Genomic DNA, 144,179 nt, shown 5'->3' with positions numbered 1-144,179 from the left:
AGAATGTATCCAAAGCATCTCGTCACAAACTCCACTCCACCTTTTAAGGATATTACATCCTTAGTGAGCTATGTCGAAGATGGCCAACATGGCTTGTATGGCTACACTAAGCAGTTGGCTACAAGAAATGACGTTCTCCAACAAGAGAGAGATATTGTATACAACGAGAATGTTCGCTTACACCAAAAAGTGGTGCAATGTGCTCAATAGGTTGAAGGCAGCAAGGAGACCATCAAGGACCTTACACAACAACTCAGAGAAAAACTAACAGTGCTAGGTCTTTGCCAAAGAGAAAGAAAACTAAGAAACATTGAAGACTTGAAAGTTAGCTCGGGAGGAATTAAGAAAAGAGTGCAAGCCATCAAGTGAGTACATCTATTTTTCTTAGGTTTATATTCATAAACTCTCACATCTTTTACTGCTAACATGCTCGTGCAAACCTTTGCTTCACCCTGACAAGGAAGTGGAGCATAGCACAACCACCTCCTCGCCCCATTACGGGCTCATATTGAATCGCAAAAATGTAGCTGGCCTCTTGGATGATAAGCGCTATGGTAAGATCGTCGCTAAACAACTTGACAGCCTTTTAAAGGAGAACCAGCTCCTTGCACGGGACTTTCAATCAATTTTGGATAAAGCTAGTATATCCAATAAGGTATATGCTGCCATTTTCAAGTCTGTAGCATCATTTGCAGTGCTGTTCCACTAGAAAAGGATTTTGCATCATTTATAGTGCTGTAAAGGGTTCTGATTCTTAACTCCTCTTACTCAAGTCTGTGCAAAGACAAGTCAAAAAGTTATGCATCAAGCACACACTTCTTCCAAACCCTTTCTCTATTCAAAAAACAAGACGGGAAGTCAATGAGGAGGTGCTTCAAAAGCTAGGAAGTCCTTTTCACATTGAGATAATTTATCGTTATGTTTCAGTTGAATGCTTTCAAATGTGCATTGTAAAAAGTTCAAAATTATCCTTTCAGGTGTCCACTGTGAAATTCGATATATTGAATTGGGTTTTTCATCAAATAAACATACCAGAAACAATAAGCAAATAGAGAAATGGAAAGAAATTGGATGTGGAGGGCATGGGATCCTACAATGTTGAGTGGCACATGGCTGGAGACCTAAAAACCTTGAAATGCATATACAACGTTTCCAAAGGAGCAACAAGCAAAAGCCCTTGCTTGTATTGCATGGGAGGGGTTCACATCCTTGACAAACCATTTTGGAGGAGAGCTAAGGATAGGCCTTTGCGCAACCCTAACTTTCGACCCATTTTGGATATCCCACTATCTAGAGTACACATATGTACAATGCATGCACTTTGTAGAATAATAGAAAAACTAATGTTTCTCTACATTTGTTTTGCCTCGACCACTTGACCTCTCTCTGCAAAGCAAAGGGAAATCTCAGCCTTAGAGACGGCCTTCTTCGAATTGGGTTTATACGAGGACATGTTAAGATAGAGCAGGATGAGAAGATATCAAAAAAGGGACAGGATGTTCCAAAGAAGTTGTCCATTGGTGGTGTGAAAGCCCAACTCTCCCTTTCAGTGCCCACAATTGGATGACAATGCAAAAGCCAAAGTGCACAAGAAAGACAAGCATTAAGATACAATAGGTGGAAAAATCTGCACAATGTTGTAGTTGACCATGCAGACAATGGTGTAGTAAGGACTCACAAAGCGAAGGTATGGAAAAAATTTTGGACTCAATATTCAGGTTCTGCAAATTAAATTCATGGATTGATAGTGACTATACAAATTTTCAAGAAGCCGTGGAGACCTACCACAAAACATTCATAAGGGCGTGGACAAATCAACATATTACTCACTACATGGTACTGTAATTTGTTTGAAGACATGATAATCTTTTGAAATGCGAATGCTCATCCTTAAAATGTCTACATGCTTTGTGTGTAGCACATTATCTATAACCACATGCCTTGGTTTGCAAGGCAATATGGCAGCTTGGGTGTTTGTCTACACAGGTCATGGAAAATACCCACTACCTCGTATTGGTTATTTCAATCACACTCGAAATGGAGGTGGTGTGGACAAAGCAAATAGCTAAGAGGAGCTACTTCAATGGACGTATCAAAAACTAATGCACATGTCACATTGCAAGGAACAAGTCAAACAAAGTCACATTGGCCATGCGGTGAGATTAACCTAAAAATGGTGAAGAAAGGAGATATGGGAATTATCATCTGCGGCTAGGCAACATGCGGATTGGCGGCTACAAAAATAACGCGTCACAAGGGTTTGGACAACACCGTTGCAAGTTATGTCATAACTCTCAACCATAGCAAGATCCAAATAGCAAACTTAATATATCTAGAAGAATCGATGTAATTTCAACTTTTCATATTGTGGATGATGGTTCCAACAAAAAAATACATTGTAAGGCATTGTTACATAATCAATCTTACTTTGATGCATAAAACAAATACATTCTATTTATTTCTAATCATCTGGAAATGACACAAAATTTTTTGGCTTCTTGCCCGTATCTGAAGGACCTTCTTCCTCGTGCCTTGGTCTCTTTCAATGATGTGTTTTGTCATCATCCATCGCACGTTGAGGTCGAGCAAGTGAATCTCCTCAGTTGCCTCAACCTGCGGGGTCTCTTTTATAAGTTGAATGATTGGTTGCTTTTGTTTCAACAAATCATGTTTTCCACATTGTGGTAACTAGCGTGGGTCTGTGATTCCACAAGCTAGACCGCACATAGCTTGTGTCAAAAAGTAGCGACTGTGCAGGCCATACATGCCAGTCCCTACACCAAAAATTGAGACCACTGCTTGCTTGTCTAACAGCATCACCTTGTCTGTGTTTCATCTGATGGTCGTGCCTCCTAGATATCTTGAGAGTGTTTTCGGTACAAAAAGGGGAAACTCAACCTTGTCCTCGGAGAAGCTGGAATGGAAGCAGAGGAAATTTGGAGCGTTCAAATTTGGACCAAGAGAGGAATTCTTTCCCAAGTCTCCTTTACCTTGTCCATTGGGACGAGGAATGAAATTATAATCATAAACTGCGATCTACAAGAAATAAAAGCCAAGTGTTGGTATATACACATGAAACTCTCATATAGGGAAGCAAAAAAATATTTATACAGGAGTATACCTTCTGATTTTTGTCTTCTTTGAGTAATGCAGCATTCCATAATTCAAGTGTACTCTCATTTGTAGAGGATGAGGACGGTGTCAATGTCATTGATGGAGCACTTCTCCCCATCTATGTGATTCCAAGCCTTTCCTATATCGCCCTGAAATTTGACTCCATTGGAAGCGTCAACGGTACATGTGGCTGCATCCTTGTATATCATTGCTAGTGCCTCTATTGGTTAGATAAACTCACCCGCTGTTACATGAGCATCCATGACGGAATACTTGTCATCGGCAGGGCCGATTATATTTCCATCCTCTTGTAGATTTTGATTGACTATAGCAAGGTAGTAGTCCTCTCTCAAGTCAAACAGTTCCATGATTTCATTGAGCATTCATAATGATGATCACCGATGGGGATGGTAGGGAGCACATTTGTTGGCAAAGATCCCTCTGGCAGTTGAACACCTTTTGAAACACACAAAGCACCACTAGGTGGTTGCACCAACTCGTCACCAATGACTGAATGGTGACTGATCTTGGCCTCCTCTACTCTTTTCCAGTGATCGTCCAGATTCACATTCAAAAAGAGTATGAACCTAGTATAGTACGAGACATCTGATGTCATTCCTATGAGAGTGCACCGGCAACTTGAGGCTTCCTTTGTAGAGAATGTCTTTCTTTAAACGATCAAAAAATGGATATCCTTCATATGGACGTATCCACAACCCCCAAACTCAAATGTGTCGTTGATCGTCTGTTGATCGTATGTCTAATAAAACTCTACAAGGAAATGTGACGTATAAGCCAAAAACTCTTGCAATGAGAAGGCAAGATTGAAAATAGTCTTGAATTCTTGCTCCTACTGCTGAAGCCCAATTCTATAGAGAAAATGGTACAACTTGTCTTTTGGTGCCTTGTTAGAGCAAGGCAGCTCCTCCTCTATCTCGATCTGAAAGGAATCCATTTATGGAGAGAGGTAAGAAAACTTGGGTTGTTGGTTAGGGTGAAGGTAGGAATGCACCAGCTAACACTAAAGAGTACGAAGGGGGGACTGACTGGCCTCCTATATATAGACTCCTCAAGAACTCGACTAGATCATTTCAGACACCCTTATGATTGCATTAGAAACGGTGCAATGAATGCAGCACAAAGACCAAGGCAAGCTCCACCATCCCTATGACATGTGTCCTTTATGCGGTGGGTACAGTAGCTATATGAAGCACCTTGACTGCACACTCCAAAACTCGCTCACATCTACATAACGCAGGTATGGAGGACAAGAAGAGAGGAAAGGTGAAGCTTTCCCAAAAGATGATGGCGGAAATAAAGGAGGTAGAGAAAACAATAGCTGAGGAAAAAGCTCTTCGAAAAGAGTTGAAGAAGAAAAACCAAAAGGAAAAGGCTGAGGAAAATAGCACCGTAAAGACTGAGGACAAGAAACCACCAACGATAAAGGAGGAAAAAGAATAATTGAAATGGACAAACAAAATTGTCCTTTCTTGAAGTTGTAATGGAGTTCTTGAAGACAATGCAAATGTCTTCATAAATTGTTCCTTTGTCTCTTTGTCTCTGTCTCTTTGTTTCTTTTTTTGGTTCATGATTATGACGGAAGATTTTTTATCAAAATGTGTAGCACCACAATGCGAGTGGTAGGTTTATGTCACACAACCGTTGACCTGCTTGCGCTGTGCATTGACAGAAAAATCTCGCGCCACAATGCGATAGGGAGCTCTCTCCACAATATGCCTATCGCGTTGTGATGCGACATCCAAATGTCACGCCACAACGCGATAGGAAGGTGTGTCCACAATATGGGTGGTCCCTATCGCGTTGTGATGCAACATCCAAATGTCACGGCACAACACGATAGGGAGGCATGTCCACGATATGGGTGGTCCCTATCACGTTGTGACGCGACATCCAAATGTCGCACCACAATGCAATAGAGAGGAATCACCACAACATGGTTAGTCCCTATCGCACTGTGGCACGCCTTTAAAAGTGTCACGCCACAACGCGATAAAGAGGTCTGGCTGCGGTACACTCTCCCTACTCGTGTTGTGCCGCAAAATTTTTCCTTGTCGCGACACAACGCGAGGAGGGGGTTTGGTCGAACAAGGCACAACCCATATCATGTTGTGCCGCGACAACCACATAGTCGACCTCGTGTCCCAGTCTACATGTAGTATGCCACGTGTTGTTCATGCGGTGATGCACTCTTTGCGATGATGATGAGCGACTCAATTAATTGTGGCTTGATAATTAGGATGATGTCCTTGACAAGTATGTAACGTTTCTATTTTTGTATACCCCACTGCTGTTTGACGACTGTCCTCACCTCTCAGAATCAGCTTTTGCAACATAACCTTCTCATTGCTCAAACTTCTTCTTATTCTTCCCCACAACGCTTTCCAAGGTAAACACTTGTTTCCATGGCTCGCATGAAGCAGACCGCAAGGAAGGTTTACCCGCAAGACAACCAACCTTCATCCTCAAGAGTCGCAGGAAAAACCCTACCTAATCTTCCGGCAACAATGCGTAGTCGGAGGCACGAGCAAAACCAAAGCTTTCTGCTTGAGTGGTGCAAACTCCACAGGCATATTTCTCTTGCTATTCCTAAGTTACCCTTTCAAAGAGTAGTTCCCCAAATTTGTGAGAGCGCAAATTTGGATTTTCGGTGGGTCAAAAGTGTAATGGGTTGCCTCCACAAGGCAGCGGAGGACTTTCTAATTGAGCTGTTCCAAGACAGCTACATCCTCACAACTCATGCCCACAAAGTGACAGTGATGCTCAAGGATATCAATTCTTTGAGGCTGTTACGATTTAGTTATGACAAGAAACTTGCGCCGGTCCATCTATCTGACAGGAGAATGGACAACATTTTGGAAATCCCTCCAATAACCAAAGTGAAGGTGATGGATGTGATCACCACACAACACACATATGACACACATTTGAATGTGGAGTGGACCCAAGAGGCACTTGTGAAAGAGCCTTCGGAGGAGTCAAATCAAAGGGAGATGTTGTTAGCAATTGACCAAGCTAACAATGACACCTTACGTTTCCTCGGCCCAGCTTTCGACGTAACACTTCTTGTATGGGGCTAAATTTTCTACTTTCGTTTCGGCCCTCACGAGATAGGTGTTTTCCGAAATAGTGGAAGGGAGCTTACTGACCAAATTATCAACTTTGGTCTCTGGTATGTTAAATTATTTTTGTAGAGGTATTTATTTGATTTTGGCTTATTAGAGATCCTCATCAATTAATTTTCTCAATTTGCAGCATGCTGGTTTTGAACCTTGCATGGAATCTACAATCCGAGGTAGCCGTTTTGGACACACATTCATGCTAACCTAGGAGGACACTTCCCTGATTAAAGTCGTTGATTGGTTTGAATGAGTGAACATGGACACGGTGAAAGTTTTACTTTTAGCTTACAACAAAAAGTAAGTATTTTTTATACCTCTAGTCTTCAATATTTTGTATACAACGAATAGCAAACTTATTCCGTCTTTTGTGCAATCAATTCACATTAGAGCCTTGTAGGCTTAAACATTGAGCACAAGCGTTGCTACCTTGCAAACTCTGTGCATGGTTTTCATGGGAATGTCTGAAGGTATGTAGTTACTTGTTTCTTGATTCTGCAATTTTGATGCAACGTGTGGTCACCATATGCTATGTATTGCAGGTCTATTCAAAAGCTTGTTGTTGCTTGCATGGGAAGCATTGACCCAAGACAGTGTTTGGGAAGATATGCTAATTTTGAGTTGCAAGGACTTAAAGCAAGACGACGCGCATTCTTGTGGATAGAGAGTTCTTGCAAATGCGGAGCTTCTTTAGGAACACATTTATGTTGAGGAGCGTAGAAGTGTAAGTGTAATGTTTCACTTTTGTAATCCTTGCACACATGATTTGTTTCAATTACATATAAAATCTATGGAATTCATTTGCAGGCAAGCAACCTAGCATATTATTTAAACTTGCATGTGGAGGCATTCAGGATGATGATCATCCAGAATATGATCAATCTTGTGGAGACTCGTCCTAAAGGAGTTGCTGATGCATTTGTCGTGCCACTGCCACAACCACAACCTCGGCCTCCACCTCGGAGGTACGAAGCAGCACCTCCACCAATGACAAACCAAGCTCCTGGACCTGCCTCCTCTCGTGTTTCTGGCCACTCGACCTCGAGTCTTTTTGTAATACCCGATTTTACTGAGGAAGACAAGGCCACTGCACAATCTTTTCCTCAACCCCAAGCCCATGACCCAACCCCCAGACCGTCTCATGAGCGTTTACATCTTAATCATGATAATCAAGTTTCAAGGGGAGCTCCCCTCAATTGTAAATGAGATATACTAAGATTTAATTGGACATTATTACAGTGTACATTATTGAACGCAATGTAAAGACAACTTGAGTCGATTTTGAAAAGATAATTGTTTGCAAGAAACTCCTTAACAATGCATTTTTGCATGAATGTAGATTGCAAGCTTGTTTTCAACAACTTTCTATAATATTCGCTCGTAGTACATAGCAATGTAATATATTGTTTGAGCCGCCTTCTTCAATCAAGAGTTGCATTGCACTAAAAACAGTCGGTCATCCTTTATCTCTACACACAATGTCTTCTTCTCCTTCCTCTGAGGCACATGCACTACAGTTAATTGAATAGTTAGATTAGACCAATAATTTTGTGATGATAACGAGCAGGGAAATAATTAACGCAGCATTAATGTTTACATTCAAAACATACTACCTTTCGCATGTTGCACTGGAAAAGAAATTTTGGAGGCAAGTTGAGGTCAACCTCATTCTCCAAATCCTCACGTACTTGTCGTAGTGTCACATTGTCTCGAATGCTAAGGACAATTAGCAGATCAGGTCCACACCATACCTCAAGCATTCTCAAAGGATTGTTAAGGTCATCAGTTAAATCTTGGTCCAAAGCTACCAGATGACCATTCACTCGATGCCACCTTATGTAGTGGAAGGAAGCTATGAAGTTTTGAGAAGCCATCATGCACTTACACAAAATAGACTTCTTATTTACCTTTCATAAGACGCCATCAGACTCATGGTCATCCCAAGATTCATCTAGAAAATCCAGGCATTTCTCTCTTTTGCAGAGTAGCATAGTTCCTGTCTTCCTAATCTCTCCGTCATGGAAAAAGTCAATGAACACATGCATGGGCATGAAGATTGAAACACGTACCAGCCAACTAGCAATACTTTGTCTTAAGCACTTTTGTATTTCCTGATAGAGCTTTAGTCTGAAACACTCAGAGGTTTCAGATGAAGGGACTGGCCACTCTGGATTATCCTTCTAAGGAACCGGGAGATATCCTAGAGTGCCAAAGCCAAGCGTAGAACGTGGAGCATTATAAAAGTGGTAGAAGAAAAAAAAAAACCCTATCAGCCAGCACTCTTCGTGCACTGGTGTTATAGAGTAGCTCTCCCACAGTTGCATGGAATGCATCAAAAATGCCAATAATGCAATCCATTGGCTTCTAGTCTTCTTTATAGAAAGAATAAATATCTGCAATTGGTAGGTTAAACACACAATACACGAGTGACGAGTAAAATCTATTGTGGATGTAAGAAAACTTACAATTTGGCCGATTTGTTGGAAATCCTATCGGTGTTGTTCATAGACGCAACTCTGAGTGCATATATGCGTGTTCAATGAGAACCTCTTTGACTGCTTTACCCGTTTGTGACAAGGGAAAGTTTTTCACCCTACCTTTATAACTGTTCACAAACTCGTTGCCCATGCGCTTTCTCTTCCTCGTCTGCGGGAGAACCCAACTTCCAACTGTAATGGTGGTGGAAAGCCATCGATCGTTGTCCAAATCAAAGCTATTCAAAATTTTGACAAACTTAATACTTGCGGATGGTTGTCGAGGTTTTCTGTTCTCCATTAATGATTCATCTATGTATGGCAAGATGCACAACACATATGTGAGAGGGGAAGTGTTTCTGAGTGCAAACACAATACAGTTGAATGCGAGCAGAATAGTTAGTTGAGCACAAATGAATGAGGATGAGTGGGAATACTATGAAGTCTCTCCTATAAAAAAAAGTGCGCACAAATGCATTGAGTGTGAGTTATGGTATATTTGTCCTATATTCAGTCCTAACAAGAAAGATTCAAGCAAATCACAACGTATATTACTGTTAAGGTTTTTTATGCAACTAAAAACTGTTTTTTGAAAATGTTCAAATTTGAGATAAAAACAAGGAAAATCCGAGCTACCGTTACGGTAGCCCGCCATCCATTGATCACGTTAAAAGGACCAAATTTGAGTCCAAACTTTCCCTAATGTCAGGGAGAGAAAAAAATGTAGTCCATGGTTTGGACTAAAATGTAAGAAAAGTAAGCTAAAAAATGAGAAGATCGGAGTTTGTTCTCCTCCCCTTCCAAAGCCGGATTAGAGTGATTAACTCTTATATGATCCCGTATATTTCTTTCCTCAGCCCCGTGCTCAAGATGGCCAAGTGTCACTGGAAAGAATTCGTAAAACCAGTTATAAAAGGTTTCTATGGAAAAACAACACAAAAACCTTTCGACCATAGCAGTGGGCTAGATGGGAGGTGGTTGCTCACCCAGTAGACCAAGGAGGCCTCGGCATTCTTAACCTTGTATCCCATGCTGAGGCCACGTGTGCCAAATTTATGGTCTCATTGGCTAAACAGAGTCAAGCTTGGGCTATCATGACCAAGGAAATGCTTGATGCAGTAAAACTGAGATCGAAAGGGGGAAAGTGGAAGGGGGTTGTGATGCACGACAAACTTCTCGCCCTAAAGTGGTCTTATCTTAGATCTGGTGGCCTCTCAAGGGAACTAATGAGGAAGTGAAAAAGAGCAGCTGAGGTTTTGGAATGGGGGGAAGAAACCAGATACTTTAAGAACTCCATTTTGCATTGGTCCCCTTGGCTCTCTAAAATATTGGGGCCGCCACAAAGCCCCTATTGGATAGAAGTGGCCAGAATTGTGAATAATAAGGGGCTCGTTTGACTAGAGCAATTCTGGGATGGTAACAATAAGTGCTAGAAAACTGTTGGCTCTATAGCAATCCAATTTCAATTGAATGGCTTTGAGATCTTACTAGTATACAGGGTGTTAAAAGAGATTGATAAGGTGGTGATGCCAATCTGTGAATCCAATTTTGAATGGGACGCTTGGAGATGGCCCGGGAGTAGCCTCTTTTGGAAACCACATTCTAAAGGCATTTACCATGCATTAATGCACGAGGCTAACTGGTGTAGCCCCCTCAACAAATTATGGAAGAGGCACTAGACGGAAAAACAATGGGAGGGAGTCATGGAGAACATCTAGAAGCCAAATCGGGTCCAATCGCTGCTCGGGGTGCCGAATAGCTAGTGAAGACCTAGCCCACCTTTTCATGGGATACCAGGCTATCAATGGCATGGCTGGTAAAACATGCAAGTGGATTCAAAGGACATAGAAAATTAAGTTCTTCAAGACTGATCTGGTCTTTGGTAGTAATAGGATGGGAAGTCCTGCTCTTCTTGTTTGCACTCAAATAATCAGATACTACTTCTTTTACCATATTTGGCAAGCAAGGAACCAAGGCGTGTTTGAGGGGGGTTGTGGCAAGCTTTTGTGAAATCATACAAGAGAGCAGAGTGACGATCCACGTGATCGGAGGCAAACAAGCCTCAAAGGGCTGGTCTAGAATCATACATGTCATGGTAGTAAGTAAAGCCTAGGAGTAGTTGTGGTCTCTATGTCAAGCAAAAAACTTGTAATCTTTTGACCCTCAAGGCTTGGTCTGAGCTTGAGGTTGGTGTGTAATTTTGATGTTCTTAATACTATCCACTCACCATTGTGAGTTTTGCAACAAAAAAAAAAAAAAAGAGTGATGCGATCAAACATTGAGCACTCAAGGAGGGTATGATGCCCATACTCTTCAAATTTTCAAGGGGCATAATGTATATGTAAAAAGAGGCTCTCCTGTACTACCTTAATGTACCATTTCACATTTAATGGAGTAAGAGCTAAGCCGAATGGTTTGTATAGTATAGATTGTGCCTAAGGGGATAGGCGCAAGCATGTAAATGGTTGAATACAATTTCCTCTCTTAAAAAGGACATGCTTTTGTAATTTGGGGAGAGAGAAATAAAAGCTATGCATGATTTTAGGTCATAGACTCAATTTTGTACTCAATTTAGCAAAATAGCCAAGCCAAGACTTACAAAAATAAACAATTGAACGACCTTACTTTGCTTTCATTTATATCACATTTTAAGGTGCAAATGGAGTGAGTGTCCATGAACAAATAGTGTGCACCTTATAATACTAAACTGCTTATTAATTGTTCTGATTAGGTAAAGATGAGCATCATTACCATGCTTGCACATAAAGCATAGATATAGATGCACGCAAGTGAGGCATCTAGAGAGCGACATAGATGGAAGAGTCAATCACATTCTTGATATTAGAAGAAAATCAACTCATCTCTTTGAAACTTGAAGCTTTTATGATAAATTGGAAACTATGATCCGTAATCTTTTTACAACTCCACTCTTAGACATGAAAAGTTTTATGATTACACAATGTAGCAGTTATAGGACTTCAACTTTCAAAACTTGCTAGCTTACACAATTTGTACTTTTTCACTTGGTAGCACTTTGCCAACCCTAGTTAGACTAAGGGAAAGACTTCCTTCTTACTATATAGGAGGTTATGATGTGCACTACTATCATGTCTTTCTCACAAGAAAGACACAAGGATATAAGTAAGTAAGGGAGTGGAGAAGAGACATTGAATCCAATTTTGTTCCCATTGTTAAAAACCATTCTAGAGCACTCTATTTTCAAACAAAGTTTTAGGATTACATTGGCTTCTCTTAGCTTTCATCTCTTCACACCATGCTAACTTATCCATATAATCAAGCTTGGTAGCATTGCTAGACCAAGATAGACCAAAAGGAGGACTCTCTCTCTCTCTCTCTCTCTCTCTCTCTCTCTCTCTCTCTCTCTCTCTCTCTCTCTCTCTACGCCAATAAAAGTAGAGCACTCCTAAGTTTGTCTAGCACCTCATGAAAAATAATTCCTACGAGAAGATCCCAAGGACTTGGTATGAAAGAATACCTTGCATCATATCACATATATTCATGTTTGTTAGAATCTATTGAGAGGTTGTTTCACACATCATGTTTAAAAATGCAACAAACTATACATGTAGGAAGTGTAGCTTAGTTGGTGAGACCATTGTGATGTAACCCCAAGGTTGAGGATTTGAGGCTCATGGGTTGCGTTCTTTTGGGTGTATCCTCCTTCCCTATTGGGAGGTGGTTCCCACAATCGCCCCTCACGGGTGTAATGTATAACAATGTGCAGTTATAAATACATGATATGTGCAAAGTTTCTCCCTACGACCGTCACCACACTCAAATTGTTAAAAAAATGCAATAGATTATACATCTAGGAAGAGAGTATTGATGATGTTCCATTTGGAAGAGAAAATAGCCCTTTGAGAATAGAGGCGATGTTTCTTTTGGCCGCCCGCAGCAACGTGCCAATCACATGTTAGTACAAAATAATTAGAAAAGGGAATGACCTTTTTGGATTCATTGTATAATTCTTCCCCTGTTTTCTTTTTTCAATTGTGAAGCTTGACATAGTTCCCAACTTCAATCTCTGGCACATATTTGGAGATGGGCCATCTCTTTCTACTGGTGCAAATATTTCTCATGGCACACCTATTTATCTTGTAAGTAAATGTCATGAAACCTATTTTGAGACTTTAAAACCTTGACTTAAACTTAGAAATTTGAAAATTAAAATTTAAACTTAGAACCAATGCACCTAATGCACGGTTACATTTATCATGCCACATGGCCAAACATGAGCTATTGGGATCTTTGAAAATTTGGATATTAAAAAAAGTTCCAACTTGGTAAAGATTGTATTCTTAAAGCGCTATCCAAGTTTAATATAATGTAAACCTCTGAATTTGAACTAACAAAGTTCACTCTACCACATGGCAGGCCTAAAGTTTCTAAGAGTTTCCTTTTTTTTAAATGTGTGTTTATAAAAGTACGAACTTGATAAAAATTATACATTTTCATTCTACTGTCAAAGAATTGTTCAATGAAAGGTTACATAGAGGTTTTAAAAGCAACAACCATGACACCACATTATTATTTTGAGGCATGCCAAGAGAACACTTTTAAGTAGTAATCCATCATCCTCTAGAAAGATAAAAGCTTAAGAAATGATATGCTTATCGAGATATGAAGTGAACATTACAAAAATGACACTTGTTACTTAGTAAAGTTAACTTTGTGTATTCACAATCCTACAAAAAAAGGTTAGAATCACTACTTATACCAATGGCAAAAGTATTTGTTGCTTAGTTTTAACTCCATCCATTCATAATCTCACCAAAAAATGGCACACTTTTGTATACTTTTTGATGTTCTAGAATGCTCTATTTATTGCCAATAAGTCCCATCATTGTTACCTGCTAAGCTTTCAAATTGCATTGATCAAATGCAATGGCTCATACTTCCCAACAACAAGCTCATAGGGAGCCTCCCACTTTTATAGGGAGCATGCAACAACTAACAATGCTAAAAATGGACATCAGTAGCTTCTAGGCCCCTATACCTACTCAGCCTGAGAATACCACCAAATTTCTATGGGTTGATCTCAGAAATAGATCCTTGAGCAAGCCTCCCACTAGAGACTAGGTGCCATGTGAATGGGCTAGCTTGAAGATTTTCTCCATGGTCATGTGTTTACATTCATACAAATTTAGGGCAGTGGTTGTAGAGGACCAGGGACTTTATTAGAGTTTGCTCTCACCCTAACTCCATTGATGAATTCATGTAACTCCTCTAGCTCTCACACAAACTCCATTAATGAATTCATGTAAGTGTAGAAGCTCTCACCCCAACTCCATTGATGAATTCATGTAGCTCCTCTAGCTCTACGCAAGAGACCTCTTAAACGATGATCCAGCTCCCAGTATTGTATAGGTACTGGACCTCTCCTACAATAGACTTGAGGGCAGCATATCCAAAGATATCAACAATCTTCATCTAGGATCATGCCATGGAAATAACAACTTGAACATGGGAGGGGAGATCAAATCCTTCAACATAAATGTAGCTACCTTTGAGAGGCCTCTTAGAAAGCTTACTTTTGCATAGCTTATAGAGACGATAAACAATTTTATCCAAGAGAGATTAATTGTGATAGGGGGAGTTGCCAAAGTGTACAAAGCTGAGATAAAAGATGGGTCTCCACAGTGCCATCAAGAAGCTACTACAATTCAACTATCAAGGAGAAAGAGTTCATAGCAGAGATAAAGACTCTGGGAAAGACTTAGCATAGAATCTTTGTGCCCTTGTTATGCTATTGCAAGGTGGGCACAGAGAGGTTGTTAGTGTTTGAGTACCTAGAAAGCGGAAGCTTAGATGATGCGGTGCATGGAGATGAGAGTATGAAACTTAGACTGACACATTGCAACATCAAAAGTAAATTGCACGCGGGGCAACTCAAGGGCCATGCTTTCTACATCAATACTGATCACCCCATATAATTTACACGGACGTAAAGTCCAGCAATGTGTTGCTTGTTGACAAAAAGCTTGAGGCTAGAGTGTCTTGACTTTGGCATGGCAAGGCTAATAAGTGCTCTCTACACTCACTTGAGCATGGGCACATTGGCAAGGGCACTTGGCTACTTGCCTCTAGAGTACTACCAAATGCTTTAGGTGCACTTTCAAAGGGGAAATCTACTACAACTATTCACTGGGAAGCGACCTACAAACAATGAATTTTTTGAAGACATAAATCTGGTAGGTTGAATAAGGCATCTCGTGAATGAGAGTCGTATGTCTGGGACACTATATCCATGGCTTCTGCAAATAGATCAATCAATGTGAAATCTTGCAATACTTGCAGATCCCTTGCAGTTGTGTTCAAGACAATCTTGATTCCGACCTCGGATGCGATTGGTGTCTCTATGCTCAAGTTGTTGTTACAATGTGATGATCATGGGGGAGGCAACCATGCAAGAGCTCTGATAGAGATCCAGCTTGTTGGTGCTTAATTTGCAAAAATAAGTGCATGGTGGTGAACACTACTGCTTCTAAAAACTATACTGGTTGTGAAATCTTAAGCAACAATGTTTGGTCCAATAAGCGGTCAGATACGTTTATATGATGTATAACTTATTCTTTGTTTGTCAAGCCATCAACTCGTTAACATGGTCTACCCATGCAGTCACTTGTAAAATAAAAGGTCGAAACTCATCACCGTTCTTTTGCAAAAGGCTTGGCTTTTGAATGAAGCTTAGTAGTAGATTGAATTATGCATGCTTGCAACATGATCCTTGATGTAGAACTCCATAAACTCCAATAGAAAACATAAAATAGAGATGATTTTCTCATCAACTTTGATTCATCCAAGCATCAAGTGATGTGCTGCTTTGTCATTTTATGAATCCTTGGTTTGATTTTACGCCGAGAATTGTTTTTTGTGAAAAAGAAACCTTAAACTTAGAGTAATTTGTTTTGGTAAAACTACCTTAGATTGTTGTGCCCTTTTCATTGGCCGGCCTTCGTGATTTTATCACTTGTTATACAAGTTGTGAGTGCTAGAGTCAATGTACAATAAGTGTCAAGTAGAGCCTATGTCTTGAGGAGCCAAAAGATACAAAAGGAGGTAGAACTTTGATTTTTCATAACCATCCTATTGTATAGGCATGAAAATAAAGAACAATGGAAACAAGGTCAAAGTTCATTATGGCCTACATAAGAATATTGAAAGGAATTTAATTCTTTATGAAAGAGAAAACAAGAAATGACATTAATACTTGAAAACATTTGTGAACACAATAAAATATTATTATTTTTAGAATAAATGTAAGAATGAAATACTTAAATTATATTAAATTTTAAAAGCATAAATATACTGACTACAAAAACAATCGAAAGCATTGTAAGACATTGAGAAAAAGAAAGGTCGTGTGTGAGTGAATTTATCCAATACTCAATGCCCCTCTTTAAAGAGAGAGGTACACAAATGTCAACACCCTATCACAAAGGCCAACGAGAAATAATAAAAAGAGAAAGTTTATTGCCATGTGACACTAATCAACAAGCTTTATCAATGGTCCACAATTGGACCCAAAATGCCACCCTGTACTAAGGCCTTATGTAGCCCCTAAACCTTAAATTATAGCTTTGTTCACTACTTGTCCACGCATCATTAACCCCTCTTCAAGCATATTGGTCAAGCATTGTCGGAGACCATAGAAAACTCATGTTTGGCATGTTTTAGAAAGGCATTAGAGAAAAAGGGATGAATAAGTTTGATCCAAGGATGTGAAGTATTGACTCGTCCAATTTTTTTTGTTGATATTTCCTTTTGTTTAAGGACCTCGTAAAAGTCCATAATTAAATTGTTTTATTACTTTCTACGCTAATCAAACCTACTTTTTCTACGAAAGTATTAAAATATATTTTTTTCCAATTTTTCAATGGATTTTTTTATTCACTTGCATGAAGCCAATGGGTCAAGTGTGAACACGTGTGCATTTGAGTCGTTTCATGTAAGAGTCTCATATGGGTACATTTCATTGAATTCTTTGATTATTTCCTATGCTCTATATCCAATTTTGTTCCCATTGGTAAATAAGAAGTCTATTGTGTGTAAATGCATGAAATGGTAGTTTCTATTTTCATTAAATTATTTTATTATTATATTAGAACAAAAAGAATCAAAACGGCAACCATGCTCGACATATGTTACACTCACTATTGTGAGTACTGCAAACAAAATTAAATTGTTTTATTATTGCAAGAACCTTGTTGTCATCAGATGGCTCCCTTATTAGCAGATGTAGGGATTGATCGATGATTTTAAAAAATTGGGATTTGTATCAAATAAGGACTCCCTGTAAAGCACATAACTTTATGACTATCAAACACTCGTAATTCCTTTCGGCCACGGCTCATGTTGAGCATCTCTCTCTCTCTCTCTCTCTCTCTCTCTCTCTCTCTCTCTCTCTCTCTCTCTCTATTGGAGAGCTTACTGCTATTTTCAAAAAGACATTCTTTTTTTACTACATGTTGAGCATGGATTTTGTTGGGTTGGTTGGTGGTAGTATAATATAATTCAACTCTCGCTATTGGAGCGAATATGGGTGGAACGATTTACGAAAATCAAGGGAATCTTGAGATGATCCCGTTAGGGGCGAAGGCCAGAGGTTTGGCTGCGAGGCAAGTGGGAGGGCAGATTTTGAGACGGGTGGCGCACGACCCCCTTCTCGCAAGGTGGTGGGCGACTACTTCCCTCTTTTCTCTTCGTGCTTGCAGTCGAAGGCAACGGAGAACTCAGGAGAGACCCCTCTCTCTCTCTCTCTCTCTCTCTCTCTCTCTCTCTCTCTCTACAGTGAGCCCTCCTTCGGGCCAAGGAGAAGGTGCTCACATGACGAGCGGAGCAGGGGACTCAGGGAGGGAGGAGGTAGGCACAAGGAGAGGCTAAGATGGGCCGAGGGTGCCGCAGGACTATGCCGACGTGGAGTTCTTTGGGAGGGGAATATTCGGGGGATTACGACACATAAAGTAGTTTTTTAATAGTTGTGCCAGGTATGTAAGTGGCTTGAAAAAAAAAACAAACAAACGAAAGGAAGGTTGTCAAACCACTCATGCCAAAGGTTAAAGGTTTTTGTAAAGATACTCTTTTTTCTTCCAATTGCGTATTCAAGTGAGATCTATAGAGACATCCTTTTCTTCTTGCGCAATGAAGCCATCCACCAGCACTCACGAGGTTAATTGAAGGATTTGAGTTCGCGAGATCGAGTATAGTATCCGCAGCCATGCCCTGTCCTCTCCTGCACTCAAGCTCTTGGCTCCTGTGCGAGTTTCCGCGTGCCACCACATGCCCTACGCCTTCATGCCTTCCCTTTCAATGTTCACCAAAAACCTTTTTAGCAACCAATGGCAAAACTTTTAGGGTTTTAACCGGTTTTACACTAAAATCTTCCAAATTGAACCGGTTTCCATCAAGGTGACCTTCCAAACTAGCCAAGAATTTTTAATATTTGTCCTTTAAAAATGCACTGAAGGCCAATTTTCTATGAACACCCAATTATCCCCTCCCTTACGTTTGCTATTTGATCCAGAGGGGGGATCTCTTCACTTTCCCCTTTTTTAAAAATCTAAAATTGTAACCCCCCTTGAAACTCGCTTCCGCTACTCGGAAGCTAATGATGCAATTCAAAGGTCTCTAGAGCCTTGTAGATACTCGTACTAGTGTCATAGATTCCTCCACTTCCTTGCCTTGCTGAAGGAATGAAACAACAAACACCACGTGGGTTACGAACTCCTGCACAACCGGCTTATAGGACCCACGGTACTCTGACCAACTTGCACATGGGCTTTCTAAAACACGGTGGCTTTCTAAAATAATTAGAACGTGATAAAATCATTAGGTTGAGTTTAAGTAGAATCAGTGTTCAAGAAAGGATTGCCTCAGCTTGGCCTTGAGCCGGTTGAAAATGGAGACTACCTAGTTGCAAACCATGGTAAAGGGAAGAAAAACTGGTGAAATATGTGAAAAAATAGTTCAAAAATCCTACAAATTTTAAATTTATGCTAGTATTTCTGGTTCGTTTCTTTGTGGGAAGGAAACTTAGTCGATGGCCGCTTAATAAAAGAGACTTTCCTGAATCTTGACTAGAACTAAGTTATAGAATGTAAGAAAAGTCAAGCGATGTGAGGCTGTGAAATGAAATGTGAAATTAAACAAGGTGAGGAATCACGAGGGCCTGCCAATGGAAGGATTTGTGCAGGTGTTGTCAGGAAGTAGCAAGAGGGGTGTATTGGAATGTGTTTTTGGAGTTTAGTGGAAGCAGTAAGTAAATAATGGAGCGGTCTGACCAAAATCAGAAGTGAAGATCAATCCAAACAAAACTTATGCACATAGATCAATGCAAGATACATCATTCAAATGCATACTAAACCCGAATCGCATGCGAGCATTGTGAAATATTGCCCATTCCCTACAGGCATAGAGTCAATTGCTGCAAACCTAGTTGCAAAGAAATCTCATATAAATAGTTTACGAGCCAATTGCATCATACTCGGTTGTCCAACACGTCGGCCATTATGTACCAATCAAAAATCTCATACAAGGGAAAAGTACCAAAAAAATAATGAAAAGCATATCATAAAAAGCATACCTAGTGACAAGAATTCACCTCATAATTCTCATAAATGCACTGAAAAATAATGAAAAGCATAATAGGTGTCAAGTCATGAGAAGCTTCTACCATGCAGTGAGCATCCCCAGCATCCTCAATTATTGTTAATGTTTAGACGTCAGTGCCATATTTCTTTTGCACAATGCTCGAGCATTTGCCTACCTGAACCCTCGTGGCAGCTAACATCATGAGTTCCATCTTCACAGTAGCATTGGAAACGATTGTCCTCTAATTGCACATCAAAACCACATTCACTACCTGAACTTTGGCAGCTGCTGCTATCAGCATGTCGAACTGGGCCCCATGCCAATTGGGTTGCAGGGACCCATGTAGAAAGGGGCACATCTATATTAAATCTTCTCACAAATGAGCATCCATAAGTGGTAGTGAGCGTCACCAATTGAAGCTCCTTGTCAGGTACATAGTCAAGGCAATTACTGCTCTCACCGAAATTGCAATAATTGATGTATTTGCTGCAGGCAGAAGACGAGGGGGTCAGAACTACCGATTCCGGGCGTGAACCCATTGATTTTGTGCAATTGAAAAGGAGGTAGTGCTCTTGATAAAAGCTGAGGTCTGCATCCTTAAAAGCATAGAAGTTTGAGGTTGTCAAGCTGCTCACTGGAGAATTAGGACTAAATTCACATAGAGGAGGGGAAGAAGCTGTGTCGGTGATGGTGCTGTTGTTGGGGAAAAGGACCACACTGCCACCATAGCCATAATTTGGGATGGATCTTGGATGTGGGTTGCTGTGGTTCGGATTGTGGCCTATGCTGCTAATGTAATAGGGGTGCGGTGTGCCCCAGAGTGTGAGGTTCCACAGAGGCATCGAAAGGGAGCAATCGGTTATTTGAAACCCTGGCGAGCCGCAACCAAGCTTGGCACCAAATGGGTATGGTAGGGGTCATGAGAACCTGCTAGAGCATTTTGAAGGGCATATTATGGATGCATCAATCTACATTCCCATTATTAGCATCAAGCTCAGAACAACCATGGCCATTGTGTGATCACTGTAGGGAAGCCTTCTCTGAAAGGACATAATTATATAAGGAAGAGTAAAGCTCCATGGCAAGTTGTGCAATGTCGGTTTCAAGAGGAAGAAGCTGACGGAGTAAGTGAAAAGGCAGCCATTAATCGTCTTCTGCACCCTGCTCACCATCATCATCTTCTTCATTGTCATTAATGTCCTCATTAGCAGCTGCGACAAAAGCACCAAAATCAACAGTACCATAGCAAGAAAGGCTTGAACGCAGGGCTCTGAGGCCAACGCAAGGCGGCAGTACTTGAGATGTGAGGAGTCACAATGGCCTGCAGAGAGGCAATGCCGAGGAGAGAGAAAATGAAGGCTTCTTGTGAGAGATTGAAAGAGAGAAAATCTGGAACCACTGGCGGACAGTCTTAGGTGACAGTGACAAACGCCTTCTCCACAGTGTTAATGCACTCCTCAGCACGCTCTTCTCCATACGGCTATCACAACTCTGCACAGAAAAAGCCCTCCTCTGCACACTCTCCTCGCTGTGAATTTTACATCTAATTACTAATATGGTTTTACCAAGTTATAAATCAAATCTACCATGTCATGATACGTTAGTGTGATAAATTATCCCCTTGGTTTAGTATATGGACTGAATTTCAAACAAGGTTGCCATGCCACACTAGGTGCCAATCCCATGCATGCTATAGGGCAACATCACCAGTAGTGGACTTGGCCAAAAGAGGGTAATAGACGAAACCAACCACGTGTCTCGACAATCTAATGTGAAAACCCTTTCTAGCATCAAATTTACAATGTGTGGTCCCTCCACTGTAATGGATTCGTGCCTTTGGCGTAATCTACTCACAAGCTGAAGAGCATTGTTCTATAGGTGTAATGCTTAGGTATGTTGCAAAAATATCCATCCAACAAGAAATTTTTTGAATTATGGTTTTTCTACTTGTTGCAACATTTTTATTTTTATTTTTTAAACCTTTTATGCACAAATTAAGCCAAGATATAGTAATGTCACCGCCACCTAGGCACCTACTGCAGAAGCGCCATGGAGGGCAAGAAGATGTGTTGCCAAAAGTTTGGGTTCAACATCCATGGAGAGGTTGAGTGCCTAAAGAATGATATGGACTCCTAGAAGGTAAGAGCTAAATGGGTGATGAATGCAATATATGGACATAATAGGCAAGTACCGTGGTTGCAACATCCATGAAAATTTTGATAGAGATGGGTGATGGGCAGTAAATATTGAGGCTTAAAAGGACGATCCTAGCTTCATTAGCCATGCTTTCATGGATGTGGGTGATGAGTTTTAGGTACAAAGAATGAGTCCCAAGCTTGCTCCCTCTTTTCCTTGTTCTAGAACTTATAATTTCGCCATCTTGCAACATTGTTCGTACGTCACTCTTGTATACATCTTTATGTCAAAAATATTATCGTTCTTATGTCAGTCAGGAATAAATCTTTGTTTAGGAAGCACATGATGAGCAACGTTTTTACGTCACATATTTTCACCTGGTTAAAAGTTTTCTCTAAAAGATTGGATGTGAACACCAGGATAATTTACATGAGTAGACATATTCAAGACAATTTGCATAAAGAAAGATGTACATCCAGGGAACCTGATCCCGTAGAAATGTGTGAATCATGGGACAATCCCTATTTGAATTCAGTTTCCAGGGTCTAGTAACCCCAGCAAAAGTTTTCGCGTATTTCAAGATAGTTAAAAAACTATAAAACTTGAACTTCAATATCCAAGGTTGAATCTTGATTGAAGCCTCTATCTATCTATCTTGATAGAGGCCAGAGAATAGACCTCTATCTATTGCCTTCTTCAGCATAGATAAATGCTCCCCTAACTTTCTCTCTTGTGTACAACACTTATGCAACCCTGTAGACATGACTGAAGTTCAAACAAACAAATCAGTTACCATTGTCAAGAACAATCATAAAATACACAAGACATTGTTGGCTAAAATGGGTTCATGGCCTTCCGATTATTTCCTTTTCATCTTGCGCTATTTAATCTTCAAGTAAGCTGAGACACACTTTCCCAAACACTGCTCACAGAGGATACCCACACACCCCTTTTATTTTGAAAATCTGCTTTGACTACTTTACAAGTGGGAAACCTCAAAGCGAGGAAAACCCACGAAAAAGATCAAACAATGGGAAACCCCAGGGCGAGGAAAACCCATAGAAAGTATTACAAACTGTAACTCAGAAACAGTCAAAGTAGAGCTGGTAATGGCTGACACGGAGCTCGTCCAAGTCATAGGCAACTTGAAGAGACTCTCTAAGAGATATCTTGAAGAAAAAAACATATTCCACTTGAAGATACCCACGCGCGCACACACACACACACACACACCATGTTCAAAGCATTAAATATGTATTGAATCCTTCAACTTTCAAATTGCATACAATAGCTGCAAGTATGAAATGTTCAGAAGAACTTCATTTACAGTATCCCGACGAAAGGGAACAATGATATAAAGTCACAATAATAACTGTGAGCAAAGACCATTCAAATATAGTCTATGATAATTCAAGGGAGCTACGTTAACTATTAATTGAATGATTACAGATTAAGACAAACCATTCTGAATAGAAAGCTTTACATTTGGAGGCTAACTCTCAATGATGATAATAAATAACAGCCAAAAGGTGGCTAAGGACTAACAGATTGGTTGAATGGTTGGATAAGGCACAAAGTCAGGGCCGAACACCCATAGAAAGAGCCACAATGAGAAGGCAGGATATTGAGGTTGGTCTGCAGCCACATCGCCATGACAGTTTCCATGTCATTGCTGAAATGAGCCAAGGAGCTACACATTGAGCTGTAACCCTCTCCGAAACCTGCCGGCTAAAAAATTAATCAATAATCATTTCGACAATGAAGCGCATCCATTCCCACTGACGGCTCTGTTAACTGTTACTAAATAAAAAGAAATTCCACTCTATTTCAGGAAGAATGGCAAGGAATTTTGGGCTCTTCCTTCGTTGCACGAGTGTTTACAGACCAGGGCTGTGAAAGTGCTACTAGATCTGTGGAGGCAGCACTGCCTTCTCTGTTTTCCACAGCCCAGCTCAGCACACTGTATTGCTTATTGACAAGCTGCCAAGCTTCTTGAGCAAAACATTCGGCTGCCTGCAGTTACAAAACTCTCTCTCTCTCTCTCTCTCTCTCTCTCTCTCTCTCTCTCTCTCTCTCTCTCTCTCTCTCTCTCTCTCTCTCTCTTCTTTCCATGAAAAAAAGCTGATTCTATTACTTGAAAATCTCCAAACGGTGCCTATTCTGACTCTCTCTCTCTCTCTCTCTCTCTCTCTCTCTCTCTCTCTCTCTCTCTCTCTCTCTCTCTCTCTCTCTCTCTCTCTCTCTCTCTCTCTCTCTCTCTGTACTGCTTAGTTTAGGATCCCGCAGTATTTATATTTCATCTAAGGAGAAATTTCATCTGAACCCACAAACACCCCCCCCATTTAGCGTCTTAGTGTTAGTTCTTTGTACCTTTGTAATTTCTGTACTCAGACATGGTATCAGATTCACCAATTGTAACTTTTTTGGTCTCATAGGCCATTTTGGCCTTTTGAAGACATTAATATAACATTTCATTTCATTTCTCTCTCTCTCTCTCTCTCTCTCTCTCTCTCTCTCTCTCTCTCTCTCTCTCTCTCTCTCTCTCTCTCTCTCTCTCTCTCTCTCGTACTGCTTAGTTTAGGATCCCGTAGTATTTATATTTTGTTATCCTAGTTTAATTTATTTTGTTAATCTGACTTTGTATCAGATACACCGCATTGTAACTTTCTGGTCTCATAGGTCACTTTGGCCTTTTGAAAACGTTAATATAACATTTCATTTCATCTCTCTCTCTCTCTCTCTCTCTCTCTCTCTCTCTCTCTCTCTCTCTCTCTCTCTCTCTCTCTCTCTCTCTCTCTCTCTCTCTCTCTCTCTCTCTCTCGTCTTGAGTTCAACTCCTCATCGGCTAGATCTTTAAGGTCTCTTGGGATAGTTTTTTACGACGTTAAAACTCTCTTCTTCTTCTTCTTCTCTCTCTATACAGATCACTTTAGCTCGACATGCAAGACGTCCAACCAGAGTACTGACCATGGAGGAGGTCGATGAGATCGACAGCGACAATCAGAGATTTCATCTGAACCCACCAAAACCCCCCCCCCCCCCCCCCCCCCACACACACACACCTATTTCCTTTCTCCTTAGTGTTTTAGTGTTAGTTCTTTGTAACTTAGTAATTTCCATACTCAGAAATGGTATCAGATTCACCAGTTGTAACTTTTTGGTCTCATAGGTCATTTTGGCCTTCTGAAGACGTTAATATAACATTTTATTTCATTTCATCTCTCCTCTCTCTCTCTCTCTCTCTCTCTCTCTCTCTCTCTCTCTCTCTCTCTCTCTCTCTCTCTCTCTCTCTCTCTCTCTCTCTGAGATTACTACGCAGGCAGGCAAAATTACAGTATCCAGTACCTCTTCAGAAGAATCGCAGCCCAGCGTTAGGTCTTTAAAGAGCATTTCAGGACCAACAGATAAGCCAACAGCCGTAAATCCAAGAAGTCGCTTCTCCCCAATTTCTTTCTCAACCTTCACGAGTATAAAGCCAATCAATCCAAAGATCCAACATTGTCACTAGTAAACGGAATAGACCATGAAGTCTGCAGAACAAACAACCTGATTTGGAGGTGGCATGACATTGTAACACAGCAGAGCTTGAGGATATAAATGCCCAGGAGCTTTCGAATGCTCCATAAGCCTTCTGATATTTTCGATGGCGCTTGTGTCGAAGGAAGCCTGCATGCAATGGACTTACACGTCACCCTGCACAAAATCTAGGTCTCTCTTGTATAGCACTCCTATTTACAAATGTAATCTTACTATGCTGCTTAGTTATAGATCAAATAAAGCCAAAGCTAGTCGATTGATAAACAAGCAGAAAAACAACAAGAAAAACAATGACACGGTTGCAACTGTTATGCAGCCATAATCCTTCAATAATAAAGTGTGCGCGCATAAATACATAACAAAGATCATAAGCATTGAATAGCTTTGGCTTGGACACGTTGCACGCTTTGCATAGAAATATGCACCTCACATACAGTCCAACAAAGCACAGAACAAGGCCACTTACAAATATGAGCCTCCCGTTCAAGTTACCAGCTTCAACTTAATACAGTAAAAAACATGCTTTCAAATCTAGTGTGACCAAAATAGAACCAACAAAATTCACATTGAAGAGTGATATTTCCCTTTGAACTGCCACCAACATGATGAACATAAATGCATTCAAAAGAACGGACTCTGTACTAAGTAGTGAGTTACTTCCAAATAGAAAAAGCATCTTTATATGTTCAGTCAAAACTAGATACCAGTTTCCTTTAGCAGGCCTTCATTCATTCAAGTAGACCTAAATATGCATCTCACCTTCAAGAGAAAACTACAGAGATGAAGACGCAGCTGGCTTCAGAACTGATTTATATACAGTTAGAGAGAGAGATAACATTCATGAGGTCACTAGAAAAGTGGTTGCACTTTATATCAAGTCAAAACTAGGTCAGTACTCATCATGTGAATTTGAAGCAAACGATTTGGTCATGCAAGACTCCCTCTTCAATGAAAAACCAAGGAAGCTTCAAGTCTCAGCTTCGCGGCTTCAAGTCGCCTAAAACGACCAAGAACTTACAGGTTTCCACTTTCCTGTAGCTGGATCTGGTCTATCACGGCCACCACTTGGCGCGATCCAAATGAGCTGACCTCCTTTCCTACAACAGACAAAGAAAGTGCAAGGGCCCACACAGTCAATGGGATTGACCTCAACATCAGTTCAAAGAATTATAGGCAGTTGCTGCAGAGCTCAGAAGCTTGTACCATGCAAAAACTAAATTCTTCATATTCTGTACAGAAGCTTTGACTGGCGAATTATTCCGAGAGAACAGAAAACAGTAAAATGATAGCATGCTTGCTTGTACTCCAAGGAGGGAAAGAAAAATCCAGATAATTTCACACAACATTCATTCCCCAAATATCTGTGGGGCATCTAGAATTTTATCAAATGGATCACTATCAATGAACCCAAAGCTCTTATGAGTCATAAAAATGGCAACCTGCTCTCGGGGCAGCCATAAGCAAAACCATATGGAACAACAGATGGGGCACCAAATCATGACCTGAATCAAGCCCAGCAAATCATGGACTTTATGGACAGGATGACACGGTGGTGTACGGAATTTGCTGATCTGAGAGTTGTATGGAAAGTGCTGACGTGGTAGGTTTTTAGCACTTGAAGCGTTTTGGAGCTGAGTATTAACTGCAGATGCTTCTTGTGGACAGTTTTAATAGACAACCTTTTGAGGTTGCTTCTAGGCCAAAGTATCTATAAAATAGTGGCCTCGGTGCCAGTTGTAATCAGATTATGTGTGCCGTTACACACAGCGGTTGTAAGAACTCTATTTTAGCGAAATACCTCTAGGGGCGCATATTTGCTTCAAAAGGGAACTCCACCTTCTCTTGTCTCGTCTCCAACAGTTCACATGTGATCCTTGTTCTAATCTGTTGCCTACTTTTTACTATTTGATGATAGCATGGACACTGGATCGTCCATCCAGCAGATAATTACACATAAGAGGCGTCCACAGCCATGTTAGTTTTTCGATTAGTTCCCTTTTTATTTGTAACCACAGCCACAGTCGAATGTAGCCAATCCATGCACTTGATTGGTCCTAAAGGTCAACAGTAGCCTATAAAGGATAGTAAACTCTTCTTCCTTTTCTTTTTACCCCACACACATGCAGAGACACATATCCCAAGCACATGCAAATCCCACAAGCACAGGCAAGCACATAAAAGGGGACACAACTGCGCCCCACGCATGCAAACAAAACAGGCAGAAACCTAAGAGGGAGTAACTACAAGCACAGCCTCAAACTACTAAGCATCTAAGGGTGGAGACTCAGTCACCTGAATATTTGAAATTGATGTCCCATAAGACTGTACTACTCTTATCACCTGGGTCTATGTAACCACCCGCTAGTCGGATGATTCAATCGAGCACTTAAACCAGAACTGAGCAGATGAAAGCCAAACAGAAAGAAAACACTTTGCATTTGCATATAAGACAGAAGAGGCAGAGTTACTCTTCAGAGAGTGACGGTCCTCAAGTTGAGTGCCCCTGGCAGTATTGCTTTATCAATTCCAAAGCGAGGTTTACTGTGTGGGACCACGCCCTTATCTGTTTTACTCAACCTTGCCTCGTATTTAAAGACGCTTGGCTTACAAAAGCAACTTCAAAATCACTACTAAAACAAATATACCTTCATAAGATCAGAATAGTCTGAGCTTATGAATGATGAGAGGCGATAAAACACTCACAAAAATACAAAAGCGAATGACTCAAGAAAACTGAAAAGGGAAAAACTAAATCACTTTATTTGTTACTAACCAAAACTCGATGAAACAAATCATTATTTGCTTAAAATGCTTTCAGAAAAGCCATAAGCAAAATAAGTGAAAGAAGCTTACTCGATGAAAACTTGAAACAAGTACTCAACTCTAAATTAACAAGAATAACACGTCTCAAAGACTAATCCTAGAAATCAAACTCCACACTACAACTTCTAAAGTTGTCAAAAATGTGATGACCTGGCATGGCATTATAGGGACAAGGCCAATTAAGTGGCCATTGAAGCCAAAAGGCGAGACTAAAACAGAAGCCCTAAAAACCTTAGGCTTAAGTTGCTCACGTGGCGGCCAGCACAGAATGTGCCGCAAAATGCGAGCTACCGAGCCTATGCTTGCACAGCTTTTTGGCCATGAGTTTTTCTCACCAACTTTTGGGCAATTGAAAAATAAACTAGGGCAACCAGTTTAGGAACCCGGATAACCTATAAAAAATATATACCTAGATGAATCCAGGATAAGCCCAGATTCACCCAGTTTAAGAGCCCCGGATAACCTATAAATAAGTGCCTTGGGGGTCTCTCTCCGCAGATAAGCTTGGGAGCACTGCAGATAGAGAGGACCCCCGGATATTATACTTTCATGATCAATAAAAAAAGAAATACCGAAAGGGGTGCCAATCTTCGAGGCCAATGCATCTGGAGGCGGAACTCTTCCAACTCTCCTCTTCTCTTTCAATTGTTGCAGTTCCTCTTCGTGTGTTGCTATTTGTTTCTCGCTTAGGTGTTCAAGCCTGTTACTATGGTATCAGAGCCCATATGTTTCCTCTTCTATGAAGGATCCGATCCATTTTCTGCAACACACATGGGTTCTAGCAGTGAATCCGACAGAGAGGACAGTATTCCACCCACTATCCGTCTACAAGAAGATGAAAAGCACTCCAATCCCAGTGAGGGAACATAGAGAATTGACAAAGATTCTAGTGGGAGCAAGCCTCCTCCCGAGAAATCGAGAGAGGACACCGGCAAGTTTTCGACGTAGGATCTCAACAAAAGGAGTACAAGCATCAACTCTAGGTTGACACACATACAAAAAGAATGATAAAGTACTCCAAGGACCTGAACTATGTGAAGTATTTAGAGAATCATCCTCTTGATGAGGTTCACTCTCACGCCATGCACTCACTTATCACGTCGACCTTGAAGACTACAACAGCCAAAAAGAAGAAATTGTACTCACAAGAAGAGTCTGACGAAGGTCTTGAGCAGAAAGTCAATAAGATGATGAAAGCAAGCAAGCACTCTCAAAAAAAACAAATTAGATGATTTTGCTGGTTGCTTGGGCCGGAAATTGACTTTCGAGGCGGCTAGTGGATCCAAGAAGCGTGTTAGCTTTGAGGACGACCCCAGTTCTTCTTTGTCTTACGAGAGTTCTGACAGTTCTTCTTCCTCCAATTGTAGCGAGGATGAGAAGAGCGCAAGAAGCAGAGAAAGAATGTCACAAAGTGATGACGTGGCAGTACTGCCCAGACACACGTGCACTGATTGATGACGTGGAGGCATGTATGGACCGTGAAACACGCTGACAAGCTAGCGGACTGCCACCGTGGCCACTGTACGGACAGGTGACGTGGAAGCTGTACAGACGTCTGTTTTTGGCGTTGACATGCTGACATGGCAACTGTGCGGATTTCCGCAACTTGGGATGCTGCTTTTATTGGCAAATTTTTGACCAGTTGCTTTTGGGACTACTTGCTTTTGAGTTCACTACTTTTGGGGCTCTGCTTTTGGCATCCCTTGTAAGAATAAAAGAGCCCTAAGGGCCTCACTCTTCAGAGCATCTATGAAAGTGCGAAACAGAGGGTACCGGTAGGTGCGCGTCGCGATGTAGCGCAGGATTGGGGCAAAGGCAAGAGGCACAGTGCAACAGAGAAGAAGCGCCACAATCGAAAACACACACACACACACACACACACACACACACACAGCTTGTACGTTTTTGGGGAAAACTCAATAAGTGAGTTTTGGGTTTTCCCACTTTTATTATAAGTGACTTTAAAAAAATGCGTCCATGGACAAAGTATAAAATGTACAAAAAGGGGTTATTTATGTCTTTAACCCAACAACCTCCCACTTAAAGGCATAAATGACACCTTTAATTTAACCAACTCCCACCAGTTGTATGCAATGCTCATGTTGAGCCTTAGCAAAACTCTTGGTGAGAACATCTACAGGATTATCCTGTGTATGGATCTTAATCAAGGTGACTAGATCATCCTCCAATACCTGTCGTATGAAGTGGTACCGCACATCTATGTGTTTGGTACGCGCATGAAACATGGCATTTCTAGCTAAATAGACGGCACTCTGGCTATCACAACCCAACACGGATGTATGAGAAGGCATGCCAAGTTCTTTTGCAAGTCTGCCCAACCAAATGGCCTCAATAGTACTCAATGCCACAATTTTCTATAACCTAGAACACCAACAGACTACACCACCAGCAATGGCAAATGCATATCCACTGGTAGATTTCTTGGTATCCATGTCACCTGCCATGTCTGCATCACAATATCCCTGAAACTCTAAGTCACTTTTGCCATAACAGATACACTTTCATTGTGTACCTTTCAAATATCTCAGAATCCATTTGACAGCTTCCCAAAGCGCTTTGCCAGGATTCGACATATATCGACTAACAACTCCCACTGCATAAGCAATGTCGGGACGAGTGGCAACCATAGCATACATAAGAGAACCACAAGCTCATACACAAGGGATTCCCTTCATTGCTTTCAATGCCACCTCATCCTTTGGGCAATCTACTTTGCTAAGCTTAGTGTATAAAGTAAAGGTACCCCAAGAGACTTAGCATCAGCCATATTAAATATGTTAAGTACTTTTGCAATGTATCTTTCTTGAGATAAAAACAGCCATTTCAGTTTTCTATCTCTTTTAATACGCATGCCCAAAATATGCTCTACATCACACAGAGTGATGACGTGGCTACCGACAGCAAAAACCCTAAAATTCTTGCAAACCCTAATTTCTGCCAGAAACCTTAACTTTGCAGAAACCCTTATTTTTGAAAATCACGGAGGTGGAAAAAAATTAATTAATTAAATTTTTGAGCGACGCAAATCCAGCTTTTGGGCTACGCTTTGCTTTATTATGCTCTCATTGAGAGAGAGAGAGAGAGAGAGAGAGAGAGAGAGAGAGAGAGAGAGAGAGAGAGAGAGAGAGAGAGAGAGAGAGAGAGAGAAACTGCTTTTGAACTGAAAGCTTTTGGTGCTCTGCTTTTGGGCATCCCTTGTGATCTTTATATACACGGTTTAGGGCTCACTGTGCAGAGCATCTGGACGCAGAGTCCGAGAGTGAAACCCTAACCGCTCTTTGTACTTTGACATTGATTTAATACATAAAGAAATACCGAAAGGGGCGCCAGTCTTTGGGGCCAATATCTCTAGGCACGGAACTCTGCCAGGCCAGTGCAAATCTATTGTGATCTGTGAATTGTTTTGAAGTGGTTATTTGGTGTTGTCGCGATTGATTCTTGACTCAGAGTGTCCAAGTCTGTTACAGTGGTATCAGAGCACAGCCGATTTCTCTTCTACAGGAAATCGGATCCCCAATTTTTTTCCCCGTGGCACCTATGGCTTCACGCAAGGATCAGTCGACTCCCTCTGCATCTGGAGATGCGGGCAGGGATCACAACGAAGATTCCGGCAGCGAGTATGGCCCGCCTCGGCCTACTCAGGCGGAGCGACGAGAGATGGAGCGTCGCAATTGATTGGCGATGCAACAAAGATGATGCTCAGTTTTGCGAAAGACCCAAAATTTGCAAAATATATAAGCGAGACTTCTTTTCAGGAAGTGCACAAGCAGTGGCAGAAAACCACTACACCACCCCTGAAACCCGCTCTTAAGAAACCTTCTGATCACAAACAGTATTCAGAGAAGGAATTACAAGAGGTGGTTGATGCACGGAGTGCTCAGCTTTTTGACGCGCAAAAGAAAGCCAAAAAGCACGGCAAAAAGCAGAAGAAAGGCATTGACTTCCCGGGATATTTGGGTCATTAGTCGACATTCGACAAGGTAAAGAAACAGAAAAAGCCTGTTTGATTTGAAGGAGTACCCAGTTCTTCTTCTTCTTCTTCTTCTTCTTCTTCTTCTTCTTCTTCTTCTTCTTCTGACAGTTCTTCTAGCTCTTCAGATTCGAGCGAAGAAGACAAAAAAGGTAAAAAGCGAAGCAAGAAACAAAGCTTCGGAAAGTGCAAGAAAAAGGCAAAGAAGGCTAAATCTCGCCCAGAGACTGACAGTTCTACTGAGGACTCATCTACAGACAGCTCAGAATCCGATCTTTTATGTGAACAAGAAGAATTTTTACAAAGCCAACCAGTATGACTTTCTCGAAGATAAAAGCAAGAAAGTCCGAGAATTTAAGGAAGGTGGCCACTCGATCAAGTTTGAGATACTCAGATGCTTCGAAGGCTTTGTCTTTTATACAACAGTTTGACATCGCTTTCGCGGGAGGACGCTATTCAAAGCACTCCAAGATTCGGCCAAGCTCGTACTTGGTGGTCCACGCTTCTTTTAAACAAGACTGCACCAGTTAAATGGCTGAAATTTAAGAAGCTTTTTATTTCTTCTTGGTTGACGCAAGAATATGAACAAGATATACGAGCTGCTTGGAACCATCTTCGGATGACCAAGAAAGATACAATGAATGCTTACTGTGAAAGATTCTGGAGCTCTTTTCTACCCGCCTCTTCATTCAAGAAGATCTCGTTCAGAGAACAAATTGAGCAGTTTACCTTGGGTCTACCTACAGAGATCCGAGATCACTGCTTGGAACAGAAGTCAGCTTCTATTCAGGAGTTGATGAGTCTGCGAAGCGGGGCTTTGCCATTCACTCTAATAGTCTGACCTACCCCACAGATGAGGCCATGACACAACGAGCCGAACATACTTCTGGGAATGAAAGTAGAAAGAAAAAGGGCAATCCAGAGAAAAAGGATGCACGACCCAAGCTTACTCCTGAGGAGAGAGCTCGCTTCATCAAAGAGGGGAAGAGCGTTGGATGTAGCGAACATGGACATATCTCCGTTAAGTGCCCTAAAAGGCACAGAAAGAACAGAATGATAAAGACGACGATAGGCCTGAGAGTTCGAGAGCAGTTGAGGAACGTGGCAGAAAAGGTAGATAGAAAAGCAGACCTCGTACCATATGGCGTGGGACCTGCATCGAATCTAATGAATGAAAGTACAAACTTTGCCGCTTTTGGGGCAAAGTGAAGGATCAAGAAGCTCTTTTGAAAGAGCCAAGGCCAACTTCTTTTCACTGGGAATTGGCGGCTCGATTTCGAATTACGCCCAACAGACTAACGCCATAGGCGGAGGTAGTTCGACTCGCACCCGGATGGGATGTTGCCATTACACCGAGCATTGGCAAACTTCGTTTGCAATGACAGGGGTGTTCAAGGCACGCGAGTGACGTTCTACTCAAGATCCCTTGGTACCACAAGAACTACATTGTGGTTGACTACCGAGCCAAGAAAGCGACTTTGATAAATGAAGGGCTCAGAGAATTGTACTTGATGAACTTTAGTTTCTTTACTCATTCTTTTGGAAGAGAACTGAACGATGGGTAAAGGTTGAATATGTTTTGACCTGATCAAAAGAACGCCAAGATTTTTCTCCACACTCATGCCGATTGCTTTTGAGAGGGCCTGAAGATCAGACCATTGACCTGATACCTGGAAGCACGTCACCGAACCAGCCACCTTACCATGTGAGCCGAGTACAGACTCAAAAGATTATGAACCAAGTGAAAGACCTCTTGGAAAAGGGTCTTGTCAAGCCTAGTACTTCACCGTACTGCTCTCCACTGTTGCTGGATTTGAAGAAAGACGGATCTTGGACAATGTGCATCGATTATAGAGCTCTCAACAAAATCACCATCAAGAACAGATTTTCGATTCCTATGATCGATGATATACTCGACAGCTTACAGGAATCCTCGTGCTTTAGCATGATTGATATGAAGAGTGGATATCATCAGATCCGAAGCGCGACGGGAGACGTCTACAAGACAACCCTCCGGACTACTTTTTGGATTATTTGAGTTTATGGTGATGCCTTTTGGCTTAACCAATGCTCCTGCGACATTTAACCGGATGATGGACGGGATTTTTCAAGAGTACAGGCTATTTGTTGGCGCTTTCTTTGATGATATCATTGTTCCTCCAAGAATGAGGCAGAACACAGAAATCATCTGCTTCAAGACTTTTTGGGACACTTTGTCTCAGCAACAGGAGTGCAAGTGGATTCTACCAAGATAGAGACTATACGTGATTGGCCCGATTTGAAGAATGTGTTCGTACTACAGGCGGTTCATACGAAATTTTGCAAAAGTTGCTTCCCCTTTGCATATCTTGATACAGAAAGGAGTCTCTTTCTCATGGGGATCCACAAAGGTGACTCCCTTTCAGACATTGAACAAGAAATTGACTACACGACTTGTAGAAGTCTTTTGAAGTATATTGTGATGCTTGTGGTCGTAGTCTGGGTGGGGGTGCGGTCTTGATGCAAGAAGGCCATGTCATTGCTTACGACAGCCGATTGTTCTCTGGGCCGGAGATGACAGCACAGATGTATAAGAAAGAGCTTTTGGCAGTTATCCATGCTCTTACTCATTGGCGGCATGACCTACTCGGAGCGGATTTTATTGTCTTTAGAGACCATAAGAGTTTGCGCTACTTCTTGTCACAGAAGCAGCTTTCGGAAAAGCAGATGCGGTGGGCGAACATCTTGTCACAGTTTCACTTCCAAATTGTCCATGTCCAGAGACAGAAGAATGTGGTGGCAGATGCTTTGTCTCGAAAGCCGTTGGTTTTGGCTATTTCCGCGATACATCATAGGAGCGTCGAGGGTATGGTCGATCAGTATGCCACAGATACAGATTTTGCAGATATTTTCACACGGATACGAGATGGGGAGACAGTAGCTGGATACTTCCTTCGGGAAGGCTACTTGATGTAAAAAACCATGTTGTGCGTTACACAGCCGTAGAGGGAAAAGGTTATGATTGAATGCCACTGTCCACCTTTTTACAGGTCACCGCGGCATTGCTACTACCATAAAAGGGGTAGAGAGATAATTCTTTTGGCCGAGACTCAAGAAGGATGTGGAAGAGTTTGTGCGCAGTTGCTTGGTATGCCAGAAGGTCAAGTTTGACAGGCATAAGGCACAAGGATTGTTACAGCCTTTACCCCTACCCACCCACCCCTAGGAAAGTACTGCAATGGATTTCATTTTTGATCTCCCAACAACACAAAATGATCACGATGATTTTTCAATTACATGGCACGTCTGAGAGGATTATCTCAGACAGAGACCCCAAATTTATGAGTTTGTTTTGGAAGGCAATTTGGAAGAACATTGGCATGCAGTTGCATTTCTCGTCATCGTTACACTTGCAGACTGACGTGCAATCTGAGATTGCCAATTCAGTGGTTTTAGATTTATTGAAGTCTTGTATCTCGGATCAGAAGACTCAATGGTAAAAGAACTTACCTTTGGTGGAATTTGCCTACAATAACAAGATACACTCTTCGACGAAAAAGACGCCATTTGAGATTGTTGAAAGTGCTGCGAAGGTTCCATCCTTCCTGAGCACGAAAGATTAGATATTTGAAGCGGATGAATATTCGCGAGACTTTGCAGAAGTCTCAAGAACGACATAAAAAGGCAGCGGATCGTCATCGTCGCGACTTGAAATTTAAGGAGGATGATTGGGTGCTCTTACGTTTTGAGAAGACACGACTAAGAAAGAAAAAAGGAAAGGAGAGGCTTTTTCCAAAGCTTAGTATGCGATACTATGGACCTTTCCAGATTACCGACAAGATAAATGATGTCTCCTTCCGATTGAAAGTGCCAGATACTTGGAGGATTCACAATGCATTCCATGTGGGTCTCTTGAAACCTTTTAAGGGTGATGTGCCTGATGATGGGGAGCCTGATGAGCAACCTGAAGTGGAAGAAACCGAGGAGACGCTTGTTCTTGGACAGATTTTGGCACATAGGGATATGAAGAAAGGTAAAGTCCGAAGGCGGTTCTTGGTTAAGTTCAAGAACTTTCCTGCCTTTGAAGTGAAGTGGATGGAGCAGGAGGACCTAGCAGATACTCCTCAAATTGTGAAACTTTACCTCGATGCTTTCGTTTAGCATAGTCTACTCCAAACGGAACCCGGAAATTCAGCTTGGCCAAAGATCTGGTGCAATGGGATGCACAAGAGGGGAGTTACTCCGCTCCTTTGTCAACAGATGCCTTAATTTTGATACTAAAGTCACTGATGTCTCTTTGAGCCTCAGGGATACTGAGAGCTAACAGTATTCTGCTAGATGACTTTATGAAATGGAATTCCTGATTATGATACTGATTTGTTCTTGACTTCTTTTAAGTGCAGGAACTGATAGACGAAATGACTGCAACATTTTGGTCTCATTGATCTCGGATAGACATGGTTGCAATAGGGGTTAGTCAATCGGACATCGATGAAGTCCCGATTGGACCTAGATGTGATTGCTAGCTACAGTGCCGATAATTCATGGTCTATGATACGATTGAATGTTGAATGTCATGTGATGTCTGGTGATGTCCCGTGATGTCGTGTGATGTGACTGTCGATTTAGTACATGTGCTAGATCTGTGTTCCTAGTACGTAGGTACTAACTGTCAGTGTCTGCTAAGACGGTTTATGGCTTTTGTCGGTTTTGCAGGCGTAATCGCGGTCGATTACAATGCTTTCAAGAGGGGGGTATGTCACAAAGTGATGACGTAGCTACCGACAATAGAAACCCTAAAATTCCTGCAAACTCTAATTTCTGTCAAAAACCTTAACTTTGCAGAAACCCTAATTTTCGAAAATCACAAAGGTGGAAAAAAAATAAATTAAATTTTTTAGCAACGCAAATCCCAGCTTTTGGGCTACGCTTTGCTTTATTTTGCGCTCAGAGAGAGAGAGAGAGAGAGAGAGAGAGAGAGAGAGAGAGAGAGAGAGAGAGAGAGAGAGAGAGAGAGAAACTGCTTTCAAACTGAAAGCTTTTGGGGCTCTGCTTTTGGGCATCCCTTGTAATCTTTATATACACGGTTTAGGGCTCACTCTGCAGAGCATCTAGACGCAGAGTCTGAGAGTGAAACCCTAACCGCTCTTTGTACTTTGACATTGATTTAATACATAAAGAAATACCGAAAGGGGCACCAGTCTTTGAGGCCAATATCTCTAGACACGGAACTCCGTCGTGCCAGTGCAAATCTATTGTGATCTGTGAATTGTTTTGAAGTCGTTAGTTGCTGCTGTCGCGATTGATTCTTGACTTGGAGTGTCCAAGTCTGTTACAAAATCCTTCATAGCAAATGCTGCATTTAGCTTACGTTTCAGAGCATCAAGATTTGTCTTATGTTTCCCGGCAAGCAACATGTCATCGACATAGAGAACAAGTATGATGGGACTACCATCTTCATCCCTTTTCGTATACAAACAATGATCTGCATGGCTGCGTTTAAAGCCTTGAGACAACAGAAAAGTGTCAAACTTTTTATACCATTGTCGTGATGATTGTCTCAAACCACACAGAGCCCTTTTCAGTTTGCATACAAGTTCCTCACGTGTAGAAACTACAAAACCTTCAAGTTGTTTCATGTATATGTCCTCTTCAATGTCACCATGCAAAAACGTTGTCTTTACATCCATTTGATTCAATTCCAAATCAAGCACCGCAACGAGAGCAAAAAGGACACATAAAGTTGTAAGCTTTACAACATGGGAAAAGATTTCTTGAAAATCAATTCCTTCTTTCTGTGCATATCCTTTTGCAACCAATCTTGCCTTGTACTTGGGTTTTTCATCCACAATCTTAATCTTATACACCCATTTGTTAGGAAGAGCCTTTTTCCCTTTAGCCAATGGCACAAGATCCCAAGTATTATTTGCATACAAGGATTTCGTTTCCTCTTGCATTGCAAGCTTCCACTTACTGCTTGACTTACATGATTTGGCCTCTTTATATGTAAGAGGTTCACCCTCATCTGTCAACATTACATGATGCAAAGAGGGATTAAATCTCTGCGGTTGCCTTCTCAAACGAGTTGACCTGCGTACCCACTGATCTACGTTCTCAAGCAATGGTTCTACATCATAAGGCAACTCATTTTCAGCTCTATCATGCTGCTGAAAATCATTTTCAGCAAATTCAGGTGGCTGTCCATTTTCCTTAGGAGCATCAAGATCGTGTCCTACCTCTTCTGGCTCAAGGTTACCGGTTGATTAACAATTTCAGCTTGCCGTAATGCATCATGAGGCTCTTTTTCAACATCAATGGGTGGCACGGAAGGCTGAAATCTGATTGTTTTCTTGTCAGCATCAGATTTTGTAGCACTCTTAAGCAATTTTGCCTCATTGAACACTACATTTCGGCTGCGTATTACCTTCATAAACTGTGGTAACCACACTCTAGCCCATTTCACCTTCTTCTCCATAACCTAGAAAGACTCCCTTAACGGACTTCATATCAAGCTTTGTTCTCAAGTCATTGCGTACATGAACAAAACCTTCGCAGCCAAATACTCTCAAATGATCATAAGAGGCAGGTTTGCTAGATCAAACCTCCTCTGAAATGTCATTTTTCAACGTACTATTAGGAGAGCGATTGCAAATATAAACTGCAGTTTTCAATGCCTCCCCCCAAAACTCTTGAGAAAGATTAGCGATGGACAACATGCAACCCACTCTCTCGCATAAAGTACGATTATACCTCTCATCCACACCATTAGAAGACAGATTATAAGCGGCTGTCAACTCCCTTTTAATCCCATTTTCATCACAAAAATGTTGAAATTCAGCAGATACATACTCTCCTCCATTATCAAACCTGAGACATAGTACTCTTTTGCGTAGTGACAAAAGCATGAAACTTCTTAAAAGCATTAAAAGTCTCACTCTTACTTTTCAAAAAATGCACCCATCCTTTCCTAGTACAATCATTAATGAATGTAACAAAATACAATGCACCACCAAAAGAATTAACAGGCAACGTGCATACATCGGAGTGAATAAGATCAAGAGGATTAGCTTTGTGAGAGACACCAGAGTAATAAGAAGATTTCTTTTGCTTTTCATAAAGACAATCGTTACAAAAATCCAAGTTTTTGTCTTTAACATCAACCCTCTTCAGAGAGAGAAGCACATCAATACCCTTTTGGCTCATATGGCCAAGTCTTTTATGCCACAATTCCGTGTGTGAATCAACTTCAGCAGCAACAAGAAACTTGTCAGTCAAAGCTTTGCATCGAAGATAGTACAAAGTACCTCTTCTAGACCCTTTTGCAACAAGCATAGAGTTCTCAAGCAACTTCCATGAACCCCCAGCAAAGATGGTAGTATAACCATGTGCATCTAACTGGCCAACAAATAGTAAACTTTTATTAATACTTGGTGCAAACCTGACATCATTCAACACAAGCTCTTGACCATTGTTAAGAGCCAAACGCATTGCAAGCAAAGTTATCAACAAGGTACACCTTGCTATAATTACTTGCAACATATGTAGCAAAACACTCCAAAGATGGAGTCACATGGAATGAAGCACCAGAATCCACTATCCATGACTGGAATAGGCCATCATTAGCACTAAGCAATGCATCAATGACATCTTTCTTCGAGATAAGCATGTCTTCTGTATTAGCTATCACCAAATTTGAGGGGCATGAAGCAGCAACCAAAATTTCCTGAACGTCTAACAACTCCTCAATGACCACACTAGAAGATACATTTGCATTCACAACATCCTTGGAGGAATCACCTTCTGATTTTTCCCCTTTCTTCTCATCTTTCTTCTTCTTATCTTGCGTTTCCTTCTTCCTTTCCTGCTCTTTCTTGAAATACCTGCAATCGGTTTTATTGTGACCCTTTCTGCCACATTGATAACAAGTGACATCCTTATCCTTTGTCTTGCTCTTACTTCTGTTTTGAGTCCTGTTGCCCGCATCACGCTTTTGATTTCTACCTCTTGCATTGTAAGCAGAACTGCCACCTTCCCCACTAGACTTACGTCTAATCTCTTCATTGAGAATAGACCCTCTCACACCATCATACATGAGGGTGGGACTGTTGCTCAAGGAGACAACCAAAGTTTCCCAAGTATTTAGCAGTGTCATAAGCAAGAAACGAGCTTTCAACTTATCATCGAATTGTTGAAGCCCACTGTCCTGCAACTTACTCAACACACCTGTAAAAGCACTCAAATGCTCAGAAGTTGACTTCGAGTCATCAGGCTGCATATTCACCAACTTTCGCATCAAATGCACCTGGTTCACAGGCATGGTGTTTCATAATTGGACTTAAGCTTTTGTCATATTGCATAAGCAAAATCCAAACGCTTGATGTCCGTCAAGATGTAATCATTGATAGCCATTTGATGTAGGCCATAGCCTTCTTATTCAACCTGGCCCACTCTTCGTCAGACAAACCTTGCGGCTTATTCTGTTAGAATGCATCTTCACAATCCTTTAAGAAAAGGATACCTTGCATGCGTTCTTGCCAAAGATCGAAGCCTTGACCATTGAAACGTTTGATTTCCATCAAACTTTTAGTGTCAGATGTGGTAGAGGAAGAAGCCATCTTAATTCAACCACAAGTGCGTATACAAGAGAGATGCAATAGGCTGAAAATTTCAACAAATAGTAGCAACCACAAGACTTTGCATACAAAGAGCCACAGTTTCTTTACATAAAACATGAAATTTCAGCTAAAATGTGCAATTTCAAGCACCTATACTCAGCTTTTCACTCAATTTGTCGCGACAAGCATCAATACATGTGATCCCACAACTTCGGTACACCTGCATATTGCTGTTTTGACCTATTAAAACCTGTAAATCACCTGTTTTGACCTAAAAACAGCCTGTTTTGGGCTGTTTTGACAGTTTTGGTGGCCTTCTCGACCCCGGAAGCAAGGGGCTTCGCGATGGAAACGAAATTGATTGCGTGAGAGTAATTTTAACTCGCTGTCCAACAGACTGCATAGGGCTGTTTTGAAACCCTAGGGCTTTGATACCAGTTGAAAGCGCGAAATAGAGGATACCGGTAGGTGTGTGTCGCGATGTAGTGCAAGATTGGGACAAGAAGCAGGAGGCACAGTGCAACACCGAAGAAGCGCTAGCAATCGAAAAGAGAGAGAGAGAGAGAGAGAGAGAGAGAGAGAGAGAGAGAGCTCGTACGTTTTTGGGAAAAACTCAATGGGTTTTCCCACGTTTATTATAAGTGACTTTAAAAAAAATGTGAACCTGGACAAAGTATAAAAATGTACAAAAAGAAGTTATTTAGGCCTTTAACCCAACAATCTGGACGCAGAGTCTGAGAGCAAAGGTCCCGCGGGCGGTTATAACTTTACTCAAGATTTCATAAAATATAGAAATACCGAAAGGGACGCCCGGTTTTGGGGCCAATCCCTCTAGACACGGAACTACGTCGGGCTGTGTCGTCTCGAATTGAACTGTGATTTAAAGTTGTGAAGTGTAGTTTAAGTGATTCTCTCTCTTGTGTCGCAACAGATTCTAGACTTGGGGTGTCCAAGTTGGTTACGGTGGTATCAGAGCATCAGGCGTGTGCTTTTCTCAAAGCATACACGTCCTATCAAAGAGCGGACAGGGCACTTTGGCACTTTTTGAAATTGTTTTGAAGAATCTTCGAGTCCCGCTCCCGGACTCACTACACACTCCCACCCTTCGTACATCGCGTATCGGGCACGCTCCCATCTTCATCGCTCTGTCTTACACGGCATAAAGCCATAAAGAATCCCACATTATATATAGGTTCCGAAAAGAATCAGTCGACCTCTTCCTCCACTGCTAAGGCAGGAGGAGGCAATACCGAAAATTTAAGCGACTTAGCACAGATCGAGTACGGGCCACTCGGCCCACACAATATGAACTCTTGAAGATGCAATGTCGACAGCAGGTTGACGAGTGCGAAAATTGCAAAAATTTTGACCCACAGTGGATGGGTGAAGTGCATACTCAATGGCAAAAAGCTGTTACCATATACATGTGGTAGTGATGTGTGTGAACACACTAGGACCGCCGGGGCATTTTTTCCCTCTTTAAGAGGTTTTTTCCTTCGTGCATTATATATACGCCCATCACTCTAAGGCTATCTATCTTTCCATTGCACACTAAGTAATACACTCTCTGTTGTGTGCCTTGAGCTTCCTTCGTCTTCTCCAAGCTGTGTGCCTTTCTCTGCAATCCTAATTCCAACAATTGACATCATAGCAGTTCACGTCCTCTGGGGCTAAGTCGCCACCATCGCCAGAATACGCCTACTCGTTTTCTCACATTTCGACGAGCTTAGGCGTCAGCAGGTCAAAAAAATATTTGGGAAAGCTAGTTGAGCTTGGTTTGCTCAGAATTTCATTTCGAGCTCATTTCGACCTCCGTTTCCACTACAGCCAGGTCTGCACAGGCAATTTTGTCATTTTGTGCAGAATTTTTGTCAGTGCCAATTACTGCATAACAGGTCCCATACATCCTAGTGTCGGTTGTGCTATATAGCACGTGCTTTTCTCACTCAGTTTCTCCTCATTTCGGGTAGTTTTCACATCAGGTGCAAGCATTTTCCATGGCTAACAACAACACAGATGTGTTCAAGATGTTTGCTGCCGAGGACAGATTGGATGGGAACAATTACCCTATGTGGGCTTACATGATGCAACATGTACTTGTATCAAAGGAAGTTTGGAACATTGTGCAAGGCATTGATGTACGTCCTAATACTGTGGATGCAGGCCATGTTGAGGATGCTCAAGGTTTTGTTGCTAGTGTTGCTGCTGTCAGAGTTGTTTTTCTTACGGCTGAGCGAATCGTTGGGATGTAAGAGATGTACACGCTCATGCATTGATTGCATTGTCTGTAAAGCGCACTATCACTCCTCACATCTGTTCACCAAAATCTGCAAAACAAGCTTGGGATATTCTAGCAGGCCTTTATGCAAGCCGCAATGAGGCTAAGATTGCTTTGCTGCGTAAAGAGCTAGAATCGAAGATTATGCATGAGGATAATGAAATGGACACATTCCTTGCTGGTGTCAAGGATGTTAATCAGCAACTAATTTCTGCAGGAGAAGTCATTTTTGACAGTTCACTTGTGCAGACTGTTCTTGACGCTTTGTCAGATTCTTACCAGACTTTTGCTAGTACTTAGAGACTTATGACCCAAGGAAATCCTGAAGTTGTCAAGTTTGATGCATTATGCACATTGCTATTGCAAGAGTCACTTTCCAGAAAAAACAAGACTAGGCAGCGTGCAGTTAAACAGACTTCAATTGCAACTCAAAGAAAAGGTGGAAACAGCAATGTAACCACTCCTTATGGTTCTGCTGCGAGTGACAAACTTCTGATCCTAATGCTTCTGCTCACAGAACTTCGTCTCGCAATTCTGGTGATGAGGGCAAAAAGAAGATGCGTTGCCATTATTGTGAAGCTAATAATCGCTTGATCAAACAGTGTCCAAAATTGAAGGCAAAAGAGGCTAAAGGTCCGGGCCGGGAGATATTCAACGACTCCCTCATCACTCCTCCCGCATAACCTAAAAAGGTCTGGGCCAGGAGATATAGAAGCTTTTTACAACCAAACGCCCCCCAGACCGCAACCTGCGTCGTTTGGAGGTGCTGAGAGTAACCACTACTCAGACTTCTTAATACTCCTCCCACATAACCATCCAGGTTCGGACCGGGAGTCACAACAACAATACTCCCCCCGTAAAATAACCACAAGGGTCCGGGCCATGAGTAAAAACAACACTTTTCAATCATCATTTCTCACTACTCCACGCGAAGTAAAATCACCAATCATTGAAACCAATATTAAAACAAGAGTCAAACATTTCAAATCCGCAACAAAACAAGTTCAATACAGATACCATCCATTTCAAACAAATTTTCAAACAATACTTGCTAGCTATAAAGAAAAAGAAGTAGAGAGAGTTTATTCGAGGTTTTGTTCGGACAACGGAACTTTGAGGACGACTGCTTGTCCTTCAGCATCACGGTGATGGTTCAGTTCCGAACCTGGAGAGTCGCATCATTCTTGTCGTGCCAAGGGATGCCCAAGAAAACGTCGCAATTGCCCAACTTCATGACGTCGATATCAGTTTTTCCATGATAATCTTGAATAGTTACTGGAAGAGCACCAATGAGCGGTACTACTTTCTGAGTTTGCCCCATGGCTAGCTCAGCTTCAATTTCTCCACCCTCTGCATCATAATCAAAGTGCATCTGCTTTAAGAATTCTCGATGGATGAAGTTCTCTGTAGCTCCGAGGTTAAAGAAAATAAGGGCTTTGAAGCCATTGACTTTGCCATATGCTCGACACAATTCATTTGTACTCTCAAGGCGTATGCCATAAATATCAGGAACTAGTCCAATAGCGGGTCTAGCTCTCTTAGCAAGAGGTGGCGTTGGGATCTGTCGACTGTTGGTACGGGTGTCGGCTCCTCTGGTTTATCAGTGCGTTTGGGACAATTAGAATAATTATGACCTGTTTCAAAGCATCCAAAGCATCGATCTTCTTGTAGTAAGGTGTCTCGTTGTTGAGGCGTCAATCGAGGCCTTTGCGATTGATTTTTACGAGACTCTCAAGAATTTGTTCGTTGTTGCTGAGAGTTGTGGTGGCCGGAGATTTATCTCTGGTAAACTCTACTTTCCCTTCAACAGTTTGTAGCCGACCGCGGCATGGTCCATAAGTTCTTGCATGGTGGAGACTTGCTTGGATAGACAATATTCTTGCAATGGTGATGGTAGTCCAATCGTGTATCGCTCGCATTGGGCCTCCAAGGGAATAGATCTATAAAAGGACACCGGAAGGTACACGTCGAGAAACCTTTGGTTATATTCGTCCATGGTTTCGGTGCCAAGCATTTTCAAGTTGCCCCACTCTGCCAAAATCCGGACTTCAAACATAGAAGTCATGTAACTACGTGCAAAAACTGTGTTGAAAGCCTGCCAAGTCCTTGGAGCATGCGGTTGTGTCGCGACTAGACTCCACCATTGCAAAGCATTATCTTTAAGAAATCGCGCTGCTCGAGAAATCTTGGATTCTTTTGTATAATTCCCCAAAGCATAGATGTTGTCGAATTGCTGTAGGAACTGCAATAATTTCTTGCGATCCTTCACCCCAGAAAAAGTGAAAAATTTGACTGTCCTGTTGCCATCTTTGAAATCTATGGGTTGGTTAGGCACATATCTCGGGTATGGATAATAACGGTATCGATATGGGCTCCAACCATTGTAGCTTGGTGGCGGTGGTGGTGGAGGAGGTGGGGGCAATGGTGGTGGTAAAGGCGGTTGCATTGGATTAGGATCAGATGGCTGCACCATATTCCTGAAAACTCCCCCGATCGGAAAAGATGGCTAAGAAGGTTGCCAGTTGGAAGCTCTCGTACTTTCTGTGCCGGAGGAGGAGGTACCACCTCGGGTATCAGAGGGGGTAACATGTAGTTCAAAAATTGTTGAAAACTTTGCAACATCGAAAGATTCTGCTGAGCAAATATTCATTGTACACCCATTTGTACACATATTCTTAATCTTGTACACCCATTTGTTAGGAGGCTCTTCTCCCTTTAGGCAATGGCACAAGATCACAAGTATCATTTGCATACAAGGATTTCATTTCCTCTTGCAGTGCAAGCTCCCACTTACTGCTTGACTCACATGACTTGGCCTCTTTATAAGTAAGAGGGTTCACCCTCATCTGACAACATTACATGATAAGAGGGATTAAATCTCTGCGGTTGCCTTCTCAAACGAGTTGGTCTGCGTACCCAATGATCTATATTCTCAGGCAACGGTTCTACATCATGAGGCAACTCCTTTTCAGCTCTATCATGCTGTTGAAAATCAGTTTCAGACAATTCAAGTGGTTGTCCATCCTCATTAGGAGCATCAATATCATGTCCTACCTCTTCAGGCTCAAGGTTAACCGGATGATTATCAATTTCAGCTTGCCGTAATGCATCATGAGGCTCTTTTTCAACATCAATGGGTGGCACAAAAGACTGAAATCTGACTGTTTTCTAAATCAAATTTTGTAGCATTCTTAAGCAATTTTGCCTCATTGAACACTACATCTCGACTGCGAATTACATTTCTAAATTGTGGTAACCACACTCTATAGCCCATTTCACCTTCTTCCCCATAACCTAGGAACACCCCCTTAATGGACTTCATATCAAGCTTTGTTCTCAAGTCATTGCGTACATGAACAAAAGCTTCAAAGCCAGATACTCTCAAATGATCATAAGAGGCAGGTTTGCCAAACCAAACCTCCTCTGGAATGTAATTCCTCAGTGTACTATTCGGAGAGCGATTGCAAATATGAACTGCAGTTTTTAATGCTTCTCCCCAAAACTCTTGGGAAAGATTAGCGGTGGACAACATGCAACGCACTCTCTCACATGAAGTACGGTGATACCTTTCAGCCACACCATTAGAACTCTCTTTTAATCCCATTATCTGCACAAAAACACTGAATTTCAGCAGATACACGTTCTCCTCTACTGTCCGACCTCAGACATTTGAGTTTAGCACTCTTTTGAGTAGTAACAAAAGCATGAAACTTCTTAAAAACATTAAAGTCTCACTCTTACTTTTCAACAAATGCACCTACCCTTGCCTGGTACAGTCATCAATAAATGTAACAAAATACAATGCACCACCAAAAGACTTAACAGGCATAGTGCATACATCAGAGTGAATAAAATCAACAGAATTAGCTTTGCGAGAGACACCATAGTAATTAGAAGATTTCTTTTGCTTTCCATAAAGACAATCGTTACAAAAATCCAAATAATTGCCTTTTACATCAACCCTCTTCAAAGAGAAAAGCACATCCATACCCCTTTGGCTCATATGGCCAAGTCTCTTATGCCACAATTCCGTATGTGAAGCAACTTCAGCAACAGCAAGAAACTTGCCAGGCGGTCACTTATAATAAAAGTGGAAAAGCCCAAAAACTCAACAAGTGAGTTTTCCCCAAATCGTGCGATCCCTCTCTCTCTCTCTGTGATTTCGATCTTCAGCGCTACAGCTCTCCTGCACTCACGCCTGGCTACACCCGGCCCAGGCCTACACTCTTCACGTCGCGCATCTCCCGGTAGCCTCTCCTTCGCGCTTTCAACTAGTATCAAAGCCCTAGGGTCCGAAAGAGGACCTGCGCAAGCTATTGGACAACAAGCTATATTACTTTCCCGCGACGATTTTCGCTTCCATAGTGAAGCCCCTTCCTTCCGGGGTCAAGAAGGTCAACGAAACTGCCAAAACAACCCAAAACACGCTGTTTTAAGGTCAAAACACACGACTTACAGGTTATTACAGGTTATAACAGCAGTCCGTAGGTGTACCAAATTTATGGATCACATGTATTGATGTTTAGTGCGAGGATTTTGAGTGAAAAGCTGAGTACAGGTAATTTAAATCGCATGTTCAGCTGAAAGTTCAGATTTGGACAAATTCATGTAAAGATATTGTGGTCTTTTGTATGCAAAGTCTTGTGGTTGCTCTTATTTGCTGAATAAAATTTATGGGATCACATGTATTGATGTTTAGTGCGAGGATTTGAGTGAAAAGCAGAGTACATGTGATCTAAATCACATATTCAACTGAAAATTCAGATTTGGACAGTTTCATGTAAAGTGGTTGTGGTCTTTTGTATGCAAAGTCTTGTGGTTGCTCCTATTTGATGAAATTTTCAGCCTATTGCATTTATCTTGTATACACACTTGTGGTTAAGTTAAGATGGCTGCTACCTCTTCCGCATCTGACACTAAAAGTTTGATGGTCAAGCCTTCGACCTTTGACAAGAACTCATGTAAGGTATCCTTTTCTTGAAGGATGGTGAATATGCATTGGAAGAGAATAAGCCGCAAGGTTTGTCTAACTTAAGAGTGGGCCAGGTTGAATAAAAGGCCATGGCTTACATCAAAATGGCTATCAATGATGACATTTTGACGAACATCAAGCGTTTGGACACTGCTTATACTATATGGCAAAAGCTAAAGTCCAATTATGAGAACACCACGCCTGTGAACCAGGTGCATTTGATACGAAAGTTGGTGAATATACAGCTTGATGACTCGAAGTCAGCTTGTGAGCATTTGAGTGCTTTTATAGATGTGTTGAGTCAGTTGCAGGACAGTGGGCTTCAGCAATTTGATGATAAGCTAAAAGCTTTTTTCTTGCTTATGACATTGCCAGATAGTTGCGAAACATTGGTTGTCTCCTTGAGTAATAGTCGCACCCTCACGTATGACGGTGTGAGAGGGTCTATTCTCAATGAAGAGATTAGACACAAGTCTAGTAGGGAAGGTTGTAGTTCTGCCTACAATGCAAGAGGTAGAAATCACAAGCCTGATGCGGGCTACAAGACTCGAAATAAAAGTCAGCAAGAAAAAGGATAAGGATATCACTTGCTATCAATGTGGCAGAAAGGGTCACAAGAAACCCGACTAAGGTATTTCAAGAAAGAGTAGGATAGGAAGAAGGAAGCGCAAGAGAAGAAGAAGAAAGGGGAAAAATTAGTAGGTGATTCCTCCAAGGATGCTCAAAATGCAAATGTATCCTCTAGTGTGGTCATTGAGGAGTTGTCAGACGTTGAGGAAATTTTGGTTGCAGCTTCATGCCCCTCAGATTTAGTGATAGCTAATGCAGCATACATGTTTATCTCAAAGAAAGATGTCATTGATGCATTGCTAAGTGCTAATGATGGCCTATCCCAGTCTTGGATAGTAGATTCTGTTACTTCTTCCATGTGACTCCATCTTTGGAGTGTTTTGCTACATGTGCTGCAAGCAATTATGGCAAGGTGTATCTTCGTGATAATTTTGCTTGCAATAATGAGGGAATGGGTTGTCACAAACTGGTGACGTAGTTGGCCAGTACATACACACACCTCCCCTATGGCTGGGAACAGTTTTGGCATGGTAGGCATAAGAGATGACGTGGCTGAAATGGAACCTTGCAGAATATTGCGGACGTGGCTCTGCGCAGTGCTAACGTGGCATGTACGGAACTTCAGGGTTGAGCGTATGAAATTCCTACACAAGCTTATGAACTTGCTTTTGGCTACGTAATCTGGCTGCGCAAATGAAGGCTGGAAACTCTACGCTAGTCTTGCTTTATTTTACGCAAGTTAGAGAGAGAGACAAAGAAGCTCTTTGCTTTATTTTTAAAGGGGTTTTTATGGACTGTTTTTTTTTTAAGCTTTTGGGGCTTTTCATTTTCAGCTTCAAGGCTCTACTTTTAGCATCCCTTTGTCTTTAAATAAGCAGGCAGGGCCTCATAACTCAAAGCATGTGGACGCAGAGTCCGAGTGAGAGCGCCTGCCCGCACTCTTGTACTTTGAACAAAGATTAATACATAAAGAAATACCGAAAGGGGCGCCAGTCTTTGGGGCCAATATCTCTAGGCACGGCACTCCGTCGGGCCAGTGTCGAATCAATTGTGGAACTGTAGAGTATTTATTTGTGCTGTCGCGGTAGATTCTCGACTTGGAGTGTCCAAGTCTGTTACGGTGGTATCAAAGCACGGCCGATTTCTCTTCTACGAGAAATCCGATCCGCAATTTTTTTTCCGCGGCACCTATGGCTTCAGGCAAAGATCAGTCAACTCCCTCTGCATCCGGAGATGCGAGAAGGGATCACAACGAAGGTTCACGCGAGGAGTATGGCCCGCCTCGGCCTACTCAGGCAGAGCGTCAAGAGATAGAGCGCCAACAATTGATCGACGATGCAAAAAAGATGATGCTTAATTTTGCCCAGGACCCGAAAAATGGCAAAATATATGAGCCAGACTGCTTTACATGAGGTCCATACGCAGTGGTGGCAGAAGACCCACAAAACCACCCCGAAAACCTACTCTCAAAAAACCTCCTACTCCTAAGAAGTATACAGAGAAAAACTTAGAAGAGGTGATTGATGAACGAATTCCTCAGCTTTTTGACACGCAAAACAAAGCTAAAAAGCACAGCAAAAAGCACAAGAAAGACGTTGACTTCCTGAGTTATTTGGGTCGTCATTCTACTTTTAAAAAGGCGAGAAAGCAGAAGAAGCGTGTTCCATTTGAAGGAGTACCCAGTTCTTCTTCTTCTTCTTCTTCTTCTGACAGTTCTTCTAGCTCATCTGACTCAAGCGAAGAAGACAGAAAAGGCAAAAAGCAAAGCAAAAAGCAATGCTTCGGAAAGGGCAAGAAAAAGGCAAAGAAGTCTAAATCTCGTCTCGTGAGTGACAGTTCTACGGAGGACTCGTCTATAGGAAGTTCGGACTCTGATGACAGCATCTTTTATGCAAAGAAGAGGAATTTTTACAAAGCCAACCAGTATGAATTTCTGGAAGACAAAAGCAAGAAAGTCAGAGAGTTTAAGGAAGGAGGACAGTCGATTAAATTTGACACATTTTCTGGTTATAAAGATGCTTCGAAGGCTTTGTCTTTTGTACAACAGTTTGATATCGCTTTCGCAGGAGGGTGTTACTCAGAGCACTCTAAGATTCGGAGAGCTGCCTCTTACTTTAAGGGGAATGCTCGCACTTGGTGGTTATACGAATTGCTTGGAACCATCTTCGAATGACCAAGAAGGATACAATGGACGCTTGTTGCAAGAGATTCTGAAGCTCCTTTCTACCCGCCTCTTCATTTAAGAAGATCTCGTTCAAGGAACAAATTGAGCGGTTTACCTTGGATCTTCCTCCAGAGATCCGAGATCACTACTTCGAACAAAAGTCGGCTTCCATTCAGGAGTTGAGGAGTCATGAGAAACGGGGAAGTGCCAAGGGAGAAAAAGCTAGAATATTGGTTAAGCTAGCAGACCGGCCACAGTAGGGATCCAAAGGAGGGAAAATAGGGATCCAAAGGGGGGGCCATCTGCAAAAGAGCCATGTGCAACAATGGGCTAAAAAGACCCTAAGGTTCAGCCCATTAAGACTTCCAAGATGCTAAGGTTCCAAAATTCAAAGGTTGTGTCCAAAGGTCAACCTTAAGGGAATTGGATGCTTTGTGTGTGAACAAAAAAGTCTTTGCAATCCCTACTTGGGAGGGGGCGAGCCTTTCTTGTAGAGGATGAGAGAGAAAGCCACACACACACACACACACACAAGCTCCCTTTACACAAAGGAAATGAGGGACACATGTTAGCTCCCTAACCCAGATGCCCACAGGGTGTACCCAATTCCTATTGGATGGCCTTGGAGGTGGACCGATGAGAATTAGGCTAGAGTAAATCTAGTTTAATTAATTTAAAAACACTTAATAAAAATAACACTTGAAAATTAAGTCTCATGGATGACTATTGGACACTCTCCCAAGGGGTCCAATGAGCACTCAGCAGCCCTATGGCTTGCCTGATTCTTATTGGTCAGGAGGCAAAGGGGTCCCATGAGAGTTTAGTAGAATTATTAAATTACCTAAAGCTCTCACAAAAGGGGAAAGGGGGACACACGTCAGAAGGCTATTACTTATGCTGCTTAAATGTGATTGGATAGGCCTGGGGAGATCCAATGGGAGGATAGCAAGAGCAATTAGCAAGAGGGCTCGCCCAAGAGAGAGAGGGGGCTGATTTTTGCAAGGCATTATCACACACATACTCACACAATCTCATGTGGGAAGGAAAGAAGACTATCTCTTCCCAAGCTTTAATGGAGAGCTCATCACCTACTCCAAGCTTGTGAGATAGAAGCCTACATCGACACACTCTTGGCATGTGGATGCAAATCCAACCAAGAGCCAAGCTTCAATGCATGCTCATCTCCTCTACCATGCTAATTACTAAGCTAAGCTATGCTAATATGAGTGATTATGTGAGGAAATGTACATCTTTCTCGTAAGATACTCCTTCTTCCTCTCAATCTGCTCTCATACCCTGCTAGCTCTCACCATCTTCGAAGGTGTGTGAGGTCTTGGGTCTGAGACCGGGGATAATTGATGTTGTGTTTGCTAAGTGTTTTGCTTCGTGCATGAAGCTTTCATCTTCATTGCACTAGCTAGTCTTGAAGGAACACAAAGGATTGTATTGTACAATGTCTCTCTTGATGGGAGAAACCATAATACAAAGCCTTTTGGAGGGGGGACCGGCTCCATGCAAATCCGGTCCTCAACTGTTGTCAATAGCTTAATTTCTCTCTCTTTTGAAAGTATTGTTGATGCTATCTAACTAGGTGTTACGCTTTATGTTGCTCTCTCCAGCCAAGCACTCTTGTAATTCTCATTAGGAATCTATTCTAATGAAATGCCCACTATGTTCATGCTAATTTCTGCTACACACAAGTTTTTAGGCCATTAAATGTTACAACAATCATGACACAAAGAGTTGAACAGACTTCAACAAATAAAGGTAGAAGGAGGAAGAGCAACCCAAAAAAGAAAGATGCACAACCCAAACTCTCTCCTCAGGAGAGAGCTGACTACATCAAGGAAGGGAAGTGCTTTGGATGCGGGAAAACTGGACATATCTCCGTGAAGTGCCCTAAAAAGACACAGAAAGAAGAGAACGACAAGGACAACGAAAGGCCTGAGAGTTCGAGAGCAACTGAGGAACGTGGAAGAAAACGTAAGATGAAAACATGACTAGTTCCAGATTGCGTGGGTATCGATCCCAGCACGTTGGACGAGAGTACAGAACTTTACCGACCTTGGGGCAAAGTGAAAGACCAAGAAGCCCTGATCTTCTTTGATGGAAGAGCTAAGGCAAACTTCATTTCACTGGAATTCACGACGCGGCTCGAGATCACTCCGATCGTATGGGACCACCTGGAGAGGCAGTTCTGGCGGCACCCAACCGGTATGTAGCCATTACACCTGTCATTGGCAAACTTCGGTTGCATTGTCAGGGGTATTAGGTTTATATAATGCCTTTGGAAGGTTGTGATGTTCTCTTGGGAATTCCCTGGTACTACAAGAACAACGCCTTGGTCGACTATCGAGCGAGGTAAGCGACATTGATCACAGAAAAAGGCAAAACCATTGTACTTGACATCAAACTTAAGTGAGTCTATCCCTATTGTATCAGCTTCAGCCATTTCAAAGTTAATGAAATCCAGTTTTTTTGTTTACTTGATCTTTATGAAAGAGTTGAGTGATGAGGATAGGACAAATATGTTTGAGCTTGATAAAGAACGCCAACATTTTCTCCACTCTCATGTTGATTGCTTCTCAGAGGGCCTGCCAGGCAAGTTACCACCCGCTCCTCTTGAAGATCATACCATTGATCTGATACCTGGAAGCACACCACCGAACCGGCCACCTTACTCTGTGAGCCGAGCCCAGAACAAAGAGATTATGAACCAAGTGAAAGACCTCTTTGAGAAGGGTCTTGTCCAGCCTAGTACTTCACCGTACTGCTCTCCTGTGTTGTTGCTTTTGAAGAAAGACGGATCTTGGAGAATGTGCATCGATTATAGAGCTCTCGACAAAATCACCATCAAGAACAAATTTCCGATTCCTAGAATCGATGATATACTTGACCGACTTCCAGGATCTTCGTGCTTTAGCAGCATTGACTTGAAAAGTGGATATCATCAGATCCGAAGTGCGCCGGGAGACGTCTACAGGCAAGCCTTTCGGACGACTTTTGGGTTATTTGAATTTTTGGTGATGCCTTTTGGCTTAACCAATGCTCCTGCCACATTTAACCGAATGATGGACAGGTTTTTTAGAGAGTACACGCTATTTGTTGACACTTTCTTTGACGATATCATTGTTTTCTCCAAGGATGAGGCAGAACATGGAGATCCTCTGCTTCAAGTCTTTCAGGCATTACGAGATCAAAAGTTGGTGATTAATGGAAAGAAAAGTGATTTTTTCCTACCAAAGATACGCTTTTTGGGACACTGTGTCAACAGTAGGAGTGCAGATGGATCCGGCCAAGATAGAGACCATTTGTGATTGGCCCGATTTGAAGAATGTCCATAATGTTAGAAGCTTCTTGGGACTGTGTTCCTACTATAGACGGTTCAATCGAAAGTTTGGAGAGGTTGCTTCCCCTTTGAATATCTTGACACAAAAAGGAGTCCCTTTCTCGTGGGGACCCACAGAGGTGACTGCCTTTCAAACATTGAGAGACAAATTGACTACAGCACAAGTTTTGATTTTGTCGGACTTGCAGAAGGCATTTGAAGTATATTGTGATGCTTGTGGTCGTAGTCTGGGTGCGGTCTTAATGCAAGAAGGCCATGTCATTGCCTAGGAGAGCCGATTGTTCTCAAGGCCGGAATTGACAACACAGATTTATGAGAAAGAGCTTTTGGCGGTTATCCATGCTCTTACTCAGTCGCGACATGTCAGGTACAGCGGAAGAGAATAAGAATTTGCTCGGATCTAGTACTCTGCACACAAACACAAGGGACACTTTACTTCACTTGAAAGAACTGAACTGAACTAAAAGAAAGAGAGACGAAAGAGAGAAAAGAGACGACACAAGGATGTCGGGTCCTAACCCTCATGGGCTCCCTTGCACTGTTGCCAGAGCAAGTACTTTCTTTATTCTTGTACAATGCTGATACAATGACTAAATGCTGCGATGCTGATGCTAATGGGTATCGATGCTACTGATGCTGCGTATTAGGTACTCAAGTATTGAAGGGGTAGTGAGGTATTGAGGTTCTATGTCAAAGACGGGGAGGTCGAAGACGATGAAGTCGACGATGACGTACTAAGGGTCTTTGTCGACGACAGTACTGTGTCGAAGACGGTGAAGTCCATGACAGTTCTGTGTCGATGACGGTGAAGTCGACAACGGTTCTGTGTCGAAGACGGTGATGTCAACGACGGGGTCTATGTCAAAGAGGATGATGTCCACAACGGGTACTGCTGGTCTATGTTGACGACGACGACGATGGTGACTGTGACGATAAGGACGATGGTGTCATCGTCAAGTCCGGGACTGCGATGACGATGACAATGACGAAGGTGTCGTCGTCAAGATAGGGATCTGCGATGGCGATGGCGATGGCGATGGTGTCGTCATCAAGATAGGGACTTCGACGACGATGACGATGGCGACAACAACGATGGTGTCAACGACGATGGCGTCAAGGCTGAAAACTGAAAACGCTGGGCTGTCTGCTGAAATCTGAAAACACTAGGATGATCTGGGTCTTCTTCTTCTTGAGAAAACGCTAGGGCTCCTGCTGAGGTGCTGCCTGCCTGCTAGGTGTCTGCCTCCTTGTGTCCCTGCTTCTTCTGCTTCTACTGAGTGCCCAATGGGTTTCTTTTATAGATCTTTAGCAATTTTCCCTACCTACTTTTCCAACAAACTTACAAAAAGAATTCCAAAAGTCACTTCAAATAAAATGACTTGTAAGAGGTGGTTCACGCGGTAAAATGCTTGCATGATGAAATGATTGTTCTTGTGCAAGAGAGGGTATGCATCTATGACTGGCCTGGGCATGCACCTCCTGCTAAAGGCTCACAAAGGTGCCAGGCTCAGTCCTGAGCTAAGACTCATGCTAGACTATGGCAGAAGCATGTCCACGTAGCACAAGTGAAGTGCGCACGTGACATCCCCCCTGTTAAGAGTGAGACACAGCTGCCGAACTTCTTTCTGTTTTTCTCATGCTAACTGATGAATGCTTCTGCTGTTGTGGATGCAAAACAAATGAAAATTCCTTCAAAACCAGAAACTGATGGTACTGCGGGTGTTGTGGGTATTGCTGGCGATGCAAACACCGTGTAAGGGTCACTGTCAGCCTTACTACAATTGCCGAATATCAGCCTGGGCTCTGTTGTCACCAGCGTGTGACTACTATCTATCCTTTTTGTTGATTTCTTTCTTATTATCTATTTACTTTCACTTTTTGGAAACACCCCTCGGGAAATCTAACTGCCCTAAATTGCATAGCTAGTGTGGAACTGTCCAGAGGGAATCCGGGCCTGAGGGCAAGAGAGCACTAAGGTTGGACAAGGACTATGGTTAGCCAAAGTGGGATCATTGACTAGCCAAAGTGGAATCCTTTGCTACAGAGGCTACATTTCAGTTCTGGATGTGGCCGCAGTGTACAAAGAGGGTCAGATGACCTAGAAAGATACAATGGCAGCATCTCCTAAAATTTAGGGAACTGCTATTTTGGGACCTGAAAATGTGTTTGCGTCATTACCTCCAGAATGACGAGGGGAACATTTTCTTACTCTGCCGTGAAGTCCACTGGGCAGCCGGTTGGGAGATTTTTAGGCGGCAACCCCAAAACGGGAAAATGCTTGTAAATGTGCAAGTGGCACCTTCTGGTGCACTTTCCTCATGCAACAAGAAGTGGCGCTAAATTTTAAGCTGGGAGAGGCTCATTTCCAACTTTTGTCACAGGTTAAGAGCTATGGAGAGCTTGCTTTCCTTTCTATCTATAGTGCGGTGCCAGGAGTGATGCCCTGCACGCTACGCAATGCCCTCTCTCTCCCCTATGGCAGTATGTTATGCCCCTCTAGTGGGCTTTTCATTTGACCAATGTACAGTTGTGTGGGTTCATGCACGATTGCCGAGGGAAGAGCCTCTTGCACAGGTACTAGATTAGCTAGCGGCTAATCCCCCCGCAGGTACAGGTGAATTCGGAGAGGTTCCACGCTCGAAATCTCGTCCGATTCAAAGGGCAAGTAGCCCTACAGGTGCGGGAGCTTGAGGACTTGCTACGGATGCGACCGGCACGCGAAACGGAGCCCGAAACAGTAAATTACAGCCTGCTGTGTATTTTTGTAGGTTTAGGGTTTTGGCCCTAAACGGTCCCTAATACCCCCAGGAAGTTCGGGGACGCCAAGGGACTGCTATACAGGTGATCTCGCGTATTTTCGGGGCTGAAAACAGAGAATTCAGTGTGCTGCAGATTCTCGCCAGGTTTGCAAAGTTCCCGTATGCGTCGGGAAAGTCAGTCAATGCGTGGGAATACTAACTGTGAAGAGTCCTAGTACAGTTATGCTGCCGATATCGGGCTGGAACAGTGGAAATTCAGCCGAGTTTGTGTGGGGCAGCTTGTAGGGAACCACAGCGTTTATTCCCTCTTTTGAACAATAAAGAAATACCGAAAGGGGCGCCTAAGTTAGGGGCCAATCTGGTGTCGGTCTACTCATACAGATGCAATCTAGCAGCCTGTATCCCTCTCCCCTTTGTTGTGTCTTGAAAGTACAGGTAGAATAGACGACTAATAATGGGTGAAAGCTAAATCAAGGTTTGAAGTAAAGTCTACTGCCCTTTTTGGATTGAACAGGCCGGTTTCATGGTTCCATCGACGGGACTAAATCACTTTTTCCCATAGAAGTGAGCCTTGGTCAGGTTGGGCTTGAAGACACAGGGAATTGCAATTATGGCTGACAGACCAGATGATGTGACTAAAGAGGTTTCCTCTTCACAGGGTCAAGAGACACATGAAGTGGGTGAGTCCTCAAGACCACCACAAACAGATGATGATATATTCAGGACCCAGTTGGCCTTTCTGCAATCTCCTGTTCCGTCTCAGCATGTTGGGTCACTCGATCATATTCAAAAGCCTGTTAAGGCTCGAGCACAGGTGATTCATACCGCACAGTCAATGGAAACACCTGTACACTTGACAGAGAACAAACAGTCTCCACAACCTGTGCCTAAGGTGCAAGAACAGGTGGTTGAGATACCAGTCTTTCAAGCTGTACCAGTTCAGCCAGTCACCTTTCAGCAGCCTATAGCTGGTTCTAATGGGCAGGGAAGTAACCTACAGGCTATGCAACAGGTCTTCCCACCACCTTCAGTACACCCTGGCTATTTTGGAGGTGGATAGGTATTCCAGAGCATGGCTGGTCATGCACCTGGAAATCAGTTTTATACGCCAGGAACAGTGTTTGGGGGTGCTCAAACGATGATGCCTAACCCCATGTACAGTGTCATGGGTATGCAACAAGGGTTTCAGAGCACTCAGGGCCAATTTGGGATGCCACAGGCAAATTTTGGTATGGCTGGAATTACAAATCAGCAGCCAAATATGGCGTTTCCAGGTCAAGTTAATAGCGGCCAAGGAACACAGATGAACCCTAATAGTGTTCCCATGTTTCAGTCACTTCCATATGACAATTTAACGCCGCTGGAGAGGCCAACTCCGTACAAAGAAGGTGGCAAAGGTGTGACATTCACGACCTTTACAGGGTTTAATGACAGGAAGAAGGCTCTCTCATTCCTCCAGCAGTTTGACAAGGCCTATGCAGGGGGAAACTTTACAGAGGCTTCAAAGGTCCGCAAGGCAGCCACTTTCTTGACGGGGAATGCGGGACAATGGTGCACAACTTTATTGCTTCAAGGGCAAACTCCGTCCACATGGATTTACTTCAAGCAGATTTTTGCAGCAGCATGGTTATCTGATGACTTTGAAGCAGATGTCATGACAGAATGGCACCAACTTAATGTTGCTACTTGCAAGAATCTGGATGATTACAATCGGAAGTTTTGGAAAACTCTTCTTCCAATAACTTCCTATAGGTTTGTGCCATTGACAGAACAGATTGAAAAATACTGTTATGGCCTACCCAAAGGATTGAGAAAATACTGCACGAAGACCAAAGTCACTACTTTGACGCAGCTCATCGAGGTAGCAAACACTGGCAATGGTTTGCTCAAGGGAGAAGATTATGAATTCAATACTGGCGTCAAGGAAGGATCAGCCAAGAAAAATTCAGCGAAGAAGTATGTTCACAAGGAGGCTCCGATAGTGACTCAGGAGCCAGCCAACGCAGGGAAAGACAAAGCTACGGCTGAATCAGAAAAGGGACCAGCGAAGAAATGGAAAAGACGTTTTCATCGCAAGTCGGAAGAGCAAAAGAAGGTCCTGAGGTCAGAGAACAAATGCTTTATCTATGAGCACCCTAGCCACATTGCTTACAACTGTCCTACAAAGAAAAGGCCAGCTGATTCTGAAGACAAGGAGAACAAGAAAGGAAAGAAGCCCATGGCTGGTCTAGTGCCAGATATGGTGGGCGACAAGCCAAATTCAGATGCAAGTGAGCTTTGCAGAGCATGGGGAAAGGTCAAGGATCAAACAGTGCTTATCTTCTTTGATACAGGTGCCAAAGCCAACTTCATTTCCCCAGAATTGGCTTCAAAGTTGGGAATCAGACCTGAAGAGATGGGGTATACAGCAGAGGCAGGTTTGGCATGTCCTGGCCATACAGAGGCTGTGAAACCCATCATTGGAAAATTGCGCCTACATATTCAGTCCTATGTAGATGCTGAAGAAATTTACATCATGCCACTGGGCGGATGTGATGTGTTGCTAGGTATTCCTTGGTTGTTTCGTGTACAGGGAATCATGAATGCCTACGACAAAAAGATCACTGTACAGAGCAGGGGAAAGACTCACATTCTGGATGTAAAGCTTAAAGGGGAGTCTATTCCCACTCTATCACCTTCTGCTATTATTTTTGTAATGAAAAAGCATCTTTCTGCGTACTTGGTTTTTGCACGTGAAGTGTCAGATTGTGATGAATCAAATTTATCTGTGCTAGATAAAGAAAGGTCAATATTTTTACAACAGTATAGTGACTGTTTTTCCGATTCATTACCGTCTCAATTACCGCCAGAGAGACCCGAGGACCATGCGATAGATTTGGTGCCAAGCAGTAGGCCACCAAATAAGCCTCCCTACAGGGTTAGTGCGGCTCAGCAGAAAGAGATAATGGGCCAAGTACAAGAGTTGTTAGAAAAGGGGCTGATTCAGCCGAGTTCATCCCCATTCTCCAGTGGTGTTGGTGTCGAAAAAGGATGGCTCATGGCGTATGTGCATCGACTACCATGCACTGAATAACAATACCATCTAGAATAGGTTCCGTGTACCTAGAATCGATGATATTATGGACAAATTAGAAGGAGCAGCTATGTTTAGCAGGATAGATCTAAAGAGTGGGTACCATCAGATCCGCATTAGATCAGAGGATGTGCACAAGACTGCTTTTAGAACGACGTTTGGCCTTTACGAATTTTTAGTGATGCCCTTTGGTCTCACAAATGCTCCTGCTACGTTCAAAAGGATGATGGACAGAATTTTCCGTCCACACCAGCAGTTTGTTGGTACATTCTTTGATGACATGATAGTCTACTCAAAGAATGAAGAGGAGTATAGGCATCACTTGGCCATTGTGTTCAAAGAGCTACGCAGTCATAGGTTGCTCATCAATGCAAAGAAAAGTGAGTTTTTTCCGAAAGAGATTCACTTCTGGGACACATTGTCTCAAAGGATGGTGTCAGAATGGATCCTGCTAAAGTTGAACCGATCAAGTCATAGCCAAATTTGAAGACGGTGCACGATGTCCGAAGTTTCTTGGGACTATGCTCCTATTACAGAAGGTTTATCCGAAATTTCGATTAGATTGCTTCACCTTTACATGCTCTTCAAAAGAAGGCAGTCACCTTTCGATGGACACAAAAAGAGATTTCAGCTTTTAATCTCTTAAAGGAAAAGATGACTTCAGATCCAGTCATTGTGTTGCCAGATCTTAGGAAGTCATTTGCGGTCAAGTGTGACGCCTGTGGTAGTAGCATTGGTGCAGTGCTAATGCAAGATGGCAGGGTAGTAGCCTATGAGAGCAGAATTTTGCAAGGGCCAGAGATGACCATGCAAGTCTATGAGAAAGAGTTACTGGCTGTGATTCATGCCCTCTTAAGTTGGAAACACTACCTGCTAGGTGCAGATTTTTGTTGTCCAAACAGACCATTAGACCTTGCGATACTTCCTGACACAGACAAAGTTATCTGAGAAGCATATGCGATGGGCAAATCTCTTGTCCATGTTTCATTTTCAGATTGTGCATGTGGAAGGCAAGAAGAACGTTGTGGCTGATGCCTTGTCAAGGAAGCCACAAATTTCAGCTGTGTCAATTCCTTATCATCATGAACTTGATGATATGAAATAACACTATGCAAATGATGAAGATTTTGCAAGGGTCTTCGGGCAACTAATAGATGGACAACGTCATGAACACTATCTTCTCAAAGACGGGTTCATGATGATGCATGGCAAATTGTGTGTCACAAAGCCATTGCGACGCAAAGTATGGAAGAGAGTCATGTCCCACCGTATGCAGGGCATCGTGGCATCAATGCTACAGTTAAAGCGGTTGAGACATTCTTCTATTGGCCTACATTGAGAAGAGATGTGGATGCCTTTGTGCGAGAATGCCTAATTTGCCAGAAGGTCAAGTTTGACAGGCAAAAGGCACCAAGATTATTGCAACCACTACCTATTCCAGACAAACCATGGGAAAGTATTGCTATGGATTTTATCTTTGATCTTCCAAGAACGCAGACAAGAAACGATGGTATTTGGACCATTATTTGCAGATTTAGCAAACAGGCTCATTTTATTCCTATCAGGAAGAAGATAAAACCAGATCTGATGGCACGCTTGTTTATGAGCAATATTTTCAAGTATCATGGCATGCCACAGTCGATTGTTAGCGACCGTGACCCACGCATGACAAGTTTGTTCAGGAGAGGCTTGTTTGAGAATATGGGCACAACGCTCAAATTCTCTTCGTCATTTCATCCTCAAACACATGGGCAGTCAGAAGAGGCAAATTCTACCGTCCTAGATCTGTTGAAGTGCTATGTGTCAGAGCATAAAGGAAAGTGGGAGCAGTATTTGCCATTGGTGGAGTATGCATACAATAATACAGTGCATTCATCAACTGGCAAGGCACCTTTTGAGATAGTTGAAGGTGGCAAGGAAGTTCCTCTCATACTGCATACAAAGGACAAGATATTTGAAGCAGATAAGTATGTTCAGGACATGGATGAAATGTGCAAGAAGGTCAAAGTGGCCTTAGAAAAGACTCAGGCAAAGCAAAAGAAAGCAGTTGATCGTCACCGTCGTGAAGTGGTATATTCACTTGGTGATTGGGTGCTTTTGCGCTTTGAAAATGCAAGGTTAAGGAAGATGAAGAGCAAGGAAAGACTGTTTCCAAAGCTCAACATGCGTTACTATGGGCCTTTTCAAGTATGCGACATAATCAGTGATGTTGCATATAGGCTGAAATTGCCTAACAGTTGGAAGATTCACAATGCGTTTCATGTGTCTTCTCAGACCCTAGGTGGGTGATGTGCCAGAGGATATGCCAGCTGAAGATCAGCCGGAAGTCGAGGAACTTGACGAGATCTTGGTCCCAGAACAAATTTTGGCACATAAGGAAAGAAATGTGAAAGGCAAGGTTGCTAGGCGTTACTTGGTAAAGTTAAGAAACTATCCACCAATGGATGCTAAGTGAATGGAAGAAGGTGAACTTGCAGAATCACCAACTGTGTTATCAGTTTACCTTGAAGCCTTCGATTTGCAACCTACCTTGACCCCTTGAGTTTCAAAGCTACATCGATTGTCAGTGTGACAATGGCTTCCGAAACAAATGATGTACATGGTATTTAAAGTGAGCTCAAATGAAATACCTGTTACATGAATGTTAAAGCTGTACAGATTGTCAGTTTCGCAATTGCTCTTATGGAATGTCCAAAAGTTTGGTTAGTGCTATAGAAGTGAGTATTTCTTGTCAGTTTGTCAAGGATACAGTAATTGCTTCTATTAAAGAGTACATGTGTAACAGCATTCTTAAACTGTCGCCTTGGGTATGCTTGAGAGTGTTACGGGATCTAACGTGTACTATAAGACAGTGGCAAAATGTGCAGCTACCATTTTGTCATTGCAAAGTTAGTGACTCAAAGCAATGGCACAGTGCGCAGCTACCACTATGTCATTGGGACAGGGTTCACACGCAGGCAATACATGTGTCGACGAGGTGTTGAATACACCAGGGTTGACAATGAGCATGTATGTGTCATATATGTGTCCACAGGTGTTGAATACATCAGTGTTGACTATGAGCATGTACGACATAGATGCAAACGAGGACGTTTGAGATTTCAAGAGGGGGATATGTCACCAGCGTGTGACTACTATCTATCCTTTTTGTTGATTTCTTTCTTATTATCTATTTACTTTCACTTTTTGGAAACACCCCTCGGGAAATCTAACTGCCCTACATTGCATAGCTAGTGTGGAACTGTCCAGAGGGAGTCCAGGCCTGAGGGCGAGAGAGCACTAAGGTTGGACAAGGACTATGGTTAGCCAAAGTGGGGTCATTGACTAGCCAAAGTGGAATCCTTTGCTACAGAGGCTACATTTCAGTTTTGGATGTGGCCGCAGTGTACAAAAAAGGTCAGATGACCTAGAAAGACACAATGGCAGCATCTCCTAAAATTTAGGGAACTGCTATTTTGGGACTTGAAAATGTGTTTGCATCATTACCTCCGGAATGACGAGGGGAACATTTTCTTACTCTGCCGTGAAGTCAACTGGACAGCCGGTTGGGAGATTTTTAGGCGGCAACCCCGGAACGGGAAAATGCTTGTAAATGTACCAAGTGGCACCTTCTGGTGCACTTTCCTCATGCAACAAGAAGTGGCGCTGAATTTTAAGCTGGGAGAGGCTATTTTCAATTTTTGTCACAGGTTAAGAGCTATGGAGTGCTTGCTTTCCCTCCTATGTACAGTGCGGTGCCAGGAGTGATGCCCTGCACGCTACGCACTGTCCTCTCTCTCCCCTATGGTAGTATGTTATGCCCCTCTAGTGGGCTTTTCATTTGACCAATGTACAGTTGTGTGGGTTCGTGCGCGATTGCCGAGGCAAGAGCCTCTTGCACAGGTACTGGATTAGCTAGCGGCTAATCCCCCCGCACGTACAGGTGATTCGGAGAGGTTTCACGCTCGAAATCTCGTCCGATTCAAAGGGCAAGTAGCCCTACAGGTGCAGGAGCTCGAGGACTTGCTACGGATGCGACCGGCACGCGAAACGGAGCCCGAAACAGTAAATTACAGCCTGCTGTGTATTTTTGCAGGTTTAGGGTTTTTTCCCTAAACGGTTCCTAATACCCCCATGAGGTTCGGGGACGCGAGGGGACTGCTGTACAGGTGCTCTGGCGCATTTTCGGGGCTGCAGATTCTCGCCAGGTTTTGCAAAGTGCCGGTATGCGTCGGAAAAGTCAGTCAATGCGTGGGAATACTGACTGTGAAGTATCCTAGTACAGTTATGCTCCTGAAATCGGGTTGGAACAGTGGAAATTCAACCGAGTTTGTGCAGGGCAGCTTGTAGGGAACCACAACGTTTATTCCCTCTTCTGAACAATAAAGAAATACCGAAAGGGGCGCCTAAGTTAGGGGCCAATCTGGTGTCGGTCTACTCATACAGGTGCAATCTAGCAGCCTGTATCCCTCTCCCCTTTGTTGTGTCTTGAAAGTACAGGTAGAATAGACGACTAATAATGGGTGAAGGCTAAATCAAGGTTTGAAGTAAAGTCTACCGCCCTTTTTGGATTGAATAGGCCGGTTTCATCTGTACCAAATAGTGCTGACTCTACCTGCTCTAGCAAGAGCTGTTTCACAAACACTGACTGTGGTGAAAACATTACCAGTGTTAACGGACTCAGGTTTGGTTCCGGAGTCCTTTCCAAAGGTTCAATGACAAGGGAAATGGATGCATGCTATATGCAAATGCGAATGCAGAAGAGGTTAGGGATCCTGTCTCCAACTCCTTCCATATTTGCAAACGAGGCTAGGAGATCTTGGTACTCAAGATCGGGGTTTTCGTGTATCCGATGTCGATCTTCCTCCAAAGGTATGGCAATGAAGATGGGATCTAGCAAGTCCATGATTGGGATTCAAAGATTCTTCAAGAAAAAAAAAAATTGAGAGGTTCCTTGGGTTCTTGATGGTTCTTGGTTCTTCTGGGGTTCTTCTTTAGGTTCTTTCCTTGAGTTCGCGAAGCCGAAGCACGCACAGAGTTCTAATACCAATGTAAGGTGCAGCGGAATGAATGTTGAACTTTGCTCAAGATGAGTGCTCCAAACTGTGCTCAAGGTTCCTTTTACTTACGGAAGGGAGAGCCTTCCGTTCCTTTAGTGAGAGAGTGAAATGGACACAAACAAAGTGGTGAATAACTGTGAATGAAGGTGCTGAGACTGAGAGATAGAGAAGAGAATACGACACCAGAGACGTTGTAAAACCCCTCCTTCAAAGGCCCCACTCTCTATAGTGAGAGCGGTCTACTTATGATTGCACAAATCTATACAATGCTTTGGACTTGCCGACGATGTCGACGCCGATGAGGACGATGACGAGACGGGCTGAAATCTGAAAATGCTAAGGGCTGAAATTTGCAAATCTTTATCTGTTGAATTCTGACTGTATGTCAGTGACGATGTCGATGACGACGATGCAACGACGACACGCTGAAAACGCAGATAATGAACTCTGCGTTTTCTGGGCTGAATCTGCAAACTACGTGGGATCTGACCGTGCGGCGAGGATCTGTTGCGGGAAGGTGAGATCTGCGAGGTTTGGGGGTTCTGCTACAGAAATTGACTGCTGAAGACTGAAAACGTTGAGTCTAGGGCTGATCTGCTGTCTACTATCGCCGTGAATCCACAAGTGCAAAAACGCTTGCTGATCTGATGCAAAGACGCTAGGCCTTCTGCAATGCTGAAAACGCTAGAGTTGTTGCGGGGGTTGGTCTTGCTGAGAAGTTGCCTCTTGAGCGAGTGCTCTTGCTGCCTCTTCTGCCAAAAAGTGCTAGCGCTAGGTTTGCTTAAAAAACTTAGCAAAATTGCCCTACCTACTTTCCAACAAAAGTCACTTATAAATAATAAGTGAAAAACGTCAAAAATAGAGAAAATAGATCTATGCACTGTAAAAATGCTACTGATGGGATCTGGCTGGAATCTGATGGTCATGCTGTGTGCAACCAGAGGATATGCATCTAATCTAAGTGTCTGGTCATGCACGGTCTACGAACAGACTCACAAAAGTGCCAGATCACTTCCTATTCTAGACTGACTTGACTGAACTGAACCTTCGTCATGTTGTAGCTTGTCCATGGACACATAGGGTTGGATATATCACGTGACATCCTCTGCTTTTCAAAGTGAGGTATTGGTACCGAACTGTATGGCGTCGAGGGAGATTGCCATTAACATCCGAAATCCTGGAAAGGACTCTTCAACGGCCCACTCTGATGCGTGGGTCATGCGATACTTGAACTTCATAAAGGTCTGCAACGCTTGCTTCTTTGCGCCGCGCCGAAAGCGACACAAAGGCTTCTGTGGCTCCTTCAATGCTTCAAGTTTGTCTATGGACATAGGTCCACCTTCTTTAAGAATCTCCATTGGCTGAAAATTCCTGAAACCACTTCCAACACAAAAACATGAACATATCCATTCCATGTAAAGTGACTAGAAAAAATCGCGTCTTCCTCAGAGACTGTGCATGCAATGCAGATGAACAAATAGACGGAGTGCCAAACCGTTCACCACACACGCAAACAATGAGATTGAATAGTGTCTTTCTGATCTAAATCAATCAACTATGGCAATTCACAAAGGAAATGCCCATGCTTGATGCTTAAACTTTCTTGTGCTCTTTCTACAACGGTGTCGTGCCAAGGAAGAGACATGGAATGTGACTTCCTTGAATGCATACTTTTCAGCTTTTCATGAATAATCCACATACATCCGTGCTCATTCATAAGTGAAACGTGCTCAACGTACAATATGTCATGCCTAGGAAAAGGAATCACATAAAGACGCTCACTAAAATACAGGAAACGATCACGAATGAAACACTCGAACAATGCGTGCTGACTAATCATGCGAACAAATAGTACTTCCTGTAAGGGTTCTTTGTAGATTGGCGGGCCGCTAAGTGCACGGTCCACTCTCAATGAGTGAGCAGAGGCACAAAAGGAGGGTGGACAAGCCCTTCTTTCTTGGGTTTCCTGTCACTCTTCAAAAACACGAATAGGAATCGACACGCCCAAGAGGTCTTGGGTTACGTGCAACCGCAACAAGCAAAAAAATTATGTGGTTCTTTTGGTTTTTTCCTTGAGTGATACAGAACACTGCCAAAGCTCTGAGACCAATGTAAGGTGCAGCGGAAGAGAATAAGGATTTGCTCGGATCTAGTACTCCACACATAAACACAAGGGACACTTTACTTCACTTGAAAGAACTGAACTAAACTGAAAGAAAGAGAATCGAGAGAGAGAAAAGAGACGACACAGGGATGTCGGGTCCCAACCCTCATGGCCCCCCTTGCTCTGTTGCCAGAGCAAGTACTTTTTTTATTCTTGCACAATGCTGATACAATGACTAAATGCTGAGATGCTAATGCTAATGGGTACCGATGCTACCGATGTTGGGTACTGGGTACTGAGGTACTGAAGGGGTACTGAGGTACTGAGGTTCTATGTCGAAGACAGGGAGGTGGACGACAAGGTCTATGTTGAAGACGATGAAGTCGACGATGAGGTACTAAGGGTCTTTGTCGACAACGATGAAGTGGACGACGGTACTGTGTCGAAGACAGTGAGTCGATGATGATTCTATGTCAATGACGGTGAAGTCGACGACGGTTCTGTGTCGAAGACGGTGATGTCCATGACGGGGTCTATGTCGATGACGACAACGACGATGGTGACTGTGACGATGACGACGACTGTGTCATCGGCAAGTCCGGGATTGCGATGACGATGACGAAGGTGTCGCCGTCAAGATAGGGATCTGCGATGACGATGGCGATGGTGTCGTTGTCAAGATAGCGACTTCGACGACGATGACGATGGTCACGACAACGATGGTGTCAAAGACGATGGCGTCAAGGCTGAAAACTGAAAACGCTGTGTTGTCTTCTGAAATCTGAAAACACTAGGCTGATATGGGTCTTCTTCTTCTTGAGAAAACGCTAGGGCTCATGCTGAGGTGTTGCCTGCCTGCTAGGTGCTTGCCTCCGTGTGTCCTTGCTTCTTCTGCTTCTACTGAGTGCCCAATGGGTTTCTTTTATAGATCTTTAGCAATTTGCCCTACCTTCTGTGGTTCACGCGATAAAATGCCTGCATGCTGAAATGATTGTTCTAGTGCAAGAGAGGGTGTGCATCTATGACTGGCGTGGGCATGCACGTCCTGCTAAAGGCTCACAGACGTGCAAGGCTCAATCCTAAGCTAGGACTCATGCTAGACTATGGCAGAAGCATGTCCACGTAGCGCAAGTGAAGTGCGCACATGACACGACATTACCTACTCGAAGCGGATTTTACCGTCTTTACAGACCATCAAAGTTTATGCTACGTCTTGTCACAGAAGCAGCTTTCGAAAAAGCAGATGCGGTGGGTGAACATCTTGTCACAGTCACTTTCAGATTGTCCATGTGCACGGACAAAAGAATTTGGTGGCAGATGCTTTGTCCCGGAAGCCGTTGGTTCAAGCTATTTCCACGATACATCATATGTGCTTCGAGGACATGGTCGGTCAGTATGCCATAGATACAGATTTTGCAGATATTTTCAGTAGGATACGGAATAGAGAGATATTAGCAGGATATTCCATACGGGATGGCTACTTGATGAGGAAAACCATGTTGTGCGTTACACAGCCGTTGAGAGAAAAGGTTATGACCGAATGCCACTGTCCGCCTTTTACAGGTCACCGCGGCATTGCTACCACCATAAAAGGGGTAGAGAAATACTTCTCTTGGCTGAGACTCAAGAGGGATGTGGACGAGGACATGGTCGGTCAGTATGCCATAGATACAGATTTTGCAGATATTCTCAGTAGGATACGGAATAGAGAGATATTAGCAGGATATTCCATACGGGATGGCTACTTGATGAGGAAAACCATGTTGTGCGTTACACAGCCGTTGAGAGAAAAGGTTATGACCAAATGCCACTGTCCGCCTTTTACAGGTCACCGCGGCATTGCTACCACCATAAAAGGGGTAGAGAAATACTTCTCTTGGCCGAGACTTAAGAAGGATGTGGACGAGTTTGTGCGCAGTTGCTTGGTATGCCAGAAGATCAAGTTTGACAGGCATAAAGCAGAGGGATTGTTACAGCCTTTGCCCATACCCACCCGCTACTCGGAAAGTATTGCAATGGATTTCATTTTTTATCTCCCGAGAACACAGAGTGGTCACAATGGTATCAGGACTGTTATTGAAAGATTTAGCAAGCACGCTCATTTCATTCCTGTCACACACATCCAACCCTATGTGTCTGTGGACAAGCTACAGCATGATCAGGGTTCAGTCAGTCCAGTCAAGTCTAGATTAGCAGTGATCTGACACTTTTGTGAGTCTATTCGTAGACCGTGCATGCCCAGTCACTGAGTGTAGATGCATATCCTTCGGTTGCACGCAGCATGATCATCAGTATTCCCTTCAGAATCCATCAGATTCAGTCATGGGAATTTTCCAATGCATTTAGCCTATTTTCCCTATATTTGGTATTTTCACTTACTATTTTTAAGTGACTTTCCAACAAAAGTAGGTAGGGCAATTTTGCTAAGTTAATATATAAGCAAACCCAAGTTAGCACTAAATGGCAGAAGAGGCAGCAGGAGCTTCCCGCTCAACACGCAACTTCTCAGCAGGAACCCGTCAGCACTCCTAGAGTTTTCTGTCTTGACAGTTTCCGCTACGGCAGCAGTACCCAGATCCATGGCGTTTCCATCCTTTGCATGATCGCCATCACCCTCATCATCCCAACATTTGCAGATTCCCATGATCACCATCAAAGCCCAGTTTGGCTAGCGTTTTCCAGTTCAACCTATCAGCGTTTTTGGACTTCATCAAGCTAGCGTTTTTGCTAAGGACACAGGCAGCCCAGCGTTAGTGTTTTTCAGCCCTAGCCACGTCAGAAAGGCAGAGTTTTCAGCCTATGGGACAGCAGTAGAATCAGCCCAACTTGGTTGCAGAAGTTCCCCCATTTTCAGCCCATAAAAACGCAGCCAAAACAGTCATCTACAGCCACCGAAACAGTCCCAAAATTCAGCAGTGAGAAGACCATAGATTTCAGCCCTAAAGTTGTCGTCGTCTTCACCGTCGTCGACACCGGCATAGTCCCAGGTTGCATCAGTCCATTGCATCGTCATTGTACCGCTTTGTGCAATCATAAGTAGACCACTCTCGCCAACGAGAGTGGAGCCTTCGGAGGAGGGTTTTACAACGTCTCTGGTGTCGTATCTCTCTTCTCTCTCTATCTCTCAGTCTCATACACTTGCACGCACATTGTCCGTTCACTTTGTTCGTGATCATAGCACTTTCCATTCAAAACGGAAAGCTCTACCTTCCATAAGAACTAAAAGGAACCTTGAGCACAGTTCGGAGCACTCATCTTGAGCAAAGGGCAAACAATCATTCCGCTGCACCTAACAATTCCAGCAAGAAAAAATCAAGCCGGATCACTTAGCGAGACTGTTTGTGGCCCAAATTTTCAGATTACATGGCATGCCTAAGACGATTGTCTCCGACAAGGACCCTAGATTTACGAGTTTGTTTTGGAAGGCAATTTGGGAGAACATTGACACGCGGTTGCAGTTCTCGTCATCTTTCCACCCGCGGACTGACGAGCAATCTGAGATTGCCAATTCAATGGTTTTTAGATTTATTGAAGTCTTATATCTCGGATCAGAAGACTCAATGGGAAAAGTATCTACCTTTGGTGGAATTTGCCTACAACAACACGATACACTGTTCGACATGGAAGGCGCCATTTGAGATTATTGAAGGTGTTGTGAAGGTTCCACCCTTCCTAAACACGAAAGATAAGATTTTTGGAGCTAACAAGTATACGCGCGACTTAGACACGACTTTTGCCAAGGTCCGCAAGGCTTTGCAGAAATCTCAAGAAAGACTGAAAAAATTCATTCCGCTGCACCTAACAATTCCAGTAAGAAAACAATCAAGCCGGATCACTTAGCAAGACTGTTTGTGGCCCACATTTTCAGATTATATGGCATGCCTAAGACGATTGTCTCCGACAAGGACCCTAGATTTACGAGTTTGTTTTGGAAGGCAATTTGGGAGAACATTGGCACGCGGTTGCAGTTCTCGTCATCTTTCCACCCGCAGACTGACGAGCAATCTGAGATTGCCAATTCAATGGTTTTAGATTTATTGAAGTCTTATATGTCGGATCAGAAGACTCAATGGGAAAAGTATCTACCTTTGGTGGAATTTGCCTACAACAACACGATACACTCTTCGACGGGGAAGACGCCATTTGAGATTATTGAAGGTGCTGTGAAGGTTCCACCCTTCCTAAACACGAAAGATAAGATTTTTGAAGCTAACGAGTATACGCGCGACTGAGACACGACTTTTGCCAAGGTCCACAAGTCTTTGCAGAAATCTCAAGAAAGACAGAAAAAGACAGCGGATGGCCATCGTCACGATTTGAAATTGAAGGAGGATGATTGAATGCTCTTACGTTTTGAGAAGGCACGCCTGAGAACGAAGAAGGGAAAGGAGAGGCTTTTTCCAAAGCTTAGTATGAGATACTACGGACCTTTCCAGATCTCCAAAAAGATCGATGATGTCTCCTTCGGACTGAAACTGCTTGACACTTGGAGGATTCACAATGCATTTCATGCGAGTCTCTTGAAAACTTTTAGAGGTAATGTGCCTGAAGATGGGGAGCCTGATGAGCAACCCGAAGTGGAAGAAAACGAGGAGATGCTTGTTCCTGAACAGATTTTGGCACATAAGGACAGAAAGAATAAGGGTAAAGTACGAAGGCGGTTTTTGGTTAAATTCAAGAACTATCCTGCATTGGATGCGAAGTGGATAGAGGAGGAGGACCTAGCAGATACTCCTCAGATTGAGAAACTTTACCTTGAAGCTTTTGGTTTAGCATAGTCTATTCCAAATGGAACCCAAAATTCAGCATGGCCGGAGATCTCGTGCAATGGGTTGCACAAGAGGGAAGTTACTCCGCTCCTTTATCAACAAATGCCTCGAATTTTTGAATACTAGAGTCACCGATGTCTCTTTGAGCTTCAAGGATACTGAGAGCTGACACTATTCTGTTGTATGACTTTATGAAATCGAAATCCGGAATATGAAACTAATTTGTTTTTGACTTGTTTTTAAGTGCAAGAACTGATAGACAAATGGCTGTAGCATTTTGGTCTAAATGATCTCGAATAGACATGGTTGCAGTAGGGGTGAGTCAATCGGGCATCTATGAGGTCCTGCGTGGATCTAGATGCGATTGCTAACTGCATTGCCGAAAAATCATGGTCTAAGATCCGAATGAATGTTAAATGTGATTTGTCATGTGATGTCATGTGATGTCAAGTGATGTCCTATGATGTCACTGTCGATTGGTACATGTGCTAGATGTGTGTTCTAGTGCGTCAGTACTAACAGTCAGTGTCTGCTAAGACAGTTTATGGCTTCTATTTATTTTGCAGGCGTAATGGAGGGCGATTACAATGCTTTCAAGAGGGGGGTATGTCACAAACTGGTGACGTGGTTGTCCAATACGCACACACCTCCCCTTTGGCTGAGAACAGTCTCGGCATGGTGGACAGAAGAGATGACCTGGCTGAAATGGAACCATGCTGAATATTGCTGACGTGGCTCTGCAATACGGAAACCCAGAGAATGCGGCGCAGAGCTGATGTGGCCAGTGTTGACGTGGCATGTACGGAATTTCAGGGCTGAGCGTACAGAATTCCTACGCAAGCTTTTGGACTTGCTTTTGGCTACGTAATCTGGCTGCGCAAATGAAGGTTGGAAACTCTACACTAGTCTTGCTTTATTTTACGCAAGTTAGTGAGAGAGAGAAAGAAGCTCTTTGCTTTATTTTTAAGGGCAACTTTTTATGGACAGTTTTTTTTTTAAAAGCTTTTGGGGCTTTTCATTTTCAGCTTTTAGGCTCTGCTCTTAGCATCCCTTTGTATTCTTTAAGTAAGTAGGCAAGGCCTCATAACTTAGAGCATCTGGACGCAGAGTCTGAGTGTGAGTGCTTGCCTGCACTCTTGTACTTTGAACACAGATTAATACATAAAGAAATACCGGAAGGGGCGCCAGTCTTTGGGGCCAATATCTCTAGGCACGGAACTCCGCCGGGCCAGTGTTGAATCAATTGTGAATTGTGAACAGTTTTGAAGTATTTATCTGTGCTGTCGCGGTAGATTCTTGACTTGGAGTGTCCAAGTCTGTTACATGGGTACCATGCGTTTGGCTCTTAACAATGGTCAAGAGCTTGTATTGAATGATGTCAGGTTTGTACCAGGCACTAAGAAAAGTTTGCTATCAGTTGGCCAATTAGATGCACATGGTTTTACTAACATCTTTGCTAGGGGTTCATGGAAGTTGCTTTAAGGGCTCTATGCTTGTTGCAAAAGGGTCTAAAAGAGGTACTTTGTACTATCTTCGATGCAAAGCTTTGCCTGGCATTAACCCAACACAGCAGGCCCGCCAGATGAACTAGAGTGTCAAGCAGATGAGCTCCCAACACTCCTCTCTCTCAATGCACCACTCCTGCGGAGTAAGCTATGTAGCATGCTAGGGTGTAGGTCGACCCCCCTGCATCACTATTATCCTGTTGGTGGAGGATAGCTCAAACTGAAGTGCCGGGCCCGTGAGAGTGGACAAAGTAGCTGCCCCCAAGTGTACTGTCGTGCCGTAGAAAGAGTTGGCATCAGCCAATGGACACGAAGCCAAACCTACTGTGCCAAAGGACAATCCCAAAGACAATGGCGTTGACTCTCCACAGGATGGTCACAAGCTACGCAAGCTGCCGAGAGACCACTATCTACAAGCGAGCTTCCAACTGCTGTAGCTCGATGTGCAACCAGCCACTGGAACAAAGTGACTCACCACGGCTGTCTGGAGTCCCACAACCTCTCCCAAAAAGCTGACAAGAACTCAATTGTGAGACCCTCCTTCTGCCAATGAGGCACTGTAGCAGGACGAGACTCTCTCCGTGCTGCCAGTATGCGACGTCCCAATCGAACAGTGTACTAAAAGAAAGGGACACCTGGATGGTCGACTGAGGAGAAAGGGTCCCTCCAAAACCACTCTCCAGGATCCCAGTGCACTTGTGTCAGTGGACAGCACTCCCAAGCCCACAACCTCTATTGGCCAGTCTCAAGAGCTGCAGGGTCAAGATCTATGACAAAAGTCCTCCCACAAATGCCCACAACTCGGATCCTCTTAAAACAACACTCTGTCCTGTGGGGCCTCTACTGAAACTCGGTGTAAGCGACCCTCACCCTATAGCTCGAAAAACAAGGAGGGTACAGTCTCTGAGCAAGCCCGAACTACGATGAGAACCTCCAGCCGTGTGAAGGCCCCCATCTTTGGATTCTTAATGTCAAAGATTTCGGGAAACTTTTCTACCTGTATCATCCTTCAAGAAGATCAGTTTTAAGAAGCAGATTGAGCGGTTTTGTTGTGGACTTCGCAAAGAAATTGGAGACTACTGTCTTGAAAGGAAGTCTGAGTGCATACAACAGTTGATGGGACATGTGAAGCGGGGATTCGCTATACATTCGGGTAGCTTGACTTACCCATCAAATGAACCTTCAACAAAAACAAACGACAAAGAGATAGACGACCTTCACTGACAGAAGACCAGAGAGATGAGGTAAGTGTTTTGAATGTGGAGAACAAGGAGATATCGCTACATGGTGCCCCAAAAAGGCGCAAGAATGAGACGACTGAAAGATTGAAAGGACAGCAACACGAGGCGATACTCGTTCCAAAACAGATTTTTGATAGAAACTTATGGATGAATTAGCATTATTTTGCTTTATGAATTCATAAGACATTTTGGAAGATGATTTTGAATTTTGAATAAAATTAATGTTTTATGAAAGAATCTGCTATCTCTGGATAGACAACAGAATTAACAATGAGACGCTGATTTTGGAGCAGTGACAACTCCCAAAGGAACCTGATAATGGAACTGTCCTGCGCGCATCAAGAGTTCCTACAGGATGAGATGGCCACATAGCTAGAACTGAATGATTGAACCACTATGTTCAGTATGAACTTAGTGATGGATTGGGATCCCCGGATATGATTCTCGCTCACGACAATGCTTGAGGCGAATGATTTCTCGCACACAACAGAGTTTCAGTCAAAAATCTCTATAGACATTATCGCAATATGGGATTAGTTAATCCGACATTACTGAAGTCTGGTGCACACGACAGTGCTTGAGTTGAAAATCTGTATAGACATGATCACAATATACGATTAGTTAATCCAACATCAGTGAGGTCCAGTACGGATCTAGATGCAGTTACTAAATACATCATTGGCAGTCATGGTCTGAGATTTGAAATGAATCTATGTGATGTGATCTGAATGTGATTTGGATGTGATGTGATGTCATGTGACTGTCGTCCTTGTACAAGTGTTGGACTTGTGTCGTCCAGTGCGTCGATACTTAGAGTCAGTGTCTACTGAATTGGTTTATGGCCTCTGTCTGTTTTGCAGGCGTAACCGAGGGCGATTACAATTATTTCAAGAGGGGGTATGTCACAAATTGATGACGTGGCAGTACTGCCCGGACACACGTGGACTGACTGTTGACGTGGCAACATGTACGGATCTGTCGTAAAACACGCTGACAAGCTGGCACACTGATAACATGGCCACTATACGGACAAGTGACGTGACAACAGTACAGTAAATTACATCATCGACTTTCGCGAGACAACCCACTTGCTCACATCCTTCACCATACCACCACCACCTATTGGGGCTAACCAAGTATATCTCGCTCTCTCCTTCCCTAGTCCAACTATCTCCCACACACCACCTATATACACACCCCCATACATTTCACACATGAGCTAGCTAGAATTTACTCATCCCACATATATGAGAGGATATATACTCTCAATCCCGACACACCACTAACCACACTCACTAACCAGCTCTTCATTGTCCTACACACTCCAGTCCTCAGCTTCCAGCCCTCAGCTGCTTCCCACACATCATTCATAACAGCCAACCTCCACCTCCTCGAACAATGCCCCAGAACCAATGATACGATGAGGAATGCAGAGAGACCTATCAAACATTGGGGGAGATCACAAAGAGCGAGGGTAGACGACTGATGAAGACCATCACACGCCGAAAACAGCCGGCCTTCGAGAAGGCGCGGGAGCTTGAGCTATACCACCTCCTCATCAGTACAGACTGCACCACAGCATGGAGGATTCTCTGCTTTGACTGGTAGATTTTGGACCAGTTGCTTTTGGGACTACTTGCTTTTGAGTTTACTGCTTTTGGGCTCTGCTTTTGGCATCCCTTGTAAGAATAAAAGAGCCCTAAGAGCCTCACTCTTCAGAGCATCTGAACGTAGAGTTTGAGAGCAAAGGTCCTGCGGGCAGTCGTACTTTGCTCAAGATTTAATAAAATAAAGAAATACCAAAAGGAGCGCCCGGTTTTGGGCCAATACCTCTAGGCACAGAACTACGTCGGGCCGTATCGTTTAGAATTGGACTATGATTTAAAGTTGTGGAGTGTATTTTAAGTGATTCTCTCTCTCTCTCTCATGTCGCGACAAATCTAGACTTGCGGTGTCCAAGTTGGTTACAAAGACCAAGAAAAGCAAATCCAAGAAAGCACCAAAAGCAATCTAGCAATTTAAAGGAGGACACCTCGTCCTCTTCCAATAATTTTGACCGTGGTTCCCGCACTTTTGGTATCATCTATGGTAAGAAGCAGAACCACGTCAAAAGAGCCACTCCATAAGATAACTTTGAAAAGAACTTAGAAAAAAAAAAAAAAGAAGACAAAAGAGTTCAAGGATGGGGGTCAGGCAATACGGTTTGACACTTTTTCACCCTTCAAAAATTCACATGGAGCTCCTGCTTACATAGAGCACTTTGACATCGCTTTCTCTATGGGCAACTTCTCTAGAGCCTCCAACAAATGAAAAGACCGGGTCTTTTCTTAAGGATAATGCTCGGACATGGTGGTCAACCTTACTTTTGAACAATAAAGCTCCAAAACCGTGGGCAAAAATCAAGAAAGTGTTCACTTTGGCATGGTTGACCGAGCAATATAAATAGGACATGATTATGGCTTGGACCCATTTGAGAATGCGCAAAGACGATACCTTTTGTATTGTCAACAATTTTTGGATACCTTTTGGCAAGTTGCTTCTTTCCGGAAGGTCCCTTTTTGGGCAGATGCAACAGTTTTGTTGTGGATTATCTAAAGAGAACCGGTGATCTTGATTGAAGCAAAAGTTCAAAAGCTCATGGAGCACCCAAAAGCTCATGGAACCCTCTCTTAAAAAAAAGTAATCATCCTTGATTGCACGTGTGTTCATTAAAGATCCAGTGTTAGGTAAAACTATTATCATGCCACACACAGAAATGTTTATGCTCATGCTATGCTTCACTCTCATCTATGCACCAATGAAATGAAATCTCAATGCTCGTGGTAGGTAGAGCAAGTCCAAGGACTTCTCTCCAACCGCACACTGAAAAATGCCACAACGGATGCAACCATTAAGGCAGGTCAAACACTACAACTAGTATTTAAATATAAAGAAACACTAGATTTCGATTCACCTTCACTCAAATGGACACGAAGGGTGATGGATTTTCCACGGTGCTGAATGACAATATACCTTTGCCATAGTAGCATTGTTTTAATGATGCGAAGGCATTCCTAAAAGAGAATCACAATTCCCAAGCTTCATGATGCGGAAGAGGACTTGTTACGGTATCCTTGAATGGAAACTGAAAATGAACCAATGAGTATCAATTTGCTTGTATCTCATGCAGCTAATTCAGCTTCGATCTGAGCTTCCATTCAGTCAAAGTCAATTCTTAAAGGCTTCTGACAAAGTCTAAGGCAATAAAATTTTTGGAAAATCCTTGAAAGAAGATTGAGTCTTTGTTGCTCTAAATTTCTCCTTGGGTTTTGAGTAACTCGCTCAGAGAATCTGAAACGGCCACGATGCCATAAAAATCATGTACAAGTCCAATGGTTGTTTTTGCTTTCTTAGCCAGCGGTTGTTCAAGAGCCGAAGCATTCACGCAATTTGGGCATCCTCAAACACTATGACCAATCTGAAAACATCCAAGCATCTACCTTCCTAAAGAAGATCAAGGCTTTGTTGCTCTAAATTTTCCTTAGGTTTTGAGTGATTCGCTCAAAGAATCTGAAATGGCCATGATGCCATAGACATCATGTACAAGTTTAATGGTCGTTGTAGCTAGATTAACTATTTTCTTTTTTTTCGAGTAAAATCTAATTAATAAAATTAGGATATTTAAATGTGTGCACTTGGAACTGTTAAGTTAGGAATTGTAGATCTACAAGAACTAATAAATCAGTAAAATAAGTAAAACAATAGCTCGACCCAGTGCAAAATAGTTTAGAACAAGCACATGAATAAGATGGTATCCCCAATTCGCTCAGAAAAGCTATAACTTAATAGTTTTGTGGTGGCCGCCCAAGAAAGTGTGTGTGTAACCGGCTTGTCAACTTCAAAAAGGGCGGTAGACTTTACTTTAAACCTTGATTTAGCTTTCACCCATTATTAGTCGTCTATTTTACTTGTACTTTCAAGACACAACAAAGGGGAGAGGGATACAGGCTGCTAGATTGCACCTATATGAGTAGACCCACACCAGATTGGCCCCTAACTTAGGCGCCCCTTTCGGTATTTCTTTATTGTTCAAAAGAGGGAATAAACGCCGTGGATCCCTACAAGCTGCCCCGCACACACTTGGCTGAATTTCAACTGTTCCGGCCCGATTTCGGCAGCATAACTGTACTAGGACCCTTCACAGTCAGTATTCACACGCATTGACCGACTTTCCCGATGCATACGGGCACTTTGCAAAACCTGGCGAGAATCTGCAGCACGCTGAATTCTCTGTTTTCAGCCCCGAAAATGCGCCAGATCACCTGTACAGCGGTCCCCTCGCGTCCCCGAACCTCCTGGGGGTATTAGGGTCCGTTTAGGGCCAAAACCCTAAACCTGCAAAAATACACAGCAGGCTGTAATTTACTGTTTCGGGCTCCGTTTCGCGTGCCGGTCGCATCCGTAGCAAGTCCTCGAGCTCCCACACCTGTAGGGCTACTTGCCCTTTGAATCGGACGAGATTTCTGGCGTGAAACCTCTCCGAATTCACCTGTACCTGCGGGGGATTAGCCGCTAGCTAATCCAGTACGTGTGCAAGAGGCTCTTGCCTCGGCAATCGCGCATCAACCCACACAACTGTATATTGGTCAAATGAAAAGCCCACTAGTGGGGCATAACATACTGCCATAGGGGAGAGAGAGGGCAGTGCGTAGCGGGCAGGGCATCACTCCTAGCACCGCACTGTGCATAAGAGGGAAAGCAAGCACTCCATAGCTCTTAACCTGTGACAAAAATCAACAAATGAGCCCTTCTTCCCTTCAAATTCAGCGCCAACTCCTCCTTGCATTGGAAACTGCACCAAAATGTGCCACTTGGAACATTTACAAGCATTTTCCTGTTTCGAGGTTGCCGCCTAAAAATCTCCCAACCGGTTGCCCAGTTGACTTCACGGCAGACTAAGAAAATGTTCCCCTTGTCATTCCGGTGGTAATGACGCCAACACATTTTCAGGTCCCAAAATAGCAGTTCCCTAAATTTTAGGAGATGCTACCATTGTATCTTTCTAGGTCATCTGACCCTCTTTGTACACTACGGCCACACCCAGAACTGAAGTATAGCCTCTATAGCAAAGGATTCCACTTTGGCTAGTCAATGACCCCACTTGGCTAACCATAGTCCTTGTCCAACTTTAGTGCTCTCTTGCCCTCAGGCCTGGACTCCCTCTGGACAGTTCCACACTAGCTATGCAATGCAGGGCAGTTAGATTTCCCGAGGGGTGTTTCCAAAAAGTGAAAGTAAATAGATAATAAGAAAGAAATCAACAAAAAGGATAGATAGTAGTCACACGCTGGTGACAGTGTGACCAGACACAATAGAAATATGACCGGTGGGAGCCAACAGACTGAGTCATGATAGTCATGAAATCGGCCGAGTTAATAATGCTCCAAATTGGCCAGAAAACTGGGTGTTAAGACTCCTATTTAAGCAAAAGATATAAAAACCTTTAAAATAAGTGGCCGAGCGAGTTTGTACGCGGCCACATTTAATAAACTTTTTAGAAAAAGAACAAATCCTAGCGTGAGAAAACTCCAGCAGCCATTGTTTAGTATTTTGCGATTTCTCTCTCTCGCAGACAGGGCCAGAGTGGCCAGAAGAATCATACGCAAGGCAAATAAGCAGATAGCGCTACCTTTTGGGGGTACTCTACATCAGTTTTCCATTCACGCTGAGCGCCTCCTTTCTTAGCTCTCAGTTGAGCTAATTCTCTTTCTTTCTACGATTTTCTTTCTCTGGTGTCCGTGAAGGCCGTGCGGAGGTTGTGAAGCCCGCGGCGGAAGTAGAGTGCAGCCATAGGAGCTTGTGTGCGTCCCTACGGGAAATAGTTGGCTGCCCACGAAAATTTCAGCACTCTGACGTGTCCCAAAAGTAGAATTCAGCCAAAGAGAACTAGTGTGGGTCACCCCTGCGCGAGCACATATCAATAGAACCCTCTCCCACGCAGAAAATTCTAGTACAAAGCAAATTTAGCCGTGCTCAGCTACAGGTATGAAAAATTTCAGCCAATAGGCTTACAAATTAATGAATTTTCATGCACAAAATAATGTCCGGAATTTGATCAGTGAATGTTGTTCCGGGTTCATGTGCGTGTAAACAGTTCAGAAATAATAAGAAAATTTCCTTCAAGGGGGGGGACCTGCCCATCTTTTGGTCCCTATTGCCGTGTCGATTTTTTGCATAATTTTACCCAAAAAAATTTATGTCGTGGCTGAATTCCATTCGAAAAAGTAGATCAGTTTTAAATTTATGAGTTCACGATTCTGTTTCTGTGACACTTATCTATGTCTGCACTGCATCTGTGCATGAGGTTGCATCCGGGGACACTTGGGGAGTGTTGTGTAAGCATTAGTTTTCAGCTCACAAGTCTTTAAACAAGTTCACACTTATTTTAATAAGTGGCCGGCTGCCAGCTTAATAAGTGGGCAGCCCACTTATTAAAATAAAGCAAATTAGAAGAGGGCCGCCCCTTGCACGCTGAAATCTCTTCTCTCTCTAAATTGCCACCAGAGTTCTCTCTCTCCTCATCCTATTCCAGCCGGGCCTCCACCCACTACTATTGGCAAGAAAAGCGGCTGCCCCCTCTGCTATTTCTGCCACCTCCCGGGGCCTATGAAAGCTACAACGCGCCCCCACTCTCAGCATGTTGAGCCAGCGCTACAACAAGGAGACTCTACGGTGACAGAACTGCAAGTGAGTGCGACAAGTTGGCGTATAGAGGTTGCTCTCCGTGCTAGGAGCGTCAAGTATTGGTTATGCATAAGATCTACGCTTCTTTGCCATTGTGTGCATGCTTTTTGCACGTACTCCATCACGGAGAAGGAGCAAGGAGGCTTCGGCCTCGGGACCTCCACTTGCACACCCTATTTCCTAGTGGCCGCCACCACCATCATTTGCCACATGGAATAGCTATGGCTATTACCCGTACTAGGGCCTCGCCTCCTCATTGAATACTTTTAAAGATGGTGGAGAAACTCCTCACCCTTCTCTCTGGGGGGGGGGGGGGGGAGCCCATATTTTGGTCCCAATCACTACGTCAATCTTCTCCCTTCTCTCCCTCGGTCAAGTTCTATTTATTTTCAGCTTATTAATTGTTCGTTTGCGTTCCCATTTGTGACTATTGTTTTTGCTTTCTTAGCCTTGAGAAACTCTATAAGGAGGTTTCTATAGGTGGATAGTCAAGAACCAAACCTACGAAGAGCAAAGAACCAAACTTGACAATATGTGATCTCAACTTCACTGCTTGTCCAAACAGGAAGAATAAGATTATCACCTTTATCATGCATAGCTTGGACAACAGCTATGACATCCCTACTCACGTCGTCAGTGCCCAAGAGTAGGTGCAGGTTTATATAGAGGTCATTCATGCTTTGAACGTACTTTACAAAACCAACGAGCTGAGTTTCTATCACCCTCCGGAGGTGATGGGCATACTCAGCCATGATAAAGGCTAGCAATTGTCAAGCTATAGTGAAAATACTAGTAGCGCTAAAGATCAAAACAACAACATAAGGTGTTATTAAGTCAAACAATAAGTGGGTTTTTTAGCTCCCCACTTCTATTGAATTTACTACTGATTATCTTGAACATTCCAAAGGAAGAAACACTAAAAATAAACTTACTACGATACAAAAATGAACGAACTTTTTTCATGATTCTTTTGAATGAGTATCCTTTTTCAACTAGTAAGAAATAAGATTGCAAGATTGAACAACAAAAGTAGATTTACTAGAACATAGACGAGAAAATCTAAATAGTTGAGAGCAAATGACACCGTACTTAGCTAAAAGAGAAATGTTCGAAGAAATGTGAGGCATACGGATGATTTTTAGATTGACATATTCTGGTTCGAGGCACTTATCATAGATATCTACTTCTAATCCCAAGGGAGTCTGAAAAATCTTAAGGTCTAAAAAGGCACAACAATCACTATTTGTGGTACAGTTAAGTTCACAAAACTCCTTGGGATAAATTCCTCCACCTACGGAACTCGAATTCAAGTACATAAAATCTTGATAAGAAGGAACGTCAAGGACAAAAAGATCATCTACAAAGCGTCTTACATTGCATAACTTGTGCAAAAATATTGGGCAAGTGTTAGCAAGGACAAGACGCTCCATAAAATCAAACTCATAAGTAAAAAGATAGAAATTAGCAAGAAAAACAGCACAATTGGTGCCCACAGGGATACCAATTGTTTGCTTGAAAAGAGAGTCGCCGATGGTTATATATAAATTGTCCAAAAGTAAATCTAACCAAGATATGATGTCAATGTCATCTACAATCCTCGTGAATCTCTTTCTTCCTTTGTCTACATCTACATTCTTATTTTTCAGCCATAAGAAGTCAAAGTTCAAGGCTGACTTTTCTACTAGCAATGCCTTGTACCTATCCTTCTCAAGCCTGTACGCAAAAACTTTTGAAATAAGAGACCTGACTCTAAATTTAAGGTCCTCCAAATTTAGCTTCGTGTATAGCGTTGTAAAGTCAAAAGTTTGGAGACATAAAGAAGAAGATTTCTCCTTAAGGCTTCTTGAAGAGTTCAAAAACTTTAAAACAGGAATCACACCTACTGAATCATTTAAAATCCAACTTGAATCGGTAGGTACGTCAGCTTCCTTTAGCATATTATTCCACAATTCATTTACACTAGGTAAAATGGCTTTAAAACAATAACTAAGCCATTTGGAAACCTCGGTCAAAGAGGTGTTACAAGAAGCAGCTATAAATCTAGGCTTTATAGGGTTCTTGTGGAACTTCCAAACGGTATATAAAAAAGGTAATTTAGGCTGGCACTTGAAACCAAAAGACTTACAAAAGTCTTGATGTTTCAAGATAACTTCTTGCATTGAAAGATCACAATCACTATAAGTCTGAGAGTTTACTTCACTTAACAAGCATTCTAAATAGAACTTTACTTCACGTAACAACAAAGTTTTTAGAGCACTTATCTACATAAGAGATTACAAAATCACGATGAAATTTCCTAATAGCATCACGATCAGAAGAAGATAAGCTATTCCTTCCTGAAGAAACGTTCCGAGAGCAAGATGCTAATTTCAAAGAAGCTTTCTTGAGGATTACAGACTTCCAATGGGTAAAAATACCTTGAACTCCTAAAGACTCCTCAAACTTTACTACGAAACTAGAAATTCCTTTTTCTATGGCTTTGAGAAGGCAAGAGTCGTTTGAGGAAGGGAGCCTATATTTAGTACCTCTTGAGAAAAGGTCTTTCAAGGAATCCGAAGGAAGGATAGAACAATCGGCAGTAACTACATGACCCAAAGCTCCATTTACGTAAGAAGAAAAGGCAGTTTTACTACAAGGGCAATCAATACTTGAGATTGCTAGCCTCTCTTGCTTTTTAAGATTACGTCCTATGTCACTATAGTTGAAAAATTTTTGTCCTAAAGTTTTCACATATTTGAAAGCTACGACAGGATGGTTCCATACCTTTCTCACACAAGGAGGGAGAGCATCCAAAGCTTCTTGAGATCTCAAAATAGAGCTTAATCCAATCTTGTCTAAGTCAAGGGAGGTAAAGATAGTTATCAACAAATCTTTCTTTCCAACCAAGGGATTTTTCAGACTAGGACATTTGGACTTCAGAAATTTGCCTAACAGTACTCGAAGTTGAGTACTATGAGACTCTCTTAGCTCCAAATCTTCATAAGTGTAGTTCTCAAGGGTATACAAGAGCTTAAATAGGATCCTTATATTATACCTTTCAAATATTTTATAAGAAAAAGAACCCAATTCCATGGCTCTAGATAGGTAAATCAATCTCCGTTTGAAATCTCTATAAGCAAAAATTCTATGGTTAGAAGGGTCATCACTCTCAATTCTAGAGATTGAAGCCCTAGGGAGACCTTGTACTCTACTAGAAATAGTGTTGTGCAAAACAACTGGATTGATTTCAAGGATAGAAGGCAGATATGAACAAGAACCTTTAGGAATCCAAGTTATTTTAAACTGACTTGAAGGGAGAACTAACTAGGGTTTGGGATGCCTTCGCCAAAGCATAGGTTTCTTATGGTAAATTGTCTTTTTTTTACGTAAAAAAGACTTTCCTTCCAAGTTGAAACCTTTAGGGAAAAAAGTATGCAAAGTTCTTATCCAAAACAACTCTCGAGGCCACGCTGATTTATAGAACTCTTTAGAGTTTCTAAAATTACCTTCTATGTGCTCAATGGGAAAACAACGGAAAGACTCAAACCCATGTTTTGCTATTGCCGCATACAAGGGTTTCACACTTTCACGTACGGTGCTCTTACTTTGAAGTTTTCTCGCTTCTCTTACATGTTCCTGAAAACGAACAAAAGTTGTTCGAAAGGTTTGGCCAACATACATCATAGAACTATCGTGAATATTATAAACAACATAAATAACTTGAGAGGTATGAACTGGACTTAGAGGACGATCTACCGCAAGATGTTTTTTTCCTTAAACGCCTCAAACGATTGAGGGCTTTTATGGAAGAACTTCTGTAATGAGTACTAACTAAGACATTCTTAAAAGAAGCCCAACGAATAGGACCATCACCAAAAACATGCAAATTCTTCAAATTAGACTTAGCTAAAAATTTAAATCTTTCTTGATACAGATTATGACTACTTCTAGCTACTAAAAAGAAAGAAGGGTCGAAAAGACATACCTGAGAGTCATCAACATTGCTGGTTGAAGCTGAAGAAGAAGTAAAAGTGTTTTTCATTTTTGTAGTAAGGTCAGTGTTTCAGATCAACGCCCACCTCTAGGCTAAAGATCCTAAGGCTAGATTAGTACTAGCCACACCCCTCATTTGTATAGCAGGGCTGCTGCCAAGCAGTGAGGTCCTTAAATAAGGCTGCTTGCTACACTCAAAAGATCATCGACAATAGTGTGAAATCGAGTGCCCGTGATCCCTTGCTAGAATCACTACTCAACCTCTCCTCTCACAAGAGATATTTCATGAAACTGCACAAAAAACCCTTGATCCATAGGACCCAAATTAAGATGTTATTTTTATTTTTTAAGAGATTTAAGAGAAAAATATTATTTATTAAAAACATGCCAACTACAAAGTTAGATTTATAACTTTCTCACTACAACAACCAAATACACACACGCACACACACAAAATCAAAAGCAAAAAACAACAAATAGATAAATCAAGACAAATTAAAAAATAAAAAACATAACACTCAAACAAACCAAAATCAAGACGAAAAGAAGCTCTACACAATAAATCAGGATACAACCAAAATTACAAAAAGACCCATTACTTATAAAAAAAGTTTATTTCAACCAAGGAATAAAAGTAATACACACATAAAATCACATCGACACACACATGAGTATAAGATCGGTAGCTGTTGGGGTATGCACACCCTCCCAATATATCTTCATGAAGCTCAACAACTGGTCACCACTCGGACGAAAATCAAAAAGATTTGCATGTCCGCTAGATGACTGAAAAATATACCTTCATAAGTTCAGAATAGTCTGAACTCACGAATTATAAGAGGGAATAAAGCACTCATAAAACTATAAAAGCAAAGGACACAAGAAAAGAAAAGAAAAACAAAAACAAACAAACAAACAAACTAAATCACTTTGTTTGATACGAAACAAAACTAGATAAAACAAAACATTATTAACTTAAAAATGTTTTTAGAAAAGGCATGTGTAAAATAAGTTGACGCAACATACTTGGCTTAAAACAGGCTTAAGAGCATCATCACTCAACTTACCCACATCAGTTGTAATGTCCCCGAAGATGAAAAAGTGGTCGTCATTTTGTGCGCACTACCACTTTCATATGACCACTTAGTCACCATCCTTGAGGAGAAAGATCTAGCCCCAACAGTTCAAGGCGTCATCAATTCCCTTCAAGCCAAGGAAAAGAAAACAAAAGGCTCATTGACATCGTCAGGAGGAGCTTAAGTCGTATCATCCTCTAGGGGAGAAGAACCATCACCACCATCCTTAGATTTTGCATCATCATCCAATGTCAAGAAATGCTACGATTGTGGGAGAACGAGACAAGTAGCAAAAAATTGCTACATCAACAAATTCTGCAGCAAGTATGGGAAGAAGGGTCATCCTCCTTCCAAATACTATTTGAAGGAGAAAAGCAACACCAACAGTTGTAGCAGCACCAAAGGCAAGCAACCAATGAGAGGAGCGAGAAGGCGAAAACAACCTTGTTCATGGTATAGAAGACTATGGCATTTATAAAGATTCATACCTTCTCCGATTTAAGCGGAGGCTTTGTCATCCTATGTGGATAGTGTCATCCCGTGTGGATATTAGGTTGTATCTTCAGTGAGTCAGTCTAATCAAACCAGGTTGTAAGGTTTGTGAGCTTTGTCCTAGAGTCATCATGGAGCATGTCCCTAGTCTACTGGGCATCTGGCATGTGTAGCATTGCCAAAAGAGGCCTTGGTCGTAGGCTATCCTATGTGGGGAAAATCTAGAGTATAATATCACATGTAGTAGTCATGTAGGCATGAATAAAACCCCCTAAATATGCAAATTCAAGTTTGCCTCTTAGAATAGGTTGTTTCAAGTTGTCATGCATGAGGTAAGCAGATTCTACCTCCTTTGTGCTATTTAAGCATCCTTTTTGTACTCATTTTCACCAAGTACTCAAGTTCATTTTGTATCTACACGCTAGTCAATTTCCATTGAGCAATTAGCACGCTATTAGTATGAATGCGACTCTCTTTCATCCATCCTAAACCTAACACCACTGAGGCTCTCAAGTTGGCAACTGAGTAAAACTCATATCCCTCGTGTCGTTGCATGTGCTTCTACAATGTCATGTGTGTGACTTACTAAGCTTTGGAATTTCCTTAGGCAGGCCTCACTACCTTAATGTTAATTACATTCTCACAAAGAACAATAACGTACTAGATACTGTTTCCAAGCTTAATTTGGTCTTATATCATATGTTCACAGGGAAAAGGTATATGCATGACGGTATCTTCATATCAATTCGAACATTGAGAGAAAAGATTCCTGGGTGTAAACATGACACTGTTCCCCTAACTAAGTACTACAATGCAAAGCTGACAATAATCACACAGTAGCATGTCCAACCCAAAGTCTTGCTACCAACACACCATGGAAAAAACAGTCAACCAGTAACAAAATATGGATGGCACGAAAGAGGCACACTAACTGCACCTCAAAAGTATGGCCAGTTCCTTCAATGCTCGTGCATTTGTCTTCCTCTTCATGTCTACTAGCTCCGGCTCATCATTAATGTGCTTTTTGGAGTATACACAAAGTAGATTCCTGATGAGAATTGTATTAGAGACAGACTTGCAAATCCAGTTTATGCAAAGCAGTGAACGTTATACAAGCGCACAAAAAATTTACCTTCCCATACTGAATGGTTTACAGAACGGATCTGAAACAACACGATCTCCAGCTATGTATGTCTACACAACAAGCACAAAGGATCAAGACTATCCAATCCCTCACCAGAAAATACATCCTCACTTGAGAATACTAGTACTACACATAATAAGATGATGAAGGTACAAACCAAGCTCTGAGAAAGGTATGGATGGGTTGTTTCCAAAAGGAGAGCCATGACTGCTGGATCTGCTTCTGTCTGATGATTTGTGAGCAAAACCACATTTTCACCCTAACAACAACAATGATTGTGATAAGGGTGAAACTGTGAAAAGGCTTTAGAATTATGGTGACAATGGAGATAAATCATCCATTTTTAAAAAAATTGTGCATTTCAATGCCTCCATTGTTCTGAAAGGCTTGCATCCTTCACCTGGACTAAGTTACATCTCAAAGATCTCAAAAGATCTGGTATTACTAAGTGAACTTCAACCTGGTTGAGCAACATGAACAAGCAGCTATCGCTCTCCTTTCCCTTCATGCTTGTGGTCTCGTCCATGTACATTTCTGATGCAAGTCAGATCATGTCCAGCCCTAGCAGCCGAACCCTATAGCTTGTCAAGTATATCATCGATCCTCGGTATTGAAAAACCTGTTCTTGCTAATATCTGTAGACAAAGGGTTATAGTCCCATGTCCTTACCAGCAAACCAGCATGAGCAATCATCCACATGACGTCCTACTCGACAGTTGATCCACGAGTCCCATGGATAAGACCAAAATATAACATGAAAGCATGAGACAGGCATTCAACCAAGACCGTAATCATGTGGGCCTATAATCCGGACTCTGCCGTCACAAGAGTATAAGCCGTCCAGTGCTAGCTGAGGACTCAAAGAATGACACTGTTTGACCCTGATCTGTGACTGAAGGCCAACACCACTTCCCTGGATAGATCATGTCCAGCCCTAGCAGCCGAACCCTACAGCTTGTCAAGTATATCATCGATCCTCGGTATTGAAAAACCTGTTCTTGCTAATATCTGTAGGCAAAGGGTTATAGTCCCATGTCCTTACCGGCAAACCAGCATGAGCAATCATCCACATGACGTCCTATTCGATAGTTGATCCGCAAGTCCCATGGATAAGACCAAAATATAACATGAAAGCATGAGACAGGCATTCAACCAAGACCGTAAGCATGTGGGCCTATAATCCGGACTCTGCCGTCACAAGAGTATAAGCCGTCCAGTGCTAACTGAGGACCCAAAGAATGACACTGTTTGACCCTGGTCTGTGACTGAAGGCCAACACCACTTCCCTGGATCCCAGGATAAGTCTGACAAGCATGCATACTATTGAAAAAGTACCATGGCATCCCCACTAACAACATGCAGTTTATGCCAAGCAAAAGCCCTGCTTTGTCATCAAGCACAGCCATACGGAATGCAGCAGGGAATGGGTTGTTGAAATTGGCCTAAAACTCCATTCCCTGGAACTACAAATTCACAATCGTCACAGGAAATTGGGACATGGGAGCATGAAAGGACCCAAAAAAATGTCATTCCTGGTGACTGTCATCAAGTCTTGATCAGCACCAGGAAAAAAAAAGCTAGAATCTACATGCGAAGTACCACATAGCAAACTAATAAAAACGTCAGAATACAACTTCTCCCTTCCTAAAAAAGCCTCATTGGATTTTCAACACACTCAAATTTCAACAACATTACGGCCAAAAAAAAACATCCCCTCAGTATAGATTTACATTAATCGCTGCAATAATCACTCAAAAGCATGCCAAGGTTTCTTTTGTCCAACTGTGAGGTACAAACACCAAAAACCGGAATTCATATGTAAGATTTGGTCCTTTTAGTACTCTCATGTTTGACATGCTGCATTGTTAATTTGACTATCCACAAATGATAGGTAGACCCACTCTCCCAAAATTATCAAGCATCCTGCAACCTCTCCCAAGCTGACCTCTCAGTCTCTGAGAACCACATTCTTCTACAAAAGCCCCCTCTAAAGCTCCTCAAAGTCACTATCGGTAGAAGATGTATCAGCAAGGTTTGTTGGAGTCTTCAACATGTACATCCAGCACTGCCACTCCTACATGCATCAGCAAACTACCTGCCTGGTCTGTCTGTCCCAAAATCTGAAGCTATTCTCAAATTCCACGAGGAGGTCCACATTGCAGTTATGGCACTACTACTACACAATTCATACAGCTTACTAACAAAGATTACTTGCTGTATCATAATTTGAGAGTTTTATGGGGATTAAATCTCATCAGTGAATATAACACCTTTAAGCAGTTTGCTTAAGAGGACCAATGCTTGATTACAAGCTACTTAGATCCAAAAATAGATGGCAGGGCATCCTAAGGTCACTTAACACATTCTCCATGATTTTAACTCGATCCATGAACATCTGTATCTGCTACCTAACACTGGACGTTTTCAAATAATATCTATAATTGGTTATACTCCCACAAAAATAAATTATCGGAGAACCAAAGTCAAATGTACTCCATCTTCCTACTTAATTGCATAATGGTGTCAGTGCAAAGCACATGTCCAGAGCGATCACTACTACTCTCACAAAGATCTACGCTAACAATTAAAATAGCTTTCAAGCTTTTCGTAGAGCAAGGCATGCACAAGCTAAGATGGTAAGAAAGATATGTCAATCAAGATTAGATTTGAAAGCAAACAGCCACCTGTTTTAATCGCCCTTCGATTTCATCAAATACTGACACATTCCCCAAGTACGAATTCCTGACCAAGGGAAAGAATATCAAGGAACAACACATGCACAAAAGAATGTCAAGTACAAAACAGCTGTGCTCTACCTGAAATCGAGTAAAGGTCTTATATAATTCTGCCCAAATATGTAGTAATCATAGGGATCCCTGATCGCTTTATGATATGATGGAAATGTGAATGGATCCTGTGAAAACAATGCATAAATGAAGCACTTACAAACCTATAAAATAACTAAAGCCACAAGTAAGAGACTTACCTCAAATTGTAATAAGACACGATCTAGAACAGTCGCCATGATTTGAACAATCTTATCTTGAGAGGCCCCACCTTCCAATACCTGCAAAATAACCAACACTCCAGCTAAGGTTCTCTTGCTCACATAAGAACGTTATGCTTAGAGATTTTCAAGCAACAGGCAGCTTACAGCGTGTTTATAATTGCGATATAGCTCTTCCATTGCATACCCTGCTCTTGATGGTATTCGCTTCATTTCTACTTCTTTTCTTATTCCTGAGAGGAGCTCTGCAATCACCAGATTGAAGGTCATACATTACACATGAACATCTGTGACAAAATTAAACAAGAATACTTATAACTATTGCCTAAAATGGAAATCACATACTAGCTAGTTCATAAAGATGGTGTGCTTATGCTCAAGATCAAAAAATGTAAGCAGTGGTTAACCTTCAAGCATCAAACCCCATAAAGTAAAGAGCTACTAAAACCATTGAAAAGGGGATGCGGCAAAAAGTAAACACAAATATGAATCGTGGAAAATCGAGCAGCCTTGTAGGACCCCTACATGTACAGGAGGGGGTTCCCCATTGGGATTGTCATGTGCAAGCATTGTACCTCTTGTGCAAAATTGCCTATGAGGCCTTGCGTTTTTTCCTCTGCTTTCCCACCTCTCTCCTCCACAAAATTTGTGGCTGCCATTTCGTCACAGAGAGGTCTCTTCATTCTGCTTTTCTCTTAACTAGAAGGGGCTGCCGGTATTTATGAATCTATTGCACCAACTCCTTGTGGACCTGCCTTTTTCAGCCGGGAGAGGTCAGGGAAGTGATGCTTCATTTTCAGCCAGGAAGAGAACCTGATTACGGCCACCTATAAGCCAGTGTAGGAAAATGAAAAACCAATTAAACTTTTACAATCAAAACTAGTTAATCTTAACAATACATATAGTTAGGGGATGAATAGAACAAACTCTACTGAATGAAGTTCTTGAATTTGTGAAAAAATATGACCTGGCTAAGGAGGACCTAGCCAGTATTGAGACAGCAACTCGACATAACTTGGGCCGGACTCTCGTTGGGCAGATGGTGGGCCTTCTCCCCTTCACGTGGCACAGTGTGAGAGAGGCTTCAGTTTGCGCTTGGTGGCTCTGACGGCAGCATCCTGGAGCTCACCATGCTGGGCCATGGCACCCCGCTGCTCGTTTTAGAGCGCAGGACACCAGACTTCCGATATTGAGGAGTTTGATCACCAGCAACGGATCCCTCATTTTACGGTCACTCTCCCCTTTCCGTCGCTCCTAGTCCATCTTTCAGGTTGTCTTATTGGCATAGCCCCCAGATGGGGCTTAGTTATACTAGGTGTAACAGACTTGGACACTCCAAGTCAAGAATCAATCACGACAACACCAAATAACCACTTCAAAACAATTCACAAATCACAATAGATTTGCACTGGCCCGGCGGAATTCCGAGCCTAGAGATATTGGCCCCAAAGACTGGCGCTCCTTTCGGTATTTCTTTATGTATTAAATCAATGTCAAAGTACAAGAGAGCGGTTAGGGTTTCACTCTCGGACTCTGCGTCCAGATGCTCTACAGAGTGAGCCCCTCACAGCTTATTTAAAGATTACAAGGGATGCCCAAAAGCAGAGCCCCAAAAAGCTTCAAATCAAAAGCAAACTTGTTCTCTCTCACAAGCTCTCTCTCTGGCTTTTGTAAAATAAAGCAGAGTATTCCCTCTCTCTCTCTATCTCCAATGCGTAGAGAAAAGCACCAAATTTGCGTCGCTAGAAAGCTAATTTTCAAGTCCATAAAATCCGCAGCAATTTTCGAAAATCCGTACTGCTTGTCACGTTGCATTTCAGCCGCCAAAAGGGTTTCCACCACATTTAGGGTTTCAGCCAGCAGTTAGGGTTAGGATACCCAGAAATTGGAGTTCCTGCAAATCAGGGTTTCTAGCAGAAATTAGGGTTTGCAAGAATTAGGGTTTTTGGTAGTTTCTGCTCTCGATAGCCACGTCATCACTTTGTGCGCCCTCGATTACGCCTGCAAAACAGACAAAAGCCATAAACCGTCTTAGCAGACACTGACTGTTAGTACCTAGTACTAGGTACACACATCTAGCACGTGTACCAATCGACAGTCACATCACAGGACATCACATGACATTCAACATTCATTCGGATCTTAAACCATGATTTATCGGCAATGTAGCTGGCAATCGCATCTAGGTCCACTCGGGACCTCATCGATGTCCGATTGACTAACCCCTATTGCAACCATGTCTATTCCAGATCAATCAGACCAAAATGCTGCAGTCATTTCGTCTATCAGTTCCTGCACTTAAGAGAAGTCAAGAACAAATCGGTAACATAATCAGGAATTCCATTTCATAAAGTCATATAGCAAAATAATGTCAGCTTTCAGTATCCCTGAAGCTCAAAGAGACATCAGTGACTCTAGTATCTAAATCAAGGCATTTGTTGACAAAGGAGCGGAGTGACTCCCCTCTTGTGCATCCCACTGCACTAGATCTCCGGCCAAGCTGAATTCTGGGTTCCGTTTGGAGTAGACTATGCTAAACCAAAAGCATCGAGGTAAAGTTTCACAATCTGAGGAGTATCTGCTAGGTCCTCCTCCTCCATCCACTTCGCATCCAATGCAGGATAAATCTTGAACTTAACCAAGAACCGCCTTCGGACTTTACCTTTATTCTTCGTATCCTTATGTGCCAAAATCTGTTCAGGAACAAGGATCTCCTCGTTTTCTTTCACTTCGGGTTGCTCATCAGGCTCCCCATCATCAAGCACATCACCCTTAAAAGGTTTCAAGAGACTCACATGAAATGCATTGTGAATCCTCCAAGTATCTAGCAGTTTCAATCGGAGGAGACATTTCCCTTTTTCTTGTTCAGGCGTGCCTTCTCAAAACGTAAGAGCACCCAATCATCCTCCTTCAATTTCAAGTTGCGACGATGGCGATCCGCTGCATTTTTCTGTCGTTCTTGAGAATTCTGCAAAGTCTCGCGAACCTTGGTAAAAGCTGTATCTAAGTCTCGCATATATTCATCCGCTTCAAAGATCTTATATTTCGTGCTTAGGAAGGGTGGAACCTTCACAGCACCTTCAACAATCTCAAATGGCGCCTTCCCCGTCGAAGAGTGTATCATGTTATTGTAGGCAAATTCCACCAAAGGTAAGTACTTTTGCCATTGAGTCTTCTAATCTGAGATATAAAACTTCTATAAATCTAGAACCACTGAATTTGCAATCTCAGATTGCCCATCAGTCTGCGGGTGGAACGATGATGAGAAGTGCAACCGCCTGCCAATGTTCTCCCAAATTGCCTTCCAAAACAAACTCGTAAATCTGGGATCTCTGTCGGAGACAATCGTCTCAGGCATGCCATGTAATCTAAAGATCTGGGCCACAAACAGTCTCGCTAAGTGATCCGGCTTGACTGTTTTCTTCACTGAAATGAAATGAGTCTATTTGCTAAATCTGTCAATAACAGTCCAAATACCATCGTGACCACTCTGTGTTCTTGGGAGATCAAAAATAAAATCCATTGCAATACTTTCCCAGGGGCGGGTGGGTATGGGCAAAGGCCGTAACAATCCCTGTGCCTTATGACTGTCAAACTTGACCTTCTGGCATACTAAGCAACTACGCACAAACTCTTTCACATCCTTTTTGAGTCTCGGTCAATAGAAGTATCTCTCTACCCCTTTCATGGTGGTAGCAATGTCGCGGTGACCCATAAAAGGTGGACAGTGGCATTCAGTCATAACCTTTTCCCTCAACAGCTGTGTAACGCATAACATGGTTTTTCTCATCAAGTAGCCTTTCCGAATGGAGTATCCTGCTACCGTCTCCCCATCCCGTATCCGTGTGAAAATATATGCAAAATCTGTATCTGTGGCATATTGGTCAACCATATCCTCGAAGCTCCTATGATGTATCGTGGAAATAGCCAGAGCCAACGGTTTCCCATCTGCCACCACATTCTTCTGTCCCTTCACATGGACAATCTGGAAGTGAAACTGTGACAAGATGTTCGCCCACCGCATCTGCTTTTCCGAAAGCTGCTTATGTGACAAGAAGTAGTGCAAACTCTGATGGTCTGTAAAGACAGTAAATTCCGCTCCGAGTAGATAATGTCGCCACTGAGTACTTTTCCGAAAGCTGCTTATGTGACAAGAAGTAGTGCAAACTCTGATGGTCTGTAAAGACAGTAAATTCCACTCCGAGTAGATAATGTCGCCACTGAGTAAGAGCATGGATAACCGCCAAAAGCTCTTTCTCATAAATTTGTACTGGCATCACCGGCCTTGCGAACAATCGGCTCTCGTAAGCAATGACATGGCCTTCTTGCATTAAGACCGCACCCAGACTACGACCACAAGCATCGCAAAGTCAAAACTGGTCCCGTAGTAAATTTCTCTTTCAATGTCTGAAAGGCGGTCACCTCTGTGGATTCCCACGAGAAAAGGACTCCTTTCTGTGTCAAGATATCCAAAGGGGAAGCAACCTCTGCAAATTTTCGAATGAATTGCCTGTAGTACAAACACAGTCCCAAGCAGCTTCTAACTTCATGGACATTCTTCAAATCGGGCCAATCACGTATAGTCTCTATCTTAGCCGGATCCATTTGAACTCCTGCAACTGAGACAATGTGTCCCAAAAAGTGTATCTCTGGTAGGAAAAATTCACTTTTCTTTGTATTAATTACTAACTTGTGATCTCGTAATGCATGAAAGACCTGAAGCACATGATCTCTGTGTTCTGCCTCTTTCTTGGAGAAAACAATGATGTCGTCAAAGAAAGTGCCAACAAATAGCCTGTACTCTCGAAAAATCATGTCCATCATCCAGTTAAATGTCGCAGGAGCATTGGTTAAGCCAAAAGGCGTCACCAAAAACTCAAATAACCTTAAAGTAGTCCGAAAGGCTGTCTTGTAGACGTCTCCCAGCGCGATTCGGATCTGATGATATGCACTCTTCATATCAATCCTGCTAAAGTATGAGGATCCCTAAAACCTGTCGAGTATATTATCGATCCTAGGAATCGGAAATCTGTTCTTGATGGTGATTTTGTTGAGAGCTCTATAATCGATGCACATTCTCCAAGATCCGTCTTTCTTCAAAACAACCAACACTGGAGAGCAATACGGTGAAGTACTAGGCTGGACAAGACCCTTTTCCAAGAGGTCTTTCACTTGGTTCATAATCTCTTCATTCTGTGCTCGGCTCAAACGGAATGTGGCCGGTTCGGTGGTATGCTTCCAGGTATCAGATCAATGGTATGATCTTCAGGACGAGCAGGTAGTAACTCGCCTGGTAGGCCTTCTAAGAAGCAATCGGCGTAAGAGTGGAGAAAATCTTGGCGTTCTTTATCAAGTTTAGACATATTTGTCCTATCCTTATCGCTCAATTCTTTCATAAAGATCGAGTAAACAAACAGAGTTGATTTCATTAATTTTGAAATGGCCGAAGCCGATACAATAGGGTTAGACTCGCCCTTCAGTTTAATATCAAGTACAATTGTTCTGCCCTTCTCTTTAGTCAAGGCCCCTTTCTCGCTCGATAATCGACCACGCCGTTGTTCTTGTGGTACCAGGGAATCCCTAAGAGAACTGTAACTATGTCAAACTTTGTAAATAATTAATTCATTTACGAGAAAAGAATTATCTAATTAGTTGTGTGCACATCAAAATAGATTTAGCAGTTCTGGGGCCTCAGGTGCGCCCAAGTTTGGGCCAGAGCACCTCAGGGAGACCCTAGCAGAAAAATACCCTGAAGCCCTAGTGATTGGGAAATCGGGTCTTCAATGAAGGGGTAGATAGTAGCCTCAGATTTCAGGCTCAAAATTACGCGCGCTAGTGCAAGCACACGAATGAGATGGGGTCCTTAGAATAATAACCCTAAGGGCTGAATCATTTTACGGCCTTAGGATAAGTCAATTAAGGTATTTTTAAATTGTCTATGCCGGACCAAATGACTGGACAAGTGCGAACAGGTAATGCCAGAGCAGTGTTAGTACGGCATTGCGTTGGGGAGCAGCTAACAATTTCATTAGTAGCATCTGTGTGTGCAATTGTGAGTTAACTTACACATTTCATTAATAGCCTAGGGATTTTTAAAAAGTGAAAGTTGAAGGGTTTTTAAATTATTAAGTAAGTGTGCCAAGTGGCACACTTACCAATGCAAACTAACTCTCTCTCACTCTCACTCTCACCCTCTCTCTCTTCCTAGCGCCCCCTCTCCCTGATGGCTATTTAGGAGCCTCCCCTCCCCCATTTTTAATGTTGGCAGTGCTCCTACCCCCCCTATTGTGAGTATGCTCTACGCATTGGAGCCCTCCATGGAAGCTTGAGAGCAGCCCCTTGCGACATATGTGGTGGCCTCGTGCTCCCATTGTCTAGAACAAGGGTTCTCATAGCCATAGCCAGTTTTTGGTGAAGTTTCATCGCGAGAAGTAGCAGCAGGCACTCTCTTCATAGAGTGTGGTGGCTGTAAATTCTCTGTTTTCGGCCCTTAATCACCTCCTTTAGGCTGAATTTCAGCAAAATACATATAGAATCTGGTTCTTCTTTACCTACACTACGTGTACCCAAAGTTTCGTGCAATTCCATCACGGAAAAGGTCTCTATTTCGGCTCTCGAAGGTACTCAGGTAACATTTTCAGGTTATGTGCAGAAAATTACAGCAAGCATGTGTGCGTGCATTTTGTGTATTTCTCCCTTGTTTTTGTTGCAGGAATAACTATGCATAAAGGGACTTAGTTAGCGGAAGGTAGACTATCATTTTCGAGAGCTTCCGTTGAGTTGTGTGGAAGATAGACTCTCGTTTTCGAGAGCTTCCCAAAATCTCATAGTAGAGGGAAGATCCTCTCAGTATTCAGAGAGTAGCTTTCGCACTCTCACAGTCAGAAGCAGAAAAGAAAGAATAGAAGACGGGCTATTGCCCTGTTCTTGTGCTTGTAAAGATTCTCCCTTAGTAATAAAGATAATCTCTTTATGGGGGGGGGGACCCGACCCATCTTCTGGTCCGCAATGAAGTGTCAAGCTTTCTCTCTTTCTCTCTCTAATTCTCTTGAGTATTTGAAGTACAATTAAAAGTCAGTTTACGCTTCCGTATTTTTGTGACAGTGGTATCACAGCAAGGTCATCTCTCTCTTCCTTAAGGGATTGACGACTCTTGGCAGACTGCAGAAATGGGAGGACGCGAGATAGAGTTCTCTCTCCTTCAACAGCAGGTGGAAGAGTTGCAAAAAGCTCTCTCCCATCCAGAAGTCCAAAAGATTCTCCATACTCTTGAGAAACGGAAGGAGAAAATGCCGATGGGGTCGGGAGAAATCCCGCAGAACCCAAAGGCGCCAGAACCAAGGAAAGATCCTTTGATTGAAACCTGGCGCATGCACGAGAGGCACAGGAAACCTCCAGAACGTCATGTGCGGTTTAATCCAAAGGTTCAAGAGCAGGATCCCCCTGATTCCCCTCAGTTCTCTTTCATGAAGGATCTGGATGACATCGTTGCTCCGGAAGACATGTTTCTTGACGATCCGTCGCAGCAAGAAGTGCATTCAAGGGAAAAGACTCTTGTCCATAAGGAGTCTAAGCATAGAAAGAAGGAGCATCATAAGAAGAAGCACCACAGGCAGAAAACATTCAAGTCGGGAAACAAAGATGTGAAATTCGACACCTACAATGGGCGGTGTGATAATGACAAAGCGTTGGCTTTTGCTGAAGGGAATTTTAAAGAAAGATCCAAGCTTCGCCATGTTAGTATGTACCTGAAAGGCACCGCCAACAGTTGGTGGTTAACCCTTATCCTGGAAAATCGTAAACCCCAACATTGGACTGCTTTCAAGAAGGAGTTCTACGCACAGTTCCTTCCTCCAGACTATGAGGAAGAGGTAAAGAAAGAATGGGATCGACTTTCACAGTCGGAGAACGAAACTGTTCCACGCTATGTGGATAGGTTTTGGGACGTTCTCTTGAAAGTCACTCCATTCAAGAAGATTGACGATTCGGAGAAGATGCGCAAGTTTGAAGCAGGTTTGCATGAAGCCTTGCAAAAGGCTATGAAGCTTTACCCTCGGGGTAACTTGCAGATACTTATGGAATCAGCCCGCATAGCTGATGGAATACATGACAAAGGTACTCCCAGGAAGATGGAGCAAAGCACTTACCATGCCAAGTAGAAGGCTCTCCATGAGCAACCTACCTCTACTTCTTCGTCGCCAAAGAAGAAAAGAACCGCCTCCGAAGCAGAAGCAAAGCCAAATCAGCCCAAGAAAGGGAGATATCTCTCTCCTGCTGAGTTGCGAACTTATATTAGTGAAGGAAGATGCTTCAAGTGTGGACAAGTTGGTCATATGAAGGGTGACTGTCCTACCAAACCTCCACAACCACCCTCTTGCAATGCAGTCCCAGATGTACAGGGAAATACAACCAAGGATGGAAAAGAAAGAGCTCTTCTTAAAGCATGGGGTAGCATCAACAACCAACGGGCTCTCATTTTGTTTGACCCTGGCAGTACAAACAACTTCATCTCTACTAAGCTAGCTGATGACCTGGACTTGCAGCCCAACCGTTTTGAAGTTTCTATTCAAGCACAATCCGCTTTCAAAGGACAGAACTCAAACTCTACTCCAATCATAGGGAAGTTGAATCTAAAGGTCGACGACTACAAGGATCAAGAGTCTTTCTTACTAGCTTCACTTGAAGGATGCGATGTTATCTTGGGAATGCCTTGGCACTACAAGATGCATCCCATTCCGGACTATGTTTAGAAAACCTTATCCTTTGCTCATAAAGGAAAGGAGTATCTTGTACTTGCAGATGCAGGTGATTGGCGTATTCCTATCGCCAATCACATTGCCATCAAGAAAGAAATGAAAAAGTGTGTTTCAGCGTACTTGATTTTTGCAAGAGAGAGAGAGATGTGTCTGTTTCACAACTTTCTTCCTCTTTAGAGCAAAAAAGACTTAAGTTATTAGAAAGTTATCAAGATTGTTTTGCAGATGAACTTCCAAATGAACTCCCACCTCCTCGACCCGAGGATCACACAATTGATTTGATCCCAGGAAGTTCTCCTCCAAATCAGCCCCCTTATCGAGTTAGTCTAATGCAGCAAGAGGAAATTCTCAAGCAGGTTAACGAACTTTTGGAGAAGGGCTTAATAAGGCCTAGTACTTCTCCATATTGTTCACCTGTCTTGCTAGTACAGAAAAAGGATGGCACATTCCGCATGTGCATAGACTATAGATCTCTAAACAAAATCACAATCAAGAATCGATTTCCAATCCCTCGGATTAACGACATTCTTGACAAGTTACAAGGAGCAAGTGTCTTTAGTCGTATAGACTTGAAGAGCGGTTATCATCAAATCCGCATAGCTCCTCAGGATGTGCATAAGACTTCATTTAGAACAACCTTTGGGTTGTATGAATTCTTAGTGATGCCTTTTGGACTCACTAATGCACCAGCCACATTCAACAGAATGATGGATAGAATCTTCCACTCATATAGAAGCTTCACAGGCATTTTCTTTGATGACGTCTTAATCTTCTCAGAGACAGAAGACGAACACTATAAGCATCTCGCCTTAGTGTTTGAAGAATTACGCAAACACAAATTATTTGTGAATGCTAAGAAGAGTGAGTTCTTTCTAAAAGAAATCCACTAGTTGGGCCATATAGTATCTCACAATCAGGTGAGAATGGACCCTGACAAGATTCAAGCAGTTGTAGAATGGCCTACGCCAACTACAGTACATGATGTATGAAGTTTCCTTGGCCTCTGTTCCTATTATCGACGTTTCATTCGAGCTTTTGCCGCGATAGCAAGTCCCCTCCATGACCTGACAAAGAATCGGATTCCATTCCATTGGGGGTCTGGACAAAAACAAGCTTTTGAAAAGCTTAAGTATCTACTCAATCACGGACCTGTTCTCACCGTCCCTGATCTTCGCAAACCTTTCGAGGTATATTGCGATGCATCTGGAGATTGTGTAGGAGCAGTTTTGAACCAAGAGGGTCACGCAATAGCCTATGAAAGTCGGCGCCTTAAAGATACAGAGTTACATGTCTCCATATACGAGAAAGAGCTAATGGCAGTAATTCATGCTCTTTCCATTTAGAAACACTAACTATTAGGAGCTGATTTTATTATCAAGACAGATAATCAAAGTCTTCGCTACTTTCTCACACAGAGAAAGTTATCAAAAAAGCAGATGAGATGGGCCAACTTTTTTTCAATGTTCCATTTTCAGATTTTACACACTTCTGGAACGAAGAATGCAGTTGCAGATGCTCTCTCCAGGCGTCCAAAGATCAATGCACTAACAACAATTTATCATGAGGAACTAGAATCTCTCAGTGAGATGTATCCTCAAGATCCAGACTTCACCACAATTTGGGCAGATCTTCAAGCTGGTCACTCAAGGCCACCTTATTCCATTAGGGATAATACACTCTATCGTCAACAAGCAATATGCATAGCTCAGCCCTTACGACAGAAGGTGATGTATGAAGCACATAATTCTCCTTATGCCAGGCATCGGGGTATTGCTTCCACCACTGGTGCCCTCGAAAGGTATTTCTTTTGGCCAACACTCCGTGCGGACATTGAAAAACATGTACGTGAGTGTTTAGTCTGCCAAAAAGTAAAATATGACAGACATAAAGTTTATGGCAAGCATCAGCCGCTCCCTGTGCCTAACACGCCATGGGAAAGTATTGCCATGGATTTTATTACGGATCTTCCTCGATCCAAGAATGAAAATGATGCCATCTGGACTATAGTAGACAGATTCAGTAACCAAGCACATTTTCTTCCAGTAAAGAAGACGATCAAAGCTGATCACATGGCTAGAATATTTCTAGCTCAGATTTTTAAACACCATGGATTGCCAAAGACTATTGTCAGCGATAGAGATCCCCGCATGACTAGTCTATTTTGGCAGGCATTGTTTGAAAACTTGGGAAGTAAGCTTGACTTTTCATCAGCTTATCATCCTCAAACAGATGGTCAAAGCGAAATCGCTAATGCCACTGTTTTAGATCTCCTCAAGTGCTATGTTTCGGAACGACAATCCAAATGGGAACAGTACTTACCAATCGTTGAGTTTGCGTATAATAATACCATACATTCCTCAACTGGTAAAGCTCCCTTCGAAATTATTTATGGGAAGCCACTCTTACTTCCTATTATGGTTACCAAAGAAAACATCTTCGCCGCAGATAAATATGCGCAATATTGATATTGCCCATCAACAAGTAAAGCAAGCGATTCTTCGTACTCAAGAGCAACAAAAGAGAAAAGCAGACAAGCACAGAAGGAATCTCAACCTTGAAAAAAGACAATATGTCCTGCTTCAGTTTGAGAAAGCTAGATTAAAAAGCGGGTCGGCAAAGGGAAAGTTGTCAAACTTTCCCATAGATTTTACTGCCCTTTCAAAATTACAGATAAAGTCAATGACGTGACTTTCAGATTGGATTTGCCTTCTAACTGGCGCATCCACAATGCTTTTCATGTCAGTCTCCTCCGACCATATGTTGGACCTCCTCCAGTGGCGCGAGTACAAGAAGATCCTCGAGAAGTCGAAGAGACTGAGGAAATCCTTCAACCTGAACAGATAATACACCACTCGGAGAGACAACTCAAGTCGGGGAGTCTACATCGAAAGTTCTTAGTCGAGTTCAAGAATTACACTCCTTTAAATGCAAAGTGAATGACTGAGTCCGATCTTAAGGACTACCCAGACATCTTGCACAGTTATGTTGACGCTCAACAGTTGAGGTCAACTGTTTAAAACCAAGAGGGATGTAACTATGTCAGACTTTGTAAATAATTAATAATTATCTAATTAGTTGTGTGCACATCAAAATAGATTTAGCAGTTCTGGGGCCTTGGGTGCGCCCAAGTTTGGGCAAGAGCACCTCAGGGAGACCCTAGCAGAAAAATACCCTGAAGCCCTAGTGATTGGGAAATCGGGTCTTCAGTGAAGGGGTAGATAATAGCCTCAGATTTCAGGCTCAGAAAATTACGCACGCTAGTGCAAGCACAAGAATGAGATGGGGTCCTTAGAATAATAACCCTAAGGACTGAATCATTTTACGGCCTTAGGATAAGTCAGTTAAGGTATTTTTAAATTGTCTATGCCGGACCAAATGACTCGACAAGTGCGAACAGGTAATGCCAGAGCAGTGTCGGTACAGCATTGCGTTGGGGAGCAGCTAACAATTTCATTAGTAGTATCTGTGTGTGCAATTGTGAGTTAATTTGCACATTTCATTCATAGCTTAGGGATTTTTAAAAAGTGAAAGTTGAAGGGTTTTTTAATTATTAAGTAAGTGTGCCACTTAAATTATTAAGTAAGTGTGCCAAGTGGCACACTTACCAATGCAAACTAACTCTCTCTCACTCTCACTCTCACCCTCTCTCTCTTCCTAGCGCCCCCTCTCCCTGATGGCTATTTAGGAGCCTCCCCTCCCCCATTTTCAGTGTTCGCAGTGCTCCTACCCCCCCTATTGTGAGTATGCTCTACGCATTGGAGCCCTCCATGGAAGCTTGAGAGCAGCCCCTTGCGACATATGTGGTGGCCTCGTGCTCCCATTGTCTAGAACAAGGGTTCTCATAGCCATAGCCAGTTTTTGGTGAAGTTTCATCGCGAGAAGTTGCAGCAGGTACTCTCTTCGTAGAGTGTGGTGGCTGTAAATTCTCTGTTTTCAGCCCTTAATCACCTCCTTTAGGCTGAATTTCAGCAAAATACATATAGAATCTGGTTCTTCTTTACCTACACTACGTGTACCCAAAGTTCCGTGCAATTCCATCGCGGAAAAGGTCTCTATTTCGGCTCTGGAAGGTGCTCAGGTAACATTTTCAGGTTATGTGCAGAAAATTACAGCAAGCATGTGTGCGTGCATTTTGCGTGTTTCTCCCTTGTTTTTGTTGCAGGAATAACTATGCATAAAGGGACTTAGTTAGCGGAAGGTAGACTATCATTTTCGAGAGCTTCCGTTGAGTTGTGTGGAAGATAGACAGGTGTTGCCAATGACAGGTGTTACTCCTTGATGAATCGAGCTCGCTCCTGAGGAGAGCTTGGGTCGTGCATCCTTCTTCTCTGGGTTGCTCTTTTTCTTTCTACTTTCATTCCCAGAAGTTTGTTCGGCTCGTTGTGTCATGGCCTCATCTGTGGGGTTGCCAGAGTGAATGGCAAAGCCCCGCTTCGCATGACTCATCAACTCCTGAATAGAAGCTGACTTCTGCTCCAAGCAGTGATCTCAAATCTCTGTAGGTAGACCCAAGGTGAACCGCTCAATCTGTTCTTTCAACGAGATCTTCTTGAATGAAGAGGCAGGTAGAAAAGAGCTCCAAAATCTCTCACAGGAAGCATTTATTGTATCTTTCTTGATCATCCGAAGATGGTTCCAAGCAGCTCGTATATCGCGTTCATACTCTTGCGTCAACCAAGAAGAAATAAAAAGCTTCTTAAATTTCAGCCATTTAACTGACCGGTCTTGTTTAAAAGAAGCGTCGACCACCAAGTGCGAGCATTCCCCTTAAAGTAAGAGGCAGCTCTCCGAATCTTGGAGTGCTCTGAGTAGCGTCCTCCCGCGAAAGCGATGTCAAACTGCTGTGTAAAAGACAAAGCCTTCGAAGCATCTGAGTATCCTGAAAAAGTATCAAATTTGATCGAGTGTCCACCTTCCTTAAATTCTCGGACTTTCTTGGTTTTATCTTCCAGAAAGTCATATTGGTTGGCTTTATAAAAATTCTTCTTGTTCGCATAAAAGTTTCCGTCATTGGAGTCTGAACTCTTTGTAGACGAGTCCTAAGTAGCACTGTCAGTCACTGGGCGAGATTTAGACTTCTTTGTCTTTTTCTTGCCCTTTCCGAAGCGTTGTTTCTTGCTTCGCTTTTTGCCTTTTCTGTCTTCTTCGCTCGAATCTGAAGAGCTAGAAGAACTGTCAGAAGAAGAAGAAGAAGAACTGGGTACTCCTTCAAAGTGAACACGCTTCTTTTGTTTCTTTGCTTTGTCAAATGTCGACTGACGACCCAAATAACTCGGGAATTCAGTGCCTTTCTTCTGCTTTTTGCCGTGCTTTTTGGCTTTCTTTTGCTCGTCAAAAAGCTGAGCAATCCGTGCATCAACCACCTCTTCTAATTCCTTCTCTCAATATTTCTTGTGAGCAGAAGGTTTCTTGAGAGCGGGTTTCGGGGGTGGTGTTGTGATTTTTTGCCACTGCTTGTGCACTTCTTGAAAAGAAGTCTCACTCATATATTTTGCGAATTTTGGGTCTTTCGCAAAATTGAGCATCATCTTTGTTGCATCGCCAATCAATTGCGACGCTCCATCTCTCGTCGCTCCGCCTGAGTAGGCCGAGGCGGGCCATACTCTCTGCTGGAATCTTCGTTGTGATCCCTGCCCGCATCTCAAGATGGAGAGGGAGTCGATTGATCCTTTCGTGAAGCCATAGGTGCCGCGAAAAAAAAAAAATTAGGGATCGGATTTTTCGTAGAAAAGAAATCGGTCGTGCTCTGATACCACTGTAACAGACTTGGACACTCCAAGTCAAGAATCAATCACGACAGCACCAAATAACCACTTCAAAACAATTCACAGGTCACAATAGATTTGCACTGGCCCGACGGAGTTCCGTGCCTAGAGACATTGGCCCCAAAGACTGGCGCCCCTTTCGGTATTTCTTTATGTATTAAATCAATGTCAAAGTACAAGAGAGCGGTTAGGGTTTCACTCTCAGACTCTGCGTCCAGATGCTCTGCAGAATGAGCCCCTCACCGCTTACTTAAAGATTACAAGGGATGCCCAAAAGCAGAGCCCCAAAAAAGCTTCAGATCAAAAGCAAACTTGTTCTCTCTCACAAGCTCTCTCTGGCTTTTGTAAAATAAAGCAAGAGTATTCCCTCTCTCTCTCTATCTCCAATGCGTAGAGAAAAGCATCAAATTTGTGTCGCTAGAGAGCTGATTTTCAGCTCCGTGAAATCCGCCACAATTTTCGAAAATCCATACTGCTAGCCACGTGGCATTTCAGCCGCCAAAATTAGTGTTTCCACCACATTTAGGGTTTCAGCCAGCAGTTAGGGTTAGGATTTCCAGAAATTAGGGTTTGCAAGAATTAGGGTTTCTGGCAATTTCTGCTCTCGGTAGCCACGTCATCGGTTTGTGACACTAGGTTCACTAGCCGAAGATTGGTACACCACACATTCAAGTATACACATATAGAGAAACCCATTTCCTAAATACAATACAACTTCGAGATCCCACTCCAAAGCAGATCTGTCTCTAGAGGTTGGTGGTTACAAGACTGAAGTAAATTCGAATCTTCACATTCATTTCCAAATCTTGTGGGTTGAGTAGTATTTACAAATAATACTAGATAGTCACTCACACAAACTAGAAATACTCTTATCAAGAGATCAATCTCGCGATGTTAAATCTTACATGTACATTTCTTTGGAGATAAATATAGAAAATTTCACACACATTTGTCTAAGGATGTCAATCCCAATTTTGTTCCCTTTTATTTGAACTTGTGGTTTTGATTGAAAGAGTTGTCCATTCCCCAAGCGATTCCATTCCTTTGTTGATCCAAGTGTATGATTCCTTGTGAGCATTACAAGACTTCTCCTTAATCTTCTGTTTTCTCTTTTGCATTGTACATGTAATCAAGGATGATTGCTTTGAGTTTAGCGGGTGGTGTAGGACGAGTTTTAGCGCTAGGGTTTATGCACCTACATCAAGGACGCAATTGGCCATAGAGCCGTTCACAAATTGGCCACTGCATCCAAAGAACCGTTCGTAGATTCTCTCTAGAAAGGTGCTCCATGCCCAGCTCTTTTTCTTCACGTAGTGTGAATGGGAGAGAAGGGCAAAGACATGGAATTGCAATGTTTGGTTAGCCAGTCTAAACCGAATGCTCACCCTTAGTTACAACCAAGATCCATCTACGCCAAACTCTCTCTACATTCTCTACCTCTCAAAAGATAGCATTTTCTTTGATATAGTTTCTCTCCCCAAGCAAGTTCTCTCTCTTAAGATTTGCTCAATTTGATCCCTCAAAAACTTCAGATTCCTTCACTATTTTAGATTACTTTAAGAATTTGTTGGTCCAAAATTTACTCTTTTCTTCATTGATCCCTTGATTTTGAGCAACAAGAGCATTATATTGCTTGTTTTTTGTCTTATTTAAGGAATTATCACTTAAGAGAAACAAATTGTTTATAAGAGAGAAAGGGGAGCTCGGATAGTGATGGTGCCACAAAAGTTCTCAAATGAAGAAGGAAGTTGTAACGGGAAGCCACCACATGCCAACTGAAAAGAACAAACTGAAACAGACTTTTAGCACTTTAAAAAATTGAACTGAAAGAGAGAGAGAGAGAGAGAGAGAGAGAGAGAGAGTCCACATCCAAAAGCAAACAAATCCAAAAGCTCATTGGCTAAAATCTGGCGCCCAAAAACAATCAGTGCAATTCACGGAAATTTGTGTAGGTGTACATTGTCAATGCGAAATCTGGGATCGTCTGTTCAATTTGCCACATAACATATTTACAATCTGACCCTCAACTGGCTCTTGTAAGTTGGTCAGGTTAGGATTTTTACTCCTAATTCTCCTTATCTTCAGTTTGAGGTCTTTGGCCCCTCTCTTTTGTAAGTTGATTAGGGTTGGGATTTGAGAGTCCTAACCGTCTTCATCTTTAATGATTGCCACGTCGGCAAGTTTGACATACCCCCTCTTGAAAGGAGAGTAATTATTCGCAACTTGACTGGCAAAACTCAATAAGCTAGTTCAAATATCCAAGAGTCATTTAGTATTCTCATTCTGTATTGCAGCTCTTGATATTCTGGCGTAGCAAAGTTAGCCATTCCACCTAGACCACGATGATCTTTAAAAGGGTGTCTTGATGCACTAAGATCACATACCCAAGCAATCTCACCCAATTTGGAACATATATGGTTGGCACATCACAATGCAACACAAATGATTACAGATGCCATCACAAGACATAAAGACATACATTCCCCAATAAATACTCCCCCCCAAATCCCCCCCCCCCCCCCCCCCCCCCCTGAGAACTGAAGTCCGGGCCATGAGAAATTTAAAGGCCTATACGACCAAACATCCCCTAGACCGCGGCCTGCACAATTTAGAGGTTTCCAAAGACAATACCACCTTGAGTCTTGAATACTCCCCCCAGAATCAAGACCCGAGCAATGACTTAATCACATATTTTCAAACACAATTTTCTCTCGAATACTCCTCCCATACCAATGTCCGAGCCATGAGTTATTCACAGGTAAAAATACAATTGAAACCAGCATCAAAACCATAATCTAGCAATCTCAATCCACACAAAGACAAGTTCAAAACATCTAAATTTTATTTCAAACCAATTACAAACAATATTCTCAAACAAAGTTCAAAAGCATCTAAATACGAAGTAACTTAAAATCATTCTAGGGTTTGTCTCGATCAATCGAACTCAAAGTACGACTGGTTTGTCATAGCATCATTCTTGTCGAGCCACGGTATGCCCATAAGAGCGTTGTAATGCCCTAAGTTCATGATGTGAAAGTCTGCCTTGCCACGTAACCTTGAACGGTGACTGGAAGAGAACCAATTAGTGCTATAACTTTATGAGTTTGCCTTATGGCTAGCTCGGTCTCAAATTCTCCAACAAACTAATCATATTCAAAGTCCATTTGCTTGAGGAACTCTGCATGGATGAAATTCTCAATGGCTCCTGGATCAAAGAAGATAAGTGATTTAAAACCATTGATCTTTCCAAATGCTCGGCACAATTTCTATAGAACCATAAATATTGATGCCATAAATGTTGGGAACAAGTCGTACGGCTGTTTTGGCTTTCTTAGCAGGAGGCTTCTCTGGAGGCTTATCCCCTTTATTAGGACATACACAGGAGGTGTGTCCTTCAAAGCATCTATCTTCTTGCTGTAGAGTTTCTCATTGGCGACATGAAACAAGATCTTACACGTTGAGTCGAATTGTCGGTAGAATCCCGAAAATTTGTACATTGTTGGCGAGGATTCTAGGCGTTCGTCGATTGATCTTCCGTAACAAACTCCAATCTTCCTTTCATAAGCTTGTAGTCGACTACGCCATGGTCCATTAGCTCTTACATAGTAGAAACTTGTTTAGACAAACTTTAGTCCTGTAGCGATGATGGCAGTCCAATGGTATAGCTTTCACACTAGTCCTCCAAGGTTATCAGCAAGAAGAAAGATACCGGAAGATAAACATCTAGGAACCTCTGGTTGTATAGTCTTCCATGATTTTCATGGCAAGCATTTTCAAGTTGACCCATTCTGCTAGAAGCTCTACTTCAAATAGGGATGTCATGTGGCTCCTTCTAGACTTTTCTCGATACTCGCATCTGTGACAGTGTCTTAGGGTCCAAGGGCCAAAAATTTAGTGTCTGTGAGCGCTAACTTGCGCATGCTTTGCAAGGAACAGACAAAAAAGGTAAATTCCTGGGAGATGACACAAGATGAGGCCGCTTCAGTCAGCGAGCATTCAGAGGACGAGGCAAAGGCAGAGGCACAGGCGGCTCACGATCTCAACCTTGATGACTTCAACTTTCAGGATATACAGATTCGAAATCCGCCTTCTCATGAGGCAAGGACTTCCAAGGTTTGATGTGCCATTGTGAGCTCACCCCCTCACTAGTTAGGCTTTGACCTTTTTTGGCCTCTATCGCTTGTCATTTTGAGCCCTTGAGGCATATACTTATCTACATGTAATCACCATAACGCCATCATAGTTTTATTAGCGTGTTTTGCTATTATGAGTCATGTTTCTTGTCTTTTTTGGTGCAATTTGATGCTCAAAGTGTTCTTAGCACTACGGTACATACGTGTAGCTCAAAAAAAAACGCGAGTGATTTATTTATTTTTTCAACACCCTAGAGGGCCCACAAGGGGAGGTGTTCAAAACAATAAAATGGCCAGAACACGCTTGAGGCAGGTAAAGTGCCAGTGCAAGCCCTAAGTGTGTCATGAGTCTTGAGATCCATGTCCGACAAGTTTACAAGTGGCAACTCACAACCAAGGACCAATGCACGTGATAAGAAAGCCTTGAGCAAGAGGAAAAGCATCTAGAAGGTGAACTCTAACAAGGAGTTGAGTTCCCCTTTGGCAACATTAGCCCCCAAGTCCAAAGGGACACTTCTTTATTAATAATCAAGTTGTGTTACAACAGCTAAGTGAGACCACTCATACAATTTGAATATACAATCAGTACCCTTGACAATAATTTATACGCCCAGGGGCCCAAAAGCTATAGAAGTACAATGAGAGCTCAATGTTGCACACAAGGCCTAGAAATGTGACATTTCTCAAAAAGTGATGAGAATGTTGCACAAAAGTGTCACGTGCGCAATGCAGATGTGCCACGTGGACAAGCTTTTGGTACAATTCTGGGTAATCTTAGTTTAGCTTAGGATCTAGCCTGGCACTTTGTGAGCCTCTAGCAAGACGTGCATGTTCAGGTTGCATACCCCCTCTTGCACAATACAATCAGTTCAACATATAGGCATAGGAACAATCTCTTAAGTCACTTATTAATAAGTAACATTTTATCTTTATTTTCCGTCATCATGGAGGCTGAGATTTAGGACTGCTCGACCCAGCATGAAGGTGTATATAAGTGACCTGGGGGTTTCTCTTCTCAGGCAAGTAAGGACCAGCAAGCACGCAGTACCCTCGAGCCTCCACACCCGCAACACCAGTACCCGCAGCCAATACCAAAAGCATTTTTCCAACCTTATCCCCGAACACTTCACTGACACAAATTGATGACGTAGCATTGCTATTGACGTAAACAAGACCGTATGGAACCCCCGGAATTCACGCCGACATGCTGACATGGCGGACAATACGAACTTCCGTGATTTGCACTAATAGGTGCTGGCGTGGCGGACAATATGAACTTCCGTGAATTGCGCAAACTGCTTTTTTGGCAGCTTTTTGACCAGATGCTTTTGGGACTATTTTGCTTTTAAGTTAGAAACTTTTGGAGCTCTGCTTTTGGGGCATCCCTTGTAAGAACAAATAGGCCCAAGGGGCCTCACTCTTCAGAGCATCTGGACGCAGAGTCTGAGAGTAGAGGACCCCTCGAGTGTTGTACTTTGCTCAAGCATTAATATAATAAAGAAATACCGAAAGGGGCACCAAGTTTTGGGGCCAGCACCTGTAGGCACGGAACTACGTCGAGCCGTGTCGACTTAAATTTTGAAGTTGTGAAACATTTTAAGTAATTCTCTCTTGAGTCGTGCCAGATTCTCGTCTTGGGGTGACCAAGATTGTAATTTGTGACATTCACCCTCAGCATCGCCACATTTTAGTCCAACCTCAGCGCCAACATTTTTCACCCACACTTCCTAGCGTTTCCAGCATCACAAATCAGTGTTTTCAGCCCGCAATGATCAGTAGAACCAGCCAACAAATTCAGCCCTTATCGCCAGCAAGTTGCACATTTCAGCCCTTCAAAGCATTAGCGTTTTTGCATTTAAGCCCTTAGCCTCGCAGAACCAAGCATCTACATCAAGTCCCCATTAGAATCTCAGCATCTAGGGCCATTGTATCAACATTTATGCAAGTAAATAAAGCAAGTACTTGCTCTGGCGCGACAGAGCAAGAGGGCCCTTGCGGTGGTTGGGACCCGACATGCAGTGTCATCTCTCTTTTCTCTCTCTACCACTCTCTCATTCATTGTGTTCAGTTTAGTTTCTCTTTTCAAGTAGAGTATAGTAACCTTGTGTTTGTGCGGAGTACCATATCCGAGCAAAATCCTTAAGAACACTTCTGTTGCACCTAACAATGGTATCAGAGCTCTATGCATGCTTCGGTTTCACGAACTCAAGGGAAGAATCAAGAACCCAAGCAGAACCAAGAACTCAAAGAACCCCTCTCAAGTTTTTTTCTCTCACGTCCCTGCCTCAGACTTACTAGTGACTCCCACCCTTAGTCCATCGTGCATCGGGCGCACTCCCGTCTTCATCGCTATGTCTTTGAACAAAGATTGACATCGGATACACGAAAATCCAGATCTTGAATACCAAGATTTTCTTGCCTTGTATGCGGATATGAAAGGAGTTGGAAAAAGGACCCTAACCCTCTTTTGCATTCGCATTCGCATGTAGCATGCATCCACTTCCATCGACAAGCAACCCTTGGAAATACCTCCCAGCTCCCTTACCTTTCATCTTCAACCGCAATGTTTTCACGACAGGAATATTCGAGTACGCAAAGCAGAGTCAGCATCAAGGCTGGTATTCTGCGACAGTAGTAAGGCTACCTAGTAACTCGTATGGTCCGTGTTGACATCGCAACAGTATCTACCTCCGCAATATCCACAAGTTTAATGGAGTTTTCATCGGCTTATGCATCCACATGCATCACAAGCATTTAGCATTAGAAGTACAGAAAGTATCCACATGTAGAAGTTCGGCAGTTGTGTCTCATCTTTAATAGGGGATGTCACGTGCGCACTGCAGATGTGCCACGTGGGACTAGCTTCTACTACAGTTCTAGTCAGCCTTAGTTTAGCTTCGAATCTAGCCTAGCACTTTGTGAGCCTCTAGCAGGATGTGCATATTCAGGCACGTCATAGTTGCATACTCTCTCTTACACAATACAGTCACTTCAGCATATAGGCATAGGCACAGTCTCTTAAGTCACTTATTGATAAGTGACATTTTATCTTTATATTCCATCATAGTGGAGGCTCAGATTTAGGATTGCTCGACCCAGTAAGAGGAGTGTATATAAGTGACCCGAGGGTTCTCTTCTCAAGCAAGTAAGGACCAGCAAGCAAGCAGTACCCGCAACACCAGTACCCGCAGCCAATACCACCAGCGTTTTTCCATCATTATCACCCAGCACTTCAGCATTTTCACCCTCAGCATCACCAAGGTTTTAGTTCAGCCTCAGCACCAGCTATCACAAACAGTGACGTGGCTGCCCATCAGACACCCTCTGCCCGCCCGAGGAAACTGCAAGCTGACGTGGCTGGCAGTACGGACAGGCCCGCATTTCGCAGAAGGGATGTACGCCCGTCCACGTTTTACGAAAAGCTGGGGGCAGCTTTTGACGTTGCTTTTTCTACGCAAAGGCTGGCTGAAATCCTACGCTAATGGCTGCTTTATTCCACGCTATTAGCAAGAGAGAGAAAGAGCTTTACTTTTTAAAGTTGTGCTTTACTGTGGCTCAAGAGAGAGCTAGAGAGAGAGAAGGTGGAATATGCTTTATTTTCCACAGAGCTTTTGGCTTTTGATTTTCATCTTTTGGGGCTTTGCTTTTGGCATCCCTTGTACTCTTTAGATAAGCAGGTAGGGCCTCATAACTCAGAGCATCTGGACGCAGAGTCCGAGTGTGAGCGCTTGCCCGCACTCTTGTACTTTGAACACAGATTAATACATAAAGAAATACCGAAAGGGGCGCCAATCTTTGGGGCCAATATCTCTAGGCATGGAACTCCGCAGGGCCAGTGTCGAAACAATTGTGAACTGTGAATTGTTTTGAAGTGGTTATTTGTGTTGTCGCGGTAGATTCTCGGCTTGGAGTGTCCAAGTCTATTACAGTGGTATTAGAGCACAGCCGATTTCTCTTCTATGGGAAATCCGATCCCTATTTTTTTTCCGCGGCACCTATGGCTTCAAGCAAAGATCAATCGACTCCCTCTGCATCCGGAGATGCGAGAAGGGATCACCATGAGGATTCACGCAAGGAGTATGGCCCACCTCAACCTACTCAAGCGGAGCATCAAGAGATGGAGCGTCGTCAATTGATCGGCGATGCAACAAAGATGATGCTTAATTTTGTGAAGGACCCGAAATTTGCAAAATATATGAGCTAGACTTCTTTCGATGAGGTGCACACACAGTGGCAGAAAACCACAAAACCAGCCCCCAAACCCGATCTCAAGAAACCTCCTACCCCCAGGAAGTATACAGAGCAAGAATTAGAAGAGGTGGTTGATGCACGAATTACTCAGCTTTTTGACGCGCAGAACAAAGTTTAAAAGCACGACAAAAAACAGAAGAAAGGCACTGACTTCTCAGGTTATTTGGGTCGTCAGTCTACTTTTAAAAAGGCAAAGACACAGAAGAAGCCTGTTCGATTTGAAGGAGTACCTAGTTCTTCTTCTTCTTCTTCTGACAATTCTTCTAGCTCATCTGACTCCAACGAAGAAGACAGAAAGGCAAAAAGCGAAGCAAAAAGCAACGCTTCGGAAAGGGCAAGAAAAAGGCAAAGAAGCCTAAATCTCACCCCGTGGATGACAGTTCTACAGAGGACTCGTCTACAGAAAGTTCGGACTCCGATGACAACAGCTTTTATGCAAAGAAGAAGAATTTTTACAAAGCCAACCAGTATGACTTTCTGGAAGACAAAAGCAAGAAAGTCCGGAGTTTAAGGAAGGTGGACAATCAATTAAATTTGACACGTTTTCTGGTTATAGAGATGCTTCGAAGGCTTTGTCTTTTGTACAGCAGTTTGACATCGCTTTCGCGGGAGGGCGTTACACAAAGCACTCTAAGATTCGGAGAGTTGCCTCTTACTTTAAGAGGAATACTCGAACTTGGTGGTCCACGCTTCTATTAAACAAGACTGCGCCAGTTAAATGGCTGAAATTTAAGAGGCTTTTTATTGCTTCTTGGCTGACTCGATATACCAACTGCTTGGAACCATCTTCGGATGACCAAGAGGGATACAGTGGACACTTATTGTGAGAGATTCTGGAGCTCTTTTCTACCCGCCTCTTCATTAAAGAAGATCTCGTTCAAGGAACAAATTGAGCGGTTTACCTTGGGTCTTCCTACAAAGATCCGAGATCACTGCTTGGAACAAAAGTCCACTTCCATTCAGGAGTTGATGAGTCACACGAAACGGGGTTTTGCCATTCACTCTGGCAGTTTGAGCTACCCTACCGATGAAATCATGACACAAAGAGCCAAATAGACTTCGACAAATGAAAGTAGAAAGAGAAAGAGCAACCCAGGAAAGAAAGATGCACGACCCAAGCTCACTCCTCAAGAGAGAGCTCGCTACATCAAGGAAGGGAAGTGCTTTGGATGCGTGGAAACTGGACATATCTCCGCGAAGTGCCCTAAAAAGGCACAGAAAGAACAGAACGACAAGGACGACGAGAGGCTTGAGAGTTCGAGAGCAGCTGAGGAATGTGGAAGAAAAGGCAAGATGAAAACAGGACTAGTTCCAGATTGCGTGGGTACCGATCCCAGCACGTAGGACGAGAGTACAGAACTTTGTCGAGCTTGGGGCAAAGTGAAAGACCAAGAAGCCTTGATCTTCTTTGATGGAGGATCCAAGGCCAACTTCATTTCACCGGAATTGGCGGCGCGGCTCGAGATCACTCCCAATCGTATGGGACCACTTGCTGAGGCAATTCTAGCGGCACCCGGCAGGAACGTAGCCATTACACCTGTCATTGGCAAACGTCGCTTGCATTGTCAATGGTTTTTTGGGGCATGAGGACTTTTACATAATGCCTTTGCAAGGTTGTGATGTTCTCTTGGGAATTCCCTGGTACCACAAGAACAACGCCGTGGTCGACTATCGGGCGAGGAAAGCGACATTGACCACAGAGAAGGGCAGAACCATTGTACTTGACATTAAACTTAAGGGCGAGACTGTCCCTATTGTATCGGCTTCGGCCATTTCAAAGTTACTGAAATCCAGTTTGTTTGTTTACTCGATCTTTATGAAAGAGTTGAGTGATGAGGATAGGACAAATATGTCTGAACTTGATAAAGAACGCCAAGATTTTCTCCACTCTCATGTTGATTGCTTCTCAAAGGGCCTGCCAGGCGAGTTACCACCCGCTCATCCTGAAGGTCATACCATTGATCCGATACCTGGAAGCACACCACCGAACCAGCTACCTTATCGTGTGACCCGAGCCCAGAACAAAGAGATTATGAACCAAGTGAAAGACCTCTTGGAAAAGAGTCTTGTCCAGCCTAGTACTTCACCGTACTGCTCTCCTGTGTTGTTGCTTTTGTTGAAAGACGGATCTTGGAGAATGTGCATTGATTATAGAGCTCTCAACAAAATCACCATCAAGAACAAATTTCCAATTCCTAGAATCGATGATATACTTGACCAACTTCAGGGATCCTCGTGCTTTAGCAGGATTGACTTGAAAAGTGGATATCATCACATCCGAATTGCGCCGGGAGACGTCTACAAGACAGCCTTTCGGACGACTTTTAGGTTATTTGAGTTTTTGGTGATGCCTTTTGGCTTAACCAATGCTCCTGCGACATTAACCGGATGATGGACAGGATTTTTAGAGAGTACACGCTATTTGTTGGCACTTTCTTTCATGATATCATTGTTTTCTCCAAGGATGAGACAAAACATAGAGATCATCTGCTTCAAGTCTTTCAAGCATTACAAGATCACAAGTTGGTGATTAATGCAAAGAAAAGTGATTTTTTTCTACCAGAGATACAATTTTTGGGACACATTGTGTCAGCAGCAAGAGTGCAAATGGATTCAGCCAAGATAGAGACTATTCGTCATTGGGCCCGATTTGAAGAATGTCCATGAAGTTAGAAGCTTCTTGGGACTATGTTCGTACTAGAGGCGGTTCATTCGAAAGCTTGCACAAGTTGCTTCCCCTTTGCATATCTTGACACAAAAAGGAGTCCCTTTCTATTGCTAAATGGACTATTTTGTTATTTTCTCGAGTAATTTCTTTTTATTGAAATTAGGATATTTAAAGATGTGCACTTGAATCGTAAGGTTAGGAACTGTAGATCTACTAGAATTATTAAAAGCCATCAGGAACGGAAAACTCTGATGCGTCATATGATGGGTGACATTAAGCATCGCGAAGGGGTTTTACCGTTAGTTCGGTGGGAGAGACCGGGAAACGAATATTCCGAAAGGGAATATCTCGTGGGTCTGGCAGGAAACCCAAACTGGAAAGAGGAATACGCGTAAAGACGTAAGCACAAGAATAAAGATGGGTTCTGAGAAGCTTTTCTTAAAAAGCGGAATATTTTAACGAGTTTTCCGGAAAGAGCAGACGCTTTCCCGCGAGGAATCTATGTTTGCATTGCATTCGTGCATGTGGTTGTATCCAGGGACGCCTGGGAAATGTTATGAAAGGCATTGTTTTTAACATGTAAGGTTTTATTGAGTTTTTGGGCAGGTTCATACCAATTTTAAAATATGCCGGCCGCCCACTTAATAAGTGGGCAGCCACTTAGAAAATAAAGCAACAAAACCAGCCACCGAATTCTCTCTCCCTATTTCGGGTAAAGCAACGCAAAAAAAAAAAGGCCACGATCTCTACGCGAGCAGCTATTCGTGCCGTGGCCAAGGAGCTATAAAAGCACCACATGCCCTCGCTGAAAGAAGGTTACCAGCGTCAGCAAGAGAAGACTCTACCGCAAGAGATCGTGAGACTACGAAGCACGGAAGTCGCATTTCCCGCGCAAGAGCGACAGGTATCAATTGTGGATTCGCCATACGAATTGTTGTCGTGTGTTTGTGTGTGTGTTTGCAAGTACTTCATCGCGAAGGAGAAGCGAGAAGGCTTCGGCCTACGCTTGGGAATTCCGGGAACAGAATTCGGAAATTGTCTGCAAAGTCTCGACTCCGAGTACAGACGAAAAAAGGATTGAGAGCTCGTCTCTCGGATTTCCCTTACGGGAAGGAACGACCATTGAGTCAGAGATTTAGAACGGAGGGGTTTTCTCCGGTTCTTGTGCTTGTAAAAAGATTCTCCCTAATAAAGGATTCTCTTTAGGGGGGGGGGCAGCCCATCTTCTGGTCCCAAATACTGTGTCGAACTTCTCCCTCAACTTTGTTTAGTTGAAAGATTATTTATTTTCATCTTGTTGATTATTCGTGTGCGCTCCCGTTTGTGACAGTGGTATCAGAGCTCGGATTCCTCTCGTTCTCTGCAAAGAAGGACGATTCCGGGAAGCAACGGGAAGAACCATGACAAGCCACGGAAGAACCGCTGAAGACGAACTTAAGCAAGTGCGAGCCCAACTCGCGGAATTGCAACAACTCATTTCGTTGCCGGCTGTCCAAAAGGCTTTGGACGGAATCAAGAAGCCACAAGGAACGGATGCCGATGGGCGTCGGGAAAATCCTATTAATGGAAGCAACCAGCAGGTGGATGGTGCGGAAAAAGGTGCCGAAACGCACAAGGGATCTCCGGATCAGGACAAACGGCCTTCTAAGAGCAAGGGCCAGGAAAAAGAACTCTCTCTGCTTATGAAAGCAAGGATATCTCTCTCTTCTCCATCATACTCTCCTGATTATACTACTACATCTACTTCTCATACAGTATCTAAATCTTCTCCCAAGAAGAAAACTCCTACTACTTCCCTACATGCTACTAAAGAGAAGCCCCAGTTCAAGAGGGATAACCGCAGACGTCACTGCAAGATGCGGATTTTCAAATCCGGTGACAAGGATGTGAAGTTTGATAACTACACAGGACGGAGAGATATCTCCAAGACACTGTTTTTCATCAGGCAGTTTGAAGTTGCTTTTGCCAACGGAAACTTCAAAGAAAAATCCAAGTTGCGTCATGTTGGGATGCATCTCAAGGAGACTGCAAGCAACTGGTGGCTAGCCAAAATTCTGGAAGGTACTCAAGCCAGACCTGGGCTCAATTCAAAGCTGAATTCTATGAACAATTTCTTCCACCGGATTTCGAGAAGGACATTCGGAAGGAATGGGACTGGCTCGCCCAGAAGGAACAAGAGAAAGTCACAGCTTATGTCGACAAGTTTTGGTCGGTTCTTCTAAAAGTTATGCCTTTTATGAAGATTTCCGACGAAGAAAAGATGCAAAAGTTTGAAGCAGATCCTCAACCACCGCTTCGGAAGAGCATGAAGGTGTACCCACATGACACCCTTCAGTGGATGATGGAGTCGGCAATCATTGCCGAGGATTTACATTCCACTGGTACCCCCAGACGGATGGAACATAGCAGATACCGTGCAAGGCAAAGAGCGGTCTATGATGACCATGGCAACCAAGGCAAAAAGCGTTCCCCAGAGGATCCGGATAAGCCTAAGAAGCCACAGGGTACTGGAAAACGACTGAAGTATCTCACACCAAACCAAGTACAAACCTTCAAAGAGCAAGGAAGGTGCTTCTACTGTGGTGAAAAAGGACATATGAAGCCCAACTGCCTTGTTCGGCAGCAACGGCAGGAACAAGCATCTTCGAAGAGGGAACAATCGAAGAAGGAACCCGCTCCACCGAGCTTGAATTCCATTCCTGATGTGCAAGGGAATACAGAAACCGAGAAAGGGAAGCCCAGCTCCTTAAAGGCTGGGGATCTGTGAATAACCAACGGGTGTTGATCCTCTACGACCCTGGATCGACGGACAACCTCATCTCACTGGAAACTGCAGAACGTTTGGGCCTTACACCGGCTCCGCTTGGAACTCCAGTCACTTCCGGATCGGCATTTGAGGGGTTGACCACCAATGCAACTCCCGTGCAAGGACAACTGAATCTCCGGATTGGTGAATACAAGGACCGCGAATGCTTTTTGATGGCACCTATCGAGGGATGTGATATCATCTTGGGTATGCCATGGCATTACCATATGCAACCGGTCCCAGATTATGTAGAAAAGACCCTTGCTTTTGAGCATGAGGGCAAGAAAATTAAAATTTTTGTTGATGCAGGGGATTGGCTATTCCCTATTGTAAGCCATATCTCCATTAAGAAGGAAATAAAGAAATGCGTTTCTGCTTACTTGATTTTCGCACGTGAAAAAGATAGAACTAATGAGGGTTCACTCTCTAGTTTGGAAATTAAACGCTTTCAATTTCTTGAAAAGTATAAAGATTGTTTCACGGATACTCCACCAGACAAGCTACCTCCGGAACGTCCGGAAGATCGTCGCATTGATCTCGTACCAGGTAGCTCTCCCCCAAACCTACACCCTTATCGGATTAGTCTTGCCCAGCAAGAGGAAATTTTGAAGCAAGTCGACGAGCTTCTGGAAAAAGGTCTAGTACGACCAAGTACTTCGCCTTACTGCTCTCCAATTCTACTAGTGCAGAAGAAAGACGACACGTTTCGAATGTGCATAGATTATCGATCTCTAAACAAGATCACCATCAAGAATCGCTTTCCGATACCCCGGATTGATGATATTCTCGATAATGATATTCTCGATAAGCTGCAGGGAGCAAGCATCTTTAAAGTTTAGTCGCATTGACTTAAAAAGCGGGTATCATAAGATATGCATAGCCCCCGAAGATGTCCATAAGACTGCCTTTCGCACAACTTTTGGACTTTATGACTTTTTGGTAATGCCGTTTGGCTTGACCAATGCTCCTGCCACATTCAATCGAATTATGGACCGAATTTTCAGCCCACACTGAGCTTTCACAGGAGTGTTCTTTGATGACATACTCGTCTTTTCAAAGACCGAGGAGGAACATCGGAAGCACTTGGATATAGTGTTTCAAGAATTGCGAAAGCATGAGCTGCATGTGAATGCAAAGAAGAGTGAGTTCTTCCTCACTGAGATACACTATCTCGGCCATATAGTCTCACACAACCAAGTGAAAATGGATCCCGCAAAGATCCAAGTCATGCAAGATTGGCCAACTCCCACTACGGTACATGATGTACGAAGTTTTCTGGGATTGTGTTCTTACTATCGGAGGTTTATCCGAGGCTTTGCTCAAGTAGCAGGACCACTCCATGACCTAACAAGGAAAAAGATCCCTTTCAGGTGGGGATCGAGACCACAAGGTGCCTTTGGTAGACTAAAGTACCTATTAATCCATGGACCTATTTTGCAGGTGGGGATCGAGACCACAAGGTGCCTTTGGTAGACTAAAGTACCTATTAATCCATGGACCTATTTTGATAGTGCCAGACTTAAGGAAACCATTCGAGGTTCACTACGATGCTTCAGGTGATTGCATCGGTGAAGTGCTTAACCAAGAAGCCCATGCAGTGGCTTATGAAAGTAGACGACTTAAGGATGTAGAATTGCATGCCTCGATCTACGAGAAGGAACTTATGGCTGTGATCCACGCCTTGTCTACCTGGAAGCATTATCTTCTAGGAGCGGATTTTGTGATCAAAACTGATCACCAGAGTTTGCGGTATTTTCTTACGCAACGGAAATTATCTGAGAAGCAAATGAGATGGGCCAACTTTTTGTCCATGTTTCACTTCCAGATCCTCCATACGGCTGGGAGTAAGAATGTGGCTGCAGACGCATTGTCTAGACGGCCTAGGGTGAACGCAGTTACTTCTGTGTATCACCAAGAATTGGAATCACTTCCAGAGTTGTATCCGAATGACCCAGACTTCTCCTCCACTTGGAATAAATTACAGAACGGAGAGGATGAATATCCCTATTCTATTGGGGATGGTTACCTCTATCACCACCAAGCAATTTGCGTGGCAGAACCATTGAGAAAGAAAATCATGGCAGAAGCACATGCTTCACCATATGCAGGTCATCGGGGAATTCTCCCTACGACCTTAGCATTGGAAAGGTATTTCTTTTGGCCAAGCCTTAAAGCAGACATTGATCAATATGTCAGAGAATGCTTGGTTTGCCAAAAAGTAAAGTATGATCGGCATAAGACGCCTGGGTTACTCCAACCTTTACTTGTGCCTGATCAACCCTGGGAGAGTATTGCCATGGATTTTATTATGGATCTCCCAAAGACTCAAACTGGAAATGATGCGATCTGGACTATCATGGACAGATTTAACAAGCAAGCTCCAGTTAAGAAAACAATCAAAGCAGACCATATGGCTAGAATTTTTCTAGCACAGATCTTTAAGCATCATGGACTGCCCAAGTCTATTGTGAGTGATCGAGATCCTCGCATGACAGGCAACTTTTGACGTGCCTTGTTTGATAACCTTGGCACAAAGTTGAATTTTTCTTCTGCATATCATCCTCAAACGGATAGGCAGAGTGAGATCGCTAATTCCACAGTATTAGATATGCTGAAATCTAATGTGTCAAAGAGACAATCTGACTGGGAGAAGTATTTGCCCCTTGTTGAGTACGCGTATAACAATATCGTGCATTCGTCTACGGGGAAGGCACCTTTTGAGATTCTCTATGGTAAGCCTTTGCTTCCACCGATCCTTGTCACTAAGGATAAGATTTTCGCAACAGATGAGTTTGTCCGAGATTTGGACACGGCCTACGGGCAAGTTAAGAGAGCAATTTTGCGCTCTCAGGAAAAACATAAGAAAGTTGCGGACAAGCACAAAAGTAATCTGGACTTAGCAATCGGTCAGTTAGTCTTACTCAAGTTTGAGAAGGCAAGACTAAAGAAACAAGCGACTCATAAAGGGAAAGTGGTAAAACTTTCCAATCGCTATTATGGGCCGTTTAAGATAATTGACCAAGTGAACGATGTGACGTTCCGATTAGACTTACCACCTAATTGGAAGATCCACAATGCTTTCCATGTTAGTTTACTCTGGCCATATGTGGGACCGCCTCCAAGTCAGCCTATTGCTGAGGAACCTCCTGAGGTTGAGGAAACGGAAGAAATACTCCAACCGGAACAAATCATTCATCATAAGGAGCGGCCACTTAAGTCCGGGAAGATTACACGGAAGTATTTGGTAAAGTTTAAGAATTATTCTACTCTAGATGCTCAGTGGATGACCGAGCAAGAATTAGCACCCTATCTCGAGATTCTGGAAGGATATGTACAAGCACTACAGTTGAGGACAACTATTTAGAAGCCAGCGGGATGTTGCTAAATGGACTATTTTCTTATTTTCTTATTTTCTCGAGTAATTTCTTTTTATTGAAATTAGGATATTTAAAGATGTGCACTTGAACCGTAAGGTTAGGAACTGTAGATCTACTGGAATTATTAAAAGGCATCAGGAACGGAAAACTCTTATGCGTCATATGCAGCGTAACCGTGAAACGTTTCAGACCCGAAACGTTTCACCCTAGGCTAAGGCTTCAATGAAACGTCTGACCAAAATGCCAATTTTGTGTATATATAGAGTTATGTATCGACAAAATAGGTGTTCACAGTGCAGTGAGTAGAGACACATGCTATGTTAACCTTGAAATAGCATATACATAATAAATAAATAACTATTTAATGGCTAAATTCTCTAAAGGCAATTTTTCATTTCAGGCGTTTCACTCCAGGAGTTTCACCTTGCAGGTGAAACGTTTCGGCCGTTTCACCCGTTTCGCGTTTCAGGCCTGCTGAAACGCGTTTCGCAATTACGATGTTCATATGATGAGTGACATTAAGCATCGCGAAGGGGTTTTACCATTAGTTCGGTGGGAGAGACCGGGAAACGAATATTCCTGATGCGTCACGTGATGGGCTAACTGGAGCATCGGAAAGGGAATATGAAACCGGCCTGTTCAATCCAAAAAGGGCGGTAGACTTTACTTTAAACCTTGATTTAACTTTCACCCATTATTAGTCGTCTATTTTACCTGTACTTTCAAGACACCACAAAGGGGAGAGGGATACAGGCTGCTAGATTGCACCTGTATGAGTAGACGGACACCAAATTGGCCCCTAACTTAGGCGCCCCTCTCGGTATTTCTTTATTGTTCAAAAGAGGGAATAAACGTTGTGGTTCCCTACAAGCTGCCCCGCACAAACTCGGCTGAATTTCCACTGTTCCAGCTCGATTTCGGCAACATAACTGTACTAGAACCCTTCACAGTCAGTATTCCCACGCATTGGATGACTTTCCCGACGCATACGGGCACTTTGCAAAACCTGGCGAGAATCTGCAGCACGCTGAATTCTCTGTTTTCAGCCCCGAAAATGCGCCAGATCACCTGTACAGCGGTCCCCTTGCGTCCCCAAACCTCTTGGGGGTATTAGGGTCCGTTTAGGGCCAAAACCCTAAACCTGCAAAAATACACAGCAGGCTGTAATTTGCTGTTTCGGGCTCCGTTTCGCGTGCCGGTCGCATCCGTAGCAAGTCCTCGAGCTCCCGCACCTGTAGGGCTACTTGCCCTTTGAATCGGACGAGATTTCTGGAGTGAAACCTCTCTGAATTCACCTGTACCTGCGGGGGGATTAGCCGCTAGCTTATCCTGTACCTGTGCAAGAGGCTCTTGCCTCGGCAATCGCGCATGAACCCACACAACTGTACATTGGTCAAATGAAGAGCCCACTAGAGGGGCATAACATACTGCCAAAGGGGAGAGAGAGGGCAGTGCGTAGCGTGCAGGGCATCACTCCTGGCACCGCATTGTACATAGGAGGGAAAGCAAGCACTCCATAGCTCTTAACCTGTGACAAATCTGAAAATGAGGCTCTCTCTCCTTCAAATTCAGCGCCACTTCTTGTTGCATGAGGCAAGTGCACCAGAAGGTGCCACTTGGCACATTTACAAGCATTTTCCCGTTTCGGGGTTGCAGCCTAAAAATATCCCAACCGGTTGCCCAGATGACTTCACGGCAGAGCAAGAAAATGTTCCCTTCGTCATTCCGGAGGTAATGACGCCAACACATTTTCAGGTCCTAAAATAGCAGTTCCCTAAATTTTAGGAGATGCTGCCATTGTATCTTTCTAGGTCATCCGACCCTCTTTGTACACTGCGGCCACATCCAGAACTGAAATGTAGCCTCTATAGCAAAGGATTCCACTTTGGCTAGTCAATGACCCCACTTGGCTAACCATAGTCCTTGTCCAACCTTAGTGCTCTCTTGCCCTCAGGCCTGGACTCCCTCTGGACAGTTCCACACTAGCTATGCAATGCACGGCAGTTAGATTTCCCGAGGGGTGTTTCCAAAAAGTGAAAGTAAATAGATAATAAGAAAGAAATCAACAAAAAGGATAGATAGTAGTCACACGCTGGTGACATACCCCCCTCTTGAAATCTCAAACGTCCTCGTTTGCATCTATGTCGTACATGCTCACTGTCAACACTGATGTATTCAACACCTGTCGACACATATACGACACATACATGCTCATTGTCAACCCTGGTGTATTCAACACCTCATCGACTCATGTATTGCCTGCGTGTGAACCCTGTCCCAATGACATAGTGGTAGCTTCGCACTCTTGCCATTGCTTTGAGTCACTAGCTTTCCAATGACAAAATGGTAGCTGCACATTTTGCCACTGTCTTATAGTACACGTTGGATCCCGTAACACTTTCGAGCATACCCAAACCGACAGTTTAAGAATGCAGTTACACATGTACTCTTTAATAGAAGCAATTACTGTATCCTTGAAAAACTGACAAGAAATACTCACTTCTATAGCACTAACCAAACTTTTGGACATTCCATAAGAGCAATTGCCAAACTGACAATCTGTACAGCTCTAACATTCATGTAACAGGTATTTGATTTGAGCTCACTTTAAATACCATGTACATCATTTGTTTCAGAAGCCATTGTCACACTGACAATCCATGTAACTTTGAAACTCAAGGGGTCAAGGTAGGTTGCAAATCGAAGGCTTCCAAGTAAAGTGATAACACAGTTGGTGACTCTGCAAGTTCACCTTCTTCCATCCACTTCGCATCCATTGGTGGATAGTTTCTGAACTTTACCAAGTAACGCCTAGCAACCTTGCCTTTCACTTTCCTTTCTTTGTGTGCCAAAATCTGTTCAGGGACCAAAATCTCGTCAAGTTCCTCGACTTCCGGCTGATCTTCAGCTGGCATATCTTCTGGCACATCACCCACATAGGGTCTGAGAAGACTCACATGAAACGCATTGTGAATCTTCCAACTGTCAGGCAATTTCAGCCTATATGCAACATCACTGATTATGTCGCACACTTGAAAAGGCCCATAGTAACGCATGCTGAGCTTTGGAAACAGTCTTTCCTTGCCCTTCATCTTCTTTAACCTTGCCTTTTCAAAGCGTAAAAGCACCCAATCACCAAGTGAATATACCACTTCACGACGGTGACGATCAGCTGCTTTCTTTTGCTTTGCCTGAGTCCTTTCTAAGGCCACTTTGACCTTCTTGTACATTTCATCCATGTCCTAAACATACTTATCTGCTTCAAATATCTTGTCCTTTGTATGCAGTATGGGAGGAACTTTCTTGCCACCTTCAACTATCTCAAAGGGTGCCTTGCCAGTTGATGAATGCACTGTATTATTGTATGCATACTCCACCAATGGCAAATACTGCTCCCACTTTCCTTTATGCTCTGACACATAGCACTTCAGCAGATCTAGGACAGTAGAATTTGCCTCTTCTGACTACCCATCTGTTTGAGGATGAAATGACGAAGAGAATTTGAGCGTGGTGCCCATATTCTCAAACAAGCCTCTCCAGAACAAACTTGTCATGCGTGGATCACGGTCGCTAACAATCGACTGTGGCATGCCAAGATACTTGAAAATATTGCTCATAAACAGGCGTGCCATCTGATCTGGCTTTATCTTCTTCCTGACAGGAATAAAATGAGCCTGTTTGCTGAATCTGCAAATAATGGTCCAAATACCATCGTTTCCTGTCTGCGTTCTCGGAAGATCAAAGATAAAATCCATAGCAATACTTTCCCATGGTTTATCTGGAATAGGTAGTGGTTGCAATAACCCTGGTGCCTTTTGCCTGTCAAACTTGACCTTTTGGCATATTAGGCATTCTCGCACAAAGGCATCCACATCTCTTCTCAATGTAGGCCAGTAGAAGAATGTCTCAACCGCTTTAACTGTAGCATCGATACCGCGATGCCCTGCATACGGTGGGACATGACTCTCTTCCATAACTTTGCGTCGCAATGGCTTTGTGACACACAATCTGCCATGCATCATCATGAACCCGTCTTTAAAAAGATAGTGTTCATGACGTTGTCCATCCATTAGCTGCTCGAAGACCCTTGCAAAATCTTCATCATTTTCATATTGTTCTCTCATATCATCAAGTGCATGATGATAAGGAATCGACACAGCTGAAATTTGTGGCTTCCTTGACAAGGCATCAGCCACAACGTTCTTCTTGCCTTCCACATGCACAATCTGAAAATGGAACATGGACAAAATATTTGCCCATCGCATATGCTTCTCAAATAACTTTGTCTGTGTCAAGAAGTATCGCAAGGTCTGATGGTCCGTTTGGACAACGAAATCTGCACCTAGCAGGTAGTGTTTCCAACTTAAGAGCGCATGAATCACAGCCAGTAACTCTTTCTCATAGACCTGCATGGTCATCTCTGGCCCTTGCAAAATTCTGCTCTCATAGGCTACTACCCTGCCATCTTGCATTAGCACTGCACCAATGCTACTACCGCAGGCGTCGCACTGGACCACAAATGACTTCAGAAGATCTGGCAACACAATGACTGGATCTGAAGTCATCTTTTCCTTTAAGAGATTAAAAGCTGAAATCTCTTTCTGTGTCCATCTGAAGGTGACTGCCTTCTTTTAAAGAGCATGTAAAGGTGAAGCAATCTCAGCGTAATTTCGGATAAACCTTCTGTAATAGGAGCATAGTCCCAAAAAGCTTCGGACATCATGCACCGTCTTCAAATTTGGCCATGACTTGATCGCTTCAACTTTTGCAGGATCCATTCTGACACCATCCTTTGACACAATGTGTCCCAGAAAGTGAATCTCTTCCAGAAAAAACTCACTTTTCTTTGCATTGATGAGCAACCTATGACTGCGTAGCTCTTTGAACACAATGGCCAAGTGATGCCTATGCTCCTCTTCATTCTTTGAGTAGACTATCATGTCATCAAAGAATGTACCAACAAACTGCTGGTGTGGACGGAAAATTTGTGTCCATCATCCTATTGAACGTAGCAGGAGCATTTGTAAGACCAGAGGGCATCACTAAAAATTCGTAAAGGCCAAACGTTGTTCTAAAAGCAGTCTTGTGCACATCCTCTGATCTAATGCGGATCTGATGGTACCCACTCTTTAGATCTATCCTGCTAAACATAGCTGCTCCTTCTAATTTGTCCATAATATCATCAATTCTAGGTATAGGGAACCTATTCTTGATGGTATTCTTGTTCAGTGCACGGTCGTCGATGCACATACGCCATGAGCCATCCTTTTTCTCCACCAATAACACTGGAGAACAAAATGGAGATGAACTGGGCTGAATCAGCCCCTTTTGTAACGACTCCTGTACTTGGCCCATTATCTCTTTCTGCTGAGCCGCACTAACCCTGTACGGAGGCTTATTTGGTGGGCTACTGCCTGGCACCAAATCTATCGCATGGTCCTCGGGTCTCTCTCGCGGTAATTGAGACGGTAATGAATCGGAAAAACAGTCACTGTACTGTTGTAAAAACATTGACCTTTCTTTATCTAGCACAGATAAATTTGATTCATCACAATCTGACACTTCACGTGCAAAAACCAAGTACGCAAAAAGATGCTTTTTCATTACAGAAGTAATAGCAGAAGCTGATACAGTAGGAATAGACTCCCCTTTAAGCTTTACATCCAGAATGTGAGTCTTTCCCCTACTCTGTACAGTGATCTTTTTGTTGTAGGCATCCATGATTCCCTGTACACGAAACAACCAAGGAATACCTAACAACACATCACATCCGTCCAGTGGCATGATGTAAAATTCTTCAGCATCTACATAGGACTGGATATGTAGACGCAACTTTCCAATGATGGGTGTCACAGCCTCTGTATGGCCAGGACATGCCAAACCTGCCTCTGCTGTATACCCCATCTCTTCAGGTCTGATTCCCAACTTTGAAGCCAATTCTGGGGAAATGAAGTTCGCTTTGGCACCTGGATCAAAGAAGATAAGCACTATTTGATCCCTGACCTTTCCCCATGCTCTGCAAAGCTCACTTGCATCTGAATTTGGCTTGTCGCCCACCATATCTGGCACTAGACCAGCCATGGGCTTCTTTCCTTTCCTGTCTTCCTTGTCATCAGAGTCAGCTGGCCTTTTCTTTGTAGGACAATTGTAAGCAATGTGGCCAGGCTGCTCACATATAAAGCATTTGTTCTCTGTCCTCAGGACCTTCTTTTGCTCTTCTGACTTGCGAGGAAAACGTCTTTTCCATTTCTTTGCTGGTCCTTTTTCTGATTCAGCCGTAGCTTTGTCTTTCCCTGCGTTGGCTGACTCATGAGTCCCTTTAGGAGCCCCATTGGGAACGTGCTTCTTGGCTGAATTTTTCTTGCCTGATCCTGCCTTGACGCCAGTGTTAAATTCACAATCTTCTCCCTTGAGCAAACCATTGCCAGTGTTTGCTACCTCGATGAGCTGCGTCAAAGTAGTGACTTTAGTCTTCGTGCAGTATTTTCTCAATCCTTTGGGTAGGCCACAACAGTATTTTTCAATCTGTTCTGTCAATGGCACAAACCTATAGGAAGTTGCTGGAAGTAGAGCTTTCCAAAACTTCCGATTGTAATCATCCAGATTTCTGCAAGTGGCAGCATTAAGCTGGTGCCATTCTGTCATGACATCTGCTTCGAAATCATCAGATAACCATGCTGCTGCAAAAATCTGCTTAAAGTAAATCCATGTGGACGGAGCTTGCCCTTGAAGCAATAAAGTTGTCCACCATTGTCCCGCATTCCCTGTCAAGAAAGTGGCTGCCTTGCGGACCTTTGAAGCCTCTGTAAAGTTTCCCCCTGCATAGGCCTTGTCAAACTGCTGGAGGAATGAGAGAGCCTTCTTCCTGTCATCAAACCCTGTAAAGGTCGTGAATGTCACACCTTTGCCACCTTCTTTGTACGGAGTTGGCCTCTCCAGCGGTGTTAAATTGTCATATGGAAGTGACTGAAACATGGGAACACTATTAGGGTTCATCTGTGTTCCTTGGCCGCTATTAACTTGACCTGGAAACGCCATATTTGGCTACTGATTTGTAATTCCAGCCATACCAAAATTTGCCTGTGGCATCCCAAATTGGCCCTGAGTGCTCTGAAACCCTGGTTGCATACCCATGACACTGTACATGGGGTTAGGCATCATCGTTTGAGCACCCCCATACACTGTTCCTGGCGTATAAAACTGATTTCCAGGTGCATGACCAACCATGCTCTGGAATACCGATCCACCTCCAAAATAGCCAGGGTGTACTGAAGGTGGTGGGAAGACCTGTTGCAAAGCCTGTAGGTTGCTTCCCTGCCCATTAGAACCAGCTATAGGCTGCTGAAAGGTGGCGGGCTGAACTGGTACAGCTTGAAAAACTGGCACCTCAGCCACCTGTTCTTGCACCTTAGGCATAGGTTGTGGAGACTGCATGTTCTCCGTCAAGTGTACAGGTGTTTCCATTGACTATGCGGTATGAATCACCTGTGCTCGAGCCTTAACAGGCTTTTGAATACGATCCAGTGACCCAACTTGCTGAGACGGAACAGGAGGTTGCAGAAAGGCTAAAAACCTCGGGTTCTGCATTACTTGTGTGAACATAGCCACAGCAGTAGCCAACTGGGTCCTGAATATATCATCATCTGTCTGTGGTGGTCTTGAGGACTCACCCACTTCATGTGTTTGTTGACCCGAACTGGAAAGAGGAATACGCGTAAAGACGCAAGCACAAGAATAAAGATGGGTTCTGAGAAGCTTTTCTTAAAAAGCAGAATATTTTAACGAGTTTTCCGGGAAGAGCAGACGCTTTCCCGCGAGGAATCTATGTTTGCATTGCATTCGTGCATGTGGTTGTATCCAGGGACGCCTGGGAAATGTTGTGAAAGGCATTGTTTTTAACATGTAAGGTTTTATTGAGTTTTTGGGCAGGTTCAGACCAATTTTAAAATATGCCGGCCGTCCACTTAATAAGTGGGCAGCCACTTAGAAAATAAAGCAACAAAACCAACCACCGAATTCTCTCTCCCTATTTCGGGTAAAGCAACGCAAAAAAAAAAAGGCCACGATCTCTACGCGAGCAGCTATTCGTGCCGTGGCCAAGGAGCTATAAAAGCACCACATGCCCTCGCTGAAAGAAGGTTACCAGCGTCAGCAAGAGAAGACTCTACCGCAAGAGATCGTGAGACTACGAAGCACGGAAGTCGCATTTCCCGCGCAAGAGCGACAGGTATCAATTGTGGATTCGCCATACGAATTGTTGTCGTGTGTTTGTGTGTGTGTTTGCAAGTACTTCATCGCGAAGGAGAAGCGAGAAGGCTTCGGCCTACGCTTGGGAATTCCGGGAACAGAATTCGGAAATTGTCTGCAAAGTCTCGACTCCGAGTACAGACGAAAAAAGGATTGAGAGCTCGTCTCTCGGATTTCCCTTACGGGAAGGAACGACCATTGAGTCAGAGATTTAGAACGGAGGGGTTTTCTCCGGTTCTTGTGCTTGTAAAAAGATTCTCCCTAATAAAGGATTCTCTTTAGGGGGGGGGGGGGCAGCCCATCTTCTGGTCCCAAATACTATGTCGAACTTCTCCCTCAACTTTGTTTAGTTGAAAGATTATTTATTTTCATCTTGTTGATTATTTGTGTGCGCTCCCATTTGTGACACTTTCTCGTGGGGACCCACACAGGTGACTATGTCACGTGACACATCCAACCCTCTGTGTCCGTGGACAGGCTACAACATGACCAGGGTTCAATCAGTCAAGTCAGTCTAGAATAGGAAGTGATCTGGCACTTTTGTGAGTCTGTTCGCAGACCATGCATGACAAGTCACGTAGAGTAGATGCATATTCTCCAGTTGCACACAGCATGATCATCACCATTCCCATCAAAATCCATTGAGGGAATCTTCCAGTGCATTAAACCTATTTTCCCTATTTTTCACATTTTCACTTATTTATTAAGTGACTTTTGTTGGGAACTGGGTAGGGCAAAATGGATAAAGAAATATATAAGCAAACCAGAGCTAGCACTTTCTGACAAAGGAGGCAGCAGGATCATTGCTCAACAGGCCAATTCTCAAGCAAGACCAACATAAAAACCCTGGCGTTTTCAGCCCTAAAGGCCAACGTTTTCAACACCAGAACTTGGCGTTTTCAACCCCAACAGTCCAGCGTTTTTCAGCCTTGGATGACTTGGTGATTTCAGCCACCAGCATAGCGTTTCCACCAGCATTTAAAGACCAGCCAATTAGCGTTTTTCAAGCCTCTGCAAGTAGCGTTTTTTCTGCACCCACAGGCAGCAATTCTGCAGCAGTAGCACAGCCAGCAAGACAGCGTTTAGCAGCAGCCTTTCAGCACCATAAAGACAGCATTTTTGAACCAGCAACTTCAGCGATAAAGAAGGCAGCATATCAGCGTTTTACAGGCCGCAGGGCAGCGTTTTGCACATGCAAGTCCAGCATTTTGTAGTAGCATGAACCGGCATTTCCAATCAGCCGCATAAGCCATAGCAACAGATAGAAGTCGTCGTCTTCAAAGCATTCAGTTTTCAGCCATAGTCTCGTCCTCATCGTCACCATCGTCGGCCTTAGCATAGCCCCATTTGATTTGCATCAGCATCTTGTACCATATTGTGCAATCAATAGTAGACCACTCTCGCCATCGAGAGTGCGGTCCTTGGAGGAGGGTTTGACAACTTTCCGGTGTCGTATTCTCTTCTCTCTATCTCTCAGTCTCAGCAACTTCATTCACAGTGTTCATCACTTTGTTTGCACTCTCATTAAAGGAACGGAAGGCTCTCCCTACCCTAAGTAAAAGGAACCTTGAGCACAGTTCGGAGAACTCATCTTGAGCAAAGTCAACATTCACTTCCGCTGCACCTACAGACTGCATTTCAGACATTGAGAGACAAATTGACTACAGGACCAGTTTTGACTTTGTCGGACTTGCAGAAGTATATTGTGATACTTGTGGTCGTAGTCTGGGTGCGGTCTTAATGCAAGAAGGCCATGTCATTGCCTACGAGAGCCGATTTTTCTCAAGGCCGGAATTGACAACACAGATTTATGAGAAAGAGCTTTTGGCGGTTATCCATGCTTTTACTCAGTAGCGGCACTACCTACTCGGAGCAGATTTTACTATCTTTACAGACCATCAGAGTTTACGCTACTTCTTGTCACAGAAGCAGCTATCGTAAAAGCAGATGCAGTGGGAAAACATCTTGTCACAGTTTCACTTCCAGATTGTCCATGTTCAGGGACAGAAGAATTTGGTGGCAGATGCTTTGTCTCGGAAGCTGTTGGTTCTAGCTATTTCCGCGATACATCATAGGAGCTTCGAGGATATGGTAGATCAGTATGCCACGGATACAGATTTTACAGACGTTTTCACACGGATACGGGATGGGGAAACAATAGCAGGATATTCCATTCGGGATGGCTACTTGATGAGGAAAACCATGTTGTGCGTTACACAGCCGTTGAGGAGAAAGGTTATGACTGAATGCCACTGTCCGCCTTTTAAGGGTCACCGCGGCATTGCTACCATCATCATGAAAGGGGTAGAGAAATATTTCTTTTGGCCGAGACTCAAGAAGGATGTGGACGAGTTGTGCGCAGTTGCTTGGTATGCCAGAAGGTCAAGTTTGACATGCATAAAGCCCAGGGATTGTTACAGCCTTTGCCCATACCCACCCGTCCCTGGGAAAGTATTACAATTGATTTCATTTTTCATCTCCCGAGAACACAGAGTGGTCACGATGGTATCTAGACTGTCATTGACAAATTTAGCAAGCAGACTCATTTCATTCCAGTGAAAAAAACAATCAAACCGGATCACTTAGCGAGACTGTTTGTGGCCCAGATCTTTAGATTACATGGCATGCCCGAGACGATTGTCTCCGACAAGGACCCCAGATTACTAGTTTGTTTTGGAAGGCAATTTGGGAGAACATTGGCACGCGGTTGCAGTTCTCATCATCTTTCCATCCGCAGACTGAAGGGCAGTCCGAGATTGCCAATTCAGTGGTTTTAGATTTATTGAAGTCTTACATCTCAGATCAGAAGATTCAATGGGAAAAGTATCTACCTTTGGTGGAATTTGCCTACAACAACACGATACACTCTTCAACGGGGAAGGCGCCATTTGAGATTATTGAAGGTGTTGCGAAGGTTCTAACCTTCCTAAGCACGAAAGATAAGATTTTTGAAGCTGATGAGTCCACACGCAACTTAGACACGGCTTTTGCCAAGGTCCGCGAGGCTTTGCAGAAATCTTAGGAAAGACAAAAAAAGGCAACAGATCGCCATCGTCGCAATTTGAAATTGAAGGAGGATGAGTGGGTGCTCTTACGTTTTGTAAAAGCACGCCTAAGAAAGAAAAAGGGAAAGGAGAGGCTTTTTCCAAAGCTTAGTATACGATACTATGGACCTTTCCAGATCTCTGAAAAGATCAATGATGTCTCCTTCCGTCTGAGACTGCCTGACAGCCTAATGAGCAACCCCAAGTGGAAGAAAACGAGAAGATCCTTGTTCCTGAACAAATTTTCGCACATAAAGACAGAAAGAATAAGGGTAAAGTAAGAAGACGGTTCTTGGTTAAATTCAAGAACTATCCTGCTTTGGATGCGAAGTGGATGGAGGAGGAGGACCTAGCAGATACTCCTCAGATTGTGAACCTTTACTTTGAAGCTTTTGGCTTAGCATAGTCTACTCCAAATGGAACCCCGAATTCAGCTTGAGCCTTGGCCGGAGATCTGGTGCAGTGGGTTTGTACAAGAGAAAAGTTACTCTGCTCCTTCGTCAACAGATGCCTTGATTTTTAGAATGTTAAGAGTCTTTGATGTCTCTTTGAGCTTCAGGGATACTGAGAGCTGACAGTATTCTGCAGTATGACTTTATAAAATGGAATTCCAGAATATGAAACTGATTTGTTCTCGACTTGTTTTTAAGTGCAAAAACTGATAGACAAAATGACTGCAGCATTTTGGTTTGAATGATCTCGAGCAATAGGGGTCAGTCAATCGGGCATCTATGAGGTCCTAAGTGGATTTAGATGCGATTGCTAACTGCATTGCCAATAAATCATGGTCTAAAGATCCGAATGAATGTTGAATGTCATGTGATGTCCTGTGATGTCGTGTGATGTGCCTGTCGATTGGTACATGTGCTAGATGTGTGTTCCTAGTGCGTAGGTACTAACAGTCAATGTCTGCTCAGACAGTTTATGGCTTCTGTCTGTTTTGCAGACGTAATCGAGGGCGATTACAATGCTTTCAAGAGGGGGGTATGTCACAAACAGTGACGTGGCTGCCCATCAAACACCCTCTGCCCGCCCGGGGAAATTGCAGGCTGGCATGGCTGGCGGTAAGAACAGGACCTCATTTCGCAGAAGGGATGCTACGTGGCACTGTGTACGGGCGTCCGCATTTTACGAAAAGCTGGGGGCAGCTTTTGACTTTGCTTTTTCTACGCAAAGGCTGGCTGAAATCCTACGCTAATGGCTGCTTTATTCCACGCTTTTAGCAAGAGAGAGAAAGAGCTTTACTTTTTTAAGTTGTGCTTTACAGTGGCTCAAGAGAGAGCTTGAGAGAGAGAAGGTGGAATATGCTTTATTTTCCACAGAGCTTTTGGCTTTTGATTTTCAACTTTTGGGGCTCTGCTTTTGGCATCCCTTAAACTCTTTAAATAAGTAGACATGGCCTCATAACTCGAGCATCTGGACGCAGAGTCTGAGTGTGAGCGCCTGCCCGCACTCTTGTACTTTGAACACAGATTAAGACATAAAGAAATACCGAAAGGGACGCCAGTCTTTGGGACCAATATCTCTAGGCACAAACTCCGCCGGGCCAATGTCGAATCAATTGTGAGCTGTGAACTGTTTTGAAGTGGTTATTTGTGCTGTCGCGGTAGATTCTCGGCTTGGAGTTTCCAAGTCTAGTACACCAGCGTTTTTCACACACAATTCCCAATGCTTCCAGCACCATAAATCAGAGTTTTCAGCCCGCGATCATCGGTAGAACCAAGCAGCAGCTTCAACCCTTATCGCCAACAAGTTGCAGATTTCAGCCCTTCAAAGCATTAGCGTTTTTGCATTTTAACCCTTTGAAACCGGCCCCTTGGGCGGTAGGCTTTGGCTTTCACCCGAAATTCTTTACTTTAGACACACACTGAAAGAATGTGCAAAGAAGACCTACGACCGAAATTAACACTTAAGCACACACACGGCTCGGAAGCTAGATTGCTTCGAGCAGACGCCGAGAACCTGTAGGCCCCAAAATTGGCACCCCTTTCGGTATTTCTTTTTACTTCGAGAGGGTAAATTACAAAGTAGAGTCCTGGGAATCCTTTACCAGTATCCCGCTAGATACCACCTATTTTGGCCAAATTTCAGCAACATAACAATCCCAAAACTTGCGCGAAGGAGAGCTCATCATTCAAATGGGGAAGAACATTAAGATTAAAGATCATGAATATCATCAATGTGGAGATAAAGAAAAGAAGAATGAAGACGGTGACAAAGGCGCTTATTCAAGGGGAGAACATTGATACAACCATGAAGCAGTTGAAGACAAAGCATTAAAGAAGACTAAGATGCTCTTGGATTAGAGCAAAGCAGACATTTTTCATGATTTTGCTCTTGGATTAGAGCGTTGTTCTTGACTCCTGGATTGGAGAGTATGTTGTATGTGCTCCTTGATTGGAGTGTAACCTTTCTTGTAACCCAAAGTTCAAGGGGAGGATTCCTCTTGTATTGACATCCTTAGTGGATACCATGTGTCATCCTTAGTGGATAAAGAATCTTCCATGTATTCTTCCTAGTCCAAACCTCAAGGGGAGGATTGTAAGATGTGAGCTTTGTCCTAGAGTCACTAGAGTGTGAGTCAAGGAGAGAAGAGGTGGAATTATCCCACATTATTGGTGCAGGTTGCAGAGCTACTTAAGGCTCATTTCATGAATGAATAAACCAAATCTATTTTGCATTACATCTCTCTTGTTTATGGTGAGCTTGTGATGGCTTAGCAAATACTCAAGATCGTGTTTATGAGTCCAAGTTGATTGATCTTGGAACCCAATTCGCTTGAGTGATAACCTAGCCACACACACACACTCATGTGTGTGCACAATCCCATTCCCATCACATGTTTTTGATTTTGAGTTCAGAGTGGGCGTGGAAAACTTAAAGTCACAATCCTGCTTTTAATGAGCTTGAAGTCTTTGAGAATAGACCATCCGTGGTAATGACTTAGAACTTGTTACAGCTGACCAGAATCAACGAAGTCCGGCTTCTGGCTCTAAAACTCAGGCTGATGGTGCAAAGGCCCCAAAAGATCCTCAGCTAACAAAAAAAGCTGAATTGGCCAAACGCAAGCTGGCATTAGAGGATAGGAAAATCAGGCTTGCAGAAAAGAGGTTCCTTCCTGAAAAGAAAAGGTTAGCATGATAACCAAAGTTTCATCAATGACCATCAGAAAGTTTCTGCTAGAATCTCTCATGATTTCTTATTAAAACATACAGAAAACACCCCGGAGAATGGAGTTATTTTAATGCCAACAGATCGGTGATTTAGCAAGTTAAATTGTGCAGACAGCCCTCTAAAGAACAGTCTTAACCTACATAAGAAGAAGGGGTTCTCTTCTATGTCAAAATATTGGCCTTCATAATTTGGAATCATGTTTCATTTCACACATGATTGTGCAGAATAGCGAGCCAGCCAAAGTAACGAACATTGTCACAATAAGGTTAACAAAGGGCCTTGCCTTTTTCAGTAGTTACAGAGAGGAAGGTATCGGAGTGGCTTGGAGGCATCTCAGAGCTCTTTGCAGGCGAGGCCGCAGGTACAAATGCAACATTCTCGACCCTCAGGCCCAGACTTCTATCCACAAAATCAAAGTTCGTTCTGACCTTCAAGCTGCTGCCATCTCGAAGCACACCAAAAGTGTTACGAAGAGCACTGCAGGCCCTCCTGGAGCTGGACAATCGATACAGAGAGGGGAGGAGGCGGGTCCTGAGGCAGAGAGGGGGAGGCACGATAGCAGAAGTGTTACTTCGCGTAGAGGGAGGCACGGCAGGGAAAGCCTGCGAGGAAGCCATGGCGCGAAAGAGAGGAGGGGGGGGGGGGGTGAGAAGCGTAAATCTGTCTAAATGCAAATGTCGGGAGGCAACGGAGTAGCAGAAGCGCAAGCCCTGCGCGCCAAGGAGGTGCTGGCCGGTCCTCTTTGCCGAAGAGCCAAATTTAGGGTTTTGCAGAAGAGGCGAGCTCGAGGGACGCGTGCACGAGAGAAGAGGTAAAGAAGGCTGCGATCATTCGCTAGCATCTTCAGAGAACTGCCTGTGGGTTGTGGTTGGGGTGGCAGAGGGATGTGGATGAGGAAGCTGCCCCCTTTATCTCTTCCCCTTAAAATTCTTAATCACAGCCTTAACGAAGCAAGCTTAATATATGAGCATTGAGCAAAGCCTTTCATTTGAATCTAATCATTTGAATTCTCCCCACCTTATTTAATTGCAATGAGATGAAAATAATTGCAATGAGATGAGATGTTTGGAGACTCAACCTGCTTCGCTAATCCCTTTGCTCATCCCCTACAATCCACAAGAGCCTTGTCACACGTACATGCTCCCTTGCGCATGGCTCGTCGTGGAGAGGAGTCATCCACCCATAAAGCCACCACTCAAACATTGAGCACGATTCCAAGTACTTGATCACACCAATTTTTTCTTCATTTGTGATGCTACTTGGATTATATAAAAGGCTTAGAGTATAAACAGGGTGAGGTTAATAATGTTTGGAGCTTCTCTTCGAATGTAATGCACAGGTTGAATTGGCATGTATATCCAGTTGGTTTTGTCAGCTCGGCAAATTCCACAAGGAAAGATCAATAATCAACTTATTTGTGCAAATTTAGACATGATGCACTATTGCACAAGCTGCCAAATTATTGGGTCATAGCCTTGTGGTAAAGAGTTTGTGGTGCACTCAATAGACCTTAGTCGGACCCAATAAATCAAATTATGTGAGCGTACGTGAAAGGTGTTGCGCATGCGCACACACGCACACAATTATAGAACTTGAAGTCTTGTTTGTGAACGAGTGGATACACACCCAGTTGCCTACAGTGGCAAGGGTGAGTCGGGAACTTATTTGAATGACATTTATTCCTACAATGTTTGAGAGAGGTAAGGAGTGACAGTTGGATACAAGTAAAAGGGGATGTCTAGAGGTCCCTATCCACTTGTAAGCTACTCTTGGAACTAAATCCTCCACCCAATCCCTCTCAAGCTAGAAGTAAACTAGTAAAAGGGGATGTTTAGAGGTCCCTATCCACTTGTAAGCTACTCTTGGAACTAAATCCTCCACCCAATCCCTCTCAAGCTAGAAGTAAACTAATCTACTTATTCTGTTTCAAATCCTTCTCATTATGATTTGAGAAGGAAAAGGTCACATTTGAGGAGCTAATATCTATATAATTTATCATTTATAAATATAGAAGGAGTGTGCTAGGGAAGATGTAGCCACCAAGACACTCTTTTGCACACAAAACATAACTAGTAAAACGGCGCCGCCTCCGGCGGCAGCATGGCTCCTCTTGTGTCGATAAATTTCATAAAAGCAGATCAAGAAAAGTTCTCTCTCTCTCTCTCTCTCTCTCTCTCTCTCTCTCTCTCTCTCTCTCTCTCTCGCCATAGGCTTAGAGTAATCCCACCTCAATAAATTTAAATCCACCTTTCTTATGAAGTTGAAGGTGAAAAGGCATACATACATAGTGTTCCAAAATGGCCTACCAATCATTTTGTCCCACTTCACCTTCAATCCGAGATAGATACATAGAGAGTACAATGGCAGGTCTCGCTTGCTCTTCCCAAGAGTATAACAGTAAGACCTCCGGTGGTGTTTAGGCATGCCAACACTATTTACATAAGCCACCTTACTCCTCAAGCACTTTTTCTGCTTTATGAAGTGCACCACTTTTGGCATACATGTCTACCAAGAAAGTGTTTTCTTTCAACACCCCGTGACCAACATTATCGTCGTGAATTCTTTTGCCCATGTCAGCATCTTGCGTAATGCCATATGCCTTCAAGGTGCTAGTGTACGTGATTGCATTTGGAGAGATGCTCTCTCTGCATCTGCTGAGTATAGCCATGAGCTTCCTGACCGACAGGAACCTTGTTGAGGACTTGTTGTGCTCTAAGAAGTGCACCACATTTTTTGACGTAAATAATGTCCATCCTGCAATCAATGCACTCCAGGAGACAACAAGAAAATGGAGTTGAATTGTAAAAAAATCGTCAATTTTGGGAAAGAATTCTCTTGGAAACTACCCCAAAGTAGACATCTGATTGATTTAAAATTACCAAAATTCACCTCTAATTTGTGGAAATTCCCAAAATACCCCACAAATTTCTAAAATTACCAAAATACCCTTGTATTTATTTTTCTAATCTTTATTCCTTTTTGAATATTGACAATTAAGATCTGATTTTGAGTGCTTAGCATGTAATTAGTCACAAATTACCTCGCAAAAAAGGGCAAATACTATGTCTAAAAATAATGAAGCAATTCATCTCCGGAGCAAACTTAACAGACTCAAATTCTAGTTTTAGCATCTTGTATTGATAGACAATCAAGTCTTCTTATGAAAAGCTGCAAATTTTTTTTGTCTTTCAAGAAATTTAATCCCACGACCAGGGATATTTTGGAAAAATAGAAGGGCATTTTGGGTATTTGTGACAAAATATTGGGGGTGTTTTGCGAATTTTTTAAATTTGAGGGGTATTTTAGGGTAAAGGGCCAATAGAAAACCGGGTCCTTGTGATGGGACCCATCCGTGGGCCTTAATAAATTGAATTCGCTCCAGTGAAGGGACACGTTGAACCGGGTGGTGGACTGGTTAGAGTAGGTCGCAATGCGTTGTTGGTCATTTGATGTCAAGTTCGAGGCGCATTGGCTCAGTGGCTCATGTTACACCCCTCGTTCTCTTCCTGCTAGTGGCCATTTTTTTAACACGAGAAATTTTGTTTCGCATTCTACATCCTGCGCACCTCATCGCTCGCGAAGCCGCGAACACCCTAGACAACCCTTGCTTCCAACTCTCAAATGCGCCCTTCACAAGTGAAAATAGTGCGAAGCAGTCACTGCAATTTGTCGGCTCTCTTATGTGGCACACCATCATTGGGGGTTTTACCCTAGGGGATTTCCACAAATAAGAGGGGTATTTTGGTAATTTTTCCCTTTTGTTCCCGAACTTTGCGGGTCGCTGAAGAGAGAGGCTCCATCACCAGCCTAACCTCGTACTGCTCCTCTAGCTCGCCATGTGTGTCCATCCATGCTCAACAATCATTTGCAGATTGCAAGTGGCGGAGCCCATCCACATTTGTGTGTGTGTGTGTGTGTGTGTGTGTGTGTGTGTGAGTGTGTGTGTGTGTGAGAGAGAGAGAGAGAGAGAGACTGCTCTTGAGTGTCACCTGTCCACTGTGTCACGTCGCACTAAAACCTGTTGGATCAAGCTTGTGCTGACACGTGTAGGGGGGGCATTATAATAGTATAGATAATATTAATACTAATGAAAGAGAGGGGTTTAGATCCTTCACATCCAACATTGAAAATTTGAGAGAGTAATCTCTTCATATTAACAAACTTTTGGTAAAGTGAAGCTAATATTTTCCCATTTGTTGCTCTCAATTATTGTCCATATGTCTTTTTGGACTACATAAGGAGTCCTTGGTAAAGTGTATTTTTGATGGATTTTTGGTGCAATTGTGGACCATTGGATAAAGCTTACGGATTACATGGCAAAAGCTTTTTTTTAAAATATTTCTTCTATGTTTTTGTGAGAAGTGTTGACAATCGTGTACCTTTCTCTTTAAAGAGGGCCATTGAATATTGGGTCATACACAATCTTTCTTGTCCTCTTTCGCCTTTTTTTCTCAATTTGCTACAATGCTTCCAAGTAGTTTTTCAAGCATTATTTTTTATATTTTTGAAATATATTGTAGTTTAAATAATTTATCGTTACACTTTTTCAAAAAACATAATATTTTATTGTGATAACAAATGTTTTAAAAAAATAGTGTCACTTTCTTGTTTCTTTCACAAAGAAACCATTTATTATTAAATTCTTCTTGTATCCTTATGTAGGCCATAGTGAACTTTTACCTTGTTAGCTTTTTTATTGAATTTAATGAAAATTCCTTTCGATATTCTTTTTCATCCTGTCTTCTCCTTTCCTTCTTTTGTTATAATTGACCATTGTTAGTGCAAAATAAGAAGGATATCTGCATTATCATGGTCATATTGATAATCATAAAGGTCGATGTTTATCTTTCTCACAATGCAAAGATTTCACAACTTCATCATACTATTGCAAATGTGTTTTCCATGAAAAGCACTGAGGTTTTGTTAGTTTTATATGTCGATTTCTTTTTGTAGTTTGCGACTTATAAGAGGCAAATCTCTAGAGGCTTGTTGTCAGTCTTGTGGTGTGGTTAAATGTTTGAGAGAGAGAGAGAGGGGGGGGGGGGGGGGGGAAGAAGAAGCTAACTTGATCAAAGTAGCACTAGGTTTTAGCTATTAGGATATGGGTCCTACTATGGCTAAGAGCTAGGGCTACAAGGCAATGGCATAGGGTCTGGTATGATAACCTATTCAAGAGATCTCATGTGGAAAGAGGTTGTATATATAAGGGCAAAGCTAGTATATATGAGAAGGTCGTTGGGTAGAGATTTAATGTGCAATGTCATTCCTTTTCAAAGCTTGGGTGTGTGCTAGCGTCTTTGCAATGGTTTCAAAGCATCTTTTTCTTCCTCCTCTCCTCTCCTCTCTCTCTCTCTCTCTCTCTCTCTCTCTCTCTCTCTCTCTCTCTCTCTCATTGGAGCACTTGTTTCCATAACCAAGCACCATTTTTGTGTAGGAGCCCACCATAGAAGGGGGCGAGAGAAGGCCATCGATATGTTCCAAATCTGACAAGCACAACTCCAAGAGGTTCCAATGGTGTTATGTATATTTCTTGACATGGGGCCTCTCCATAATCTCAATTTAGGTACAATAGAGTTTCTTGCACATGTGTGGAGTTTTTTTGGATTTTTTATGTTGCCTGCAGTAGTTGAAAGTGTTGTTGATTGCAAAAGCACTAGCCAAGAGTCGTTTCAAGATTTCTTGTCTTTGACCGTATGTCAAACCCCATCGTACAAGGTGCAAGGGCCTCCGATCGTTTAAAGTTTCTAGCCTCACTACCATGGCATCTGAACAATTATGATTAATCATCATTTGGACATCGAGCATAGCTGGATCCACATTTGGCATGATATGTTAACATCATAAGCAATCGGTGTTGATGAATTCAACAATGATTATGGGTTGGTTGATCTATAGAATTATCAAACTATAGAATTTCAAGAATCTTGGGACTCAATGATTGTCCATGTATCTTTTTATCTTTTTGACTGAATTTTATGAAAATTCCTTTCAATATTCTTTTTCATCCTCTCTTCTCCTTTCCTTCTTTTGTTATTTGACCATTTTTAGTGCAAAACAAGAAGGATATTTACATTGTCATGGTCATATTGATAATCATAAAGGTAGATGTTTATCTTTGTCATGATGCAAAGATTTCACAACTTCATCCTACTATTGCAAATGTGTTTTCCATGAAAAGCAATGAGGTTTTGTTAGTTTTATATGTCGGTTTCTTTCTGTAGTTGTGACTTATAAGAGGCAAAATTTTAGAGGCTTGTTGTTGGTCTTGTGGTATGGTTGAATGTCAGAGAGAGAGAGAGAGAGAGAGAGAGAGAGAGAGAGAGAAGAAGAAGAAGAAGCTAACTTGATAAGAGTAGCACTAGGTTTCAATTGTTCGGAAATGGGTCCTACTATGGCTAAGAGCTAGGGCTACAAGGCACTGGCATAGGGTCTAGTATGATAACCTATTCAAGAGATCTCATGTGGAAAGAGGTCCTATATGTAAGGACAAGGCTAGCATATATGAGAAGGCGGTTGGGTAGTGCTTTAGTGTGCAATGTCATTCCCTTTCAAAGCTTGGGTGTGTGCTAGGTAGTGTATGAGTCTTTGAAATGGTTTAAAAAATTCTTCTTCTTCTTCTTCTTCTTCTTCTTCTTCTCTCTCTCTCTCTCTCTCTCTCTCTCTCTCTCTCTCTCTCTCTCTCTCTCTCTCTCTCTCAGATTGGAGCACTTGTTGCCATAACCAAGCACCATTTTTGTGTAGGAGCCCACCATAGAAGGGGGCGAGAGAAGGCCATCGATATGTTCCAAATTTGACGAGCACAAATTGAAGAGGTTCCAATGTTGCTATGTGTATTTCTTAACATGGGGTACTATAGAGTTTCTTGCACATGTGTGGAGTTTTTTTTGAATTTGTTATGCTGCCTGCAATAGTTGAAAGTGTTGTTGATTGCAAAAAAGCACTAGCCAAGAGTCATTTCAAGATTTCTTGTCTTTGACCTTATGTCAAACCCCATCGTATAAGGTGCAAGGGCCTCCAATCGTTTGAAGTTTCTAGCCTCACTACCATGGCATCTGAACAATTATGATTAATCACCATTTGGACATCGAGCATAGCTGGATCCACATTTGGCATGATATGTTAACATCGGAAGCAATCAGTGATGATGAATTCAACAATGATTATGGGTTGGTTGATCTATAGAATTATCAAACTATAGAATTTCAAGAATCTTGGGACTCATGTTCAAGTGATCGAGGATAGTTTTGCATTACTCAATGTCAATTTGACCAAGTTCCTTGACGTGGTTAACAACCTTATGACAC

General features: G+C 42.9%; 1 protein-coding gene across 1 annotated transcript; it reads right to left on the bottom strand.

Annotated features, from left to right (window-relative positions):
* Window positions 1–22,878: 22,878 nt before the first annotated feature.
* Window positions 22,879–137,797, bottom strand: LOC147462004 (glycerol-3-phosphate acyltransferase, chloroplastic-like). Its single transcript, XM_086509478.1, has 12 exons — window positions 137,159–137,797; window positions 90,802–90,899; window positions 90,634–90,714; window positions 90,464–90,561; window positions 90,332–90,389; window positions 87,805–87,906; window positions 87,636–87,697; window positions 87,441–87,551; window positions 26,028–26,106; window positions 25,019–25,138; window positions 24,818–24,931; window positions 22,879–23,485 (listed from the first exon to the last, which is right to left on the bottom strand). The coding sequence occupies exons 1-12, from the start codon at window positions 137,490–137,492 to the stop codon at window positions 23,300–23,302; spliced, it is 1,443 nt and encodes a 480-aa protein (XP_086365604.1). The 5' UTR covers window positions 137,493–137,797; the 3' UTR covers window positions 22,879–23,299.
* Between the last annotated feature and the right edge of the window lie 6,382 nt (window positions 137,798–144,179).

The sequence above is a fragment of the Adiantum capillus-veneris genome, chromosome 3, assembly GCF_014529385.1.
Source record: "Adiantum capillus-veneris isolate H3 chromosome 3, ASM1452938v2, whole genome shotgun sequence".
Taxonomy (NCBI): domain Eukaryota; kingdom Viridiplantae; phylum Streptophyta; class Polypodiopsida; order Polypodiales; family Pteridaceae; genus Adiantum; species Adiantum capillus-veneris.
Note: the sequence above shows the minus strand (reverse complement) of the source record. Positions and strands in the feature narration are given on the sequence as shown.

Excerpts from the sequence above, each read along its gene's own strand:
- LOC147462004 (XM_086509478.1), bottom strand. The coding sequence starts at position 137,492 with ATGGCTTCCTCGCAGGCTTTCCCTGCCGTGCCTCCCTCTACGCGAAGT. Across the intron at positions 90,900-137,158 it reads CTCTGTAACTACTGAAAAAG|AGCTCCTCTCAGGAATAAGA; the intron begins GCAAGGCCCTTT and ends TGGTGATTGCAG. Across the intron at positions 24,932-25,018 it reads TCATGCCACCTCCAAATCAG|GTTGAGAAAGAAATTGGGGA; the intron begins GTTGTTTGTTCT and ends ATACTCGTGAAG.